Below are 125,436 nucleotides of genomic sequence, written 5' to 3' on the forward strand. Positions count from 1 at the left end.
GGAATTAGTGTACTGTTACTATTGTGCATGGTAGACTTTTACTTTGCATAAGAATGACCCTCGCTTAACAGAGTTTTACTTTGCATAAGAATGACCCTCGCTTAACAGAGTTTTACTTTGCATAAGAATGACCCTCGCTTAACAGCCACGTGTTGCAGGCCTCAGAGGAAAAGCATACGGGGTCTTTCGCGGTCACTGGCGGGAGATGCCGCATAACGCTCATCTTTTCTGCTTTGCACATTGCCTCCAGCAGGAGAGCACAGCTAAGCACTATCTGATAAGCAGTCTGTACTGTAAGGCTTACCAGGACTTTGTGCAAGAGGATGCAGCTGTCTCTCCTCGCATGCGCTATCCAGTGCAATCGCGCCGCCAATGAGAGCGTATTCCGAAATCTCGGACTAGTTCCGAGATCTCCTGAGACTTGGTTCCCTGTTTGGTCTTCTTAACTGAAAATGACTAGACTGTGTTTACTGTTGGCAAACATGTATTTGTTCAAGGAAATCACCTACTTTTTCGCATCACACAGCTTCGGCTCCTTCACGGACTGCCACGCCATCCCCCTCGCAGAGGCTGGCTCAGATTAGACGCCGAAAGAAAAAGACAAGGGACGACATGTTCCAGGAACTGATGGCCAGCTCCAGAGCGGAGGCGGCAGAGCAGAGACAGTCGAGGGAGAGCCTGTGTCAGCAGCATCGCACACACCTGGAACGGGAGGATAGGTGGCGGCAGGAAGACCAGCAGGCGACTCAAACGCTGCTTGGTCTAATGAGGAGCAAGCGGACACGCTCCGGCGCCTTGTAGATGTTCTGCAAGACCACAGGCAGGAGGAGAGAGCCCCCCTGCAGTGCATCTGCAACCGCCCTCCAACGCCAAGAAGTCCTGTCCCCCCCTCACCCAAAGTGACAAGAAGGAGGGGCGGTAGGGGCCGTGAGAACTGTCACTGCACCGCAGCAGAGCGCTAATGTACAAGACACCTCTCGTGCTGTAAATTTGTAGAAGTTCTTCCCTTACAGGATCACCCAGTCCCAAATCCAAGTTTCAACCCCACTGTGTATAACATTATTAAAAGCGGTTTGCTGTTACTCTCTGTTTCCGTCACGTTTCTCGTGTCAGAAGACTTTGTGGGGATTTTTAATTACAGTGCATAGCCCACATTACCAGGGTACAGACTTGGGGCAGGGTCAACTGCAGGGCACACACAGACTGCAGTCACTAGGCACCAGGGACAGTCTGTGTGGTGTATGCTGCCCGGGTCTTTCCTTGATGTGTAGGGTCCTGGTGCCTGACATCCCCGAATGTAAAGGCAGGCTTCCCTTCACATGCATTTGGACCGTAGTCACGATCCTCCCCGGTGCCCCGAGCCCCAAAAAGAGACCTCATCCAGGGGCAGATACTCACCCTTCCCCCACACCCCGCACCCCGTCCAACGCCCAAACCCACAGCCGTCAAGGTAACCCCGATCCAAGGACGGCACCCCTCGCCTTCCTGCAAACCCACCCATCAGTGCACACCTTAACCAGCACAGAATGCTTCCATGTTTCAACGAAGAAACAGAAATGCAAAGTCAACGAAAGATTTATTATTAATTACTAAAACATGTCCTTAGTTTTAAAACGTCCTTGGGAAGTGGGGAAAACTTGGTTTATGATCAGGCTCTCTTAAAATCAAGTGGACAGTCACAGGTTACCCTGCTCTGCGAGGAAACTCGCTTTCAAAGCCTCCCTGATGCATATCGCTTCCCGCTGGGATATTCTCTCAGCACGGGTGTCTGGCTGATCATAAACAGCAGCCAGGCGATTTGCCTCAACCTCCCAAGCGGCCAAAAAGGTCTCGCCCTTGCTCTCACAGAGATTGTGGAGCACACAGCAAGCAGCAATAACTACGGGGATATTCTTTCGCTGATGTCCGGCGAGTCAGTAAGGTCCGCCATCTCCTTGAGACGTCCGAAAGCACACTCCACCACCATTCTTCACTTTCTCAGCCGGTAGTTGAAGAGTTCCTTTTCAGTGTCCAAGGCGCCTGTATAGGGATTCATGAGCCAGGGCATTAGCGGGTAGGCCGGGTCCACGAGGATCACTGTAGGCATCTGCACATCCCCAACCGTTATTTTGTGGTCCGGGAAGAAAGTGCCTGCCTGGGCGTCTAAACAGACCAGAGTTCCTGAACACACGCGCGTCATGAACCTTGCCCGCCCACCCGACGTTGATGTTGGTAAACGTCCCCTATGGTCCACCACAGCTTGCAGCACCATTGAAAAGTAGCCCTTTCGGTTAATGTACTCGCTGGCCTGGTGGGCTGGTGCCAGGATAGGGATGTGAGTCCCATCTATAGCCCCACCGCAGTTTGGGAATCCCATCGCGGCGAAGCCATCTATGATGACCTGGACATTTCCGACAGTCACTACCTTTGAGAGCAGTTGCTCAACGATTGCGTGGGCTACTTGAATGACAGCAATCCCCACGGTAGATTTGCCCACGCCAAAGTGGTTCGCTACTGACCGGTAGCTGTCTGGCGTGGCAAGTTTCCAGAGGGCTATGGCCACTCGCTTCTGCACAGTCAGGGCTGCTCGCATCCTTGTGTCCTGGCGCTTCAGGGCAGGGGACAGCAAGTCACACAGTTCAAGGAAAGTGTCCTTACGCATCCTGAAGTTTCGCAGCCACTCTGTGTCATCCCAGACCTGCAGCACTATGCGGTCCCACCAGTCTGTGCTTGTTTCCGGGCCCAGAATCGCGTTCCACACCATGAACTTGACCCATTGCCACCATGATCTCCACTGCCCGGCGTACCCTGCTTTCTGAGAGGTCTGCGCCACTCTCCTCACCGTGCTGCGGAGCCTCCTCGCCCGGTTTCTCAGCATCTGACTGTGGAAGAGGTGGACGATAACGTGCGAGGAGTTGACAACGGCCATAAGTGCAGCGATGATCGCAGCGGGCTCCATGCTCACAGTGCTGTGGCGTCCGCGCTGTAACCGACCAGAGAAGGGCGCGAACAGATTTCCCGCCGGCGCTTTCAAGGAAGAGAGGGAGGGCGGGATTGACGGTTCAATGACGACACATTTTTTCCCCCAGCATGCATTGGGGGGAAATCCCACAATTCCAATGGGCAGCGGGGAGTGCGGGAACTGTGGGATAGCTTCCCACAGTGCACCGCTTCCAAAGTCGAAGCTGGCCCCGTGAATGTGGACTCAGAAGTTCGAATTTGTGTATTTAGTATGGATACACAAATTCGACTTATTAAGGTCGAATCCACAAATTCGACTTAAGTAGATTCGAAATAGTCCTGTAGTGTAGACAAGCCCTTAGTAGATGCCCAAAAAAGTGAAGGCAGCTATAAATACAACATGCACGTTTAAAAAGAGCTGGCGGAGGCATTTGCTGGACCATTCATGTTGATTCCAGAAGACTGTAATGAAGCTATTGTTGTGTCAATTTTTAAAAAAAGGGTAAATTTGGAATAACGTGGTTAATTATAGGCCTGTCAGCCTGACTTCGATCCAGAGCAAGATAATGGAGCAGGTGATAAAGGACTCGATTAATAAAGAATTAAAGGACAGTAATGTAATGAATGCAAATCAACATAATTTATGGAAAATAGATCCTGTCAAACTAACTTGATTTATTTGGTAATATTACAAGTTTGATTGATAAGGTAATGGTGCTGATGTAGTAAACTTAGACTTCTGTAAAGCATTTGATTTGGTACCTCACAACATTTTGATTAAAAAAAACTAGAACAACATAAAATTAACATGACACATGTTAAATGGATTAACAACTGGCTAACTGCTAGGTCTCAAAATGTAATTGTAAGCAGGGAATCGTCATCAAGCAGGTGTGTTTCCAGTGGGATCCCACAGGGATCGATTCTCGGCCCTACACTAGTTAATATTTGTATCAATGATCAGGAAGAAAACATAAAATCATCACTGATAAAGTTTGCAGATGACACAAAAATTGGGGGAGTGGTAAATGATGAAGAGGACAGGTCACTGATTCAGAGCGATCTGGACCATTCGGTAAACTGGGAACATGCAAACAATATGGCTAAATGTAAACATATGCACCTAAGAACAAAGAATGTAGGATCCTATTCTGGGAAGCAGTAAGATTTGGAGGTCATGGTGGGTAATCAGCCGAACAGGAGCTCCCAATGTGATCTTGTGGCCAAAAGAGCTAAGGTGCTGTTGGGATGTGTCGACAGGGGAATCTCAAGTAGGAATAGAGAGGTTATTTTACCTCTGTATTTGGCACTGGTGGTGCGACTGCTGCTGGAAGACTCTGTCTTATTCTGGTGCTGACAATTCAAGGAGATATTGATAAACTCAAGAGGGTTCAGAAAAGCCCTGAGAATGATGAAAAGATTAGAAAACCTGCCTTATAGTGAAAGACTCAAAGAGCTCAATCTATTTAGCTTACCAAAGAGAAGGTTAAGAGGCGACTTGATTAGTCTGAAAGTATCTACATGGGGAACGAATATTTAACAATGGGCTCTTCAATCTAGCACAGAAAAGTGCAACATGATCCAATGGCTGGAAATTGAAGCTAGACAAATTCAGAGTGGAAATAAGACACATTTTTAACAGTGAGGGTAATTAACCACTGGAACAATTTACCAAGGATCGTGGTAGATTTTCCATCACTGACCATTTTTAATCAAGATGGGATGTTTTTCAAAAGAGCTGCTCTAGGAATTATTTTGGGGAAGTTCTATGGGCTGTTATGCAGGAGGTGGGACTAGATGATCACAATGGTCCCTTCTGGTCTTCGAATCCGTGAATGCTCACATTAAGTGATCAAGAGCGTAAGTGTTCGCAGGATCTGTTGTTTAGATGGTAAGCTATAGTAAACAGAGACTGTTCTCTTGCTATGTGTGCATGCAGTGCTTAGCACAACAGGGCCCTGATCTTGGCGGGAGCTCCTAGGTGCTATTGTAATCCAAATCATTAATAACAATAAAATAGAAATCCAAAGAGAGATTTGCAAACGTACTTTCAAGTCCGCTGTTGAGCACATTGTACCCTTTTCTTTTCAAAACATACACCCACGACTGCGAGCTGAAGTGATGTGTGAAGTGCAGTGATTTATCTGTGAAACACCTACAGGGGGAGGGAAGCCAAGCAATGGGCTTACGGTTGCTGCAGCAAGGTAAATAGTGAGTCATAATGCACTGGAATAATAATACAAATCACAAGAAACAGAGAGACAAGAGCCAGGAAGGATGGTCTGTTGGTTAAGGTGCTAGCTAGAGATCTGGGTTCACTTCCCTCCTCTGACATTGATTCCTGCATGACCTTGGGCATGTCACTCAGTCTTTCTGGGCAACAGTTAATAATAGCACTACCCTGCCTCACAGAGGTGTTGTGAGGATAAATAGAGATAGTGGACATGCTCAGATACTATAGCTAGGTGGATATATGGTGGGAGGCGACCAGAAAGTCATTGACTCAAGGAGGATAAAGATCAATGATCTTTTTTAAATCAGAAGAATTGGATTTTTTAATGTAAAACAGATTTTTTTATTTAAATCGGATTTTTTTGATAAAATGTTTTTTGAGGAAAAAATCTATCTAAAGATAGTTTTAATTAAGATACATTATAGCTCAAAGATCTCTCATCATGAAATAGGGATTATAAATTCTATTTCTATAGTATGAGACAATATATTCATGTAGTGTTTAAGAAAAGTTTTGTAAGTGGGTTCCAATAGTTCATGGATTAGGGACCCAATTTTATGGGGTTCCACAGGCTTCTGTATCTACCCCATGGGACTCAGTGCTCAGTCTAGAAGATACCATCAGAGATGCTTAGTTTTGCAGTTCTCAAACTGTGGATTTGTGTCTCCAGAGATAACATGTGTGTTAACAGCAAAAATGTTTTAAAATAAATAAATAATATACAGAGGTGAGAAATAACAGACCTCAACCCTACTGTCCCTCTGCAAATTTGTGTACACAGAGTCAATCCCCCTTACCTCTCTCTAAAAGTGCAAAATTTCAAAAAGTGCAATGAATAGAAGATCGTTGGGGCAGAACAGATCTGGACAAGGAGAAGTCTGGAGATAAATGTGAGAAGCGAGGGACATATGCTTGTTTTTTTTAAATATTAAAGACGGTTACTCACCGTTGTAACTGTTGTTCTTCGAGATGTGTTGCTCATATCCATTCCATGTAGGTGTGTGCGCGCCACGTGCACATTCGTCGGAGACTTTTACCCTAGCAACTCAGTGGGTCGGCTGGGCGCCCCCTGGAGTGGCGCCACCATGGCCGCGGATATATACCCCAGCCGACCCACCCACTCCTCAGTTCCTTCTTGCCGGCTACTCCGACAGTGGGGAAGGAGGGTGGGTGTGGAATGGATATGAGCAACACATCTCGAAGAACAACAGTTACAACGGTGAGTAACCGTCTTTTCTTCTTCGAGTGCTTGCTCATATCCATTCCATGTAGGTGATTCCCAAGCCTTACCTAGGCGGTGGGGTCGGAGTGAGACGTGGCTGAGTGCAAAACTGCCGAACCGAAGGTGGCATCGTCTCTAGACTGCTGCACCAAAGCATAGTGCGAGGTAAACGTGTGCACCGAGGACCAGGTTGCTGCTCTGCAGATCTCCTGGATCGGTACATGCACCAGGAAGGCGGCCGAGGAAGCCTGAGCTCTCGCGGAATGGGCAGTGAGGTGGCCCGCCGGAACATGGGCCAAGTCATAGCACGTGCGGATACAGGTTGTGAGCCACGAAGAAATCCTCTGAGTGGAGATAGGGAGGCCTTTCATACGATCCGCTACTGCCACAAAGAGCTGAGGGGACTTACGAAAGGGCCTGGTGCGATCGATGTAGACGGCAAGTGCCCTGCGGACATCTAAGGAATGTAAGCGCTGCTCTCGTGGAGATGCGTGAGGCTTTGGGCAGAAGACCGGGAGGAAGATGTCCTGATTAGTATGAAAGGCCGAAACCACTTTAGGCAGAAAAGTGGGATGCGGCCTTAGCTGCACTTTGTCTTTATGAAAGACCGTGTAAGGAGGGTCTACAGTCAGGGCCCGTAGCTCGGAGACCCTGCAGGCCGAAGTAATGGCAACCAGAAAAACCGTCTTCCACGAAAGGTAGAGAAGAGAACAGGTTGCCAGCGGCTCAAAGGGTGGCCCCATGAGCCTGGTCAGTACCAGATTGAGGTCCCAGGTAGGGGCGGGGCGACGGACCAGAGGGTAGAGGCGTTCCAGCCCCCTGTGGAATCTAATGACCACCGGGTGAGAGAACACTGAGTGTCCACGTTCGCCAGGGTGGAAGGCGGATATGGCCGCTAAGTGCACTTTCAGGGAAGAAATAGCAAGGCCTTGTTGCTTAAGGAACCACAGGTAGTCCAAAATGGCCGGAACGGGAACCTCCATGGGTACCAAAGAACGTGACTCACACCATAACGAGAAGCGCTTCCACTTGGCCAAGTACGTGGACCGAGTGGAAGGTTTCCTGCTGCTGAGCCAGACGTGCTGCACAGGGGCGGAGCAGCGTAGCTCAGAGGCGTCTAGCCACGCAGGAGCCACGCCATGAGGTGGAGAGCGGGAAGGTCCGGGTGGCGAAGAGTCCCATGCTCCTGTGTTATGAGGTCTGGGCAGAGGGGGAGGGTGATCGGTGGGGATACCGAAAGGCTGAGCAACGTGGAGTACCATGGTTGCCTGGGCCATGCTGGGGCGATCAGGATCAGGTGGGCCCCGTCTTGCCGGAGCTTCAACAAAACTTTGTGGACTAGAGGGAAGGGGGGGAACGCGTAAAGCAGTTGGTGCGTCCACTGGATGAGGAACACGTCTGAGATCGACCCTGGAGAGTGCCCCCAGAATGAGCAGAACGCTTGGCACTTCCTGTTCGCGCGTGTCGCGAAGAGGTCCACCTGGGGAAAGCCCCACTTGCGGAAGATCGCGTGGATAATGTCCGGTCTCATGGACCACTCGTGGCACAGGAAGGATCTGCTCAATCGATCCGCGAGAGTGTTCCGAACTCCCGGGAGAAAGGAGGCCACCAGGTCGATCGCATGAGCCAGGCAAAATTCCCACAAGTGGATGGCCTCTGCACAAAGCGGGGAGGAACGAGTCCCGCCCTGTTTGTTTATGTAGTACATGGTTGTTGTGTTGTCCGTAAGGACGGAGACACAACGGCCGGACAGAGGCCTGCGGAATGCCTGGCAGGCTAGGCGAACTGCTCTGAGCTCCCTCACGTTTATGTGGAGGGAGAGCTCCTCTGGTGACCATAGGCCCTGGGTGCGCAGATGACCTAGGTGGGCTCCCCAGCTGAGAGAAGACGCGTCCGTCGTCAAGGACAGCGTTGGTTGGGGCAGGTGAAAGGGCAGCCCCGCACAGACTGTGGAGGGGTTCAGCCACCAGTCGAGGGACCGAAGTGCACTCAATGGAACGGTGACCAGGGTGTCCAACGAGTCTCTGGCCGGGCGGTACACCGAATGTAACCATGTTTGAAACGGGCGGAGTCGAAGCCTGGCGTATTTGGTGACGAACATACACGCCGCCATGTGTCCTATCAGAGTGAGGCAGGTGAGGAACAAGGTCGTAGGGAAAGCCTGAAGGCTGCGGACAATGGACGTCAACGCCAGGAACCTTGGCTGAGGGAGACAGGCTTTGGCCCGAGTGGAGTCCAAGGTCGCTCCTATGAAGTCCAGCCGCTGTGTAGAAACCAGGGTGGATTTGTCCGTATTGAGCAACAGGCCGAGATTCGTGAACAGGGCCAGTGCCACTTGCACATGTTCTGCGGTCTGTTCTCGAGAGGCCCCCTTGAGGAGCCAATCGTCCAGGTAGGGGAACACGTGGAGCCCTTGGCGACGGAGGTGGGCGGCCACCACCGCCATGCACTTCGTGAAGACTCGAGGTGCTGTGGAGAGGCCAAAGGGTAGGACTGCAAACTGGAAATGGCGATGGCCCGCTACGAAGCGGAGGTATCGTCTGTGTGGAGGAAAGATGGCTATGTGAAAGTAAGTGTCTTTCATGTCGAGGGCAGCATACCAGTCCCCAGGGTCCAAGGAAGGGATAATGGTCCCTAGGGAGACCATGCGGAACTTTAACTTTACTAGAAATTTGTTGAGGCCTCTTAGGTCGAGAATCGGCCTGAGACCCCCTTTTGACTTTGGAATCAGAAAGTAGCGGGAGTAAAAGCCTTTGCCCCAGTCGTTCCGTGGAACCTCCTCTATATTGAGGAGCATTCAGACCTCCTGTAAAAGGATGTGCTCGTGAGAGGGGTCCCTGAAGAGGGACTGGGAGGGAGGGCGGAAGGGGGGGGTGAAGCAAACTGGAGGTGGTATCCGTGCTTCACAGTGCGCAGAACCCAGACATCTGAGGTCAAGAGGGACCACGCCAGGAAAAAATAAGAGAGGCGGTTGGAAAAAGTGGGGGAAGGATCCGAGACAGGAAAAGGTATGCTGCCCCTGGGCGTGCCTTCAAAAGGACGACTTTGGGTCCGACTGCGACTTAGAGGAGCCACGATTCTGGACGGACTGAGGGCCCGAATATCGTCTACGGGCTCCTCGCCCTCGGCGTCTATTGAAATCCTGACCCCGTCGGGGTACAAAGTACGGACGGAAATGCTGAGGGCGGTAGGTGCGTCGCTGGGTTACGGGAGTGTGCATACCCAGGTTGCGCATCGTGACTCTGCCATCTTTTAAGTTCTGGAGTCTAGAATCGGTTTTGTCCAAGAACAAGGCACTGCCCTCGAAGGGCAAGTCCTGCAAGGTGTACTGAAGCTCGGGCGGAAGAGTGGAGGCCTGGAGCCAGGCGATGCGCCGCATGGTGATTCCGGTCGCTATAGACCTGGCCACGGAATCCGCCGCATCAAAGGAAGCCTGCAAGGAGGTCCTTGCCACCTTTTTCCCTTCAGCTAGGAAGGCTTTATACTCCTGGTGGGAATCCGAGGGAAGCAATTCCTGAAACTTGTCCATTTCAGTCCAGGTGTTGAAGTCGTAACGACTCAGCAGGGCATGCTGATTGGCTATGCGCAGCTGGAGGGCGCCCGCCGAGTATACCTTACGGCCCAGAAGGTCCATACGCCTGGCCTCTTTCGATTTTGGTGCAGGGGCCGGCTGGCCATGACGATCCCTGTCATTAACTGACTGAACGACCAGAGAAGAAGGAGGCGGATGCATATAAAGGTATTCATACCCTTGGGATGGCACCATGTATTTCCGCTCAACTCCTTTTGCTGTCGGCGGAATAGAAGCTGGCGTTTGCCACAACTTATCCTTTTTTGCCTGGATGGTCTTGATAAAGGGTAGAGCCACCCTGGTAGGCGCGTCTGACGACAAAATGCTGCAGACCAGGTCGTCGACCTCTGCGACCTCCTCCATCTCGATGTTAATGTTGAGTGCCACTCATCTGAGGAGGTCTTGATGTGCAGCAAGGTCCAGTGGGGGCGGGCTCGTGGATGATGCGCCCGCCACCGCCTCGTCCGGTGAGGAAGAAGAGGAACCACCGGGGCGGAGGACCTCCTGGATGAGCTCCTCCTGTTGGGGCTCCTGCTCCAGGTGTTCAGGTGAGGTGGTGGTAGGAGGTGGCTGAACATCCGTACCAGCTGGCGGAGGGCGACTCACTGTTGCCTCTGTGGCCCGACGTTTGGCAGGGACCGTCCGAGATGGAACTATGGGAGCCCCTTGGGCCTGGTGGTAAGCCCAAGGTGTCCAAAAAGGCCACTGCTGAACTGCTTGCGATTCAGAGTGGGAGTCCTGGAATAAAGCCTCCGGCACATCTGCTTCCCGATCTTGGGAGTAGAAGCTACCTGCCCGGGACGAAGCCGAGGGGTGTCGAGAAGGCCACGGTGGAGCAGATAGGCCTTGGGCAGATGTTCCCACCGATCTGGTGCTTTTGCGCGCCGGGGAATGGTGCCGTGAGGTACTCCGGTGCCGCGATCTGGTCCGGGACCTGCGACCTGGACGGTGCCGGGAGGTCGACCGTGACCGAGAGCTTCGGCGTCGAGAGCGGCTCCGAGTGGAGCGGTGCCGGTAACGGTGCCGAGACCTGGAACGGTGCCGAGACCTGGAATGGTGCCGAGAGTAATACGAAGGCGAACGGGAACGGGAACGGTGCCGCGAGTCTGACCGGCGTCGTGTCAAGGAGCGGTGCCGGGACTGCGAGCGGCGGGACGACCGCGAACGGTGCCGAGATCTTGAACAGCGACGGGACCATGATCGGGAGTGGTGCCGGTCCGGGGCACCGACTGAAGGTGGACGGATCAGGGCCGGCTTTCCAAGCTATCGGACTACCCGCTCCGGCGGTGCCGGGGGTGGCGGCGGTGCCGCATCCGAGATCGCGATCAAGTCCCTCGCCACTTCACAGACTTCCGGCGTGGATGGGACAATCAACTCAACCGCGGCGGGTGCCGGGGAGATAGGTGCCAGACTCGACGGCAACGGCTCAGCAGACGCTACCATGGCTGCAGGCACCGGCCGGTGCGTTGGAGCCGTGCCCTCTTGCCGCACCACGGGCGGTGCCGGGTCGGCAGGGGTCTTAGGCTTTCTCACTTGCGGCGAGAGCGAGCGGCTGTGGCCTGACTTGGAAGCAGGCGTCCAGTGCCGAGGAGTAGACGATGCACCGGTTCGGCCCGGTGCCGAAGAGCCGCTTTTCGGTTCCGAAGCGGGAGCGCTCGGTGCCGAGGACGGAGGGGTTAGAGCTGCCTCCATGAGGAGTTGTTTAAGTCTAATGTCCCTCTCTTTCTTTGTACGAGGCTTGAACGACTTACAAATCGGGCACTTAGCTGTTAAGTGCGACTCCTCCAGGCACTTCAAGCAGGAGGAATGTGGATCCCCCGTCGGCATCGGGCGATGGCAAGCCGAGCACGGCTTGAATCCCGGGGAGCCGGGCATGAGCTCCGGCCCCGGGGCGGGAAGGGCCTAAGCCCAGAACCCGACTAACTAACTAAACTCTAACTAATCAACTAGAACTAACTACACTATCTAAATTAACAACTTAGAGAACTATATACACAAATAGAATAGAAAATTGAGAGAATGCTAGGGAGGTGGAGGTCAGCTACGCTGCACTCCACAGTTCCAATGACCGACACGGGTGGTAAGAAGGAACTGAGGAGTGGGTGGGTCGGCTGGGGTATATATCCGCGGCCATGGTGGCGCCACTCCAGGGGGCGCCCAGCCGACCCACTGAGTTGCTAGGGTAAAAGTCTCCGACGAATGTGCACGCGGCGTGCACACACCTACATGGAATGGATATGAGCAAACACTCGAAGAAGAATGTTTGCTTTTGAAGAAAACAATCAGGGCCGGCTCCAGGCACCAGCTCAGCAAGCAGGTGCTTGGGGCGGCCAAGGGGAAGGGGCAGCACATCCGGCTCTTCGGTGGCAATTTGGCGGCGGGTCCCTTGGTCCCTCTCGGAGGGAAGGACCTGCCACTGAATTGCCGCCGAAGAATGAAGCAGCGCGGTGGAACTGCCGCCGATCGCAGCTTTTTTTTTTTTTTTTTTGCTGCTTGGGGCGGCAAAAACCCTGGAGCCGGCCCTGAAAACAATCCAGAATACTTAACATTGTTGTTTTAGTCAAATAAAACAATTTAAATATTTGTCTGGTGATGTTCTCCTCCTAATACAACATGGCAAGAAAATCCTCCAAATATTAATGATTAACCTGTCGAACTGGAGATAGTTCACCTCCCAATGACTTCATAAATATCTGCTTCAATTACCTTTGGTAAATGAAATAACCAAACAATCGTTCATTTTCTGATATAGCTGTAAAACTAACCTGAACAGTTTTCAAAATAAATCACTGTTTAAAAATGTATAGCATGTACCTTCTAAAAATGAAACCTACATCTATCTCTGAGTTGTGAAGAATATGCATTAAGGTTATAACAACCAACAAGAATGCACTTTTATGTAGAAAACCATGATTAAATCAAGTCTTCCTGACTAGTGATTAAAATCAAATCCACCCTGCATTGACTATTTAAAGGATGGAAGCAGCTAGTTTAGAACCCATCATTTTGTATGTTCAGTTGGAATTATGTTTTCCAGTGTACACTACTTTGCTCTTATCAAAATTATATTTAATCTGTTTTGTCACTCTTTTGTGAGATCCCTTTAGAAGTCTTGAATTATTTTGTATCCTCTGCAAACTTTGCCACCTTATTGTTTTCCCCCTGGGTCCTGGGTAGATCCTTGGGGGACCCTGCTATTTACCTCTCTCCATTGTGAAAACTGACCATTTATTCCTATTGTTTCCTATTTTTAACCAGTTACTTACCTATAAGAGGAGCTTTCCTCTTATCCCATGACTGCTTAGTTAGCTTAAGTGCTATTGGTGTGGAATCTTGTTAAAGACTTTCTGAAAGTTCAAGTACACTATCAACTGGGTCACACTTATCCACATGCTGCTTGACACTCTCAGAGAATGGTAATAGATTGGTGAGGCATGATTTCCCTTTACAAAAGCCATGTTGACTCTTCCCCAACATATTGTGTTCATCTATGTCTGATAATTCTGTTCTGGACTATAGTTTGAACCAATTTGCCTAGTAATGAAGTTAGATTTTCCAGCCTGTAACTTCCAAGATTGACTCTGGAGCCTCTTTTAAAAATTGGCATTACATTGGCTGTTCTCCGGTATGAATTTATTATTTTGCATGGAGCAGTCTTCAGATCAACAGGATCGTCTCCATAATTAGTTCTTGCTTTACAAGGAAGCAGGAGGATTTGGTATATACATTTTGGACTACTCGTCTCTTACGGTTTGCAACTCAATTTTTTGGCTGGGGCATGAAATCTCAAGAGTGAAACCGACTAGAAAAAAGTGAAACTGATCAGCCTACTTTTCACTGTCCAACCTGAGTGAAAACACAACCCAAACCATCACCAATAACAAACTATACCCCCTATCTTGCAATGACCTCTGTACAGGCAAAGCTCCCCTGCACTAATGTCATGGCAGGCTCGGGGCCCCAGATGCTTAATTTCTTCCCATTTTACTACTCCAGGCTCCAGTCCTGATATCTAATCCACATGGGTGAACCCCTGGGCAGGGGCCGGCTACCATGATTCATAATGGAATATTTACTAACCCAGGGAAAATTAGGTAGAAATGGCTTTTTAATGTTTTTCAGTAAACTGACAGGGTGCATCCATTTTTCTCCTGCTTTCACTGAGTTTGTAAAGATAGGAGGCCTGGCAAGAGATGGCAGGGAAGAAATGAGCAGTGTAGCGTGTGTCCCCCGTTAAAGATTAAGAAAGCTTTCTGCAACACCCAGCCCTACCGTAAACCCCACAACCCTCTCCCAGCACTGATCTCCCCACCGGTTTCCTGCTCAGAAGCACACATGGATCTATTAAAGGGGTGGGGTTGGGGGGGGGGCTCTAGGAGAAGGGAGATCTGCCTTTTGCCTCTCCCCCTTAAAAAAGCAAAGCCGAGAACCAGCAGCAGCGGGGCTGGAACTGTGTCTTGTGAAGCCACCTTAAGAGACTTCCTCCTCCTCTCTGGGATGGGGTGAGGCTGGCTGGGCTAGGCAGCAGCGTTGCCATGACAAGCATTTTCTTAAGCGAGCGCTGCTCGTGCAGGACTCGCTCAGTTTGCAAAGGGCTGGCTCTGAAAACGGGGAGAAGAGAGGGCGAGGGAGAAGAGAAAAAACAAATCCAAGCCTCCCCCCCATCTGCTGATTAGCTTCGGTGCAGAGAGCGCTGTGGGCTTGCTGCTTTTTTTTGTTGTTGTTTTCTTCTTAAAGACCTTCAGCGTTAAAGGACATTGGTCTCTTTCCAGCTTCCTGCTTCCCTCCAAACTTTGGGAAGAGCACAATCAAGCGCAGAGGGGGAGTGGAAAAGGAAGGGCAGGGGGTGGAAAAGCAAATCCAGGAGTTTGGGGATTTTTTTAACCCCTTCCCGTCCATGGCAATCCAGGGGGGTTTCCCCGCCCGTGGAAGGCTGGATTACTGGAGGCGGAGGGAAAGCAGCGAGAGCAGCCGCAGCCTATGAATTGATTCAGTCGTGCAAAGCCATTGCATGGCCGCTGCCCCCGCCCGCAGCCTGCTCTTCGCCAGACAGAAGCGCCCCAACTTGAAGCAGCGGGGCGGGCGGTAATCCTCGGGCTGGAGGAACCTCGCCTCCCAGGAGCACGGTAAGTGGTTTTTCCTGTTGTGCTGACAGCCTTTAGCCTCTGCCAGTCCCCTGCCACCATGCACAGAGCTGCTGTTCCACGCAGGGGCAGGGGATGGGATTTCTCTCTTTGGGGGTAGGGGGAAGGTGGCTGCCTGGCTTCCTCTCTGGCTGAGGAACAGGCACAGAATGGAAAACTGTTGCAAACATATTTTCCGTGTCTGTTTCTGTCTGCTCTGGTGCTAGTTGTCCATAGAGCGAAAGGAGGCAGAAGAGAGACTGTCACCCGGGGAGGCTGGAAAGCAGAGTTGTGTGTCTGTCTCAGCTCTCTCAAAGCGCTGGTTGCAGCAGCACGAACAGCTTTTTTTGGGGAGGAGGAGGAATTCCTTTCTCCACGGAAATCCAAGCCGGTGACTCGCCCTGCCATGCTTGCAAAAACAGCCCCTGGGAGCCCTTCGGAGTTTGCAAGTTATAATTAACTGTGGAAAATTCAGGGAGTTCCCTTAAGTGGAGCTGGCTCTAAAACCGAGAGAAAAGCACTGTTGTCTGGGGGGGAGGGGGAGGGCTTCTAGGAGAAGATATCCGGGGAGCGAGGAAGGAATATTTGTAAGAATGGAAAGTGTTGTGCTGGTATGTGTTTAATCAGGCTTAGGAGGGTGACAGGGCTGGTTACTGGCTGGGTTGGTTGACGTCTTTATCAGACGCGGGGGACTGGGACAATTTTCATAGAGGGGGGCCTGAGAGCCATTGAACCCAACTGTAAACCCTGGATATAATAGAAACCGCAAACCGCTTCAAGTCAGGGTGTGTGGGAGCACCCCTAGCACCTAGGATCAGGGGAACTTTCAGTTTTATGGAGGGGGGCTGGGGCCCATAAGGCAGAAGCCTCTGGTCCTGATGACTTTGGTTTTTCGCAGGTTGGGGGGAACTTTCCCCCGGCTCCCTGGACTCAGATCTGATCAGGTGATGCAGCAGTATTTTCTCGTGCATTTTTCATCCTCACATTTTTTCTACCTTCCTTCCTTCTACCCGCCAATGTGTCTTGCACTAAGAGCCTCTCACTGAAGAGGGCAGGGAGGTGGTAGTGGAGCTGAATCCAGGCCGGCGTGGAAGATTTCTCAAAGGAGAACTGGGCGGTGGAAGAGTGTTGGGAGCTAGCGAGCCTGCCCCTGTGACATAACCGATAGCTTAGACAGTAAAACAGGCAGTGTGGAATTCTGCGTACCTGCATGCGGGTGCCTGCCTGGCTGGAGCAGACTGCAAGTTCCCTGGGACAGGGGCTGTATCTGGCTGTGTGCACTGGAAGCCTGAGCCTCGCTGGGGCCTCTGGGCACTATGGCATATAAATAAGGGGTGGGGGGGGGGGGGTCCGTCCGTCCGTCCGTCATCCTCGGCGCTAGCACAGTGACATGCTGCTTTATTGGTTGGGAGCACAATGCCGGGTCTGTCACCCCTACCATTGAGCCTGGCTTCATCTGAAAGGGGGGAGCTCATTGCCCTGCCTCTCCTAACCCCCACCCACTGGGAGGGCTGCCAGGCAGATGGGGAAAGTGCCAGCTAATTTGGTGGGGTGTGGGGGGGATGGGGTCAGAGAAACATTTTGCACCCCCTAAGGGACCCACCAGTTTCTAGTCTATAGGGGGATTTGCAAGGGGAGCAACAGGACACTGGTCTGGCTGGGATGCTGTGCTGGGAACATGTGCTCCCAGGGCTCTCCTGCTGCTAGGGAGGGTGTCAGCTGGTTCCACCACTGCAGAGTTCATTCATCAGGGAGATGGCTGGAGGCACTATGTGTGTGCGTGGGGGAGGGGGTGCCCTCCCTGCTCGCACATGATCCTGCTGTGTCACAGCCTGGCATGCTGTGGCGCAGCAGGTGGGATGGGGGATGCTTTTAAGGAACAAACAGGTCATGGGAGGGGGGCTCAGCCAGGAGCCAGCAGGTTGCCCCACATCTTTGCAAGAGACATTGGGGGGAGGGGGCGGCTCCTGGGGGTGCAATGAATGACAGGCATGAGGACAGGATGGAATGGGTGGAGGGAGAGGCTGCTGCCTCCATCCCTCCAAAGCCAAGGAGGAATTGCACACTGTGGGGTACAGAGATGAGGGGCAGAACAGGCCAGCTCAGGCCACCGAACTGGCTCAGCCTGATTTCCAACAGGTGCCAAGATCTGGCTTAGCTCTCCTTTCAGAAGGGTGGGCTGCCTCTTCCTTGCTCCCCTCAGATCTCCAATAGGGGGCCATGGGCAGGGTTCCATCCCAGGGGGACACCAGCAATGACTACAGGGAGAGAGTATGGGGCCTATGCTGGCAGCAGAGCTAAACTATTCCCGGTGGGGTGTGGGACATGGACAGAGCTTCAGGGGGCACACCTCTCCTTTATGCCACTCGATGAGAGGATCCCACCCCTGCAGCAGGGTGCTCCAGGGCCCCCTGGGCTGGCTGGGTTCAAGCCCTGCAGTCTGACCCCACTGATCCATTGTGCTGGAGTGGGTGGGCAAGGAATTGAAGGTGCCTCTCTCCTGGCCTGCAGCATCCAGGCAATCCTGGTTGACTCTCCGCCAGCCTCGTGGCAGGTGGGAAGGAAGAAAACTCCAGCCGGGGAGACTCCCATCTGTTACTACACTTCTCCTTGGGAGAGCTGCAGTCATATACCTCTCTCCGGCTCCTGCTGCTTGGTGTCTGGGTGGGTCTCCCTGACCTTGTTAGGCTGCCCTTGGGGTCATAGGGAGCATCACCATCTGGATTCCCCCATGTCCCTCTGTTGCTCAGGAGGGATCACCCATATGTCTTGTCTGGTGGTCTGGGGTGGCTGGCTGCATGCAGCTGCAGGATAGATAGATTCATTAGACTGGCATGAGATGGGCAGTGTGCATCTTTCCCCTCTGGAGTGCTGATCCTGAGCAGTCTGGCTTCAGGCACCGGTGAGAAGAGGTTCTCGCGATCTCTCGGCTGGGTGATGCTGAGCCATGTGGCACTGTTGCTGGTCACTGTTGGGGAAGGGCTGAAATAGCTGTGGGGCCGGGGCTGCAGGTTGGGGTTGAGGCGCACTGTTTGGCAGGGCTGTGTGGGAGTCCAGGACTGAAATAGTGGGGGAAGGGAAGAGCATCAGGTGTGCTGCGAGGCAGCAAGCTTTGAGGTGCCCTGGTAGGGCTGTGTGAGCGCTCAGCTCTGGAACAGGCAGGGATGTCACAAGTGTATTGGGAGAACCCAGCTGGAGCAGCACAGGGCAGAAATGCAGGTGGGTGGGTGGACGAGCCGGTCCTGGACTAGCAGGATGTGTTTCAGGGTGGGATTGTGGTGCATTGGCAGCGCTAAATGGGCGCAGTTTGCTCCACGCTGTGCCTGGCTCTATTGCTCCCTCCCTCCTGTCTCTTCCCATCCGTCAGATCAAATTAAAATAAAAAAATAAGCAAATAAAGCAGCAGGAAAAGCTGGATTGCAGCCCACATGGCCGGCAGACAAATGACTGAGAATAAGTACTCTTCCGGCTCTTATCTCTCCCCTCTCTGCCCCCAGCACCCTTTTTGCTTCTTGGTCCTGTGCTCTGTAGGTTTGGAGCATTCTTCTGTCACACTGAGCATCTGGTTTGAATCTGCATGCTTTGTGGAGTGGTTCTTCTTGTTACACAGCTGGGAGGAATGTGCAGCAGGAGCAAGGCCCCTTGTGCTCAGTTCACAGGCTCACTAACCTGCCCCAACCCTTGATTTTCACTTGAGGGTGATGCTGAGGGTCTCCCTGCAGCTCAAAGAATTAGAGGGAGCTTCTGTGGGGGAGGTTGAAATCTGGGTGGTCCCTCCCTGCTTGGCAGAGGCAAATTCAGACCAGAACTGAAAGTAAAGGGGAAGGGCGTGGGAGCTGGTACAATGGGTTATTGTCCTTGTATCTCTGGGGCCCTGGGCTTGAATGGGGCTTAGATCATAAACAACATTAGTTTGGTAAAGTCGATGGGATTTTTGTCTGCAGTGCAACACACCGCATTAGCGTACACCATGATTGTCAAGAGTCAGTGACGGAGAGGAATTGCAGTGGGTGAGTGGGGCTACAGGCTGGGATTGAGGTAGATCACCAGAGCTTGAGACTGGAATAGCAGGGAGGGTTGCAAGTCAGGCTTGAGGGGCGTGGGGAGCCTGGGGTTGGAACAGCAGTGTGGGAGAACTGGGTCAGGCTCAAGATGCGTCGGCCAAGTATTGTGGGGAGCCCAGGGCTGGAATATGAATGGGGTGGAGGGTCAGGATGGCAGCCCCTCAGCACAGCCAGGCAGGAGGACTGGAAGAGCAGGGCAGGAATTGGGTGTGGTGGCAGTATTTTGCAGTCTGCCTCTGCTCTGCCTGGATCCAATCAGTGCCCTCAATCCTTCACTTCTCTGAGCACTGAAATGCACCTAAATATTGAATGAGAGACGCCGACAACCTTGCTGCCCTCACATCCCAGTCAGAAGCAGTGGCATGAAACTCCCTTCCAGTGCCAGCGACCAATGAGATGCTGCTGTGACCTCTGACCTGGCTGCTGGTGACTCCCCACCAGGGAATTGCAAGATAAGATGCAGGAAAGGGATGATTTGGGTTTGGGGTCGGGGTGGGGGCAGGACTGCACCATCTCTGGGTCTTGGCTTGGGGGGTGATTGTGGGTTTCTTTCTTGGTCTGCTGCTGGCTTCTTGGAGGCTGTGTGTAGGGACTCCTCTCTGCTCCTGTAGAGTGTCCGACAACCTCAGAGCCTTTCTTGAAACCGGTTGTGATGCCCCTTGACCCTTGCTGAGTTCTCCATAGGGCACCTGTCACCATGGTTTCTAGGTATTGGTTTTTGGCAGGTAGAGGAACCCTCTTCTTGGATTCCCAGCAAGTGAACAGCTCAGCTGTGCCAGGGTTGGCATGAAAGGTGCCCAATCTGTGTCTGGTGGGGAAGGGGACTTTTGCTGTCTGTGCAGGGCATGCTCCTGGCATGACTGCCCAGAACTGAGCAGGGAAATGCCCTGCCAGGCTGCTGCACTCTGGGTGGAGTGGTGAGAGGCAGCAGACTGACCACTTTGGAGATCAGTCCTCTGCATCCGTGGAGCAGTGGCAGGGTGAGCATCCCCTGGGCTCTGAGCTGGAGGCCCTGCCTCTCTCCCTGGGGCAGATGGGAGTTCCATGTCCAATCTGTTCAGCCAGTGATGACCCTGCTGATGCTGCAGTGTTGTGACATGGGCACCAGTCTGGCTAGATCTGCACTAATACCCCTGCTGGGAGCATTGCTGGGGAAAGGAGTGGGGGTGGGAGGAGATTAGAGGAGGGCCTTTGATGGCAGCAGGAAGGGGCGAGGGTTACTTGGTGATACTGAGAGCCAGACATATCTCCCCTTCCCACTCCAGACTAAGCATGCGTCCTTTCAAGTGGGAATTCCCTGCCCTCTTAGTCTGTAAATCCAGGTGTCTGGCTGCAGATCTGCCTGTTGTCAGCATGCCCAGGGACTTGTCTGTCCCAGGCAACCCAAAGGTCCCACCAGGGCTATTCTTGTGGCAGTATTGGGAGTCCTAGTGCAGACAGGCCGCTGGCGCCCAGCAGCACATTAATCACTGGGTCCTCGAGACTGGCATCAAGCAGGTGGCTGAAGCTCCAGTGCCTGTTCTACACTAGCTCTCCCACTGGCAAAGGCAGAGGGAGATTTGAGTGGAGAAAGGACTCCTGTAGCTGCAGCAGAGGAGAGCGAAGCCAGCATGCAGGAGAAGGCAGGGAGGGACTGCGCTATTGTCCTCTAGTTAGGAAGAAGCTGGGTGGAGCAGCTGCTGTGAATGGAGCTCGCTCCTACTCTTCCTCCCCAGGAGTGCAGTTCCCAGAGGCCCTAGGCTGCAGGGCTGCCTGCACTAGATGAGCCTTCTCCACGTTTTCTGTTGGCCTAGCCCCATGCACAGGAGCAGCTGCAGGCATCCTAATGGCTCTGTTCTAGAGTAACCAGGTAGCAAACGTGAAAAATCAGGAGGGGGTGGGGGATAATAGGCAGGACTGTCCCTACAAAATCAGGACATCTGGTCACCCCATTCTGTGCCTACCTTGTCCTCCCACCCACCCCTGCCTGTTTTGGATAGCTTGACTCAGGGGGGCAGGGTCTATTGTCTGTCCCTTGTCTACAAAGCACCTAGCCCCTTAGGGGCCTGATTCCAAAAGTGGTACTCGTGTAGTGTAACTTGTAGTAACTCTGCCGTCCAACCCACATGGAGCAGGTGGCCAGTGCACCAGCAGCTGCTAGCATACTGTATACTGGCATGTCCCCCAGTGCTGCAGTCACAGGTGGGGCTGACGTGGTGGTGACAGTAGTGGGGAAATATAGCCGGGGCTAGGCCTGTTTGGTTTCTCCAGTGTCTGCCTTTTCCTCCTCCCACTGCTCACCTTGCATCTGAATGAGCGGTGGGAAGGGGGTGCTGTACATCTCTCTGGGGACCTGGAATGGGGACACGTTTAGAGGAGACGTATGGACTGGCTGCATCTAATCCTGCTGTCTCCTAGGTAGGGCCTTTCTGCACGAGCAATATCCTCAACTCAGCCATCAGTGTAGCAGGGGGCCCAAAGTGCTGATGAGGATGTGCCAGGGTTTGCACTGAGTGGACTAGTCAGAAATTGTTACTCATAAAGCCCCCCTGAATGCCTTAATCTGCGCTAAGGGTCAGTACTGTTGCATAGACACCAGTTGCTGGCTCAGGGTTATCCCTGAGCATAGATAAGACCTGTGTCTGCTTTAGTAGGAGGCAGGTTTGGGGGAGCAAAGCTTCTTTGACCCCATTTTCCTTTTGCTCCCCTGAGCTCCACAAGGCTGTTTCTCTTTAGGCCGGTCAACTGCAAAATAAGATGTCTGGGAGGCCCCAGTACAACATGAGTTCTCTGGTTAACGTTGCATAAGTGGGCCTAACAGTGTTTCTCATCCATGCTCCAGCCCCAGGCTCTCCATAGCTGGAATGCTATTAGGGGAGATGATTACATCCCATTTACTGAGCTGGTCTTGGCAGCATTGGGGAGCTTCTGTTTTGTAACGACATCCCCCAGCAGGCTTGCCCAGCGATGCCAGTGATGTTCTTCCACTCCCTGTTGCTCCATTTTGTGTGATTTCCTCTGCACCCATCTGTCCTTCCTCCACGTTCTCTCTTCCTTCTACTCTCATGTCTCCTGTCTCTTGTACACAGCCCTGGGAAGGGCCAGCCAGGACTGCAGCATGTCTGGACAGATGCTGCTCCTCCCAGCCGGGGAAGGCTTCCCTCCGCTCTTCTGTGTACCTACCTAGCCCTAGGACTGTTAGCTGCAGGGGGCAGGTTCAGATAAAGGAAACTGGGGCTAAATCTCCTCGCAGGTTGCAGAGGAGGAGAACTAACACAGTGGCCCAGCTTTGCTGATTCTCTGCCCTGGGCGGATCTAGCCGCTCTGACCGAACTTGTTACCTGCTGCATCAACAAAGCCCTCAAGGTTGTTTTTATATTTAGGCACGAGAAGCCACGTGGGAGGGAGCAGAGTGGCAAGGGATTGGTACCTGCTTGGTGAGTTTCCCCTGCTGGGGATTCAAAGGTAACTCCAAGTAATAGAACAGAGATCCCAGGACCAATGACAGGAAATTGCCATTTAAATACAATGAATGCACTCTCCTCTGGCTTTGGGAATTCCTGGACTGGGGGAAGGATTTCCTTCCCCATAGACCACGCCCCAGCCTGATATTTCTAATACAGGAGTACCTTGAGGCTTCAAGGGAGATTGCACAGCACCCAGTGCACTGGGCCCCAAACACATAAGCAAGAGACACTTCTGGCCCAATGAAGATCTGGCAGCCCAGGCTTCAATATGGGCTAGCTGGCTGAGTAATTGGCTTGTCCAGAATCCCAGACTGGCTTGTGAGCCTACTGTGCTGCGGCTTTACTGCTGTTGTGCTACTAGATCAAAGCTACATGGGTAGGTCTACGCCTGCTGCCATCCCACTTACAAATGCAATGTAGACGTGCCCCAAGTGACTAGCTCAGGGAATCTGTGCCAGAGCTGGGAACTAAACCCAGTTCACTTCAATCCCAGTCCAGTGCCGTGGGCATAAACCAACCTTCCTCGCCTCTGGTTTTCTCTCTCTTCTTGCCATTCACCCTCCTATACTTCCTAGCAGGGTTTGCCACTGATGTTGTTGGTACCAGTACCTGAAGTGCTGAGATGCTCCTTCACAGAAGATGCCCTTAATAGACCTAGTGGATGGTCTGTCTCCTTGGAGGTGGTGGTGGGGATGTCTGATAATTACACAGCATGTCATTCCAAAGGTCCTGAATAGAGCTGGTCCAAAAACCAGAAAAAATCCTGAAATTTCAAAATTGGTTCAACTTGCAGGGCTCAAAAGGGAACCATTCCCATGCCCAGATTTTCTTTAAATGTCTGTTTTTTAATCCAGTTTAGTTTTGATGTTTTCTAGCTCAGCGCTTGTATTGCAGATTGTGCATGGGAGGAGCTGGGGATGGCATGAGAGAGGCTGTTGACTGCACATGGTGGGGACCTGCAGGGAAGAGTGGGTGCCCTGTTGGGAGCTGGGGGGAATAGGAGGTTCAAAGTGCACATGCTAGGGACCTGTGGGATGGGAGAAAGGGGGTTCAGATGGCAGCTGGGGAGGGCAGGAATGTAGGGGATGGAGAAAAGGGGCATTTACCCCAAGGATGGGGAGAAAACTGAGTGGGTAACACTGTCTCCCAGAAGGAGCGGGGCTGTACTGTTGTGCTGGAGGTAGGGGGGGAGGGGAGGTCAATCGGAACATCTGAAGATGGTGGTGCCAGGGCTCTGCTAGCCTGCCCAAAGTCTGTAGTTTGCATGCATCTGAAGAAGGGAGGTTTTTTACCCACGAAAGCTTATGCCCAAATAAATCTTAGTCTTTAAGGTGCCACCGGGCTCCTTGTTGTTTTTGTAGTTCACCAAACACGCTTGGCCAGTCCCAGGCTATCTGCAGCAGCCTCTGATGTTTACCCAGGTGGGGTGCTTGGATCAGGGTGCAGTGTCGCAGTTGCAGGTCCTGTCTCAGTGTTTTCCCTCCGTTCCAACTGGCTGCAGCAGCTGCATTCCCTGGCATCCCCTGCAAGGGCTTTCTGAGGCTGAACTCATAAAACATCTGACTTTGATGCTGTTTTAATTAGTTGCTTTTGGCGTTAATGTGCAGGGATAACAGAGTTTCCATAGACTTATAAACCTGCCCCTCTCTTTGTTTTTTCTTTAATCAAGGCTTTTTTTTGCAGTGGGCAAAGGCTTGAGATGCACAAAACACCACAGCCATTTGCTCTGTGTGGTACAACAGTCACCCCTGGACAACAGCAGATTAGATATTGATGGTGATAATACTTTGCCTTCTGCAGCAGCCTGTGTCTGAGGATTGCATAGCTCTTGGTAGACAAGAATGAGTTAAGCCTCCCATCACCCTTGTGTGTAGGGAGTCAGAGTTCTGTTTTACAAATGGGGAAACTGAGGCACAGAGAGGGGACGTGACTTGCCCAAAGTCTCGCAGCAGATCAGTGGCAGAGCAGGGAAGAGAACCCAGGTCTCAGTAGATCCCAACATCATCCTCCCAGCCAATTTTTCAGGCTCTTCAATCCTGCAATAGAGAGTGAATGGAAAGGAGGTGTAGTTGGTGTCTTGGATGCAACTTTTCACCCCTCCATGCCTCAGTTTCCCCACCTCTAAGATGAGGATGCTGCTGCTTTACCTCCCACAGAGGTGGGATTGGATTGCAGGGGTGGGTTGGTTAGTATTTGTAAAGAGCTTTGTAGATGGAAACCCTTAAGGAGGGTTTATTCCACACACTAATCAATGTCAAAACTAATCATCTACCCGTGATCCCTGGAATCAACTCCTGACCCACCCCTAATGCGAGTGACCTGTGCATGGATGTGACACAAGGCTGGGGCCATGATGATAGGGCTGCAGATGTCCAATCAGGGCTTGCAGGCAGTTCTATTAGCTGTCCAGGGTGATGGCAGCTGCTCTGGGGGGCCTTCACAGGGCGGAGTGGGGACTCCATGTGGGCCCTTGCCGTCAGAGTCCTTTGCTGATAGCAGCAGGTTATGGGGAGTGGGCAGGCCACGTGGGCCAGTGTGGAGAGCACAGCACAGATTCTGGACACCTGACTTTTCTGCTGACTTTAGGAGAGTTGCTTCCTCCCTCTGCCTCATTTTCCCTCACACCTTTGCCCATCTGGTCTGTTTAGACTGTAAGCTATTTGGGGCAGGGATTGTCTCCCGCTATGTATACGCACAGTGCCGAGCACGGTGAGGCCCTGTTCTCTGCATAGGTGCTATTGTAAATGAAATAAGGTGCTTGTTTATTTCCAGAATGAAGGCAAGTCCAGTTACTCCAAGAACAAATCCCAGCTGGCCTCAGGAGGGTGGATGGTTTAGCACCTTCCTGTAATCCAATTACCTTTTACCATGTGGAAGATCCACTTAGAGAAGTTGAACCCCACCCCTGGATCGGCCTTTCTGTACCAAATGGTCCAGGCTTGAAGGCGACCTTGCGGGCATCCTGTCAACATCCCCTTCCTACCCCTGAAACTCACAGCAGTGATGGGCGCAAGTGGCTATAAGTTTTGTCCTCCCCACTCCCTCCCTCCTCATGTCAGTGCCGCTTGTTGGTGGGAGCAGCGCATCAGCTGGGAGCCTGAGCAGGAACAGCTGTCAGAAATGGTAAGGAGCTTTCTGAATTCTTAATTCAGGCGATGATTTCATGTTTCTCTGCATCTCGCTTGGAGCACATGCTCAGAAGCGTGGAGTGTGGGTTGGTTTTTTTAGAGAGATTGAGCTACACGTTCCAAGGAGCTATGCTGATTTACACCAGCTGAAATCAAGCTGAGGATTTGGTCCGCTGACTGCATGCTATGCTGATGGGGCAGGGGGAACTGCGTGTTGAATGTGTATGGCAGAGAGATGAGTCGGTTTGTTCTGAGCAATCAGGGACTCTTTGGGCATGTCTACACAGCCGACAGTGCTTTAATGTGGCTGGGTAGTTGTAGCTCCCAGCACTGTAGCTTCACCCCTGTGAGGAAAGAAAGTTTCAGCACTGTATGTGACAGTGTAGGCAAGGCCTTTAGAAATGCAGGGCTGGAAGGGACCTCAAGAGGTCCTCTAGTCCAGCACCCTGCGCTGAGACAGGACCAAGCAAACCTGGACTGTCCCTCACAGGTTTGTCCAACCTGTTACTAAAAACCTCAAATCGGGGGGATTCTACAATCTCCCTTGGAAGCCTATTCCACAGCTTAACTATCTCTATAGTGAGAATTTTTCATATCTAACCTAAATCTCTCTTGCTGCAAATTAAACTCCATTCGTACTTGTCCTACCTTCAGCAGACATGGAGAACAATTGATCCCTGGGCTTTTTATTACAGCCCTTGAGACTAACTATGCCCAGTTTTCTAAACCTTTCCTCACATAAAACCTGACCTAAACCCTTTATCTTTCCTAAAGTGTGGCACCCAGAACTGGACCCAGTACTTCAGCTGGCAAATAACACCCACGTGCATCTATAGCCAGTGTGGGACAGTGCTTCTCCAACTCCTCTTTGCAGCTCCGCTCAGGCCTGTTCTGCCAGGGCTGTTCCAGGCTTTTGGAATTGACTACAGCAGCTCCACTAGGCTGAGCACTGTACAGGAACACAGAAGAATATCTGCCTGAAAAAGCTTACGATCAGAACAGAAAAGACAGACAAGGTGGGAGAAAGGAAGGGTTTTTACAGATAAGACAGATTTAAGTGAGTTTCCTGAGGTCATCCAGGAAGATTATGGCAATGCTAGGTATCAAAGCCAGATCTTTAGAGTCCCAGGCCAGTGCCTTAAACGTGAGACCAGCCTGCACCCCTCTCTCTGCTTGCTCTGGGGAGTGGTGCCTTTAGTCCCCAGGGCTGCCAATACTATGTGTAGTGGAGGAATCAGAGTGGGGCTAGGACGCTGCTCCATACAGATTGGTTCCTTGGCCCACTCTCTGCCCTCAAGTTGGGGGAAGTGGTAATAGGAAGCAGCATTTCTGAAACCTCCTTCCTTGCCAACGGTCAGAATGGAGAGATCCGCTCACTGGCTCCTTGATTCCCAAGTCTAAAAATAAGCCTGCTGGCCCTTGGAATAATGAGACTTCGTATCTGTTATGAGCGCCCCAGCCCTGGAGCTGCATGGGGGGCTGGTAGAGAATCTGAAAAGCCAGGGAGGGGCTGGAGGAAGTGGGAACCCCCGTGTGTTGGCAAGGGACCCTGGATTTCCTTCCCATCTCCTGGGTGTTTGGGTCTGAACTAAAGCGCACGTCCTCACAGCTTTCTTAAAGGCCCAGCAGTGACTCCTGAGTGACCTTTGCTCTTTCTTTGAGCACAGCTTGGATCTAGCGATCAGATTTTCAGGTCTGTCTCAGATTTTGGACAAGGTGCCTGACTTTGCAGAACAAGATTTCCCAGGAGACGTGTTAAAGACCCCACCGTAACTGCTGAAGCTTTCTGTCCCCATGTCCCATGGATATAAAAGACAGGCCCCTTTCCTCTGCTTCTTCCCAATCACCCCCATGCTTCTCTGCACTGACTGCCATCTGTCCCATTAACCCCAGTTGTATCCATGTCCCCCACTCACTGGTCTCTCATTGTTTGCCAATGCAGCTTGCTGACATCAAATGCCAGAGCTCAAAACAGATTTCTGCAAACTTTTCACCCTGCCCCACAACCCCTGTTTCCTCTTCTACCATCTCATCACTGCAAGAGACTTAAAATTGTTTAGTGTTTAACTATCATGCCCCTTGTGTGTACAGGGCACCTCAGCCTGTGCTCGTCTCTCATCTCTTCCCCTGGCACTAACTACTGAAAGCAATCCCTGGATTGTTCTAACACTTAGCTGTTGTGGGCAAATCCGGGGCCTGCCGAGAAGAAGCCATTAAAGTTTCCTGACCCACCTCCTGATTCTCCTCTCGTGTAAATCGGCAGTAATTCCACTGTAGCCAATAGAACAAAAGGGAGAGAGTTGGCCCTGCTGTGTGCTTTCTTGCTGTGCATTGCATTTTGCTTCCTATAGAGAAGAACCAGAATCCCAGGCCTGAGGTTTCCAATCTCAACTGTCTGACCACTTATGCTGGACTCCACCTCCATCTTAGACTCATTCCATTTTAACCACATAGCCAGAAAAGAATTCCCTAGCCACTGGGGTAACTAGTCAGAGTTCCAAATTGTAATTAACACTTCTCTTGTGGCCAGTAAGATCTCCAGGGCAGGGACTCTTGTTTTTCACACTGGAAAGGACGATGGGTGTTCATGGGCTCTGTATAACTTGGGTTGTAAGCTCCTCAGGGCAGGCTCTTGTACATCTGTAACGCTCCTTGTAAACCACTGGCACTAGATAGAGCAGATCCTACATTAAACTGCTGTTAAAATGTCACTGCACTAGTCTATTGCTCTCCATGATGCCAAATGCAGTTTGCTCTGCTCATAAGTTAAAAAGAGACTTGTTTGTCTTTTTTCCTAATTGCCAGCCCTGCAAACTCACCCTGGGATCTGAGCATCAAGCTGGGTTTTGTGCCTCATGTGCTCATACCCATTAATAAGCATTTTGCAAGTGGAACTTAGTTAATAATTCTCAGACTCCGTGATGATTAATCTTTGAACTCCCTAGCCTAGACAGATAGATGTGTGACACAGATTAAACATGAGCTTGCACTCCCATAGCTCTTTTACCCTAGCACCTAGGAACCTCAGGCATGGACCAGACCCCCATTGTGTTAGGTACTACAAACATGCAACAAGAAGACAGTTCCTACCCCAAAGAGCTTACAACTGAAGTGTAAGACATGACTAATAGATATGGACAGATGGGGGCATATTAGCCAGCCTGGTCTCAGTGCACTACTGTTCTAACTGTTCTCAAGTTGTTTGTGGGCATGTTGGCAAAGTGGAGTTTTAAGGAGGCATTTGAAGGAGAACAGTGAAGTGGTTTTGTGGATATTCAGAGCTCCTCTCAAGTGTGAGGGGCAGCATGAGAGAGAGCATGAAAGCTTGTTGGCAAACGTAAGTGGCGATGGCAGCTGGCGTCATGGGCCGGTGGGAGTGGATATTTTGATAGTGAATGGGAGATGATGGGTAGGGTGGGGATGATCCACAAAGGGCCTTGAAAGAGAAGACTAGTCACTTCTGTGGGATGAGCTAGAGAAGGGTAGCCAGTTGGCTCTGCAGTGCTAACGGGAGTTGCATGAATATTCTTATTCTTTTCACTACAGTCTCTTATAAGGCACTGAACTGGGATTTGGGAAATCTTGGGTCAATTCCTGCCTCTGCCACAGATTCCCTGTATGGCCTCGGGCAAATCACTTCCTCTGTGTCTTGTCTGTAAAATAGTGCTAATAATACTCCTTACCTCACAGGGTTGCTGTTCAGATAACTTGATATTTGTTCAAAGGTCTCTTATATGGCCCTGTACAGTATGAAGTGCTGAGCAAGCAAAGACCTGTACAGTAAGAAAATACCTTTTTGACATTCTTTCCATGATCACACATTCATGTGACAGCCAAATGCTACAGACACTTTCCAAGAACTTCGTAAAAATGCAGTTTATAAAAATGGAGTCTCCTTTTAAACGAGCGAGCAAGGGCCAGCTTTCCATTGACATGCATTTTGACACACCTGCTGCTTTTATTGCCTGTGTGCTTCTGAAATTTTGGACCTACAAATATAACTTGGCCAAATTTCCCTTCATAAAGGGGCTTTAGCCAAAGCGGTGACATTGGCAGAAGTGATGAGGTGAAACAGAGCTCTCTTAGGTTAGCACCACAATTAGCCTGTAAAGAGGAGCATAGCTCTGTGCCCACTCTCTTCTGAGAGAGGAGTTGCTGGAATAACCATATCTGAAAAGCTGGTAGGATGGCTTCTGTAATCAGAGGTCATGTTTTGGGTCATGCCTTGGAAAATGTATGCTTTGGAAGAGACCACTGATTTTTAGGTGCCCAGCTAGAGTCTCCTTGAGAGGTTTTTATTTTCAGAGGGTGAAGGGGTTAGTGCTTTCAGAAAAATCAAATCCCCTTTAAAATGTCTCCACTTGGGTATCCAAAAATGGAGGCACCCAAAATGGAGAATTCAGGCTGTACAAATCAATACATAACCCTTAGAGTGTGTCTCCATATACATCTGCATGCTCATGTGTCTTTTGTTGGGTATGTCACGGAGTCCCAGGCGATGATTTGGAACTGCTCCCCACAAAGTCAGTCAGGACTTCAGGGAGCCTCCTCTCCCTTGGAGCAGACTGTCTTCAGGGCAAGAAGCTCACACGGCTTCACCTTCCTGGGTCTGACCTTGGAGCATTCAGCATCCTTTGCCCCTCCGTGCGCTTCCCACAGAGAGTCCACCCAGGCGGGGTCCTGGGGAAGCCAGAGGGTCCTGCACGCACCCCCACTTTGCAGTCAGACGTGACTCTTAGCCAGCCAGTAAAACAGAGGTTTATTAGATGATAGGAACACGGTCTAAAACACAGCTTGTAGGTACAGAGAACGGGACCCCTCAGCCGGGTCCATTTTGGGGCCCAGCGAGCCAGACAACCCCGTCTACCCTCACATCCCATCCCCAGCCAGCTCCAAACTGAAACCCCCTCCAGCCCCTCCTTCTCTGTTGAGTTCCTGTCCTGGGCCAGGAGGTCACCTGACCTCTTTGTTCTCCCACACCTTTAGCATCCCCTTGCGGGGGGGAGGGGCCCAGGCCATTAGTTGCCAGGAGACAGAGTGTCAGCCAGAAACTGAAGCACCCACACAGTATTCAGAGGAAACATTAAGAAATGTCCCACTTCGTCACAGGATACAACATGTCCTGGTGAAGGGGAAATGGCAAAATTTAAAGGAGGCATGTCAGTGTTCCTTAGAAAACAGTGAGATCTGTTGGGAGTGAAGAAGTTAGCTGAAAACGTACTTGGAGGAGGTTCTGGACAAGGAGGGGCTGTGGTAGAAATCTGTTATAGTTCCCCCCCAGGATGAAGGCGAATGAGGACCAAAAAAATCATATTGAGGAGCTGAAAGTCACAGGCTTCTATATTCATGGACATCTGCTGGGTGACAAATGCAGTTAAACATGGCTCATGGGGTGGGGACTCTTACATGCCTGCCTCGCCCAGCCACCAACCCAATTAACGGCATTGTTCAAGGGCAGAGGATGGAATGAGCCTTGGTGACTGGACTTTCTCCTTGCCCTTAGGATAGGTCCCTTCAGGTCAGAGCTGAGTCATGCTGGCCGGGTGGAGGGGAAATTAGCCCTGTCACTGCTCATGGTGGATCTGCTCTGTGGGGAACCAAAGGCCTTCAGTCCCCAAGGGTCTCAGTACAGCACCTTCCATCAGTCCCCAAAGCTGCTTAAAAACCTCCTTGAAAGGGAGTTGAATCTTTGTGGAAAGTGCTCTGGAGGATGCTACCTTGGGGAGATGTGGGCTTGCCTGCATTCCTTGAAACCAGTAGGATCTGGGGGTAAGTCAGCCTCTGGAAGAGCTTTCCCCTGGAAGAGCATGACTAATATTTAGTCCTGCTGTGAGTGCAGGGGACTGGACTAGATGACCTCTCAAGGTCCCTTCCAGTCCTACAATTCTATGGTGGTGGTGTCCCACCGGGCAGTGTTATGGGGGCTCAGTGCCCACAACTGGTGCCAGATTTTCCTAAGAGCATGGTGTCCAACATGCTGAGCTCTCCTGACGATCTCCCCCTGCCTCTGGCTTGCCTGAGGAGTCTGTGGCAGAGCCAGGAATTGAGCCATCGCTGCCCTGTGCCTTCACAACAAGACCCCACCCTTCCTCCTAGTTTCGATGCCAGCAGCTGCATCCTCCTGCTAGCACCCCTCCCCCAGCCCCACCAAGCCCTGTTGCTTTATGTGCTGGAGGGTGAATTCCTGCAGCGACTCACCGGACCGCTTTAATTTTTCTAAAGCTGTGCTATCGGCACTGTCTCACAAACACTCTCACCAGCCACCTGATGAATCTCATTTCATTCCCTTCTTTCCCTCTTCTCGCCTTTACTTATCCTTGCCTCTTCTCTTCTTCCTGCTCTCCATCTGAGCCAGCCATCTGCAGTCAGTTGCACTCTGCCTTCTCCAGGCACGGGATGCATCTCCAAGTGCCAGCTCCCCTGAGCACCGGATCCTGTTGCTTGTTTATCTGGCCTTACATGGCACAGTGTAAGGTTCATATTTAGCAACGGTCAGTGGTTCCAGAAAAGAGACTGGGTGGAGGCAGGGGGGAATCTCTCCATCTCATTTCCTTCTGCTGCCCTTTCTCTGCTGTACCTGCCTGTCTCTCTGCAGGGCAGCTGGTGGGGAAATCCTGCCGTCACTGCCTCGTCCTGCAGTCAAACGTGTAATGCATTAAGTCCCTGCAAGATGCTGCAGATTATGCTGACTTTCTGCAGCACAGGGCGGTTCGTTCTGCAGTGCTCTACAGCAATCGGGACTGCCAATGCATGGGCTCTCCGCGGTGCTATGTGTCACCTCTGGGCAGATTGTGCAGTTGTCTCAGAGGTCTGGGCTGGAGGAAAGCTGGGGTATTGTCCTGCCTGTAGCACTCAAATGTATTGCCATTTCCTTTTATCTTTGGAAGGGACCGGTCAGATTTCCCCTCTCTCCAAACACCCTTTCCTGCTTTCTCTCCCAGACAGACGAAGAGGACAGAACAGCTGTTTGCACAAGATCGTGGGGAGTCTGCTTTTATGGGCTACAGGGATAGTTAGGCATCCTTGGTGACTGCTTCTAGCTAACCCCCTATTATTCCATCTGCTGAGGTGGGAACTCCAGCACAGTTCCTTCAGTGTGTGTTTTAAACCCTGCTGCAGATCCATCCCTGGTGTGAGGCCTAGTGATCTGGGAATGATTAACTCACCTGGGCTTTTCAGCTAGATCATGGCTTATATTTGTTTTCCCCGGAAAACAGGGTTGGGGGAGGAGAATTCACCCAATCATCATGTCAGAAATTCCTCCTATGTTGCATTCAGATCGTCAGCCTTATGCAAGGCTCAAGAGGTTCCTCCCAATGGCCTTTAAACTGGAGAGCTGGCTTCTTTCTGGCATTATTAATGTGCGTTTCTTAAAGTGCATGAGATATAGGACCTATGTAACTATGCCCCTGGCTGACTTAATCTCTGGATCTAAAAGCATCAGCCTTTGCTGCTAGAGGTAAAGGACCTGGTCCCTTAGGCTGGCCCACGGTAATTAGACCTGTTTCCATGTTGGAGATGCGCATGAGGACCTTTTACCCCTGCACTTGCAGCCTGGCTGTGTCCAGAGTGTGAAACATTCATGTGCATGTGGGCTTCTAACTATGTTATGGGAACCTTACTATAGCCCTGGTCTTCTCAGGATTGTGGCTCAGATCCCTTAACGTCCATGACAACGTGGTTCGTTCTGGTCTGCCCATGCAAAACCCAATCACATTGCTGACCCTCCATCACACAAGCAGTGCTCCACTGATTTCTTTGGGACCATGTGTAGAACCAGGCTCCATCTGGGCCCCATTGTAACAGGCTTGGAGCACCCCTGGACTGGAAGTCAATGGCCTAACATGACTGCAATTGCAGACTGCACCTGATTTGCAGAAGTAACTGAGGCTGAGACATGGTCACTGTGAGGAAGGTTTGAGTTCCCTGCTTAGAAGACAAGAGAGGAGGGCTTCCAGGCCTCTGCTGGAGTCACCCAGTGAGTGACTCAGCAAGCAACGATTTTCCATTAATGCGAAGAATGGAAGTCAATGGGCAAGACTGTTGCTGGTCACATGGGTGTAAGCTATTCTTCCAAACATTCGCTGCAGTATTTGAGCATTTTCTGCCCTGTCTCCTCGGTCCCGCTCGCTTCACTCTGCTGAACCTCCCTGCAGTTTGAAAACTGCTCTGGGGTCCTGCTTCTGCAGAGTGTTTGATCTTCAAATTCTCCCCCGGATGGGAGTCTAAGGGTTGTGTAAAGCAGTGACACAGAAGGGATTTGTGAAGGAGCATGCCACAGCTGTTTGTTCCAGTTCAGTGTGGGATGACACTGAAAAACCAAGGAAATAGAGGAGGAGCTGTAGCATCAAAGGTATGGGTGCCAGGTTACTGTCACTGTCTCTGTTTTGCAGGGTTGGAAGCAGTGGCAATACTGCCAGGAGGGGGTGCAAGCTCCCATTAGCTCCAGGAATCCTGCCCAAGCAGAACTCAATTAGCAATTAAATGGGTTTGTGCTAATGAGGAAGACATCTCTCCCTACTCCTCCACCCCCTCATAGTTTGATAAGTGGAGAAAAGTGGTCAGGTTTCAGAGCCGGGTGTGCGCAGGAATGTAGGCTGGGCCCTCGCCGTTAAGCCAGTCACCCTGGCCACTTAGCATATTCAGTAAAGATCTTTCCTACAACTGCCTGCCTGCCATGTGGCTTATTGCTAATGATGCCTTCTGACACTCAGATTGCTGCGGTAATCGCCTGCCCTATCCCTTCTAAAGCTGTCACTATCCACAGATTAGCATTAGGGATTAGATACTTTATAAAGCCTTGCAAAAGGCAGAAACCATTGCAAAGCTTCCCTTAAATGGTTAAAATGCCAAGGGGTCCAACCTGTGCAAAGTTGTTAAAATGTCCAGCAGTCGTCCTGCATAACACCCGTGCTGTGCAGAGCTCACAGAGCATGTTCGCAGGGGCACTGTAGCTGTCTCTTCTCTTCCCCTGTGCGCGGGTTTTTGTTTTTCCTCCCCCTCACCTCCCCACACACATCCAGGGATTCCAAGCAGAGGCACTTCATTTTTTTGTATTGTGTTAGCACCTAGGAGCCACAGGTGTGAACCAAGACCCTGCTGCGCAGGTACTATACAAACACCAAACAAACAGTCCCTGCTCCAAAGAGATTACAATTGAAACGTAAGACAAGAGACAGCAGGTTGGGGAGTACAAGGAAACCATGACAGTGTTGCTCCGCATGACAGGCCATGCTCTCAGTATACCAGCATCCTAATTGTCAAGTGTTGTGGGGGTTTTTTTTTGTTTTTTTTTTGTAGGCCTCACTGTTCTGCTGTATGGATTTTGGGCTGATAGCCAACCGATTGGGACTGGTAGATGGGTTACTTTAGAATGTTAGGTCAGCTGGCTGTACTATCTCCCCGAGAAGAGAACAGCTCAGGTGGCTCATTGCTTTTGGTTCAAGGGCACCAGGTTGGGGAGGTCTAGCTCGCATCTGCCCTGAACTGTGACAGGGCCCCAAACCCTGCTAACGACAGGAGGCTCGCATCTGCCCTGCTGTGACTGCCCTCTTGACTGACTCTAGGATCTGCCCCTGTGTCTGCAGCTTTTCCATCTTAAATTGAATGACCAAGCCCCTAGATGTGTAACCCAACTCAGTCCAGCCTGCCCCTAAACGGCTGCTGAACAAAATCCCTTCCTGACAGTGGGACTGTGGAAAATTCATCTTGTTATTTACATTCCCTCTGCCTACACTACCAAGCTCCTTGGGGTGGGGCAGACATACAGGGACTCTAGTTGCCACTGTCCTATCAGTGATGTGATAGTCAGTGCTGAGCTGCTAGAGGGAGATTTGGTGGTGGGGGAATTCAGAGGCCCTTCATTAGAAAGGGAAGCTGGAGATGGAAGAGGTGGAGTCACTGCACCAGGGCAGTCAACCCATCTGCTAAATGGAAGGGCATGAGATGGGTGATCATGCTCATGACTTCAGGTTGGTGGTTTGGAAAGGGGTGTTGGTTTTTTTTTTTTTTTTTACTTCTATTTTGTATTCATGCAGCCAGGAACCTGTGAGGCGTTTCCCAAGACAGGAGCAAGAAACCGCATGGTGGGGTTTGGGATGCTGCTGCAGTAAGTGGGAAGAGAATTATAGGTCAGAACCAAGCCCGCTGTAGGCACAAAAATGTGTGTGAGTTCAGAGGCATGTTGAAGGTATAATTGGGTGCGGGGGGAGGGGGGAAAGGAAGTACAAGTAGGCATTTAAATGTCAGTCTGTTCTCTGCTACCCTGCTTTAGTGGGAGTGGTTCTGGATTTATTCTGGGGTAACTAAATCCAGCCCAGGGTATAGAAAGGGAACAGGAAAAATGCAAACGCCTGGATGCACTGAAAAGAGACCAAGGCTTCCTTAGCTTAGGCTTCCAAAATCCTCAAGGTGGCAGTTCCATCCCAAGCACACGGTAAACCGGAGACCAGCACAGGGGTGGAAATCTAAAAATGCAGGGAGCCTCCTTGAAGCCAAGGTGAGCTGCAGCAGCACCAGTGGCTCTACAGGTGTAAGTAGTGTCTACGTGCAGGCCTTGTCTTGGGTCAGGGAAGAGAGGGCTCTTAAATGTGCTAGCACTTAAAGCATGCTAGTGTTTAAAAATGCATATGCACCGTGGGTAGGCAGGTCCTAATCTCTTCAGCAATGTGAGAGCTGGTTGCAGGATTACGCTAGGAGGCTTGTGGTTGACATGGGGAATGAGCATTAATGGTCAACTGGCAGCATGTCTTGCATCAATCCCCATTTCAGCTGCCTGCCCCTGCTCTTCACAGGCTGTCACACTAGTTGCTCCAGCAGTGGTTGGTATTTATTCACTTATAAACCAGTGCACATGCCGTTGTGGACGCTAGTTGAAACCTGGCTCACGTGGGCTCAGCTGTGCTGGGAAACTTGCAGGCACAAGCTGAACTGCTATAAATAGTTTGTCACCGAGCAGGGCTTCTCCCCAGCTCCAAACTACACACTGTCATGCCCAGTCTTTCCAGAGTTTATTTGTTTTTCTGTTTGTTTCCTTCTATTAAGCAATCTTCTTTTAGCTCTCCTCACTTCCAGGCTTCAGCCCCACCTCTCTGACCAGCTCTGCCCCCTCTCTGGGACAGTAGTCTCAGGGCTGTCTCCCTGGGCACCTAACCCAGGAGTTAGTGCTACTGTCTCCACTATGGCTTTCCCTCCCCAGGCACAGGCTGTCCCAAGCCATCCCCTTCACCCCCTTCCACCTCCCATTTGCTGCCCTCCGGCAGCCCTTTGTAGGCCTAGGGGTGGCCCAGCCTCCTTGAATGGGCTGGATTGGACACAGATGTTCTGAACCTGGGGGGCTGGGCCTAGTCCACCCTGTCTCAAGTGCGGCCACCAGGGGGTTTCCCAGCAGCCACCGCAGCTTCCTGGGTGGTGAGGTGGGGTGGGGGCAAAGTGTTGCTCATGGATGTGCTACTCTGCACGTCTCTGGAGACAGGTGGAACACAACGCTGAAGGACCAAGGTGAGCTCTCTAACTGTGAGGGGGAGACGGGCCTAGTGGGGCTCGGATTTCAGCCCTGGGTGGTTGTGCAGCGGGAACTTAGGCAGCCTGGCTGCAGAGTAAGGCTCCAGCCATGGGGCTTCAGACTCCAACCCCTGGCCACACAGGGGCAGGCTCCGATCTCTGGCCATGTGGTGCCCGACTGCCATTTCCACCGGCAGCCGCTGGCCAGGGATCAGAGCCCATCGCCACGTGGCCTGGGGTTGGAGTGCGCTCCGACCCCCAGCCCTAGTCACTGTCCCCATGTGCTGGCCCCAGGCGCTGACCTTGAGCTCCAGCAGCTGCCAGCCCTGGGTGCAGATCCCCGGCACTGGCCTTGGGCTCTGGTAGATGTTGGCTCTGGATGCTGACCTCTAGCTGTGGCCATGTAACAGCAGGCGCAGCCCCCAAGCGCCAGCCCCAAACCCTGGCAGCAGCCAATCCCCAGCGACACACTCCGATCCCCAGCCCTGGCCGTTGACCTTGGGCACTGCTCCTGGGTGTTGACCCTGGGTTCCAGCAGGTGTTGGCCATGGGCACCAATCCCTAGCCATGGGTGCAGATACCCAGCAGTGGGCACCAGCTCCAGCAGGTGCTGGTCCTGGACCCTGACTCCCAGTCATGCAGCAGCTGGCTTTGGCAGGTGCTGGCCCAGGATACTGACTCCTAGCCCCAGGGGTGGATCTCAAGTGCTGACTCTGGGTGCTGACCCCCAGTCACACAGCAGCAGGTGCCCCCGGGCACATAACTGCAGGCACCAACCCAGGGCTGGCCCAGGGCACCAATCCCCGAGCCACAGGTGCCAACCCACACCTCCGACCACACAGTGGTAGGGCTCCCCATCCATCACCCTGGCCTCTGCTGTCTCACCCCCCACCCCTCCATCCAGGTCTTAACTTGCCAGGACTTGCTGGGAAAATTTATATTAACAAATGTGCAAATACCACTTTTTCACAGCAGAGTATTTATTGTCCCTGCAAAACGCCCCACATAAATTACAATGATCTGGATGTGTATACATGCATCTTTATATAAGCAAGAGTTGGTGGCTGCACTCTGAGGCCACCAAACATTTGTAGAGAACCCCTCACCTAGTCTATGCACAGTGACCAGCTATGCTGTGACACAGTTGTAAACTGATATAAGAGCATCCACACAGAGGTTTGCATTGGTTATAAAACTGGTTTCAGTTAAACCAATGCAACTTGGTAGGGGAGGGGGGGAGAGGCCTGTGAATCACATGTGACAGATGTTTGTCACATGGTTTAGCACACAGCTCTGGTCACTAGAGTACCTGAAGAAGGACTTGCATAGAACCTGACAGATGGTTCCCTGGTGCTGCGACACCAGTGGCTGAAATCCTAGTTTAGAAATAACAGTGCAAGAGTGGGGTGAATGGTCCCCTGCTGTGTTGCACTAGCTTGAGCAACTGGCTCCAATCGGCCCTGTTCCCTTATTTATTGGTGCCCCGATCAACTGTTTGCAAAGCCGCCACTGTGCTGGGTCTGATCTCCTGATGTCACAGGCATTGCTCTGCAAGGGTTGAGTGTGGTGCCTTGGATGCAGGCTTTCTTCCTTCTTACAAATATTGCCTTTTGGTCTTTTCTGCGTCTCTCTCCCCCTCCCTTTAATTGGACTTCTTCCTGCATGGAACAGTTTGCAGTTATATATGGAAAACAGCCTACACTTTCCCAGGAGCGAGGCATGCCGGGAAGGGAAGCTGGGATAGCAGCAAGCTTGCTCTCCCTGGGAGAGTGTGTGGTTTTCTTTCCCCTAGTACAGCTACACTCTGCGGTCTTGTATTTAACCATTTAGGGGGGGGTTCGGAGGAAGAGAAAGTGGGTGGGGATTGCCACCTCTTTCCTTTCCTGAACTATTTTGGCAGAGATGCCCAAAGTTCTAGTTTGAGTCCCATTTAAGGGGAAGTTCCTACCCCAAGTTGATCACTGCTAAAGATAGGCTTGGCGCCACAAAAACTTGAACTGGATTTTGATTGCCTCTGTTTTGGGGGGTGTCTGCATCTGAAGCTCTGGAGAGCATGGTGAGATTTGGCTTTCAGGAACCCCCGAGTCGGGGAACTTCTGACCTATTTGTGCCCATTTCAACTAAGAGCTGGCACAGGGAGCTGTCCCTATTCCTACATGGATGGCCCCATTCCTAGTTTGCCCACAATGGGGGATATCTCTGGGCTGCACCCTAAGTCTCTCCCTGTCAGGACTACAGCCATGTCTCCTGGCTCCCTTTCCCTAAGAGTTCCTGTTGACTTGCCAAGGCAAGGCTGCTGGTAAGGAGATTCTATGCTGCGTTTGCTACCCAAGCTAATCCCTTCTTCTGCATGGGACCCTGACAGTCCAGGGAGGGGAGAGTCCGACCGGCCAAGCAGTGCCGCAGCCAGGAGAGGGACATGTTCTTAATCCAACAGGAAGCAATGGTTTCAGCAGAGGGCTGGGGAGTCTGGACTCCTGAGTTCAAATCCCAGTGGTAGGAGGGAGTGGATTCTAGTGGTGGGTGGATGGGGAACAGAGTTAAGACTCCAGGCTTCTTGTTTGTGCCACTGATTTACCATGTGACCTTGGACAAGCCACTCCCCCCCCGTGCCTCAGTTTCCCCTTCTGAAGAGGGGATGATAACACTGAACAGTACAGGCAGTCTGTCAGTAAAGCATGTCACAGCTGTGGAAGGGAGCAGTATTACTGCAGTAACTAGCTTGCCCCAGTGAGATGCTTTCCAATGTCAGTCATGAGCCCCTCTTTGGAGGTGCAGCCAGGTAGAGGACATGGTGGGGGAGAGGGGGCACAACAGGAGACTGAAAAGCTATGGGGGGGGCATAACAGGAGAGTTTAAAGCTATGTGGGGGGGACCCTGCCCCCTCTTCTCCCCTCTTCTGGTGGCCGTATTAGTAGCCAAATAGCCAGTTTAGACATGAGCTGATGTGTGCCATTGTGCAGATGGGGCCTCTGGGAAGAGCTCCATTGGTCTGTGTTGTCATCCAGCAGTGCCCAAGAGACACTACCATGCACGTGCTGCCCATGGCACGTCTTTGAGGCCCATAGCATGCAGCAGCAACCCTGCCGGCTCCCAGAGCCTGACCTGCTGGCCCCCTCCTGATCCCAGCCCTGGAAGCTGCTTGCAGCTATGCTAGGAGGAAGTGACAGGGCCTATTTTAAGCTCCCTGGGGACCTTCAGGATAGGAATCCCCTGGGCCAGTGTAACTCATGCTGCCAAAAATAACCTAGCTGTGGCCATGTGTGCTGGCCGGTAACAGACCCATCTGTCTCACCCAGTGTCATATCTCTAGCTTTCTGTTCGCTCTCTTGCTCTCCTTCGTGATCTCTGTGTCTGTCTCCTCTCCACTGGTCAGATTCTTGAGCTTGGGTGCAGTGCTCTTTGAAGAGCAAAGCTCCTTCACAAGCACCCTCTGGTTCCCTGCCAGGGCGTGGCACGTGGAGGGGGAGGGAATGCTTCAAGGCCTTGCTTGTGTGTGCTGCCTTTTCCCTTCTCTCCCCCCCCCCCACCCAAAAAAAAAAAAAAAGTGTGCAACTGCCTTCTGAAGCTGCTGCATCTGCAGGCTGGGCTCCAGTAGAGACCTTGTCCAGACGGCCGGGGTTGGGGAGTGGCTGAGAAGGCAAACATGGCCAAAGAATTGTGCCCGGCAGCAAGGAGCTATTGTGATGGTGGTGGGGGCAGGAAGGAAGTGCAAAATTTGGGGCTGCTGTGGCTCTGTGGACGGAGATTTGAAGGAGGGGGGTGAGATTTGGGGGTTTCATGAGCCTGGATTCTAGCAGGACTGCATGGGGAAGCTCTTGTATAACAGCCTGATGCATGGAAGGGGCTGGGTTGCACGCAGAGGGAGGGCAGAGGCACAGTTGAATTCATGTCTCCTGCAGCTCTGGGGAAGTTCCAGGAATTGCTTTGTCTGTTTGTCCAAAGAAGCAGGGCTGAGCTTGTACACACCTCCCCGTGTGGTGCTGGTGCACGCCAGGCAGACCTGCTCAGCAGAGGTACAGAGCCATGCTGGGGGGATTGAGGCAGACTGGATGCGTAGCTCCTGAGACTGGAACAGTGTTTGGGGAGAGGCTGTGGGTCAGGACTGAGGTGCATCAGCAGACCTGGGAAGGAGGGGAGTTCCAGGACTGGAATAGCAAGGTGCCGTGGGTCAGGATTGAGATGCATGGGTAGAGCTGTGCCTACAGAGCTGCCGGTTTGGCAGGCTACATTTCTGACAGCTAACTTCATATCAGTGTGTCCCTTGTGACCTTTAGCTGCCTGAAGAAGAGCTAGCCTGGCCCAGCCAAACTTGCTGCAGGGAAGGGGGGTTCTTAACTCCAAGCTGAGGAGACAGGAGTCGTGTCCCCTGCCTGTCACTTCTCGCATGTATTTTTAATGCTGTCCTCACTCGCGTCCTCTCCAAGTTGCTGCCGTTGCTGGCTGGCTTCACATAGCAGAGAACACTGTACAACAAGCTTCAAAGGGGGCAGGGGCTTCCTCTGGCAAACTCCCAGCCTCTGCATCAGCCTGCCCCTGCCACTGCTGTGCTGTGCAAGCCAGGCAGAAACTCTGCTGGGAACAGCCCATCTGCCTGGCTGGGGGAACTCCCAGAGCCTCCTGCAGTCTGCTGTGAGGGGAATCCTGCTGGGAGGAGGTGAGGAGCAGGAGCCTTTGTGTTTTGACAGGATTCTGTCTTCCCCCTCACTGTAAGATGAGAAGTGCCCTGGGGACCTCGCTCTGCATGGCCCAAGCCCAGGGCTGAGAGCCAGGAACTTTAATAGTACTTTGCTCTTTTTCTAACACCTTCCATCTAAGGATCTCCAAGCCCAGTGAATTAAGTCTCCCTGGAAGGTAGGTTATGAACTGCACTATGCAGATGGGGAAACTGAGGCACAGACAGGTCCAACTTGGGACACCTTAAGTCTGGGACTGTTTCCCTTCCCCCACTCCCCTTTTCCCCCAGAAGAGCCAAGCAACTGTCATTCTATCTGAAGCCAATGCAAGCTGTACCTCTGAACAGCAGAGCCCATGTATTTCCTAAAAACCAGAGGTCTCCCCAATCAGAGGCTATGCTTGAGAATTTGTTCCTTTGTGACTTGCCTCAGATCAGCGGCAGAGCTGGGGATAGAACCCATGTGCCTTAACCGCGAGACCAGATAGACTCATAGACTTTAAGGTCAGAAGGGACCATTATGATCATCTAGTCTGATCTTCTGCACAATGCAGGCCTCAGAATCTCACCCACCCACCCCTGTAACAAACCCCTAACCTATGTCTGAGTTATTGAAGTCCTCAAATTGTGGTTTGAAGACCTCAAGCTTCAGAGAATCCTCCAGCAAGTGATTCGTGCCCCATGCTGCAGAGGAAGGCGAAAAACCCGGACTGAGCTCAGGGCCCCTCATTGTGCCAGGCATTGCAGAGATGCCCATCACCAACGAGTGCTCCTTGTGCCAGGTACTTACTGAGATTGATGCCCTCACTGTGCCCGACGCTGCACAGACCCCAAACAAAAGCAGAGCCTGATCATGCCTGTCACTGTACATATGCACACTAAGAGACAGTCCCAAACCTGACCACCTAAATAGTCAAAGGCTATTTCAAGCCATTGGACAGGTGGGGAAACTGAGGCACCCTCTTGCATTGTAATTTCAGCTCTGCTGCTCAGTCTGAGGCCTTGTCCTAGTCATTTGAACGGATAACAAATAATGTCGTTTATCTAACGCTGATCCCATAGATGTGACAAACAATGCCTTATTAGCAAACTTTAGAAAGCTAACCCACCTGGCACGAACGCCTGGTCTACACCGAAACCTCAGCCAGCTGTGTCACGTCGGGGATATAGTTAAGCTGAAGTAAGCTCTGGTGTAGACACCACTGGGTCAATGGAAGAATTCTTCTGTTGACCCAGCTACTGCCTCTCAAGGGGGTGGATTTACTACAGCAATGGGAAAAACGTCCGTCGCTGTACCTGCAGTGTTGTAACTGTGCTGCTGCAGTACTTGTAGTATAGAAATACCTGTAGGAACTTGGACACTGGCTAAGCTGCTCATTCAGGTTGTGCATTTCTCTCCTCTTGGACAATGGGAGCCTGCTTCTGTCTTTGGCTCTCATGCACTAGCAGTGTCTGTGATGTTTGGGTGGTGGATGCTACAGTTCACAATGGGTTTGTTTTTTTTCAAAGGCTGCCAGGACGAGGCATTCTACTTTGGTGATGAGTCTTCTTGCCTGGCTGGGCAGCGCCTCATGATACAGGGCTTCTCCCAGCTGGTTTGTGTGTGGTGGGGAATGAGGAGAAAACCTCACTGCTTGGGTTTCGTTGGCTCTGTATCTGGTCAGTGGAAATCAAGCTCACCTGAGCCCTCCCACGACCAGCTTTCAGCCTTCTGGGTTCCTTCTCCCTTACCCATCCCTTCATCCCCTGCTTCCACATTTGCTGCGTTGAGTCCCCTTGGATCATGACCCTGTGCCCATGTGTTAGGGGGTGGATTTAATATCCCAGGGCATCAGTGGGGTTTGAACCTGGGTCCTTCAGTGTTGGCACCATTCTGTTTCACTGTAGTTTTCGTAATGGGCTCCAACTCTTCTGTGAACTCGGCATGTATCACACTCCTGCCGCTTCTCCACTCACCTTTGACACAGCCCCCTCCTCGGCCTGCCCCAGACACGTCCCCATGCCCAAGGCTGCAGCATAGGGCCTGTTAAGGGGCAGGCCCAGGAGGGATCGTGCCAGTGAAGGGTGAGCCTCACCGAGATCTGAATACCCTGCAACTTGGTGGGGGTAGTGGAATCTGAACATGGCCCCTTGGCTCATTTCCAGTGTTGATATTGGTGGTTGCTCCCTGACACTGGCCATGGATGTAACAGCTCCCAGCCCAGAGGAGTTGACAGTCACCAACACCCCATGAAATGCTGAGAGTAGATTGCTTTCTGGAGTAGGTGGTGGTGATGGTGGGGGGTTATATGGACTGTCGGCCTGCTTGGCTTTTGACTACAGGTTGCACCTGAGCAAATGTCATGGTGTCTCTCTGAGCTGTTTATCTTTTCCCTTCACAGCACAGAACTGAGACATTACATGATGGTGCTCGGGAGCAGAGGGAACGAACATGTATCGATCAGATGTGCTGTGTTAGGGACAAAGTCCATCCCCTTTGTGCTAGTCTCTTGGGTTTTCTTCACTACCTCATTCAGGAGGCTAATGTCACTATTTGTCACTAGTTGTATGATGGTGGCACGTTGGGGCCCTGAGCAAGACAGGCTCCTCACCAGTCAGCTTTGTGCAAACACTGAGAGTCCTTGCCCTGAAGAGCTTGCCATGCAAATAGATGTGGGTGTGAGGGGAGACTGAGGCACAGGAGGGGGAAGCGAGTTGCACAGCAAACCAGTGGTAATAGAATCCTGGTTTTCTGAGTCCAGTCAGTTGGTTACCCACTAGCCAAGTGTTGCCCAACCTTTTTTGATACTAGGGGCCAGCTTTCTGATTTCCTAAACTGTGTCAGAGAGATCTCGGGGACTGGCAATGGTCCACAGGCCGGTCATTGAGAAACCCTGCACTAGGCCACACGGCCTCCCAAAAGTGGCAGACCTGAACCAAACCTATCAAACTCTTCGGGGGAGTTGGGGTAAAACGGAGCCTGGATCCAGACAGTCCCTGATGTTGGTTTTGCAAAGTCAACCCTGCACTCAGCCGCCTCCTGCACGTTTCTAGGGCTCTCCCGTAACCCACTTTCCAGCTCCGGCGCTAACATGTAAAGCACAAAAGAGTTGTAAGGGGAACTTGGGTGATTTACTGCAGGCGCCAGGGGAGAAATACCAAGGCCTTAGATGGAAACGTTTCCCCTGACAGCTCGTCTAGAGATTTCCCCTCCTCAGATTTTTCTGCCTCCTGTATGGTGCGGCCTCCAAGAGGAAAGCCCCTGAGGCTGGGGGTACTGGCAGTCGGACTGCTTCCCGCATTCCTGACTCATGAGTGAGGCTTCTTCCAAGTGGTTCCGCTTCTCGGCTGCCCTGTGGCTTTTGCCCATGTATGAGTCTCACCAGGGCTCAGGCGGCAGGGTTAGTCAGAGGATCAAGTAGCTTAGATGAACAACCGGTTTAGCCCTGCATTTGGGAAACCGGTTTTGGCAGATAGCTGTTGCTGACAAGGTTGTTTGAACCAGTGAGGGCGGCGGGGGGGGGGGTGTGTGGGGGGGGGATTGAGAGACACTTCCCACCAATCCTAGACATTCAATGTCTTTCCTTAGCATTATGGCTCCCACCCGGTTGCCAAAGTCCAAAACCTTGTCACTCCTAAAAGGGGAGAGGGTGCTTGCTTGCTTTATTGGCTAACCTGTGGTCAGAGCCTAGTGAGGTCAAGGCAGCTGTAGATGTCACAGGTGTGAGCAGGTCAAGGTAAATGTTACAGGGAAGCCTGGTGTTCACCTCAAACTGCACAGCTGCCTTGTTTTGGCTAGGGTTTCACATCATGTTACTCACGTTCGCTAACACAACTAAGAGATCACCTTTTTTCCCTAGTGCGGACACTCCCAAAGCCTGACCCTTGTGGCTCTCCCTATCTGTGAGTCAACGATGCTGTAAATACCGTTAATGGCTGAAAAATCTGTTCCAAAGCTCTTGTTCAATGTATCATGCAGGTTTTTAAGCCTGACTGGCAGTTCCTGGAACGTGCTCCTAAATCTTCTGCTGCAGGAAATAGGAACGCCCAGGCTGGTGGCATTTCCTGTATTGCTGGAGGGTGCCTCCAGGCAGCAGTTTCCCACACCTTCACTGCCTGGCAAGACTGGGTTTCAAGGGGTCCCTGTAAGGGGGGTGCTGTTTCACCTTCCCAATGTCGTGACCTCTGCTCCTGAGTTCAAGAGCCTCCGTAATGGCCCTGAATTTGAGCCTTCAGCACCTCTGACCTCCTGAGCACGCTTGGTATGTCTGGGCAGGCTTGTTTGGCTGCTGATCGTCGTGCTGCTTTGTTCCAATGTCCTCTGCCCAGGGCCAGGTTCCTAGTCCATCTGTGGCTTAGTTCTCAGAAGGGGTTTTTACTTCTGCAGGAAGTCAATGTTGGGCAGCTAGAGGAGGGAGGGGAGCTCATCACAGCCTCCTGTGCTTGGCCCAGGGGAGGACTGAGGTGCATTTGCTGTGCTGAGAGTGCCGGGGATGGTACAACACCTGTCTCTAGCCTAGGCTCTGCTGCTGCCTAACTGCAGTGCGGGGATGGAGTAACAGGGTCAGGGCAGAGGAGGTACAGCGAGTTTTCATGCAGCTCTCACAATGAGTCTTCCCAACCCCTAATGGCCCTGTTGTTCTGGGGTCCTTACTCAGCTCTGCCATTACCCCCTTGTCCAGATCCGCAGAAGTCCCTGCTATTCCAGTCTTGAGCCCCTTACCTCTCCCCTGAGGCGTGCAGTTCTGCCAGTGCACTTCAGTCCTCACTTGCAGCACTCCATGTTAATCCAGACAAGCTGTTCCCCATAGTCCCCGTGCTCTCCCACATGCCTCCCCCACACAGCTGAGCCCAATGCTCCTCCATCCTGCCCTGCAGCCCCTCCTTCTCTTGCTCTGAGCCCTGGCTTCCTCTGGCAGAGTGCCAGTTGTGTCAAACTGTACAATGGCTTTCCTCTAGGGCAAGTTTTTTTTTTTTCCTCAGTGGGGATTAGGCAGAGACCACCAAAGTTGTCCAGTGCCCTCTCTAGGGCTCAAGTGACGGCAGGCGTCGAACGCCGCACAGTTTCAGATGTGGGACTGGAGGGCCGTTTTGCAAATCTGGACGGTCCAAAGGTAGCCTGAGATAAGTGGCCTCTAGCAAATCTGAGACTCGCAAACCCCGCTCCCTGAAATGAACCTGGGAGCAGCTTGGAAACTGCCCTCAAAGAAGAGCCACGCTAGCAGCTGTGGCTGGAGAGACATGGAGGACCAGTGGCTTGGTGATGAACCAGGACAGGTACTGGAGTTGTGGGAGGAGGTGGTTGGTTTATCTGTGGCTTAGTCCCTGCCCAGACTAGGGAGACCAGCTTTGAGGAGGGAAGCCAGGAAATAGGTGCTGCTCGTTCTGCAGCGGGTCAGACTCTCGCTGACACCTGGCTGAACAGGTACATGATGCTGACAAACCAGTGCCTGTGCAGCTGACCCCCTGACTAGCACACAGACAGGCATGGCCACGTGCACCAACACACAGATGCAACTGACACACACACGTGTTCAGCAGATGCAGCACTGCAACCCCCATGTGTGCATATGTATGTGCCCGCAGTGTGGATGCGTGACCGACGCACATGGATGTTGAATCCCTCAGCGTTGAGCACCCAGCACCCCCACACTCAACCAGCCGGTACTTATGGACACAATCCACAATGGATGTGTAGATGCTGATGTTCACAAGCACCACTCCTCCCTGCCCTGGAGACCTATGCACTAGCACATACATGTGGGAGCAGTAACTCGGGCACTGACACACGATTCTCACTCCCACCTCCAAGGGGCAGGAGAGCCGTGAATGCGGGGAGAGGGACAGCTGGCTGGCGGTGGCGGATAGAGCTTGGGCGGAGCAGGGTGTGGCTTATTCCAGTTTTGCACCATCTGGAAGGTAGAGAGCAAGCGCACTCTCTGCACTGCTCCCAATAGCTGTGTTCTCTTCCCTGCTTGCTCTGGAGTCCCAGCTCATCAGAGTGGGTGCTGGCTGGCAGGGAGGAGTGTAGGCGTCAGCGCCATGTGGGAGCTGGGGAATGGTAATGCAATCCGTTTTCTAGTTGCTTTTGTTCCGACTTCCCAGGGCTCCGCTGCTGGTGGTGGGTGAGGATGCAATGCTGTGTGTGAAGGGGACAGAGAGCATATGCTCCGTTTCCATTCAGGAAAAGTCAGAAGCATGGAGGCCTGCACAAACACACCAGCCCAGCTAACAGTGCCCTTTGCAGCGAACGCTGCTGAAAAGTTAGCCAAAGGAAGGCACTTGGGAGGACTCTAGGGTCTAGTGGTTAGAGCCAGGGCCTGGAGATTGTGTTCCTGCCTTGAGCACTGGAGCAAGTTGCTGTGCCTCAGTTTCCCTTTCTATAAAATAGGGCTGATGCTGACCTGTCTTTGAAGCCTTTGGCGATCCCTGTTGCTATGTAAATGGTGTTAGATGAATTGGCAGGGGGTGCACGGGAGCTAGTTTTACCCCAGTTGCAGTCTAAATGGCCAGGTGGCTTTAGGATAGCAGACGGGCTCGCCACTCCAGAAGGATAGGAGCTGGGATGCTGGTCCCATAATGATCAATGCAGATAGGAACCAGATGGGGGAGACTGTCACCCAGCCATGGCTTGAGGGGGACTGTTTAGGAACTCAGCAGGGAAAGGAGGTGCTGTTCTCTCCTGGCTCCCCCTTATTTAACCCTCACATTTCCTATGCTCCTGGGATAGGAGCCCATTCCCCTGAGAATCAGTGGCATGCATAGCTGCTGCCCTCCGCCACAGCGGACACAGAGCTGAGAGGGTGCTTTCCCGGGCAAGCCAGCCAAGCCTGTGCTCATTGGTGGGTGGGGGAGGTCCTCGGGGTTCCCCACTGACACACAGCTGTGTTGCAGTGGGGTGGATTTGCTTCCCTGGCAGCAGCATTGGTGGAGGCACCTGCAACAGGGGGCTGCCAAGTTCCTCCACATCTCCCCAGTGTCTGAGATGCTGCCACAAACAGGCTGCTCTGAAGCAGTGTTGCTGGGAGGAAACAGATTCCAAGGGATGTCTGGCAGAGGGAGATCCCAGCTCTGCAGATGAGGAGTTGGTGGGCTATTGGGGGCTAAGCTGACATATTCTTGGGGTGGGGTGCGTGAGGGAGTGTCTTCCCCCTCCTGTCTCTCCCTCAATTTCCTGCTTCTTCCTATTCTCCGACACCTCTCTCTCTCCATCCCCTCTCAGTTTGGGGTTGCTGGGCTCCACCCCTGGTGCCAGGATTACCAATCTCTCTGCTGCCTGTGCCCTTAAGTGGTGGCGGCGGCAGCAGCAAGTGCTGGCAATGGGTGACTTTTGCTGCGTTCTCCATGGGCTGCATTAAATGGCTGTCTTGGTTCCAAGCCAAGTGTCCCTTTCTTGGTTGGTTGTGAGCAAGGGTGAAGGACAGATCCTGCTCCCAGCATTTGTAGACTGCTCCCTTCCCCATATCCCCATCTCCACCATATACCCGAGCCAATCCACCCCGCTTCTTAGCAACCCCAGTGCCCTGGGAGCCAGGCTCCAGATAACCCCTCCCTCCTTCCGCTAAATCTGTGGTTTGTAGCCATGAGTCACCTTCTCTGCTCCTCTCATTAGTGACTCTGGATGGGTTATAAATAACGGGCTGAGCCTCCTCGGCCAGGGCCCTGAAAGCCATTGGCATTGCTGGCCCACCCCGGAAAAGTTAACCTCACCCCTTCTCCCCCCCCCAACACACACACATGCATGCCGGACCCATGTGGGACTGCAGCCAGTCGGCGTGTCACAGTTGCCAGGGGTGTTGCTGGGAGTTTGCGGTGTGTGCCACCATCCGGGCACTCAGATGTGTGGGGGAAGGAAGGGTGGACGTGTTGGTGTGTGTTCAGCTCCTCCCACACCCTCAAAACAAGCCTTTAAGGCCCAGATGAACTAGGGACGCCGATGCGAAACAGGGATGGATCTGGCGTGGTAGACTCCCTTGCCACCTCCTTCCCCAAGTCTCGGCTGAGTTTTTGTGCTCTTCATCTGCTCCTCTAATACCCTGCTCAGTCTGGGGGACTAGGCCTGGTGTGTGGCAGCTGAGGGGCAATGGGGTCAGCTCTCTCGCCTGTATCAGCTTCAGCATATCTATGCTCTCTGGTGTCAAATTGCTCAATGTCTGCCGGACCAGATAGGCTGGGGACTGTCAGGAGAGGAAGGCTGGTTTGGGGCTTAAGACACTGGCGTGCATTCAGTTCCCAGCTCTGCCCAGACTCCCTGGGTGACCTTGGGCAAGTTGCTCTGTGCCTCAGTTTCCCCATGAGTACAATGGGGAGAACAGCCCTGCCCTGCCTCATGGGTGGAAGGAGAATATGTTCATTAGCATGTGAGAAGCACCTGGGTATTTAAGTGATGGGGGACTAAACTGGAATTTCCCTGTCCCCACTCCATTGGTTAGAAGCAGGTCTCATTCTCCTCTCCTGCAATAGCCCATCATTCCCCTGCCTTCTTCCCTGAAGGAGATGAACGGGGCTTCTCCATCGCAGCCTGGGGTGGGGGGAAGGCAGCTTGGCCAGTTTGAGTGGCTTATCCCACTTGGCCAGCTTTTTTTTTTTTTTTTAAAAAACAAACCTCCATTATCCTGCCAAGATAAATTTCTTTCCAAAACTCTAATCTGCACTATGCTGCTTTATAAACTAATTTCATCTGTCAGCACTCTGCTTGCCTCTTAACTGTCTGGGGAGTGGTCTGTGTGTGTGTATGTGAACAGATGGTTGCCACAGCATGGTGGGGGGGGTGAAGAATTGTGGGGGGGCAGCCCCATTTATTGTGACTCACTGTAAATGCAGGAGCAGCCGGCAGGGTTGCCTATCGTTATAGGGAAGAGCGCACCCTGAGAATGGAGGGAATGCATTTTTGTCTCGCTGCTAGCAGTGGTTCCCAGAGGCAGCTGGACTGCATTGGAGCACAAATTTATGCAGGAAAATCTCAGCAGTGTATAGGCCTGATTCCCTGCTATGCCTGGGCTCCTTTATGCCATCCTGGCAGCGTAAAGGGGCCTTAAAGTGGGTGGAAATGCCCCCCTTGTGCAGACAGCCTCCCTGGCTGTTGAGAGCTTGTGCTGGCTCTGCTCCAAGCCATGCTGCTGGATGTAGGAGGTGTATTGGGGTATGACCAGAGTGCTCTGCTTCCCCAGGCCCATAGGGGTCCGTGAGAAACTGTACAAGTTAGAGCAGCCCTGATGCTGCTCTGATTTAGCACAGGGCCCCAAAATACAGGAAGCCCCACTTCAGCCCTGCCTGAAGTGCAATAACAGAGGAGCTGAGAATCCAGCCCAGTGCTCTGACATCTACGCCCATCTGAACATGGAGTCAGAGCTGCTGCACCCACGTGGCATGTTCTGATCTACAAATAACTCCCCAGAGGTAGCACTTAACACATCTGTTTTCCCTCTGTGGCATCACAGAGTCACTTTTGCTTTTTTGGGGCTTTTTTTTTTTTTTGTATTTATTCCTCTCCCCTTCCTGAATCGCTTCTGCGGAGGTGAGTCAGCCCTGCAGCCCTGCGCTCAGAGCCAGCCCGGTGGTGAGTGTTAATTAAAGGAGGTGTGAGTAGAGCTCACGCTGCATGAAGTGGCCCTGATTCCCATGCCCCCAACTGGGTTCATTTACCCAGGGTGCTTTTGGGCACCAGGTTCGGTTTGTTCTCTCAATGGGCCTTTTTTTTTTTCTTGTGCCCCTCTGTGAGCATCTTTCCCTGCTTTGGATCTCTTTCTCCTTCCTCCTCCTTCGTTCTTGGCTGAGCTCCGCTCTCCCCGGCTGTGGTCCTGTAGCGATGTTAAGAGCTGGGCTTTTAAAGATTTTTTTTTTTTTTTTTTAATCTTAAACCCCAAACTGGGACACTTTTTTTCCATTTGGTGGCATAAATAGCATCCTGTGACAAAGCTTTACATTGAGTTTGCCATAGCAACCTACAGCAAAGCCAGTGTTTATAACACCCTGTCACCATGGCTGGAGAAAACAAGCAGCTGCTGCCAGAGCAGGCTGGGGTGACTCTCTCCAGTAAAAGGGGGCGGGGGCGTCCACCACGAGGAGCTTCCGGTGCTGGAGCTGAGTTCCTCTACAGCGCCCTGACATCAGGGCTATTGTGGGCTCATGCAGTAATCCAGCTGTGGGCACATCGAAACGTGCCAGGCAGCTGCCTCGCTGAGTGGAAGGGACGGGGGTCCCAGTGCCGCATGGACCTGGTCTTTCTCACTGACTTTGTTCCTTTAACTTCCTTGTAGGAGTAAGAGGAGCAAATGGTTTCATAGAAGGACTTGGAAGCCAACCTGTTACTCCCAGGAGAAACTTGGGGAAGGTTGAAATTGGGCTCTGAAGGCAGCAGCCTGGTTCATTTTAAGTGGGGCACGATCCTTCCTTGCTTCACCAGCCCTTCTGTCCTCGAAGCAGTGAGCTCGATCCTGATCTCCCAGCAGCACAACATGGGAGAAAGGCCATTTGACACCAGGATCAGGCCCATTCTTCCTCCCTTGGATCCCGAATCACAGCTTTGATATCTGTCCGCAGACAGGTGGGGAAATACCCAGAGGGACTCAGAATCTGAGCTGATGAGATGCTATTTAATCTTGGAACTCAGAGTGCGGGAGGTCAGGGACGGGAGGGGGGTGGAAATTCGAATTCCTATCCTCTTCCCCATTGAGGAGTGAACCATGGAGATGGCTGGGCAGTGAGCCTGTATACCGCCCGCTACACACTCCTGTCCGACGCTGAAGTGAATAATCAACAGTGCTTGATCTCTAGACCCACGATCTCTGCCTGGCTGGGTCTGCTTTAATCGCCTTGGTCTCTGGGAAAGATCATCCCTATCTATGTAATCTGGCTAGAAGCTTACGCTGCACTCAAGGCTGTAGCATCGGAACACCTGCTAGTTGCTGGGAATGGGCCTGTGCCAAGACAGGGCGCCTTCCCAGCATGGAGAGCCAGGATTGGCAAGGCAAGGCCACCTGGGGGGAGAAGGAAATAAAGCAAAACCAAGGTAATTGGGACCCTCTCTCAGATGTGCAGCTTCCACTGCCTGTGGGTGTGTCCACGCTGAGCCCTGCACGCTGAGCCCAGCATTTCTCCAGGCCTTGGTGTCTCCACCCTGACAAATAAGTTGTGTGCATCTTTCTCCTTAGTCGTGAAAGGGCAGTAGGTAGGGTGGTCAGAGCTCAACAGCTTGTTCCTGACTTCCTCCCTTGCTACCTTGAGAGCAAAGAGAAACTGCCAGCTCCAGGAGATGGCCTAGTAATTCCCTCAGCCAGGGCCAGAATCCATTTTGGGACTTACAAGTACCTGTGAGCATCCCAGGCAAGCCATGTTGGCTGAAGTATTGGCTGTGAGCAAGGGAGCCCTCTCCCCGAGTGACACTCTGGGGGAGATACAAGGAAATGCTGGCCTGGACCATTGTCTCGGAAGACAGTGCTGTGTACAACCCTTTCCAAAGACCCCGGGAGAGGACAGAGTTGGGCTGGGATCTGCAGACCTGGAGCCCAGGACAGGGAGCTAACAACTTTTTTTGGTTTTAGACCATCTTTATCAAAAGGAGTCAGTGGCTTTTGGATGCCTCCATCTTTTTAGGTGCCCAGCTTTGGACCCCTCCAGCCTGAGCAGCCGCTGCTTCAGTCCAGCCCCAGGCCAATCATCCAGCCCATGCTGGCCACTGATCTCCGCCGTCCCAGATCTGGGAGCTAGGCCCTTCTCCCCGCCACAGGGGACATAGGTCTGCATGAGGAGTGAAGCCTCTAGTAGGAGCATGGGGAGCTACACCAAAGTCTCTGAGCTGTGGAGAGAGGCAAATAAAACAGTGTCCTGTGATTGCAGGCCACAGAGAGCCCTGTCTAGAGGGGAGGGGGGAAATGCCCCCCCCCCCTTGACAGGTACTTACTGGATGTTAAGGCTGGGCCTGACTGTTTTAGAGAGGAGAACTTCTCTGGCTGCCCACACCAGCCTCATACCCTCACCTGCTCCTGCCCAGGTGTCGCTTCCCTTTCTCTCACATGGGAATGCCCTGCATTCCTAGGAAGAGGTCTGGGCCCCAGATCCCACTGGCCATTCTGGGATGGTCCCTCCAGTGGAGAGATGGTGCTTAGATGCCATCAGCTGCGCCTCTGCCCGCTTGCCTCTTGCTTTTCCGCCCCTGGGAGGGACGCCCTGTCTCCCTGATGCCAGTAAGCGTCTTCTCCCTCTGCCAGGCTGGAGGTGTAATGCAGCCGTTTATTATTCCGGGCAGGTTTGTCTGCAGCACTGCATCAGCTCCATCATTCCTCATCAGCCGCTCCCTCCTCCTCCTGCTCCTGCCAGCTTCTCTCTCTCTGTTCCACACCCCCACACTCCCTCCCTCCATACACACTTCCCTGCCTCCCTCCCTCTCTCCTTTCTCACTTGGCTACACACCGACTGTGACTGTGCTGGGGAGGGCGATGGGATGGGAATGATTGTGGTGCGGCTGGGGGCAGGAGTCTGCTGAGAAGGGGGTTTAGTGGGGATGGAGAGGGGGCTGTGTATGTATATTTGGGGGGGTACACGACAATGATTTTTAGGGGGACCCAATCTTACCCTCCCCTGGATCCTGTTCCCCTCAACCCAGGTGTAGAAAGGAAGGAGCCTGCTGCTGTGCTGGCCTCTCCTGTCAGCAGACCCCATGCTCCTCTCTCTCCCCGCACCCACTTTATTCCCCCTCCCCCCTTTGAAAGGATCCGTTTGGCTTTAAATCTCCATCTCCCATTTTTGATGCCTCTGCAGCGGGCCGCATAAACCCCAGCCTTGCCAGTGGGGCTGTGGCACAGCTGCCAGCCCTACGTTACATCCACTGGGTGTCTGCCCAGCCAGCACCCACCCTTCCTCAGCTTACCTGACCTTTAAATGTTTCCACGCTTCTGCCCTATCCCTGCCCCTGCGCTTGCAGATGTGGCTGGGCTGGGGCGTGATCAGGTGCAGAGATGGGTTCAAAGGCCGTGACCCTGCTCCACCAGAGGGTATCAAGGCCAGTTTAATGCAGAGGCGTTTTAGCGTAGGCCTCCTGGGGCCTATTCCCTAGTCTCCTCTTGACATCCAGAAAACCTTCACTTGCCATACCCCTCTGCTAAACAGATGCCCTTCTGGAGGACACCTCCTCCAGCTCCCTCTTCTCTCCTAGCCCCAGCCCAGGGCACGTAGCCCTGGAGAGCTGGATTTAAAGCTTGCTTATGATGGTGAATTCAAGGGAGTTGTTTACATTCACTTGCCAGGATGACAGTTGCTCTGTGGCTTATCACAAGGCAGCACCGTTGGCTGTTTCTGCTCAGCAGGACTGGACTAGCAGGGAACTGGGGCCAAGAGGCACTGGCATGGCTGGACAGGGTGGTGCAGGGGGAGACACAAGAAGGCAATAGCAGAGGGGAGCAGCAGGTCGGGAGTGAGGCGTGTTGGCAGAACTGTATAGAGGAAGCGTAGGGCAGGAAGGAGGGGATTGCTGGTCATGGGAGGCATGCTGGTGGTGCTGATGCAGAGGGTGGGAGATGGATCCTTTTCCCCTAGGGCTCGCCACATGTGGCTATTGCAAAATGATGACAGTGGATTCATCAGAATCCAGACTCTGGGTCTCACCCAACCCCCAGAGCTCTGGGACAGTTGAATCCCAGGTCTTGGGCCTGTCCAGCTCAGACACCCACTGGTTGAACAACCATCTCTTGATGGACCCACCCCTAATCCTACCTGAATCGGGGGACAGATGTGCTAGGAGCCCTCTGATACCAATGAAGACTCACCTGTTGGGGACTTTCCTCACTTCCTTTGGGCTATTGAGGGGTCAGTTGGGGAACAGAATCCCTGCCCCTCTTGTCCACCCCATGCTTCACATGACCCGTACTAGGTGGAAGGATGCAGCCTTGTGCAGTGGCGTCTCTGCACTCGGCTGCCAGCAGCTGAGCGTTCGGGCTGTTTGCAGCCTTCTTCTGGTCTTCCCCAGTGCCTTTCCCTCCCACTGTCACTCTCCACCTTGCTCTCCCTTCCGAGGGAGGGACCCTGGGAAAGTCCAGCTTCCCTCTTTGGTGCCTAGAGGCTCTGGAAACTAATTAGGAGAGTTAGGGACAGTCGGCTGAATAATGCCAGAGTCATTAGATGCTTGTTAGAGCGCTGCTCTTGGAGCTTTCCTCGGGCTTTCCTCCTTCGTTCCTTGGCCACGGTGGGGCTGGAAGGAGATTCAGGAGGGTCACCCCGCCCCATGGGGTTCTTTCTGGCCCTGGCAGGGGCTCTGGGGCCATTTGTCTGGCTCCACAGAGCACCCTAAGCAGGTACATTTAGTAGTTCCCAGCGTTAATATTTAACGCCCGAGAGGGGACTGGCTGGATTGGGCCTTTGACATGTAAATTGCCTGGAATGACATGGCTAGGTGGGTGTTACCTTAGTGTCCTCTGATCTGCTGTCTGCATGGTTGGGGCAAACCTTCTGTGGTGGTCTTTCCACTCCCCCTATTAGGGTGAACCTGGCATACGTAAGAGTGTCACCGGGGCAGGGTGAAGCTGTAGTCCTCATGGGTCAAAGTGTGCCCAGGCTGAGCTTGCACCTGGACTCCCAAATGAGGGGGTGGCAGTCCTTAAAGGAGACTGAAAACTGCTTTTGATCCATCCCGGCTACACCTGGATGCATAGTGGGAGCATATTTCCTGGGCATGCCTCGGGTCTGTCCTTCCCAGCTAAGAGTCCCGGCTGAGCTCAGGGCCCCAGTGTTGCAGGCATGGTACATGCACCTCGTCCCTGCCCTGGAGAGCTTGCAGTCAAAGTAGAGCTGACAAAAAAGATTTGGGGGGGGGGAACAGGACTTGCCTAAGGTCACCCAGCAGGTCTGTGGCGGAGCCAGGTCTCCTGACTCCCACTTCGGTGCCCTACCCTCTAGGACCACGGTTCCACTCCACTGGGCAGCAGTGCAGAGTAGAGCCGTCTGAGTGTACGCAGACTCTTTCCTCCCCCGGGAATCTGGTTTGGTTTTTTTTCTTTTCTCTTCTCTTCTCTTTTTTCTCTCTCCTCCGCCCCGCACCCCCCCCCCCAAAAAAAAAACCTCCCAAGAGGAATCCCTGGTGCTCCAGTTCAGAGGAGGAAGGGAATCTGGGGAGATAATGATAGGTGCCCTGCAGGCTCCTCCGGGGTAATTATGGATTCTGCAATTCCAGGATTAATTAGCTGCCTTTCTCTTAACCTCTTAGCTCTTTTCAGAAGATGTTATTTGCTATGAAAGGGAAAAAAATAGGAAAAATAATCCCCCCTACCCCAACACGCTATTAATCAGCAGGGGTCTGTTTAATTGGATCTGCCATCGCGTACCTCCTCCCGCAGGGAGCTTTAACGCCCTTAAATGATAGATGAGTAACGGCTCCACTAGAGAGGCTCCTGCATGCCTGCGTGGGGTGGGGGTTGGCAAAGCTACTAGATGGATGGACAGATGCGCTTTCTTCTATAGCACCAAGCCATGACCTAGAGTTGCTCCCTCGTCCCATACTAATGACCTACTGCAGGGCTTCCTTAAGGGGTCTTTTGTTTTAAGGCTGGGAGGAGGCAGACTCTACATCCCTGAGGTTGGCCTACTTTTTTAAGGGGGACCCTGCAAAGTAATAACGGCCTATTGGAGTTCCTTCCTCTAAACAAGCAATTTGTTGGTCATCCATGTGTGTCCAGGGCCCAGCACAGTGGGGCTGTGGTCCCTGATTCATGGTAGCACCTAGAGTCCCCGGTCAGGGATCAGAGCCCTGTTCTGGGAACTGTTCAGGCAGGGATCACAAAGACCATCCCTGCCTCAAAGAATCTACAGTGAAAAGTCTAGATTCCGCATGCTGTTCTGCTTGGCTGGACCCCATGGGTGCTGAGATCCACCTGTATGGGACAGTGTGTGGGATTGGGACCTTGGCTTATTAAAAAGATTCAAAAGGAGGATGAACAAACAAGAGGAGGTGTGGTAGCAGTGAAAGGAGCAGGAGTTTCCTGGAAAACAGTAGCTACAGCTCCCCACTTCCCCATGTGCTGCTTGGGTCTGCTCTGGGTGTCTTGCTCAGCCTGGGTGGTTGTGACACTAACTTGGTTGGCTGGCTTCCCTTTTAGTCTCTGTCCCTGGTTCTCCTGCACTAACATGATGCTGCCTGTGTTTCTGGGAATGCCCCAGGGTGACCTTGTTCTCACAAAGGCATCTCTTGAAGACACTTCTGCCCTGTCACACCTGACATCTGTAGCAACTCTTAAAATTCCCTTCAGAGGCTAAATTTGCGGGCACACAGACAGCATCTGTCAGGTTCTCTGCCCCAAGTGAGGAGAGCATTTCTCTCCATATCTGTCTCTCTCCTGCCTTATTGCATGCTGATTCCATATCTTTAGCCACCAGCCCAGAGTCTTCTCTTATCCTGTTTCCTTATCTCTAATCTCCACAGCCCAGTCTGTCCCTGTTTTCCCTGAAAGTAGCTGAATTATGCAGGGGGATGGGTGGAGTCATGACAACACCCCACTCTCTGGCCTAGCGGGATGTTTTTTCTGAGACTGCAGCTTGGATCATGTGAGTCTTTGCCTCCGGGGTTTGGTTCCGTGGGATCTCTGCCGTCCTATTGCTTATGGAGGGAGTTGGCGCATCAGAGGGACTGAGACTTTCCATGTTGCATTCAGAGAGAAGGGAAGAGGATGGGGTGAACAATTCCAACAGTGGACAGTTCCTAGCAGCATACCCTGCCCTAGTCCCTCCTTCCCAATTTGCCCGTCTACATCCTTGTGCTTCTAGTGACCCCCCGCCCCTCCCCCCCCTTAGGTAGAGTGTTTATCTAATTGTGTTGCATTCATACCCAAAGGCTCCATAGGAAGAGTCTCTGACCCTGCCCCTCAGAGCTTACGGTTTAAGAAACAGGGTGCGTCAAAGGACTGTGGTAGGTAGGCTGCTGTGAGCTTCCTGGTCTCCCCAGTCCAGCTTCAGGACAGATGCAACCCTGAAGAAATCCCAAATGGCGGTTGAGATAAGCCCGTGCTGTGCATGCATCTTCAGGGTCAGTGAAATTGAGTAGACTGCAGTCCTGAGTCCAAGCACTAAAGAAGGCACAGGTTCTCTTGGGCTGTGGGTAGAGAAAGCCCCCTCTAGCAATCTGGGGAGGGGGACACCCTCAAGTGTTCAATTCCCCAACCTCTTCCTTGCCAGCTGCTTCCGCTCTTGGAGATGGCAGGGAAAGCATGGGGGCCCCAAATGTTTGGAATCCAATTGGTGTATGATGTTCCATCCCAGCATTTCCCTAGAATGGTTGCAGGTGAGTGGTGTTTAGCTGACCAACACTAGAGCCAAGGGGAAGGAGGATTTCCTCCTCCTGACTGAGGAGGAGAAGAAACTGAAGTGGATTTCTCTGCCCATCTGGAATGGGCTCTTGAATCCTCCCCAGTTTTAATATTTCAGGCTCCCTCTCCCTTCCTGCTTCAGGGAACCCACTGAGACTTGCTCTGGAATTCTCCCTTCCATGAAGGATACAGCTGGTGCTGACTCTAACTCAGCTGTCATCTGCACGTGGGGCTTCATTGCTGAATAAGTCATAGTATTTCTCTCCTTCTCGTTACCCCATTCTAGGTAATGGTAATAGAGCTAGTAATCCTTGTACAGATGGGGAAACTCAGGCAAAGAAGCCAAATGGATGTAGTCTAAAAATCTGTCTGTATTTAAATGTTTGGGGGTTTTTTTACCCATGTTAACTGACAATCCACTCAATAACTTAAAAACAAGGCCTTTTAAGCTCCAATTTATTTGTCCACATTTATGTTTGTTTACCTCTTTAGCTTTGTCTCCCTTCCAGACAGAGGAGAGATCAGTGGAGTCATTTTCACATTTTATGTATAGTCAGTTTCACAGCCAGATTCTCAGGGCGTCCCTGGCATTGCAGAGGGGTGTGTAAGAGACAGCTGTTTTCCACTGGAAGTCTCTGTTTTTAAAACAAATGAATGGAAATATTTCTCTTCCTCTCTGCTTTGGGCCAGACAGCTGTGGATGGAGCAGAGCGTCACCTGGGTCCTCTTCCTGCCCCTGACTCAACTGGCAAGTCACGTGTTCTGGGGGCCCTCAATCTTCCCTGCTGGGTAGTTAGGCCAGTGATGCTGATGCACTTTGAAACGCTTTGAGATCGAGAGATGAAGGGCCAGATCTTCAGCTAGCATTTAGCAGCATAGTTTTGTTGAGGTCAGTGGAGCTTAGATTTTAAGCTCCTGGGGGTGAAGAGACTCTCTTGTTCTGTATTTGTACAGCACCTAGCGCCATGGGGTTGTGGGTCATGACAGGCTCCTATGCTCCCCAGTATACAAATAATAGACCCATTTCTGCTAGCTAACAGTCCAGCTTGAAAAGGACTGTACTAGTGCTAAAGTGGGCATGTCCCTTTAAGATCCTGCCCTAAAACAGAGTAGAGGTGGGATTAGAACCTGGGGGTTCCTGGCTCCAGTGCTCATTCCTAGACCTTGCTGCCTCCCAGTATTTCTTGCATAGGTGCATCCTTAGCACCACGGCTCTCGGTCCCCCATTCCATGGCACATGCGTCTCGGCCCTCTTGCTAATGACAGTATTTTTGTTTTAAATCTGTCTTGCAGCTCCCGTTGCCGCTGGTATCCAGGGAACCCTCCTCCTTCTCCAAGAGATACACACTGGTTGTTGCTAAGGTTGCTTCCACGGTAACATGCACATCCTGTTTACACCTTTATCTGGAGAAGTTGGGCTCAGCTAGTCACGCCAGCTTCACCTGGGAAGCTGTAGAAGGAAGCACCCACTTCCCCTTCCCTACTTCTGGCACCTCCACTAGGATTCTCCTCTCTCTGTCGAGGCCCCGCCATCCAGTCCTCTCCGGGGCTGTGGAGCTAAGGCAGCTGCTAGGAGCTGCCAAGGACCGTCTGTGTCCCTGTTGGGACTTCCAGGGGAGGGAGGTGAACAAATAGGAGCCAGCGTTTTTCCGCACACGTCTGTTGTGACTCACGCTATTTTGGCAACATGACGAACAACGCTGCTGACCACCATCCTGGGAATTCGGTTGTCGAGGGCAGCCATGAAGGGGATTTCGGCTGCTCCCTGGTCGACCTGCGGACCCTCATGGAGCTTCGGAGTGGCGAGGCTGTCGCAAGGATAAATGACACGTACGGGGGTGTGCAGAACATCTGCAAGAGGCTGAAGACGTCGCCGGTAGAAGGTAAGGGGCTGGGCTGGCCCAGGCAGGTTAGCAGAGAGGGACTGAAACGGGAGCTGGTTCTCCCAAGCTCCCGTGTGCTCTGGAGGATCAGAGGGGAACTGTTCCTGATCGTGCCTGTCATTGGTCAGTGATGGGTTAGAATTTGCAGTCTTGTTAGGCCTAAGCCTGTAAATTGGAGGCCACAGGCCTATACTCCCCATGTAGTTGTGTGTCTCGGTAGTTGTGAGCATCCATCAGATTACGGTAAGTACCTAAGTGGCCCAATCCGAGATCAGGGCCCCATTGTGTTGAGTGCTGGCCATACGCTAAGTGAGAGACAGTCTCTGCCCCAAAGAGTTTACAGTCTAATTAGACGCTACAGCCCAAAGAAGTAGTAGTATCCCCATTTTGCAGCTGGAGGGAGCTGAGGCACAATGATCAAATGACTGACTTGGGAGTAGAGCCCAGATTTCACGAGGCCCAGCCTTAACCACAAGACTATCCATTCACATTCTCCCTACAGCCTCCGGCTCCCTTGTCTTTGCCGGGTCCCCAAAGTGGGGCGCAGACTCCAAACCTGAGGGAATGGGCGAAGGGTTGAGTACTTCAGGAAGTGTTAAAAGCTGTGGGATTCCTTTCCGCAGCTGGCCTGGTGCCCGTGAGCTTGGCTCCAGCGTTTCTGCCGTTCAATAATTGATGGCGCTAACAGCGGGATAACACTGGGGCAGTATGGGATGGCGGTGAAGGAGAGTTTAAAGGTAGGTTAGGAACTCAGCAGCCAAGTCCAGCTACCAGCCAGACAGCTGTGACTCTAGCTGGGCTTGTCACATGTCCTTGCAAAGCTTGCACACTAGTGTCCTGAACAACTGTGTATGTAACCAACTGTTCCCCAGAGGCAGATGCTTACAGGGGATGCTTCTAATTTGGACACACCCACTCACCAATTCTCCAGGCTCCTAAAAGGCCTCATAAGATCTACATGTAAAACCAAGTAACCCCTGGGTGGGGATGCTCCCCCCAACAGCCATGCTGACCAAGTTGCTGCCTGAGCCCCCCCAGAACGCTTCCCAACAGAAATGTGGTCCTTGCAGTGTTAGAAAGTCAGGCCGGGGGGGGGCTGATGATGATTCTAGTCGGCCTCACAGGCCAGGTTTATGTTTACTGGAGTGTGGCACTCCATAATTTATTTTTTATTTCCCTAGCCCCAAACTCTTTTTTGCAATCTAGGCTTGGAGGAGGCAGGATAGCTTCAATGCATGCTGGGAAGCTGGTGGCCCTAACAGAGAAAAGGGAGGAAAAGACAAGGAAAGTGCCTTTTTAACACCAATGAAGTGTGTTGGGCAAGGATTCCTAGAAGGGGAGCTAATGCTAAAGCGGTAGGGACTGGGCTGGCTGAGTAGGCTTGGCCATTGCCTACGGTAGGCAGAGGGGATCGGCGCGATGGCAGCTGCATTAGCAAGGGCAAGACTCTGAAATCAGGCGTTTTTTCTTCGCTTTGAGAACTTGTTATTCTTAGCTCCTTCATGTTGTGGTGTAAGTGCTGGATTAGCATATTTCACAGCTGTGCCTGGGAACGGGAAGGTGTGGTGGGGAGAAGGGAAGACAACACAAGATGTAATGGGGCGGGGGGAGAGGGGGAAGGAGACGTCCTGTTTGGAAATGCCAAATTTAGATCCCAAAGGAATGTGTTTCCCACGCCCAGCAGGGAACGCACATGCATGGTGGGGTGGGGAGTTACACCCCAGGTGCTGCGCCGTGCTCTTATTTCTGTTTGCAGAGAAGAGAGCTGAAAGGCAGCTGTCCTAATTCCCCCAGTCTCTTTGCCTGTTGACTCTCCCTTGTTTCCAGACCTGCATGTCCCTCCATCCCACGCAGCCCCAGTGTTGCTCTCACTTGGGTTTATTTCCATCCGTCGCTCCCATCGCCCGGCGCTGAGGTTACAGCGAACGCTGAAGGCTGGAGTGCTGCATCCCGCCGTCTTTCCGAGTTGCCTGCTATTTCCTGGGATCCTCCCATGTGGCCCCTTTTTCTGTTGTCTCATTTTTGGATCTTGACAGGTTGAGAAATTTTTTTCATCATTGTTGCCCGTGAGACAAGATTTTGAGGTGATCGATGGCCCTGATGCAAGAGGCATGTCCTCGGGGCTAGGGAAGACAGCATAGCCAGCAGCATGGAAATGATGTCATTTCCCTCTGCATCCCAGTAAAGCTCATGCGTGCATTCCATGAGAGAGCCTGTGCACAGCTTGATTCATCCAGATAATGTCACCACGGGGACTGGCTAGGGAAACAACCAGCAGGTCAGAGAGCCTGCAGGCCCAGGGTAAATAGCCCAGCGTGATATATTTAGTAGATGGCAATGCTCTCTGCACAGAGAAGTACAGCCCTGGGGGAAGGGAATGGACTCCCCTCACTGGCAGCTTAGTGAAGCCAGCATTTTCAACAGTTGCCGCTGATTTGGGGGAACCTCAGTACTTGAGAGCCCAGCCTGAGATGCCGATTCAGGAGGTGCTGAGCACCCATGGTGCCAGTTGAAGTTGATGGGAGCTGCAGGTGCTCGCACCTGTGAAAATCCAGCCCGAGGTGTGTCATGTTGGCTCCTGATTGTAGGTTGAGATGGATTCCTGATGGGTCCTCCAGCATGGCTGGGGATCAGTCTATTAAAGTGTAAGTCCCTGCCCCAAAGAGCTCTCTCTTGTACAGCACCTAGCACCATGGGGTCTGGTTCGTGACTAGGGTCTTAGGCACTACTGTACTATAAACCATTAATAATGGGGGAGCACAGAGTGTTTTGGTTTTGTTTTTTTTTAAAACTCCGCCTATGGAGTGTCTTTTTTACACACACACACACACACACACACACACACACACACACACACACACACACACACACACACACACACACGTTACTGGGGCTACTGCCTAGATCTAGCAGTTCCTCATCCCTTTTTAAGTAGATACAGGCTAACCAGTGTTCAGGACCCACCTCCATTAGCCAATCCCTTTTATTAAGTGGTCCATAAAGCAACCCCATGGTTCGCCTGCTGGGTGCAAAGAGGTGGTGGTGGTTAATGTGGTGTTTATATGGCAGTGACGCCCAGAGGCCCCAGTCAGCCATGGGCACCATCACAAAGTGAGGGGAAGTCGTGATTGGTCTGTGACTCATTTGTCCTGGCCATTGGTGGTTGTGTCAGATGGGTTCCTCTGACCGTCCACGTTCAGCCCAGCTCTGTGGAGTCCTGTGCCCCATGCCCGTGCAAGCCCCAGGGTAGAGCTTGGAGGGAAGCTCGAACTTGCTTCCCAGGAGCCAAGACCCTTTGCGTGTTGGTCAAGTTCAGTTCCATGCTCTGCAGGTGGCCCCTGTTTTTGTCCTGGGCTGAGCCAACACTTTGGTTCCGAACCGCCCACCCTTGAACCTTCTCTCCCCCACAGCTTGGGGCCCATCTCTCATATCAGCAGGATGCAGGGATGAGGCCGGGTTCGACCGTGGTTAGACCTGCCGGCCACTTTTGGACCAAATCTTCTCTGAATCTTTATTCCGCCCATCGTTTTTCATCTCTTGTGGCAGCCCCTGTGTGTCTGACTTTTGCTGGGATCAGAAGAGCGTAATGACTGAGAGGCTGTTCTTGGATCCGCCCAGTCCAGAGGGACTCTGGCCTGGAATAGCAGGGGGAGCAGCGGATCAGGACAAAGCTGCAGCAGCAAGAGTGGGGTGGGGGTCTCAGGACCGGGTAGCCCAGATTGCCGCAGGTCAGGATGGAGGTGCAGTGACAGAGTTGTATGGAAGCCCTAGGATTAACACGGAAACATCCTCTTAAGTTCAGAGGAAGCTACAGAATCTATTTTGCCGATATAATTTGTCCCCTGGGACCTTCTGCCTTGACGTATTAAAATATAGGAGCCCTCTGCGGGCAACTTCTAGTATTGCTGAATTCCGGCTTGGCTGCCCGGGAATGTACACGTCCAGGGTGTCTCACTGCCTGCACTACATCTCCTGCTCTTCCCTGCATTGCAACAGAAGGTGCTTTTGGGCAGGGACTTCGTCCGTGTGTGCTAAATCTTGCCAACAAATTGTTAGCAGCAAAGGCCATATTCGTATCTCGAGGCATCTACAGCCAAGTCCAGTCTCCCTAAATGTTGAATCGTGGGATTCAGCAAGAGGGTATTCACCAGTGAGACTCTCCTAGGGTGTCTAGATTGCCTGAGTCAATCTAGGATGCTTTATTCGACACTAGAATCCAGCTCCTGTCCCCTCTCTATGAACTCCATCTCAGGAGGAGCATTGAGGATTCTCCACACACGGCCTAGGCTGCTCTCTGTTGGAATTGTTGCATTTTGAAGCTTGAGCTTCATGGCTCAGAATGGCCCCTTCCCAAGAGCTCGCTGCTAAGTTTGTGTATCCCAAAGCATTCCATGACTTCTTGGGTGAGGTGGATATTTAGAGAGGCCCTGATGGACTGTGTGGTTGGGAGCTAGAGAACCAGAGGGTCTGTCTACCCAGCAGCCTCCATGAAAGATCCCCTGTACAGTCATGACAGCTCTCTTCTCTGCCACAAGGGACACTGGCAGGGGAATCGTCCTGTGCTTTGGAGTGTAGTTTGGCTGAGTCTGTGCCATGTGGGGCCCCACTCCATCCAGGCTTGTGACCCCTGCCTCCTGCTAAGTCATCTCTGCAAACTGGCCCCTCTGTGTTTAAGTCAAGGAGGGCTCTGGCCAGCTCTTGCTCGTGGTGGGACCTGAGTCAACCACCCGGTGACTGTCAGGGGATGTGGAGGATATGGCGCATTGGTGCCAGGAGGGGATGGTAAGGAGGTCCCTGCTGCCAGGCGATGAAGAATGTCCCCTGTGGCAATAAGTGGATTGCTCCTGAGCTCCTAGCTGCTAAAGTCCTCTGCCCCTTTGGGTGTTATCGCATAGGCATGTAGACTACTGTTCCTCTGTTCCTCAGCTGGCCAACTGCTGTGGCATTAACCCTCTGCTCTGTGAGTCTGGAGCGAGGCTGGTTTGTGGTGGCGAGGGAGGTGGGGTGGGAAAGGGAGCTGTACGCGGCAGTTGTTGCCCTAAGCAAAGGCTTGTTCTCTGAGTCAGTTTGACGGGAGTTTCTCTCACTTTCCTGTCTCCCCTGGGGGATGAGAGTGTCAGCAAATCCAGCCTTGGCTCACTCGTTGGCAATAACCGCACCAGAGTCCCCTTTTCCTCCCCTGGCTCACTCTCTCCCTCCTCCGGCCTGCAGAGCTAGCACGCAGAGTCCAGCGCATAATCAGGGATCTCTGGGCCCAAGGCTGGCTTAGCCAGCCAGTCACCTCGCCCCAGCGTCCATAGAAGAGGCAAATCTTCTCGCTGACAATACAAAATAAAAGAACCCAGTGGGGCATGGGGAACAGCAGAGGCAAGCCATGAGAGAGACCTTTCCAGTGCCCAAGGACTGCAGCAGCAAGAGCACAGGGAGGGGTAAAGAGCCAGGGCCGGGCACCTGACCGGTTTTCTGTGTATGTGAACGAACCTGGAGAAGGAGAGCCACATCCAGTCAGGAGAAGAGTGGAAACGGGATGCTGCATCCTGGGGGGAGAGACTGCCGTTTGGGTCCCCCTCTGCGATAGTCTCAGTGCCCTTTTACTCCTGCCAGAGGCCATGTCTACACTAGAGCCCTGTACTGGTATAGCTACACTGGTATGCTATACCGGCAAAGCACTCCTAGCATGCATGCAGCAATCCCAGCATAGCTGTGCCTTGTTTCGGTGTAGCAACCACCTCGTGAACAAAACAAGATACCTCAGTGAAAGAGCAGCTTTGCCAATATAGCTGCACCTACGCTAAGGGCTTCTGCCAGCACAGCTTTGCCAGTTGGGGGTCTCACATCTTTACACTGCTGGCCGGCAGATCTATGGTGGCTAGAGTCCACTGGCTCCTCAGGCCTCTAACCCATTCCCCTGTCCACCCAAACCTATCCATGATTGACTGCCGCTAGTCCTTGCCTTCCTCCTTGACCATGAGACAATGGCCACAGTTGACTTGATGCACAAAGTGGCAGGTGGGTTATTTTCAAACCTCTTTTCCAGTCTGTAACTCTTCTCACACACCCCACCCTCCATTAACCCTTTCTTTCCTTTACTTCCTACTTTAACCAGCAAACGTCCTGGGGATTGCAATGGCCTATAAGAGTCTATCACTTTTTTAAATCTATAATTGTTCTTGTGTCTAGAGGTCCCTGCTGAGATCAGGGCCTCATTGTGCTCAGTGCTGTACGTACAGGGTAAGATTGAAAATCAACGGCAGTTGAATGCCTAACCCTTTCAGGGGCTTTTGAAAAATCGAACCCTAACAGACGTTCTTGAGGTCGCATGTGGCATCTGCAATAGAGCAGGGAGTTGAGCTCTGATCTTCTAAACCCCTGGCCAGTGCCTTAATCCGAAGACTAGTCTTCCTCCTCCACAGCCCAGAGTCTTGCACAATTCCAGCAATGGCACCATAATAAACTTGGGAGCTTGCAGAGTGCTGCAGCCCTGGAATGTCAGAGGGGGCTGTGGAGATCTCGGATGGTTTGGCTAATTTCAAGACAGCAGGTGACCCTGTCACCGGCTCATCATGGCACGGATGCTCCCACTTTCCTGTGGGCCCCCAACTCCAGGCACTCTGAGGCTCTACTTTTCCCCAGGACTGTGGTGAATTGGTCCCCTTTGGAAGGGGAAAGGGTGTGACAGTGCCTGCTGGCAGGAGAAGGACTAGTGGAATGAGATTAGAGGGTGACTGTGAAGAAAAAAATATTGAAAGTGGGGGAGAAGGAACAGGGCAGAGCAAGAGGGTGGGGATGGTTTGTGAGGAGACGGGCGGCTGGTGTGTATGTGTGAGCAGCAAGTTCCCTGCCAGGGCAGGGGCTAAGCAGTTAAAGTGAATGTGGGGGAGTCTGCACTGATTGGATTCTGGGCTGGCACAGCCTGTGGCGATCACCTGCTGTGGCCCAAAGGGGGTCTGCTTGAGGGTAGAGGGAGAGCAGATCTGCTGGCATGGCCATAACTGGGGAGACAAACCTGACCCACGGTCCATGTTTGTGCTAGCAGTTGAGGGGAACAGTTAGGGGAACTTGTGGAGTGGGGACATGGGGGCTCTCTGCCCCTGGCATGCAGCTGGGTCTGGGGAGGGGGCAGCAGACCTGGGCTGTGAGGTGCTCTCTCTCTCTCCCTGTGGCAGAAAGTCTGTGTGTTTGAGGGGTGGGGGTGGCAGGCGGCAGATCCAGGTGGGGAAGGTGCAGGGCCGAGTTGTGGGGTGGCAGAGCACAATCTAGGGTGTGGGGGCCCAGCCTGTGAGGCTCTGGGGGGAGAGCTTCAGGGCTGAGTTGTGGGGTGCATTCTGTCACTCTGGTACAGAGCCAGTGTACAAGTGGGGCTGTGGGGCTCACCCCCCTGCCTATGGCACAGAGCTGGGTGTGCCAGTGGGGCTGCAGCTGTCCTTGTTCTCTGACTCCATGTGCCTGGCATTCCTCCCTTCCCCCACGTGCTGGGAAGCGTGCGCTCACCCTCCCCTCCCAGTCCCTGGGCCATGACACCGCATGAGTCAAACCACCCCATTATTTTCCGTCTGGTCCAGAGACTTTGGGTGGGGCTCGTTCCCAGGCAGGCTTGTAGGGACACCCGGGCTGACTTCACTGACCGGCTTTCCTCTCCCTGGATCCTGCCGCCATGCACCTCCGTCTCCCTTCAGACTGCGTGGTGCCAGCCAGCCTGTGATGGGAGGGGGGCCTTGTCTACCCTCTGCTCTCCACGCCTCCAGCCCCCTGCCTCTGCCAGGGCTGCTCCCTCCCTGGCCCCGCTCCCCCCGATCTCCTGCGGGTGGCTGCAGCTGGGTAGAAGGGGAGGATTTTGTTCTCCTCCTCTCCCCAGTGGAAGCACCCGGGGCTCAGCCGGCTCAAGGAGGGGGAAACCCCCTCAAGTGACAGGGAAGTCAGTCTCCAGCTAGAGGGTCTGGCAGGGTTTCCAGGCTGCCCCAGCCCTGGCCCACATGTGGAGGGGAGAGACAGTCCAAGTGGCTACAGTTCAGAGCACAGCTCGGAGTCTGACCTCCCCTGCCTGGTGCATCTCGGGAGTTGGCAGGAACCTAGCTGGGGCACCCTTAAGGTGGAAAATGCAGGGCTCTGAGCTTTTTAAGGTGGAGCTGGTGAGGAGGCAGGGGGTTATTGGCTGATTTCATTTAAGTCCACCCCAACGTAATGCTAGTTAAAGGGGCTGGGTTGACAGCCCCCAGGAGACAATTCTTGTGTGTCGCAACAGGGTGGAGATGGCTTTGTGGTGAAGGCACCGGATTGGGGCTTGAGGACTGGGCTCAACTCCTAGTTATGCCCCAGACTTTTCTGTGCAACCTTGGGCAAGTCACATCCCCTCTCTGGGCCTCAGTTCCACATCTGTAAAAGGGCGGGGGGAGGGGTAACGCCCCCTTTCCCAGATATGGACCTGGGGCCCAGCGCGGGATGTGACTTGCCTCACAGCCCAGCTGAGGGCACACCCATTAATGGCTGGAGCGGAGGGGACCATGTGCTGCAATGACAGGGGCCACGTGAGCACCTTGATTTATAAGCAGTGGCGCGTGGCCAGCAGGGCCTTGACCATGGGGGTTGGGGGCAGCCCCAGGCATCTGACTGTCTCTTGTTAACCCTTCTTCCCCACCCCCCTTACTGCCAAAAAATCCGCATGGCAAAGGGGGCGAGAGGGAGAGGTTTCGTTGTGATGGACTTGCACCAGTGTTAGACTCGTGGAAGCAGCAGCTGGGCTCTTGGAGGTCTCTCCCCAAGCCCATGTTTTCCCTACAGCATCAGCCCAGCAACATCCCCCTGCCAATGGGGCTGAATCCACAGATCCAGCCCTGGCATGAAGAAGCACCCATTACTCTCCCTGTCTGTGTGGCTTTCTGCGCTAACTCTCCTCCCCTTGATTTCCCTCCTATGTCACAGCCCTTTTTTGGAGTCCTGGAGCGGGGGACTGCAGGTGGAAGGGATGGGGAGGGTCTCCTACTTGATCTGGCCCACAAACCCTAATCTGCCTCTGCCAGCTTGGAAAGATCTTAGAGCTGGAAAAGCCCTAGGACATCCTGGAAGAACTGGGTGTAGTTGATTGTGCGAGGCTGGGGAAATCAGGAATGATGCCTTGGATTCTCTGCCACCTTGCCTGGGAGCTGGATGCAGCACAGATCTGGTTGTCTGAGACTTTGTGGGTGGTACCTGCTGCCCACATGCTAGGCAGAAGACTGATTCCTCCTGAAGGCCTGGGGCTGCAGAGAGCTCTGGCAGCCGCTGCCTCTCCTGTGAGCTGGAGAGAGATACTGAAGCAGGCAGCTCTGATTCCACACCTGTTATAAATGCCAGATTCACAGCTAATTTGATGCAAGGTGTAAACAAGCCAGTGAGCACCAGCTGGCATTCATTGGCACGTGAGGGGTTTGCTAGGTGGAGGCTGTGTCAGAAAGGTGGTGAGAATCGCTACCTTTGGTTTGTTGATCAGAGTTAGTGTGTCCCTTGTTCCCTCTGGCTCTCACCCCTCTTTGTATGATACCTGGGCCCAGCTGAATGTCTCTGAGGGTACGTCTACACTTGAAAGACCCACCTGTGCTACTGAGTCTGAGCCCAGGTCTGGTGATAGCCATGTAGACATTGGGGCTCAGGCTGGAGCCTGGGCTCTGAAACTCTCCCCCTCGCTGGGTTACAGAGCCCGGGCTCCAGCCTGATCCTGAACGTCTACACTGACGTCTTTAGCCCTGCAGCCCAGTCCCCGCGACCCTGTCAACTGCCCCAAGCTCTGACACTCAGCACTGCGGGTGTTTCTCCACAGTGTAGATGTACTTGTAGGGACACCCCAGCTCACGTGGTGTCACACCTGCGACTCGCCCAGTTTGCCTCATTCTCTCCTGTCCCTTTGCTGACCAGTCACACACTTGCCCTAGCAGGCTGATCTGGGTTGGTGGGGGAACCCCAGCTGGGAACCAGAGTAAAGCCACCCACTGGTCTAATAACCCACTCCATCCACTGGTCTAATAACCCACTCCACCCACTGATGGGCCCCTGGCCCAGTGTCGGGGGTAATTGAGAGCATAGCAGGGGCTCCCAGGTTTCCGTCTTGCTGCATCATTCAAGGGAAATCAACCACCTGGCCCCAGCTGGGCTCACTTTTCTCCGAGGGCAGCTCTGGCCCTTGTAACCTCAATGCAAATCAGTGCCGGAAGCTTGCCAGCTTCTGCGCTGGAGCCTGATCTCGCCAGGGCCTGAGCGCCCTCTGCTGTAGAGGCCCAGCCAGAAAAGCACATGCATGGGAGTAAACGAGAATAAGAAGCAGTACGGTCTAGTGGATGGGATATTAGAAGACCTGAGTGACTTTGGGCAAGACACTTCCCTGCTCAGTGCCTCAGTTTCCCTTCCCACCATCTGTCTGTTTTATCTGTGTAGGTTGTGAGCTCTCTGGGACAGGGTCTGTCTGTACAGCGCCTGACACAATGGGACATCTTGGCTCTGCTGTGATCTAAATAAAAGCAGCAAAGAATCCTGTGGCACCTTATAGACTAACAGACGTTTTGGAGCATGAGCTTTCGTGGGTGAATCCGACGAAGTGGGTATTCACCCACGAAAGCTCATGCTCCAAAACGACTGTTAGTCTATAAGGTGCCACAGGATTCTTTGCTGCTTTTACAGATCCAGACTAACACGGCTACCCCTCTGATACCTGTGATCTAAATAACACTGAAGGGAGTGCTGGAGAACAAATGTATCCAGGGATATCTGAGGATGATGTGTCAACTGCAGGGATGGGGATGGCAGGGTGACTTTCCTCTCCTCACCTCTCCTTCTTGCCTTCCTCTCCAGGCTTATCTGGGAACCCAGCAGATCTGGAGAAGCGGAGGCAGGTCTTTGGCCAGAACTTCATCCCGCCCAAAAAGGCCAAGACCTTCCTGCAGTTAGTCTGGGAGGCGCTTCAGGACGTCACGCTGATCATCTTGGAAATCGCAGCCATAATCTCCCTGGGCCTGTCATTCTATCACCCCCCGGGCGGTGACAGCGAATGTGAGTGCCCCACGGCCTTGGAGGGTGGGAGGGTAGGGGCAGTGTCTCCTGGAACGTTTGCTCAGAACTGGCATGGAAGGGGTTGGTCATGCCAGGAGCAGCACCATCATATCCCCCGGGTTGTATCATGTGTGTTCTGGAAAAGGCTCTCTGGTCGCTGCTTTAGGCTTCCTCTTTAGGATCAATCCTCAGCTGGTGTGACCCTGGAGTTCCACCAGCTTCATGGCACTATCTGGATTTGCACCGGCTGGGGATTTCGCCCAATGCCTTCAATGGAACTCTTTGGCTTTGCACCAGTTGGGGATCTGGGGCCTCATTTTCCCCCTTCCCCCCCACTCCTGCCCCGGCCCACACGTTACCTGATTGACTAGTAAGCAGATTTTCCCTAGCCGAGTTCCCTAACATACAGCTGACATCACTGTGTTTTCCTGCCCGTTTCCTCGCCAGCACACCTCTCCCACGGTACAGCTAGATGCTACGGTGCTGGTTGTAGGGTGACCAGATGTCCCGATTTTATAGGGACAGTCCCGATATTTGGGGCTTTTTCTTATATAGGCTCCTATTACCCCCCAATGGGTAAGAGTCCCATTAACCTTGAATGGGCTTTGAGTCAGGCCCATAGACAAAAAGGGCTAGTTCCTATGTCCAGACCACATTCCAGCTCTGTTAATTCTCTGCCCCTTGCAGTTTCAGGGAGATACAGGATTCACTTACTGCAACACCGCTTAGAACGGGGCCCTGTTAAACACCTTCGAGGCTCCACCTCAGAAACAGCTGCATCTGAGGGATGGGGGAGTCAGGATTCCTGTTAATAGTGTACTGGAGAGTGCTTTGGGATTGTTCGGGCTTAAAAGGCACTATACAGAAAGATACAAGAGCCATCTTCCAAGTGCCCATTGTCCCTGCAAGGAGAAGTCAGTGGCATGATCCTGGCGCTAAGGGATGCTGTGGGTTGGACGTGCGACCCTAGGCTGTGGTGTGGGGGGGGTTGGAAGCCAGTACTTTTCCTGCAAGCTAGAAAATGGAGCTGAGTTTTCATCCTATGGAACCCTTCAGTAGAGGAGGGGAAGCTGCAGCATGTCTCGTACCCTGTGCGTCTCGGCATCAGTTTATGGATTGAAATGAATCAGAACTCTAAACACAAGGAAGCCAGGTGGGCTTGACAGGATGGGCTGAGAAAGGCGGGTGCGGGGAAGGGGGGAGAAATTCTGCTCTTGGCCAGAGATCGCAAAATAATCCCAATTAGAGACCCCAAGAGAAAAACAGCTCCCTGACCAGGGGCGACAGGCTGAAGAGCAGAGGGGCGGTTTGAGTGACATGCTGATCAGGGCTTGGTCTGCACCCCTGGTGTGTGGGTAGCTAGATAAATGGAGGCAGGCCTTCACTGGTGTGACGGCAGCATGCAGGGTCCAGCTGGTCAAAATCCTGCCTTTTCTATGGCCCCATCTGACACCCATCCAGCTCAGTGGGAGTCATTCCATTGCCTCTGATAGGAGTTGGAGCAGGCTCCTTGCAGCCAATACGTGATGCTTCAGAGGAAAGTGAGTCCCCAACCTGTGATCCTGGCTGTGCAGCGCTGTATGCCTAGAACAAGGGAGGAAGGTTCTCAGGACCTGTCATGTATCCATACTGGTGTGCTTATAGATGTGTGTGTGAAAGCTCTGTCTGCCACCAAGATACCAAGCACCCACCTATGTGTTTATTAGTAGGCTTAGAAATACTTGAGTGATGGTCTGTAAATCCTGACCATACCAGATCCCTGTGTACATGCATAAACCATAGCTAAGATAAAAGCACCCCCATCCCCTGAACCTCCTGATCCTAGTGCATGATCATTTATATTTTGTGTTCGCATTGGTGGTCATCCTGCTGTGTGCTCAGCCTCTGGGATACCTACCATGAATCAGGCTATACGGGGTCGATCGTAGCTGTCATGAGAGAGAGACACGTTTCCCACAGGCTGATCTCATGCCAGAGTGTATAATCTAGCACCTGTGATCCAGGAATCTGAGTCCTTTGCCAGAGGCATAATCAAGACTTCGCAGTGTCCCTGTCAGGTGGGCTGAGAGGTGTGGTCTGGCCATGTGACTCAATTCCAGCTCTGATGCGGTGCTCCTTTGTGGTTTTGGAGGTGGATGGGCAAGGCACTTCATCTCTCTGAGCCTCTGTAAATTGGGGCCTTAATCTGTGAGGATTAATTGGTTACGGGTTGCAAAGTTCTCTGCAAGGGCCCAGTGATGGGGCTTGCTTAGTTTTTATTGGCTGCTGTTTTGTTTCTTAGATGGTGGCTGTTTGAAGTATTAAATTGGGATAACAATTGAGGAAAGCGAGACACAGAAATGACTCATTCCCAAAGTCACACCTAGAGAGGGCATGTGAGAACCGTGAAAAGAACCCTGGTGTCCTGATTCCCAGGCTCCTGCTCTGTTAGCCCAGCCTCTGCCAAAATATGCAGAAATGGCTGGATGGGCAGTGTGCCCATGGGGGAAGAGGGAGACCAGAGGGAGTGACTTGTGGGAGAAAGGGACAGGGGGCATCTGTGCGTATGTGGGCCTTTCAGGCCTTTTGCTGTGCAACACGCTGACAGATACACCAAGATCTCTTTTATGTGACTGAATTTTCCTCTTCTCTGTGCTTCCTGCTGCCCGGCAGTGTGTGGCCAAGCAGCGGCGGGCGCGGAGGACGAGGGGGAGGCGCAGGCTGGCTGGATCGAGGGGGCAGCCATTCTCTTCTCGGTGATCATCGTGGTGCTGGTGACGGCCTTCAATGACTGGAGCAAGGAGAAGCAGTTCCGGGGCCTCCAGAGCCGGATCGAGCAGGAGCAGAAGTTCACGGTCATCCGCAAGGGGCAGGTGATCCAGATCCCTGTGGCCGAGATTGTGGTGGGGGACATTGCGCAGATCAAATACGGTGAGTGGTGGGAGGGGAGCCAGCCCACAGAGAGTTGACCGGGTCAGTTCAGGCACTCCTACCCCCTTCTGTGCCTGTCTCACACCTTGCCCCATCCTTCCTTGAGTTGGCTCAGTCATGGAGCTGCCCGCAGTAGAAACTCAGCCGCCGGCTGCCTTCTTTGCTGAACGTCGGCCTGTTCCCCACTTTCTCCCAGCATGCCTCAGGCCTGACCTTATAGGGGCTGGTGTCCGTGGAGGATAATGTCGCTAGCTCCACTCTCCCTGCCAGCTTTCACCCTGGGCTCCTCATGCGCAGAGGCAGCGGTTGGTGCTAAGTTGAGCTCTGTGAAGTGCCTCATGCTTTAGCCACTTCCCCAGCAGGGACTCTCACCGAATTGCTTTTGCTCAGGGTCATGCTTTCATTGCACTGAAGAAAAATGTTTCTCCTGTCAGCCATCTTCTCCCCCCGCATCCCTTTGCTGTCCATCACCCACCACTGAGAGTTCGTCTCCACAGATACGCTGCAAGGAGTGATTTGGACAGGCAGCATGGTGCTTTCTTGTGTGGTTTTGGTTTGTTTGTTTTCCCCCTCATCGTTCTGCCACAGCTTAGCCATGCCTTGGGATTCTGGGTAATCTCCCTGGCATCAGGAATTCTTCAGGCCTTGCCTCCCCAGCCGCAGACTGAGAAAAGGGCAGGACGAGCTTTGTGTCGGGCACAGACGGGCCTGTAACGTGTTCCCTCCTCTCTCAGGTGATCTGCTGCCCTCGGATGGGATCCTGATCCAAGGCAATGATCTGAAGATCGATGAGAGCTCTCTGACTGGGGAATCGGATCACGTCAAGAAATCAGTGGATAAAGACCCCATGATGCTTTCCGGTGAGGCCACCAGACGTGACCTGTGACCCAAGTCCTCCGCGCTAGGGCTGGACACCCCAGCCAGCTGCCCAGCCTCTGGCAGCTTTGGGGTTCGGCAGGATTCATGTTGAGACGACCCAGTGCTGGTACCCTCCCAATACCAGCACATGTTAGACCAGGTTCTGCGTGCCCATCCCTGGAGCATGGGCAGCAGGAGATGGCTAGATCTCTTCTGCCCGTTTGTGGTCCTAGCACAGCATAGAGTGGCCCCTCAGCTACTGAACAGACCAAGAATGGTCTTTGTGGATGACCAGTCTTGGAGGGCGAATCCCCTTCCAGAGCAGGGGCAGCACGGGCATGGGCAGCAGCAGAGCAAGCTTCCATTGCCCATTGCTCCCTGCCAGCCTGCTTCAGCCCTGTCCTGGAGGGGTTTCTGTAGTGTGGAGGCATGCAGCTACTATGTGGGTTGGGGCCAGTATAAGAATCTAGCTAGACTGACCGTTGTGATGGCAATGCCTGTCCCATGGGAACCTGGAATGAGATCCACTTAACTTAAAACGAGGCTCTGAGCAGCTGTCATTCCAGCAATAACTTTGGGTCTCGGTTGACCTGGGCCAGATTTGAATTGGTGACCCAGAAGCAACGGGCTCTGTACCCCATCCCCCCGAGTCAGACAGTTTCTCGTGTTAAAATAGTCAGGAAGTTGACTGTTAACGTCTCCTCTCCCTGGCTCATGTTTTCCCTTCCCCTCGGTGCTTCATTCCCCTGGCCAGGTACCCATGTGATGGAGGGCTCCGGACGGATGTTAGTCACAGCTGTGGGCATCAACTCGCAAACTGGAATCATCTTCACTCTGCTGGGCGCGGGAGAAGGGGAGGAGGAGAAGAAGGTGAAGAAAGGTAAGGAGATCTCTGGGAGCTCTTTCCTTCTGGGATGCAGTGAGCTGTGCCCATGGCTGGCAGCTGAGGGGGGACACGCAGGCCCGTTTAGCGTGAGTAACTGAGCTGGGCCTGTCAAGCCTTAGGAGATGAAACTGGGGGAATCCCACTGCTTCCACCATCAGGTCATGATGCAGCGAATGCAGGGAGCATGCAGCATGAGAAGGTCCCTTCCATGCTTGGGCACCTCGGGGCACTGCCTGGGCTCCCCTTCCAGTGCCTCCTTTATGACGCACCGTCCACTCCTCTGTCTCCATCCAGCCGCAGCTCGGGAGCTTGTGGGAGCAGGGCTTCAAAGGCAGAAAGGGCGTGGCTCTGGAGTTGGTATCAGAGCTGGCTTTGGCAAGAAGGCTGTTGATGGGGTTACTATTGCTCCAACCCCATTGCGGGAGGTGACTGATAGCTGAAATGATCCATGTCCTTCAGACAGTCCAGCACCCAAGGGCTTCACCAGCAGCAGCTTTCTTTCTCTCTCCATTTGTTTTCTCTCTCTTTTTCATCCAAAGACATACTCCCCAGCCCCAAGGGTTGACCTGGCAGTGTGGGGGTGGGGAAGGACGGCTAGGAGGACTTGCTTTGCTCTGCTGTCTGAGATCCTCGGATGGTAGGAGTTTGTGCAGGGAAAGGGTCACTCCTGGCTCCCTGACTTCAGTGGGTGGGGAAGTGCTCCTTTGGACCGCCCCAACATCGCATCAGGCTATTGTGAACCTCGAACCCATTCCCATCCTGGCCACCCATTTTCCCCAGGAAAGAGCTGTGGGGCCTTGCGGTTAGAGGGTTCAGCCCTTTGCTCTGTCCACTCACTGGCTCCAGGTCGCTCATAAGCCCCTTGCAGTGGTGTGATCTACAGTGCTAGGCTGATCCCAGTGCTGCTGTCTGAACCCCTGGTGTTCTGAAGGCCAACTGCACTCTGGGGGGGAGCCCCACTGTATGTGTGTGGGGGGGGGGATGCGGCGTGTGCCCACAGGGTGCAGGGGGGGCACATCTTGTCAGGCTGCGTCGCTCACCTACACAGAACCGACTGTGCCCGAATCCAAACGCTGCCCTGCCACCACTCCGATGTCTTGCTGCTTATTCCACCCACTCCGCCCCGATCCATACCGATCACAGATGGCTCAGAACCGTGCCGCCTCCTTTCTGGAGCTCTGAGATGATCCAGCCACTCCCCACTCACTTTGGGGTTTACAGGATGCTCGAAAGAGCCCGGAGCTCGTTTGGGGGGGGCTTGCGATGCAGCGTCGTGGCATGATGGCCTGCGCGGCAGCATGTCTCCATGCAGGCAATTCAGCAGCCCTGCCAGCTGGTTGGGCCAAGACTTGGCTTTGGGCACATAGGCAAAGCATCACTGTGCTTTGGGGGAGCCCCATCTTAGGAGCTGGGGTCTATGGGGAGAGTGGCAGGGCTCCCACATAGACAGTCTAAAACTCCTCCCACTCCCCGCCTTCTGATCATTTATTCCGTATTGTTTGTCCTGCCTCAGGACAAGTGACTCTGCTGGCCAATGGCTAGAAGAGGCTGGGCACAAAATGGGGCTGGAGGGTTGAGCTGGAAGAGAAGCCTGTGGGTGCATCGTGCCCTTGTACTTTCATTGCCTAGCAGATTGCAATGTCGCTCGAGCCCCTGGGCTTTGCCACCAAACAGAAACCAGACAGGGAGTCAGATCCTCAGCTGGTGTAAATCAGTTTAGGTCTATGGGAGTCCATGGATCAACACCAATGTACACTAGCTAAGGATTCCAGCTTCTGAAAGTGTGTCTGGTGTTCCCGTGCTCCCTGGTAGAGGCCCGGGTGCAAATGGCAGAAGGTACGTGGCTTATCAAAGCAGCCCAATGCTCCCTCTCTCGCGGTCTGCAGAACAGGCGTTTGTGCCCTCGATCCGCTTTGGCAAACCATCTAGGGATTAGTAAAAGGGACCGGATGATGGGCTTTCCGCCATCTCCCCTACAGAAGGGCTGTTAATGGACAGTGCTTGTCAGAAGGATTAAAGAGGACAAGACAGAGTGAGTGGAGAGGCAGCCGTTCATCTCCCCTCCCGCTAGCCAGACAATTCTGTATCTCCCATCTCCAGAGAATCGCTCCTCTTGCTCAGGGAGTAGTCTTCTGTCTTGCTTTTGAAGCTGTTCTCTCTGTCTCAGGAAGTGGCGCCCAACTTCTTATTTATTCTGCTTCCTGAAAGTTGCTTGGCATTTCCCCTGTCCCCGGGCTGTAGCGTTTGCTGACCGTGCTTGACATCCGGTGCTGTCCCCAGATGTTGAAAGCAGGGGATGGGTGGGCTGAGCGTGTTGTCTCTTGGGGCCCGTTTCTCTCCACATCACTGGGCGGGTGGTTGTCTAGATAAATAGTCCAACTTTAGACCCACCAGGCAAAGCCCCTCCGTCCTGCAATGCGGATTCGTTCCCAACAGCTCTTGGCTTCTTGTTACTGTTTGTATCGCAGTAGCACCCAGGGACCGTAGTCCTAGTCAGGGCCCCATTGTGCTTGGAGTTGTGCATTCACAAAACAAAGACAGTTCCTGCCACAACGAGCTTCCAAACTAAGTCTAAGACTGTTTCATTGTTACTTGTATTGTGGCAATCCGGATGGGTCTTCTGAGCTGGAGCAGTGTTTAGACGAACGGGAATTACGGGCTTGATGCAGAAATCAGCATGTGGATCTCTGGCCTGTGTTCTGCAGGTCTGATGATCACAATGGTCCCTTTTGGGCTGGTGTTAAGTTCTGTCTAGCAACACCTGCAGGCCCCAGCTGAGATCAGGTTCCGTTTGTACTAGGTGCTGTACAAACACAGAGACAGCCCCACTCATGACAAGCCCATACACTAAAGAGATGAGACCACAGGTGGAAGCAATGAAGTAGTATTTTCTCCATTTCAGACTGGAAATTGAGGCACAGGGAGATGGAAGTGACTTGCCCAAGGTCACACAGAGTCTGTGGCAGAGCAGGGAGCTGAGCCCAGAGCTCCTGAGTCCTACCCTAGTGCCTTACCCATGAGACCAGCCTTCCTCTGGCAGAGACTTCCCCTGCGCTATGGCTAAATGCTCCTTCCAGCATCAGGGAGAGGAGGGCTGAGACCTGGCAGGAGAATCCCCATTGGCTTTTATGGGTGGGGCGGCACCTTTGATCTCCTGAGTCATGGCCAGTTATGTGGAGCTCAGCAGCTGTGTGGGATTCCCGCTGTGTGAGTGCCAGTGTAGAGAGCACCCAGGGTGTGTCCTGCCGTCAGGGACGTTGATGTCAAGAACCGTGTGCTCAGCACTCCACCCTTTTTCTCTTTGTCTGAACAGGTAAAAAAGCAGGAGCCCCTGAAAATCGCAACAAAGGTAACCAGCCTCTCCATCCTTTGAACCAGCACCACACTAACTACCAAGCATTCCTCCTTCCTTCTTCCCATGAGTCTGTGCTCTTCGCCGCTGCAGCGGGAATCTCGCCTTGTTGTCCCAGAAGAGGGTGTAACAGTCCCCACAGTGCTAACCTCCACGCTTCCTTTATCCTGACCCCCAAGCATCCCGTCTAACTAGAGGCCAGCCTCAAACCCCAGGTCTGTGCTGCTGGAGTTGCAGCGCCCTCTGCTGTCAGCCTAGGGTTCTGATGGAAGGGGTTTGGGTTTTTTTCCCCACCATTGGTCCTGTGATGGGGGGATGATGGTTCTTTCTGCGCCCCATGTGGCGGCCTGGCCTCTTCTGGGAGGAAGACAAACAGCAGCACATTGAAATCTGTGGGAGAGTGGAAGGGGGAAGCCCTATTATTCAGGGAGGCTTAACATCAGCCTAGACATAGACCGTTTGGGACCAAATCTGCCCTGGATGGTTCTGCCCTGTCTCTGATCTGGGATGTCAGTTTCCACTGCCACCTTGTACCAGCAGGAAATTGACCGCGTGGGATTGTTCCACAGCACAGCAGCTAGTGTTTCCTCCCTCCATTGTTCCGGGATGAATGGGGACGTGGAATCTAGTGAGGAGAGTGCTCCGTGGCAAATAGGTGGTGGGGATGGGGTTTTAGTCTATGAGCATGAAGTGCTGCTCCCCTCCCCCAAGTTTGGACCTGGATCAGTGGTGGGTTTGGCCTGTGAAACTGTTACACCCTGTTCTTCTCATGGCCTTTTTGAATCAAAGTGAGCGTCTACTTCTCCAGTATGTTTCTCACAGTGTTCTTTCCAGGCTGTGTAGAGGAAGCCCATTTCTGCACCTGTCTGTTTCTCCACCTCTCTCTCTCTCTCTCTCTCTCTCTCAGCAGTTTACGTTTCCTTCCTTCCAATCTGACATGTCGGGTTGTTTTGGGTTTGTGGGTGTTCTGGTTTTTTGTTTCTGTTGTTCTCTCCTCCCCGCATTTCTGTTCTGTCTGAAAGTCCTAACCATGGAGGTCACAATTTTGGAGCAACCGTGAGTTCTTCTGAATCCATAACACTTTGGTGGTGGAGGCTAGAAAGGGGAATCTGCTCCGAAACAGCCAGAGTTGGATCCGTATGTGAACCACATACGGCTTGTCTGAGTTGTTGTTTGGCTTTTTTTAAACCCAAGAACAAGAACTGAGATGAAGCAAATAACTTCCATTATTTTTGTGGGGTTTTCTACTCGTCTTCATCCTCCCTCCCCCGTCCACACACAACTTCCTGTTTCGTTGGTGCTCTTTGGGTTCAAAAACTGAACAAGTGTAGGCTAGCAGAGCTCTATAGACCCAGGGGGGAGCTATATCCGGCTGCACCATCTGAGGATTTGGCCTTTTTATGTCTTAAGGATCCTAAAGAAATTTTTGGGCTGTATCACAGAGAGCTGAGGGTAAAGGAGCCGGTTCACTCCTCTGCATTAATGCGTCAGTCTCCACCCCCAATCCTCAAACTTCCCTCCCCTCCATTCCACCCCCTCAAATGCTGTCTGCGTAAAGTGACTCCCGCTGAGCTTCCATGAAGGCATTAAAGAGATCGTCCTTGGCATGTGTATAGAACAGGGGAGCTGAGGAAGGGAAATAGCTTGTGGAACTCATTGCCACAATCTCCTGGAGGTGAAGTGTTTAGCAGGATTGCAGAAAGTACAGAACATGCATATGGATGTTAATTATCTGGAGTTATAAAATTTAGGATTAAAGATGACCAAGTGTTTTGGAAGGGATCTAAACTGTCATGCTTCAGGGCATCAAGCAGCCTCCACTGGGGGGTTAGGAGGAAACTTTAATGTATTCCATAATGCCCTACTGTAGGGGTTCCTGCACCTTCCTCCGAAGTAGTTTGTGCTGCTGGCCACTGTGGGCGAGCGGATCCTGGATTATCCTGTAATCCGATCCAGCCTGGCCATTCTGATGCTCCTGTATTCAAAGAGCTTTACAAACACTTAGCGAATTAAGTCTCCTAACGCAACCCTGTAAGGTAAGTATTGTCAGCTGTATTTCACAGATGGGTAAACTGAGTCACGAGGCAGTGAAGGGACTCTTGCCCAAGCCCACCCAATCAAGGTCACTGGCAGAGCTGGGAATAGAACCCAGGAGTCTCATACCCTACTAAGGCTGTTCCTCCTCCCCCGGTGTAGTCAAGTAGAGACGTTATTTCCTTACCTGGGAAGTGGGGTTGGAAGGGCAAGTGAGCAGATCCCATGAGCTGTTCCAGGCACCTGCCCTACGGGGCGGTGGGGCAGGCTCCCTGAGACTGTGTAGGCTTTAACCTTAGTGTTTGCCTGTGGGGGCCAGGGGAGTCTTTTTTGCTCTAGGTTTCTTTCTCTCTCTCTCTTTCCCTCCTCCATCTCTGTCAATGGCGTCAAAAGCTTTCCCCCGCTGCCCCTCCCACTCACCCACTGTGTCTCTTTTGCCCCCGGGGTGTAGCTAAAACTCAGGATGGCGTGGCCCTGGAGATCCAGCCCCTGAAGAGCCAGGAAGGGGTGGAGAATGAGGATAAGGAGAAGAAGAAGGTGAAGGTCCCGAAGAAGGAGAAATCGGTGCTTCAAGGGAAGCTCACCCGTCTGGCGGTGCAGATTGGGAAGGCAGGTGAGCATGGATGAGGTGGATCTCGGGTCTCAGACAGCTCCACACTGGGCTTCTCCCCAGTGATGTAGCAGTGGCAGGATGTTCCACTAGATGAATTGGCTGTGACCGGGAGGGACAGACAGCGCTGGCTAGAGACTGGCACGGTGTGAGATGGTCCCTCAGCTGGCTGTGCTGCTGCCCCTCAATCCTAACCTGCAGCACGTCCTGCCATTCCAGCTCTGGATCCCCACACTCGGCTTTGCTGACGCCCCTTCATCCCGACAGTACCCCCTGCTATTGCTGGCTTGGGGACTCCCCAGGCCTATCTCTGCTCATGCCCCTCAGTCCTGAACTCCAGCTCTTCCCTGCCATAGTCTAGTCCGAGGTCTCCACGTAGCTCTGCTAATGCACCTCCGTTTTCACCTGCAGCCCCTTGGCTAGTCCAGCCCTGGGAGTCCATGAGATCAGAGACCCTCCTGTGAACACACTGAAATGCCGGGGCAGGTTTAGGTGTGGATAGACACACAGGCAAAGAGCCCCCGGGGCTCGTTCTGCACAGGTCGCTTCAGCAGGGTTCAAGGCCCCGGGAAGCAGAGCTCCAAGAAACTCCTGTCAGAGCGGCTTTCCCATCTCGATCCCCAGCCTAGGAGTGTGTGTGCGGGTGCCTATTGCGGGGGGCGGGGGCATCGCTACAGGTCCCGCTGGCCTCTCACCTGTCTCCTCCCCTAGGACTGATCATGTCGGCCATCACGGTCATCATCCTGGTGCTGTATTTTGTGATCGACACCTTCGCGGTGCAGCGCAGGCCCTGGCTGGCAGAGTGCACCCCCATCTACATCCAGTACTTCGTCAAGTTCTTCATCATTGGCGTCACTGTGCTGGTGGTGGCCGTGCCTGAGGGCCTGCCCCTGGCTGTTACCATCTCCCTGGCCTACTCGGTCAAGGTGAGGCCCCAGCCTGGGCAGGGAATGGTCGGGTGACTCTGTTCACCACGAGGACATGGGTTGTTCCTCTCTCCAGAGGGCTGGGGCGGGGGGAGTGTTGTGCGGAGGACAGAAGTGGGTGCCCATCTTCACCAAGGCATACAGAGGGAGCGCTACGGTCACTATGGCTAGAAGGGCTTGCTGGGGTGGAGTGCAGCTGGGGGTGGCTCTCCTCCCCATAGGAAGGCCGGGAGCGGAGGAAGCAGAGGCCTGTTTTTTCCCATCTGTTGTGCAGTGGGGCCAGCGCTGAGCCGTGTTAGGTGCCGGGTGGGGAAAGGGACTCTCAATCACTCCGCTGCTATTCCCCTGCCCAGTGTCCTATTCTCCCAAACAAACCCTCTCTTCCCCTCGTTCTAAGTAAGCCAGGAGCCTGGCCCGGCACTGCTGGAGGTGCACGTGGCAATAGTGCTTCCTGCCAAGCCAGTGGAGAGCCCCAGAGTGGAGCTGGGAGGGCGCAGGGGTGTTGTGCCGGCCCTACAGAGATGGCATCCCTCGCTGAGGTAATGCTGAATGCAGAGGCCCACGGCCCCCCAGTTCCTCTGTGTTCCCAGTGCCCTTGGCGCCAGGATCTGCCTGTTTGTGGGGTGCGAAGCATGGCTGTGCGCCCTGTGAAGACACAGGTGGGGAGAAGCCTACCTGCCTCTTAACACTTTCACTGCCTGTCTTGTGCCCCGCTGCAGAAAATGATGAAGGACAATAACCTGGTGAGGCACCTGGACGCCTGCGAGACCATGGGCAACGCTACGGCCATCTGCTCGGACAAGACAGGCACGCTCACCATGAACCGCATGACCGTGGTGCAGGCCTACGTGGGCGACACCCATTATCGGCAGATCCCCGACCCCGAAGCCATCCTGCCCAAGGTCTTAGACCTCATCGTCAATAGCGTCGCCATCAACTCAGCCTACACGTCCAAGATCCTGGTGAGTTGTCCTTCCTCTGCTACTCCAACAGCACTGCTTCTAGCCCCTCCCAGAGCTTAGTTGGCTGGCGACCATCCAAAGGAACAGCACAGGGAAAAACACGGAGCTGTGCTAGGATATGGGGGATGGGATATAAGATCTACTCCCTGGTGAACAAGGGTTTAAGACCAGCTTAGCACCCTTTGTGTCCTCTACACAGCTGGTCAGAGGCTCTAGTTCAAATAGGAATGAATGGCCCCTGTTATGCAGGAGGTCGGACTAGATCGAGGTAGGCAACCTATGGCACGCATGCCAAAGGCGGCACGCAAGCCGATTTTTCAGTGGCACTCACATTGCCTGGGTCCTGGCCACCGGTTCGAGGGGCTCTGCATTTTAATTTTAAATAAAACTTCTTAAGCATTTTAATAACCTTATTTACTTTACATACAACAATAGTTTAGTTATATATTATAAACTTATAGAAAGAGACCTTCTAAAAACATTAAAACGTATTACTGGCATGCAACACCTTAAATTAGAATGAATAAATGAAGACTCGGCACAGCACTTCTGAAAGGTTGCCAACCGCTGGACTAGATGATCAATGGTCCATTTTTTCCTTAGAATCTGTGACTTTCTGTCACCTTGCACGGTCCCTTACACTGGTGTGGTGATATGTGATGGTGCATGCAGAGAGTCTGAAACAATGGGCCAGGTCCACAGCTGGGGTTTACACCTCTTAGAGCTCCGGAGCTGGGGTTGACCACAGTGTAGCTATCCTGATTTGCACTAGCCGAGGATCTGGCTCCGGGGCTCTAAGAAGTGGAATCTACTCCCGTTCATCTTGGTGTGTTAACTCTGGGCCCTGCTGATCACAATCTAAAAAATTCAACATCCATTCTATCCCTGCAGATCAGACTTCCAACTCCTCCCCCTTCCCCTACCTCAGTGGGCCTGGCCGGGAAGATTTTATTGACTTTTATTCCCCTCTTTTCTGCCCACTTTGGGAACTTCTTAGCCACCGGAAAAGGAAGGGGGCCTCCCACGGCAAGTGGGAAACAAGACGGAGTGCTCCCTGCTGGGCTTCGTCCTGGATTTGAAGCAAGACTACCAGGCGGTTCGGAACGAGGTGCCAGAGGAGAAGCTTTACAAGGTCTACACCTTCAACTCGGTGCGCAAATCCATGAGCACGGTCTTGAAAAACTCGGACGGCAGCTTCCGCATGTACAGCAAAGGGGCCTCTGAGATCATCCTACGCAAGTAACTACCCTCCCCTCCTACGTTGCTGAGTAAGCCATTCCCCTGTTGGAGCCAGTAGTGGTGCTTCTGAATGCAAGTTCTCCAGCTGTGCTCCACAGGCCACTGATGGTCTGGGGTGCCCTTCCCAGAATGAACCCAGCATTGTGGGGGGATTGCAGTGGGGAGGGGAGGGGACATTGGTGAGAGATCTCTCTTGTGGACGTATCTTTAGAACAGAGAATAATAATCCCTAGTTCTTCTATAGCACTTTTTTTTTTCGTCTGTAGCTCTCATAGCATTTTACGAAGGAGATCAGTATCATTATCCTAATTTTACAGATTGGGGAAGCTGAGGCCCAGAGAGATGTGACTGGATTGGTCACCAAGCAGACTGGGAATAGAACCCTAATCTCCCAAGTCCTGGTCCAGTGCACTCTTCACTAGGACACACTGCCTCTGGGAAAGCTTTGGGTAGCACCTAGTGAGGTGAAAGGTTCTCTGAGCATTATAAGAGCATTGCCCCCTGCAGGACAGCCCCGTGGCTTCATCCTCAGTTGCCTGGTATAAGATACAATATGTTAATCAGGGCTCAAGCGGAACCTGTTGGGAGGGAGCTGGACATATTTGCTGCGTAAGTATTTTGTCACTTCTACTGCTGCCTTTGCGCTCCTGGAAGCCAAAATGCCATGCAAGAAGCTGCGGTGGTGTCTGCAGCCAGGTAGTGTCATACGTCGGGTAGGGAGTGTGTTCCAGAGAGATTCCCAGCCCAGCTTTGCAGCCCAGAGAATCTAGGCTGGTTCAGGGAAGGAAGCATCCACCTCTTTCTTTCTGTGGACTCACCTGAAAACTCTTGGGGTTCATGCCTAACTGACAGATGAGAGGGGCTTGCTAAATCTCTGTGGCACAGTTTCTTCTGCTGTGTGGTTGGTGCTGGGAGGCTTGCCTCTCTAGTTAGTCTGCAGATGCCGAGCCGTCTCTCCGTTAACTTCTGAAACCTCTGCCGTGTGCAGGTGCACAAAGATCCTGGACAAGAATGGGGACCTGCGGGTGTTCAAGGTGAAGGACCGGGATGAGATGGTGAAGAAGGTGATTGAGCCGATGGCGTGCCAGGGGCTGCGCACCATCTGCCTGGCCTTCCGCGACTTTCCTGCTGACGCCGAGCCTAACTGGGAAAGCGAGAACGAGATCGTGTCTGACCTGGCTTGTATCACCGTGGTTGGCATAGAGGACCCTGTCCGGCCAGAGGTACCACAACGCCCTTTTATCACCTTGACACAGGCCGTTCGGCTGCTTTGCTAGCTGTGTGTCCCTTCCCCCACCCTGCTGTGGGCATGAGCCCTGTTCCCCTTGTTATGCCGCTGCTGTGGGGTGATTGCCCTTTCAGAGAAGTGGATGGGGCATCAGCACCCCAGAGAGATGTTCTGTGGTCCCTGTGCCATGTGTGAGTGCCAACTCCTGAGGTGCCCTCACTCTATGCCACTATTTGGAGCACTCCATGTGCCTGGGGTGTGCACTTCCCTCCCTTGCCTGTATACCAGACGCCGGTGGCAGGCCTATCCCCGCAAAGTGTCTGGGCGCGAGCGCTTCTCCAGTGCCAATGTCCAGGGGAAGGGCCAAAATGCCATGCAAGAAGCTGCGGTGGTGTCTGCCACAGGTGAAAGGTTACCGGGAGGGGGAACTGATTTGCTGCCCCATAGGGTGAGAGAGTACCTTTTACAGGAACCTGTTTTCCCTAGTGACACCCACCCGCTCCTTCCCCCCTGTTCTTTCTCACGGCTCGCCCGGGGGTGACAGACAGACCGCTGGGCTAACGCAATAAGCAGTCCCATGCCTGCCTCTTGATTACATTTTGGAGCCTGCCTTGCTCTCGTCTTTCCCTAATTAGACGTTGAAGTATCTGGGCTCGGGAATTGCATTACAGATGCCCAGTCTGCACCAGCTCTGGAGGCCATGATTCAATTTGCTGATTTCGCAGTAATGTACACACACACACACACACACACACACACACACACACACACACACACACACACACACACACACACACACACACACACACACACACACACACACACACACACACACACACACTGATGTTCAGTGCAGCCGGAGAGGCCAGGCCAGGAGAGGCCCGGGCTGCTGTCAACATGCCATCCTGCTCAGCAGGAGAAATGAAACGTCCCACGTCTTGATTGGATTGCTCATCCGTACCTCAGCACCAGAGGTTCCTGAGCACTGTGGAGGAGGCAATGAGGTTACATCTCCCTGGGGGCAGTAGAAGAACAGCACCATGGCCAATTCCAGGAATGGCTCTGAACAGACCTCCTTGAGCCGTGGAGAGTACCAGCTCCTTGGTTCAGAACCGCTCAGCCAGTGCCTCCTACACCGAGCTTAGAAGTGAGCCGGCTCCTGCCAAACTCTCAGTAACTTGAGGCCCCTGTGTGCAGCCTGGTACGATGGGGCTCCAGTGCTTCTCTGTTCTTCTAAAGTGCCCTTCGCCACAGCATCTAGGCTCCATAGACCCAAGTCACCATGCCCCACCTCCCTGCTCCTGTAGAGCAAGATGGAGACTCTCCGCCCTGCTCTCGAGTTAGCCGCTGCCTGGTTCTTGACTCCAGGGGGCCAGTGCTGAATCAGCCTTGGGCTTGGAGGACAAGCTGTAGAAGCAGGACTCTGGTTCTTTCTGCTTTTTGGTTCTTGGGGATTCCACCATCTGGGGCCTTCCTCTCAGGCTGCCCTGAGCCTTCCACCCTACGCAGCATCCCTCTGCGTAATCCTGCTGTCAGTGGCCAGCCCAGCCCAGCAGTGTATTGGGACCAAGGGAGGCCTGAATTCATCAAAACTTGAACGAACCTCCTGCTCCAACGCCCTCAAAACATCTCTCAGGCCCACCCTGGGCTCCTTGATCTTCATCCCCTGGACCTTCTCCCTGGATGGGCTCTTCCCACCCCCAGCTCCCTCGTGCACCCAACTTTCCCAGACACTGCTCTTCAATTTGCCCTGGCTCACTGCTGGCCAGGATTCCAGCAATCCTGCCTTAATCTGCCACTGCCACTCATTCCCAAGGAGGCCTCCTGCTGCATCACAGCTGCTAGCGTGTCCCTCCATTCATGCTGCCCAGGTGGGACTCCTTGAGTCTGTCTGACCCTATGGGTTTGTTTTTCCCCAGCTCCTCTTTTTCCGGTCTGTGTCTCTTCCCCCGTCTGTCTCTTTCCCACAGTGTCTCTCTCTGACCTTGCCCTTAGGTGCCAGAGGCCATCCTGAAGTGTCAGCGTGCTGGCATCACCGTCCGCATGGTGACAGGTGACAACATCAACACCGCCCGCGCCATCGCTACTAAATGCAGCATCCTGCTGCCCGGGGAGGACTTCCTGTGCCTGGAGGGCAAGGAGTTCAACCGGCTCATCCGGAACGAGAAGGGAGAGGTAGGAATACAGATAAGGGACCCTGCCTCTGTACGAGTCCCTCCGGGCCCTGGACAGTAGACTCCGGGGGCATCTTCAGAAGCATAGCCTGCTGACAAAGCCTGCTGCCGAACCACAGACCTGGAAGTGCAGCATATGGAGGTAGCCTCTTGCTCCTGCCTAATACGTGGCCTCTTGGACCAAAACTGAGCTGGACCTAGCTGGGTTTTTAATGCTTCGAGTGCCTGTCATAGAGAGCTGTCCGCTCAGCTAGCATCAGCTGGGGCTCCTAGCCAGCTTGGCCAGGGACCAGTGACCCCGGAGGACGCCTGGGCTCTAGACATGCCGTGGGAGAAACAGTTGAGTTGAGGTGAAGGGAACATCCAGTCCTCACTCCCCATCCTTCCCTACCGAATGATCCTTTGCTCTCAATAGAGCTGGACAAAATTCTTCAGTAACTAGTTTATTCACTGAAAAATGCCGTTTCGGGTTGACCGAAACTGTTCAAGTGTTTGGGTCGAATTCTGCCTATCGTTTCAGGTAGGGGGGAAAAGGAGGGAAACTTTTTGGAAAAAGTCGAACTATTTTAGTTGAATATTTTTGCTAAATGAACCGTTTTGACTTGTTTTGAAATCGAGGTGGGGGAAAAAAACTCCACACCTGAAAACTAAACTAAACCTTTTGGACCCACACTGAATAGTTTGTTTTTCACTTTTTCTTTTCGGCCAGCAAATCGAGTAATCAATGATTCACTTGGCTCTAGTTTTCAAACGCCTGCCTGGCCAGGTGACCGACTCAACGTCTCTCTCTTGGTTGGTCCTGCAGGTGGAGCAAGAGCAGCTGGATAAAGTCTGGCCCAAGCTGCGAGTCCTGGCCCGTTCCTCCCCCACGGATAAGCATACGCTTGTGAAAGGTAAGGGCAGCCGGAGAGTCAGCACACATGCTCCTGCACAAATGCCCACAGGGTATGGAACATCGAGCCAGGACGCCTGTGTTCTTTTCCCAGCTCTGCCATTGACTCACTGTGACCTAGAGCAAGATGCTTTCCCCCCCCATCGTCCCTTGTGCCTCACATTTTTTTCCCCATCTGTATAACAAGGCTAATTGGTGCTGATCATCTTCCTAGCGGGGGGCAGTAACGCTTAAGAACTGAGATCCTTGCAGGGAAGGTGATCTGGAAGGTGAAGTATCAGCAGTATCCTGCCATAGGTGCTGAAACTGGAGGTGCTGGGGGTGCAGCTGCACCCCCTGGCTTGAAGTGGTTTCCTTCATATACAGGGTTGACAGTTTGGTTCAATGCCTGTCAGCACCTCCTCTCCCCCCATATAAATAGTTCCAGCACCCCTGCCAGAAGAGATGCTGGATGAATCTTAAAACAGTGCCTGTCCCCAAGGAGAGAGGCAGCCCTGCAATATTCAGTGGCTGACAGGTGTCCGCATTAAGAGAAGACGTGCCACTGTTGTATCGTTGCCACTTTGTGCAGATCTAATGATTCCCAGGCCAACTGCTACCCAGTGCAGCTCCATCTGTGCGAGGAGCCCATGCTGGGGCCTGTTTCCTTTGAACCCTGTCTCTGTGTTTCAGGAATTATTGACAGCACTGTCGGAGAGCGGCGGCAGGTGGTGGCCGTGACTGGGGACGGGACCAATGATGGCCCAGCCTTGAAGAAAGCTGATGTCGGATTTGCTATGGTATGGAAGAACATGGGTTTTTCTCTGTGTGCTGCGTTGTTAGGAAACATTCTATGGATTTGAAGAGGAATTAAAACCTTTATGTGGTATAGGAATCACTCAAAGGCATACAGGATGTAATAGAAGAGATCATTTTAATCATCCTATAGACTTTTATCCCTGCTATAAAAATCTCTATTAAATTCCATAAGATAGTTCAAAAATTTTGCAAGGAGGTGATAATTTTGTATTAAGTGCTATAGGATTTTTGCCACAAAGGCCCAGGAAAATATCCGGTACCGAGAAACAATCTTCTTATCCTGGCTTAAAGACAGACCCTCCCTCCTTTTACGTTCTTAAAGGGATATTGTTAGGTTAAAAATCATGGCCTTAACTTTCAAATGTGGCTATTGAAAGCTAATGTCCTAAACCCATACGTAGGCACCTAAATAAACATAGCCTGGTTTTCATAGACGTGCGGGACAATGGTAGGACAATGTTCAGCACCTCTGCAAATCAGCCACATGTATTTAGGAGCCTGGCTTAAAGGACCCAGGCCTGGAGTTACTGACCTAGACTTAAAATAAACAACCTGAGATCTTACTTATCTTTCTGATTAATGCATTAGCTTATTTACCCAGAAAGAATTTGAAAATCTAGTTCTCTTTGCTGTTAACACTGTTTGCCTACTCTTTTTGCATTTCTTTCAAATGGAACCATGAAAATAGACTGGTCGTTTCCCCTTGTTTGTAGTCTGTTTTATGTTCAGGTTGTGGTACACTAGCATAAGGTTGCAATGTTTGGGTTGCAGCCACTACAGAGGAATGTATGTATGTTTAAACAAACAAATTCCTTTTTGAAATTTTTTTTTTTTATACAAAGATATGTTGGAAGCCATTTTGCAGGTCTTGGATTTTAAATGGTTTGCCGTCCTACTGAATCCTCTAGAGCCCCTGCAACATCAACATTTTCTGTCTTTCTCTCACTCATTGATTTAGTCCAAGCAATGGACTTGATCGCTGGCTAAAACTAAGGTCTTGAATCTGCATGCTGGACATGGGAGTTCCACAACTGGAGAGGAGACTGGATCGGGTGCTGAAATCTGGTGACCAGTCCTTTTGGGGCTGAATGTTGTGCTGAGAAATTGAAAAGAACGGCTGCCCTGCTGCAGTCTGGGGATAGACTTTTCTACAGGAACAGGAAACTAAGGGCCCCTTACTGCATCTCTCTGACTATGGACTCCGGAGACTGGGAAACAAACAACATAGTCAAAATTCAGTTTCACGTTTGCTCTCCTACCAAAACCAGGGAATTCACAGCTAGGGACAGAATCTCCCAATACCCAGGCTCAACAGGACCCAGCAGGAGAACATTAGGGAAAATGGTTAAGCGGCTCCCACTTAACACCGCTCCTGGCAATGGCAGCATCTGTGCAAACTGAGCGCCGTCTAGTGCCCACTACTGATTACTGCAGCCTAATCACTTTTAAATGCCCGTTGTGTAGTGCCTTAGATGTGGGTGGCGCTTTGCAAAGCAAACAGAGGGAGTCTGTGCCCCAGAGAGATTGCAGTGGGCACAGGGGTCCACTGCTGAATTACAGTCTAAATGAAGACCAGAGGAGCAGGGGGAGGTGACAAACACAAGGGAGAGTAATCCTCAGAGACCTTTACCAGCAAATTAACTATACTGGGTGCAATTGGGGGGGGAGCCCATCTGTTCCTCTGGAGCTCCCTACCAGAGAGAAAGAGAGAGCACTTCTGAATCCCAATGGTCTCTGTTTGTATGAATGTTTAGCAAAAAGGATGGAGGGGAAGCAGCTACTTTTAAGCCACTTTGTGTGGCTGTTAGCCATAGCATTAACCTCTGAAGGCTCATAAACCTCCTGCTAGGGCAGCAGCATGCCAAGGGCTCAAGGAGGGAGTCACAAGATGGTTCAATATTCTATGCACCCACCACTGTAAAGCCCCAGTTTGGAGACAAATCAACCCTAAACCAAATGCTTCTGTTCCTTTACTGAGGTGTAACAGCAGGCAGCATGGCCCAGTGTTGAGGACACAGTACCGGGATGAGAGAGCCCAGCGTTCTATTCCAGCTCTGCCACTGACCTGCGTGGCCTCCAGCGAGTTACGTCCCCTCCCGTGTACCTCATTTTGTTCCTCTGTAAGATGGGGGCAATGCCACTGAGCTGCCTTTGTCTAATGCTTTGCGATCTACAGATGGAAAGTGTTTGTGTGCTCAGCAGTATTATTACTACTATTGCAGTCTGCTCCATTTCAGCACTCAGTGTAGAAAGAGATGCTGGCAGGGGATCCACCACCAGAACTGACAGCCTGCTGTCCCCACATGGGAAGGAAGGCGCTTGGTGCATGGGACGTAGGAAGCTGTTCCAAGCATAGAGTGTCCTGTAAAGATAGAGGCGGGCCTAGTCTGATCTGGATCCAAACTTCCACGGCTTGTCGGCATTGTGGAACAGGCCTGTCTCCGGAAAGAAGCCGAGCACTGGTGTGGGGAGATGGACAGTTTTCCCAGTGACCCCCAACTATACATATAAAATGATGGGTCTAAATTAGCTGTTACCACTCAAGAAAAAGATCTTGGAGTCATTGTGAATAGTTCTTTGAAAACATCCACTCGGTGTGCAACGGCATTCAAAAAAGCAAACAATGTTGGGAATCGTTAAGAAAGGGATAGATGATAAAACAGAAAATACCATATTGCCTCTATATAAATCCAAGGTACACCTGCATCTTGAATACTGCATGCAGATGTAGTCGCCCCATTTCAAAATAGCTATATTGGAATTGGAAAAGGTTCAGAAAAGGCAACAAAAATGATTAGGGGTGTGGAACAGCTGCCATCTGAGGCAAGAATAATAAGACTGGGACTTTTCAGCTTGGAAAAGAGATGGCTAAGGGGGGATATGATAGAGAGCTATAAAATCATGACTGATGTGGAGAAAGTAAATAAGGAAGTGTTGTTAACTCCTTCTCATAACACACGAACTAGGGGCCGCCAAATGAAATTAGTAGGCAGCAGGTTTAAAACAAACAAAAGGAAGTATTTTTTCACACAATGCACAGCCAACCTGTGGAGCTCCTTGCCAGAGGATGTTGTGAAGGCCAAGACTATAACAGGGTTCCAAAAAGAACTAGATAAGTTAATGGAGGACAGATCCATCAATGGCTATTAGCCAGGACGGGCAGGGATGGTGTCCCTTGACTCTGTTTGCCAGAAGCTGGGAATGGGCGACAGGATGGATCAGTTGATTCCCTGTTCTGCTCATTCCCTCGGAGGCACCTTGCACTTGCCACTGTCAGAAGACAGGATGTTGGGCTAGATGGGTCTTTGGTCTGACCCAGTATGGCTGATCTTATGTTCTTATGACTCATCACCACCCTCTTCTCCACTCTGTTTCCCCTCAAGGGCATCGCAGGCACTGACGTGGCCAAAGAGGCTTCAGACATCATCCTGACGGACGACAACTTCACCAGCATCGTCAAGGCAGTGATGTGGGGCCGCAACGTATATGACAGCATCTCCAAGTTCCTGCAGTTCCAGCTGACCGTCAACGTGGTGGCGGTCATTGTCGCTTTCACGGGGGCCTGCATCACACAGGTAAGGAGGCTTGGGGAACAACCTAGTGGTTAGAGCTGGATGGGACTTGAATCTAGGAGTCCTTGGTTTGGCTGCTGACTCACCATGAGACCTTGGGCAAGTCATTTAATCTCTGTCAAATGGGAGGATAATGGTAATTTGTGATGGGAAGGTTGTGGTTAAAATAATCATGGCAAAGCGTCCGGTGAGGAGCCGCAGAGCGGCAAAGGCGGCGGTGGTGGTTTTATGTATTGAGCGAAGAGACCACGTTCTCCATGGGGGATTCTTCTCCCTCTGCAGGACTCTCCACTGAAGGCCGTCCAGATGCTGTGGGTGAACTTGATCATGGACACCTTTGCGTCCTTAGCCCTTGCCACAGAGCCCCCCTCGGAGTCCCTGCTGCTGCGCCGGCCATACGGCCGCAACAAGCCCCTGATCTCCCGCACCATGATGAAGAACATCCTGGGGCACGCGGTGTACCAGCTCACCATCATCTTCACGCTGCTCTTTGCAGGTGAGTCTGTGGGGGCATCGGGGAGGGGGAACCTCCACACCAGCCACCCCCTCTGCCTCTAAACCAGAGAGGTGTAAATCCATGCGGGCTGCTATCTAATCAAGCTGGGCAGGTGCCCACCTACAGTGACCCCAGTTCAGGGAATCGCATTGTCTGCACCAGAATCTACTGGGTGCAGAGCACACGCTGTATCCAAGGAAGTGGCTCCTTCTTTCAGCTCTCTACTAAGTAAAGGGTTAATGAAATGAACACTTTTTTTTGTGGCTAGAGATGGATTGGCTCCCGGGATTCGTAATGGCCCATAGGACCTTAAAAGCCTAGGTCAGTAGTTCAGTTCTGGCCCTGCTCTGCAGCGACTACAAGTGGCTGCTGGGTGGGACTCGGTCTAATTCCAAGCGAGTCAGCATCCACAACACAAACCACAGCTACTGCCTGCTCTAAATGGCCTCCCTCCTTGGCCGCCTCAGCACGTAGGCCGAGAACCCAATGGGCGCTCAGCTCCCCAAGGTGGCAGCTTCATGTCGGGGACGGCAGAGGGCAGCGTGAGGGGGGGAAGGAGGCTGCTGATGATGATCCTCTTGGGATGAAGGGAGGACATGGCTATCTCTGGCTGCCTGTCCGGCATTAAATTCCCATCTGTTTAAAGACCTCCAGTAGGGCCCAACACAGGGACATATCCTCCCAGGTGTCTGAATGGGCTCTGCCTGGCTTATTCATGATGCACTGCATTTTGCTGGTGCCCTCGGTCATGCTAACTGAGACAGGCATCTGTTTCTCCACGTTCCCTTAGTCCATCCCCCTGTGTTTCCATAATCAAGCTCCTCCTGCAATTAGAAAGCCAAAGTGAGGGAAGGTCCTGTCTTTTATTGGACCTGCTTCTGTTGGGGAGAGACATGCTTTCAAGCTACACAGAGCCCTTCTTCAGGGCTGGGAAACTGACTCGGGCTATGTCTACACTATATAACTTACAGCGCACTTCTGGTGAAGACTCTAAGCCAACGGGGGAGAGCTCTCCAGTCAGCTTAATGACTCCTGCCTCCACAAGAGGCGGTAGCTATGGGAGAAGTTCTCCTGCCGACAGCGCTGTCTGCACTGGTGCACATCACTCAGAGGTGTGTATTATTCACACCCCGAGCGACATAAATTATACCCAAGTAATCTGTAGTGTACACATAGCCTCAGCATCCCTGCTAAATTTGAGGTGGAACAGATTGTTTAGCATAAGTAGTTACCACATTTCAAGGGACAGTTCAAGGTGAAGTGGCCTGTTTATGACTGGAGGGATATAGAGTGGAGAAGGAGGGGGTAGGGGGAAGTAGCTGGGCAGAGGGGGGGGTGTCAGTGGGTTACAGATTGTTGTAATATGCCGTAAATTCAGTATTTCTATTCTGTCCGTGGTTTTTAGTGTCTAGCAGAGTAGTGAACTTAAACGCCCAGGCTCTTCTTTTCAAGGTGTGGTGCAGGTTTCCTCTGAGGATGAGGACTGATACAGAGTGATCGCTTTGTGAAAAGTGGTCACCCACAGGTGATGGAGTGTTTTTGTCTTATCGTTTTCCTCTGTGAGTTCATTTGAGAGCGTACTGATGGTCTGGAGCTGCTATTGGAGCATTTAGTGCGCTGGGTGAGGTGTTAGGCATGTGTAGGAACCATGGGCCGATAAAAGGTATTGCCTCCCTTTGCTTTGTCTGCCTCCAATCATGGGACCAACACGGCTGCAACAACCCTGCTCGTCCTGCAGCGTCAGTTCAAATTCCAGGTTACGCGGGAAAAGACGCACAAACTTTCTCTTTCACCTCCTGTCTGGTAGGCGAGAAGTTCTTTGATATTGACAGTGGCCGGAACACGCCGCTGCACTCGCCGCCCTCTGAACACTACACCATTGTCTTCAACACCTTCGTCATGATGCAGCTGTTCAACGAGATCAACGCTCGCAAGATTCATGGCGAGAGGAACGTCTTTGATGCCATCTTCCGGAATCCCATCTTCTGCACGGTGGTGCTGGGAACCTTTGCTGCCCAGGTAACAGCAATGGGCCCTGAGCAGCGTGGGTGCGTGTGGACTAGAGATAGGTAGTGCGTACTGAAGAGAGGAAGGATGGGGAAGTGGTTAGGGCACTAGCCTGGATCTCAGGAGAGTGGGGTTTGAGTGTCTGCTTTGCCACAGACACCCTTTGGGACCTTGGGCAAGTGTCTTAGCCTCTGTGTGCCTCAGTTCCCCACCTGTAAATGGAGATAATAGTCCTTCCTTACGTTGCAAGGATAATTGCATTAATGCTTATGAGCTGCTCAGATACTATGGTGATGGGTCTATAAACCCCTAGATAGAGCTAGAAATGACCTTGAAAACTGGGTTTTGCAGGACCAAGGAGTAGTTTAGCTTTAGGGTCCATTTTATCCAGAGCCCTGCAGTCGAGTTGGGTCTAGATAAGAGGTTCTGGTTCTGGCCCGACTCCCATCCAGATGCTGACATGGATGAGCACAGAGAGTTTCCATTCTGTTGCTCTGGGGCTTAGCGTTTTACAGCTCTGAATTGTACATCCTGTACAAGCTGCTGCCTGGGATGTTCATTTGGTCCTTTTTTCAGTAAAAACGCTTGGCGTGTGCCTAGTTGTTAAGCCTGCCACTCCCTTTTGAGATGGGGAAAATTTGAGTGGCTGGGTGTGTGGCGCAGAAGCCTCATCTTGCAGCATCTGGGGAGCTCTGCTGCAAAGAGCATTTATTGTAGAGAGGGTTTCCAGAGCTGTCCAGACAATGCCCTTTGCTCGGTGTCACGACAATGGGATATGAAAGAGGATAAAGCACAAGGAGAGGGAAGTCGTTGTGGTTTCTTTGACCCTTTTTGGGTCTGGATGAGATACATGCTCCAATATACTGGCCCGACCCGGGTGCAAACTGGAACGGGATTGGGAGAACTAGTCAAAATCTTCTTACAGTGGAAAAAAATTTTCCGGTGAGAAACAGCCTTTTATGTAAATGTCAATTTTTGTTTTGAAATTTTCCAGTTTTTTCAATGAAAACCAGTTGCTGAAAACTTTTTTTTTTTTTAAATGGGAGTGACGTGGTGTAGAAAAACTGAACGTTTTCAAGGGGCAAATACTTAATTTCCCTTCAGATGCCTTTGGTGGGAAATTCTTAGCATTTTCCAACCCCCAAGTTGTAGCTTTGCAGTCCTGCACCCAGTGACACTGAAAGCATCCTGAACTGGTTGCTTGAGGAGGAAGAGACTCCCAAATGCCATGCGACCTCTCTGACTGCATGTCCCCTCTAACAGCCCCGCGGCGTGTGCTCTTCTCTCCTGCACTGCAGATCCTCATCGTGGAGTTTGGTGGGAAGCCGTTCAGCAGCTCCGGGCTCACTTTGAGCCATTGGCTCTGGTGCATCTTTATCGGTGTCGGAGAGCTGCTTTGGGGCCAGGTGAGGGCTGGGCTAATGACCCCACCCCCGCTATATATTTCCAAACCCATTGTCCCCTATGGAAACATCTTATCACTCTGCATGTACACCTGTATAATACTTAACCCAGCCATGAGTGCCGGGCACTGGACTAGATGACCTCTTGCGGTTCCTTCCAGTTCTATGATTCAAAATCCCCCCGCCACGTACCGCCCCCAAGCACTGCTTGCTTCCTTCTGCTAAAAACAGAGGTAGAGCTCTCCGTCCTCTGGCTGGTGCTGTGAGACGAACATCCATCCTCCCCCCAATATACCCTGGGGGGGTTGCCATAAGGAGTTGGAGGGAGTGCTGCTCTAGGCTGGCAGATGAGGGCTCTCCCTCTTTTTAACTACTGCCTTGTGAGCAGCTCAGGGCCGCAGGTGAGCCAGCCTGAGCAATACTGATGGGGAGCAAAGATGTCATATCCCCAGGATGAGGAAGCAGCTCCATTGGTACAAATGATGGCAAGGGATTAACCCATGGGTCCCCATGTCTCTGTAGCTGATCTGCAGTGTTCCGACCAGCCACCTGAAGTTCTTGAAGGAAGCCGGACATGGTACCACCAAGGAGGATATTCCAGAGGAGGACCTGCCGGAGGACATGGATGAGATTGACCATGCTGAAATGGAGATGCGGCGAGGACAGATTCTGTGGTTCAGGGGCCTCAACAGGATACAGACTCAGGTACCGTGTTGGGCACTGAGGTGCCGCTTCCTGTTTTCCCAGGGGCCCTGGCCGAAGCAATCTAGGGCCCTCCTGTTACCTGTGCAGCTCCTCGTGGCCACGGTGACACTTCAGCCCCTCCAGGGTCTAGAAATCCCACTGCCAGTGCCTTTCTGGGTTAGCGCTGATCAGCAAGCCAGGCCTGTGGGCATGCACTGCTGCTTAGCCGCCCGCTTCCCAGTGGGGCCGGGGCCACAATGAGAGTGGGGGCTATAGCTACTGTCGGGAGGGATCTCAGTGCCTTCCGCAGCTGTGGGGGGAGGATCTCAGAGCTGCATGGCCCTCGGTGTTAATGGTACTTGGGCAGGTGACCGTGTAACCATGGATGGTGGCTATTGGGCCTTTTTCTAAGCATCGTCTGCAGGACTGTTGCTCCCCTAGTGGGAAGTAAATGCTGGGCAGCCTTAGCCAAGCCCTGACGAAAGATCCTGCTCTTGGAAGGCCCATCTACCTGCATCCGGGATGGAGTTGAATACGCTGCGGGAGATGGGGCATTTAGCACCCTGGTTCTCTCCTTGTTTCTACGTTGCAGGTGTGTGAGCCCCGTTCGATAGGGATCAAAGCTCCACCCCTTTCCCTTCCCCACCTGTCCTCTTCCCACTGACTTCAGTGGCCTTCAGCTGGAGCCGTTTCAAACCCCAGGCTCAAGATGAGGACAGCAGCCCCAGCTCAGCAGAAAGCCAGGCTGGCTTAGTTTGGTGGAGTAGTAGAGCTGCTTGTCAGGACTTGCCACTCTTGAGTGCCCATCTCTGTTACCAGCAGGGAAGTTGGGGCTCTTCTTTGCCAGCTGGATGCCCGCTGGCCTCGGTCAGCTGTTTGCACAAGAATTATTGGCTGAGCCGTGTTGGCTTTCGCCTCTCTGGAGCCAACATGGTCTCTTGCAAAGGCAGCCAGAGCAGCGTGGTGGTGGCCCGTACCACGGTGACTTTTTTTTTCACATTCCCTCCCCATTGGTTTTATTTATCTTCTTCCCTGCTGCTCCCCCAGCCTCCTGATAAGTCCCTACTCGTGGGCCCTCTCTTCTTTATCTACTGTTCCCCGTGCTGTAGCTACAAGGGGAGGAGAATTGTACGAGGAAAAGAAGCCTGGTTATGGTTTCTTTAATAGTTTTTCTATTGCAGTTTTAAAAAACTTACTGACTTTTTTTTTTAATTGTTTTTGCCGAAGAGCATATTTGTCCTTGGGACCCTCCTCTGCTTTTTCCCCCTGAAAGGAAGCGTCTCATCCTGAAGAATACACCATGCACATGAGCTGCTCACGTTTCTCTACCAGCCATTCCCTTCTCAATATTTCTCTGGTTAACAGTCCTCTCCCTGCCCCCAGGGCCTCCTCTACTCCATGCTGGTGGAGGCTTTCTCTGTCCCTCTCACCTCCTGCCCCACACTGGGAAGGTAGAAGGCTGGGGGTGAAGAGGCGGGAGGCAAAGGCCAAAGTGAGGAATGCCATGCCAATGACTTGCAAGCTCCTGAAGCATGCTCCCAGCACTGCCAGCCCCTAGCAACGGGCTCTCCTCCTTGCTTGCCTGGCTCAAATGCCATGCTAGGAAGCTCATGAATTCAGCGTGGATGTGAGGAACAAAGAATCCCCACCCTTCTGCAAGTGGCACGTTCATTCCACCTCCTCATCTCCTCTGGGTATTTCCCTTGTGTTGGCCTGTCTGTTCTTCCCCTACCCTCCGGCGTCCTGGCTGCAGATTGGGCAGTTGCCTAATAATATGAGACGTCTGGCTAGGAATAGCAGGGGCTTCTCAGCCCCTTGAGGGGGGCCCAGCATCTGTCGACCTGGAGCATCGCCATTGCCCTGGCTCCAGCTAAACAAGTCTTGAGGGGGTGGGGGGAGGAATTTGATAGCCTCAAAGCATCTTCCTCAAAGGCCTCTGGGAAACTTACGAGTCTGTCTGCTCCCTACCACTACAGCCTCATAGGCACAGCAAGGGCCAGTCCTTTGGTTTCCCTTTGCTCTTTACCCAGCTCCCAGGAACCAGAGCCCAGTGATGAGACACAAGGGGGAAGGGAGCTATTGAAGGGAGTGGGATAACGGCTGAGCTGCCTTTGGTTATTATCTCACATTTATTTTTCCTTCCCAACTCTTCTGCCTTTGTGTCCAAACCCTGCTTTACCAGAGCAGGTTCTGAGGGGCTGGGGATGCTTCCCTCTGGCCTCTGAGTCTGGTTGGGAATTTCAAAGTGAAATTCCTCCGGGGGGGGGGGTCATTTGGGTGGGAGCTCGGGGCAATATCTGCAAGGCAGAGTAAGTCCATGGGTGGCACATGGAAAATATGATAAACCTAAGACAAAATGTCTCCTGAGACCCATATCTACCAGGCTATATCCTCCTGGCTTTGTACAGTGGTTTCTTCTTCCCTACCCAAAGCAAGCAAACACCCCCACCCCATGTTCACCTTTTCTTTCCACCACAAAGGCTACTAGAATGTGAAGGTACTAATCTGACCACCTCCACTCCTCCTGCCTAGGGACCTTGCCAGAGTTACCGTTCGATTGTTAAACGTACATGGGATAAGGAAGGAGCCATGTTTGTTTTGCATGTTTCAGAATCATGCGACACACTTGGAATGAGAATTTTAGAGTGGCTGCATTTCAAAGAAACGGGGATAAGAGGGGGCTGGGGGCACTTCATGGAATGGAGGTGCCGAGATGAGGCCTCAGTATTCTTGTGCACGTTGGATTCGTGAAGCTTGGTCACTGTTTCAGTGCAGGTACCTGCTTCCATAACAGTGGCCAACCAGCAAAAGGTCCCTTGAGTCCATTGGACTGGGAGATGTGCCCACGTGGGATTCGCATACAAGTCCTACTTCACACGTGGTTCATACAGCCATAAGTGTGACATTTTTTTTGCAGCACATAGGAAATGCATGTGATCCACACTAAAGCCACATGTGTGTGGTTTTTAAAAAAAAAATATTGGCGCACGGCCCACATTGAGGTCAGTGTGAGTTGTGTGTGAAAAACACGAGCCGGGGAGTACACATGACTGAAGCCAACGTGATTTTTGTTGCCTGAGCTCCTATTCTTTTAAGCTTTGGTACTGGCTTGTATTGGCCAGGCTGGGTTATTTTTGCAGTGGGATAGGGGAAAACAGATTCCGTTGGGGTCAGATGTTGCTGGTCATTGGGACGCTGGCTGTGTTTGCTAATTTCTCAAGCTAGCCTGCAGCACGATAACGCCTTTGGGAATACCATGCCGTTACAAGAACGATCCAGACTTGCCGGAGTACGGTAGGTAGAAATTTCTGTAATGTAGTGCTGCAGAGGTGATGCAGGTTCTAGGCGCTGTCTCCAAACCAGTAAGATGAATGAGCTAGCGATACCAGTAGCCACCATGTGGTTCCCAACGAGTCCGTACTGGAGCCAGTTTACTTATGAAGCTTTGCGTTCTTGCCTCATGAAAAATGCTGCTTGCTATTGCAACACTATGCAAAGCCCTGGGTTCTTTCCAGCATCATGTCTGTCCTGCAAATCCTAGCAAACCAGCCTGGAGATCAAAACCCTGGAGTTCTAGGCTTCCAGGAGAGTGTCCTAAATACGTGTGCCTTAAAGGGAAATGGCGGGGATTCTTTCACGATTGCCCTCGCTGATCGCAGGAAAACGTTCCTGCATCACAATATGAGAATGAAACAAGGAAATGGCAAAGCTGTGCATGGAATACCCACTGGGATGGTCTGGGAAGCTGCGTGCTGTTCCTTGGGGAGGGCTTTTTAATAAGGATCATGTGACCAGGGCAGTGGCCAGAAACACAAGGAAACTGCAAGGACGCATAGCCTCCTGGTTCTACCTGTATGGACCAAGAGATAGCTAGGAGAGTCAAAATTCAGAGCTGTGTAATAAATCCCCAGATGTAACTGGCTACTGCTCTGAGCTACCTTCCTTGGAATGTGTCCGCAGACTGACACTGCGGCTGTTTCCTTATTTCATAGCTGATGGTTTTTGTTTCTTTTTGTTCTTTATATTTAGGGCATTTGCATAAATCACTGTGTGGTTCAGGGCCTGATCCTGAGAGAGGTGCTGAGCGTCTGTGAGCCCGTTTGGCTTTAGTGGGAGTTGTGGACACTCGGCGTGTTTCTGGAGTCAGCCCCTTACTCAGTCCAATGAAAGACATGACTGATTGGAAATGCTTTTCTATCCCATTGCAGTTTTCTAGAATACAGGCTGCACTTTGTGTCTCAGTTGCCAGCTCACACCTACACCCATCCCCTCCCTCTCTCTGTCTTTCTCTGTCTCTCTCTCTTTCCACACCTCCTGCAGGTTGCCTTTATGTACTAGAACCTTTCCCCTGACTGCCCCCACTCCTTTGGGCCTGTAAAGATTGCATCTGATGCAAACTGGAGAGAGAGAGAGAGAGAGAGAGGGAGGGAGGGAAAGGCTGAAAGCTAACGTCTAATCTTTGCTCCATGTCTCTGCTTTTGGATCACCTGCCAAAACTGTATTTACGGGAATGTAATCTGAAATGGGTTTTTCCTTTCTTCTCCCTGCCCACCTCCATCCTCTCTTCCTTATCGTCTGTTTGTGTCTGTCCCTGTCCGCCCAGCCTCCCCTCCTTCCCACCCCCCATTCCTCTTGGTCTCTGACTGTGGGGCAAAGCTATCTCACTCTCTGATTCTTTACAGATGGACGTAGTTTACACATTCCAGACCGGCGCCTCCTCTTTACAGGGAGCCCTCAGGAGACAGCCTTCCATCGTGAGCCAGCACCACGATGTAAAACATGTTTCTAGCCCAACCCATGTAGCTCTTTCCTCCGTCAATTCCACTCCCACCACTTCTGCTGCTGCTGCTGCTGCTGCATCTCCTACTGCGGGCAGTGAGTGATAGTCTCTATTACAATGCATGACTTCCTAATAACCACAAGAGAGCACTTGCATCGACCTAACGAAACCTGTTCTCTCTCTTCCTCTTTAATCCTTGACTTGCCCCAATGGTTCCTTGTCTCGATGCAGGGGCAGGGTGGAGAGGCCATTTGTTTCTTTTAAAGCTGTTGCATCTTTAACCATGTTTAAAACCTTTCCGGTTCGTTTCCTTCTCTCCTCCTTGTTGCTTCTTTTATCTTTTCTCCTCCTTGCAGGATTTTGATGGATTTTTTTTTTCCCTTCCAATGGGTGCAAAATTTGAGGTTCTTTAACAGAACCGTGTGGGACGAAGGACCCCAAATAAAATGGGGGAAGCCGTTCTTTCCACAAGTCAGGATTTCTGCCATGGCTCCCCTCAGATCCTCTGATTTTACTTAAGTCTTGGTTTGTTGGAGGCCAGTGGGACCACTAAGCTTTAGCGCTAACTTGTAACTGAACAGCCTCCAGATTGGCCTTCGCAATAACTTGCACGTTGCATGAGCCACACGTCACTGGAAGTGACATTGAGCCCTGTGCAGAGGACTGCTGCTTAAGTCCCCCACAAAGCCCTGTTATGAGGTCTTAGGGCCCTAATTAGGTCAGCTCTTAAGCACATGCTTAAATCCCAGTCAGTTGGCCTTGAGGACATTTTGAGAATTAAGCACCTTTTAATGCTATGGGGCCAATCGCACGTGCCCAGAATATTGGATATTCTAGTACTTCTGGGCACAGTGTGGGCCTACCACCACCTGCATGGCACCCAACTCCCCTCCACATGACTTTGCATGCGAGGTCATGCCACACGGGAGGCTGCCATTTTGAAGAGCATGCTGCCCCGCCCCCGTCAGCGTGACCCCTGGCATGCGCTTAATTATGGCATCCCCCATCCAATACCAGACAAAACCACATCCAGTTTTGTCTCAGACAGGGGACAAACCACCTCAAAAAAGGACTGCCTGGTTTATAAGCAGACAAATGACCTCCCTATTTAATGCTGTCCTGAGTAGGAAGCACATGTGTAAGTGCTTTCCTGAATTGGGGCCTTACATGGGGTGGTGGTGGCATGTAGGCCTGTTTCTGGGCCTTTGAATTTCACCCTGTATGTAAAAATTAGGTAGATCACCTAGACAGCTGATTAAAAATCTTTTTTTTACAGAATCCCATTTTCCACTTGCATGTGGAAACACCTGGCATTGAGCACAGTTGTTAATGCCTTGCTCTTCTATGGCACTTTCCATCCGTAGACCTCCAGGCGCTTTGCAAATTTAGATGCCAAGTTTGAAAATGCCAAGATCAGTTATAAAATGCAATGGGAGAAATCCTGGCCCTGTTGAAGTCACTGGGAGTTTTGCCATTCAGTGGGGTCAGACTTTCACCCAAGGAATTTATAGGGGTTTGCCTTTTGTTTACTTCTGCCTCCATGCACCAGCATAATAGGTTTCTCAGAAGGAAGTTTTCTTAGTTTGGAGCGCCAGCAAAGGGGAAGAAACATAGTGGATGTTGGTGTGTCCCACCAAAACACCATTTATGCTCATTGATTAATGTTCTACTTGATTGCGGGAGGGAATCGATAACTTGCAAGGATAGCATGAGCCCTACCAGACGATAACTTTCCCAAAAGCTAAAACGGGTTGCTAAGGATTCCCTCCATTTTATCTAGACTTGGCTTTACTTCCTTTCTGCTGTTCTCTCTTTCTAAAAACTGTATCTCTGAATACAGATTAACTGAGCCCCTCTGACTTCCCCTTATTACTTCCTGGTGGAAAGTCCTACTGTGCCAGATCTCAGCAGTCCTGAATGCTGTGTTCCTGTTGAGTGGTGATGTAACAAAGGGGAGGCCTCACGAGTGAACCACAGCTGGTGGCTTGTAGATTTAGGCTTTGTCTCCATTGGGAATTTTTGCCCTGATTGCAGCTATCGGTGTCCCAGCTCCACCGAGCCCCTAGTCTGAATAGGGTAAAACACTGCGAGTCACACCTTTGCACTGGTGCAATTTACCTCTGTTTCAAGGAGCAGTGAGCTCGGCCAGTACAAGTGGTAGCTTGACCTAGTGGTTTGCCTGGGTTCACCTATTCCAGGGGCTGGAATTGGGGCAAACTCCGAGTGTAGATGATGCTTGAGATGCTGTGAAAAACCTGGAATCAAGAGGAAAGGCAGGTCCTTGTTCTGGGCATGGAAGATGGGAGTTCACGCTAGATTTTCAGAGAAATTGAAACATGTCATTGACATCACCCTTTGGGTGTCTGCATAGACTCTAGCCACTTCTGTGGATTGCAGACATTTCTGCATAGGAAGTTCTTAAACAGTTCAGCTCCCCAAGAAGTGGCCATAATTCACGCAGTGCTCTGAAAGCTCGCTAACAATGGACAAATTTCCTACGGCTTGGAATTGGGGAATGGGAGGGATCATTGGGATAAGTTCAGATGCTTGATCCAAAGCTGAGGCAAAGGTGGGCTGGGTAGTCGTGCACCAAAAGGCTTTCTTGCAGGGAGCATCAGAAATCCTGCTTCCAGCTGGGCTGGAGATAAGACCAACATTTCTTGCAGTTTTTTCTGAACTTGCACCTGAACCTAGAAGTGCTGAGTAGATGCTTGAAAACAAAAGAGAATGAGAAAAGGCCAGTGAAATGTTTCACCCCACAGAGATGTGGTTCCAGTTTGGAGCAAGGGTTTGGATGGACTTTTATCCAGACTGGTGAACCCATCCCTAAACTGTTCCTCCTTTGCTTGTCTTCCTACCCAGAGATCCTTTTAACAATAAGGTGGAATTTGCATTGGTTTTATGTTAGTTCTGCTGACAGCCAGAGGCGGCATCAGTGAAGCAGGCACGTGCCTGGGGCAGCAAGCTGCAGGGGGCGGCTGCCAGTCGCCGTGAGGGCAGCAGTCAGGCGGCCCTCGGCGGCATGTCTGCGGGAGGTCCGCCGGTCCCACGGCTTCGGTGGCAATTCTGAAGGTGTGGAACCGGCAGATCACCCACAGAAACGCTGCCGAAGCCTCGTGACCAGCGAACCTGCCAAAGGCCGCCTGACTGCCATGCTTGGGGCAGCAAAAAACATAGAGCCGCCCCTGCCGACAGCTTCTTACGATCAGCTGCAGAAATGGCGGGACCTGCCTGGGGGAAGGCAACAAACTATTTCCTTTATGAACTGAGTGGGGAATTAAAATGTTAGAGAAACCAAAACCATTCATGGACATCTGGACCAACCAGTTATGCTCCTGGATGGGTCACTCACTGCCTGAAGAGTCAGAGCCCAGGAACTTTGGATCTAAAAGCATGAGCCTCTCCTATCTGAGCTAAAGGAGCAGCTGTGCTCACTCAAGGGAAGAAGCGGACCAATAAACCTCTGTATGTGATCTAGCCCTGGGAGGGAGACTAAGTGGCATGCTGTTAGTGGAGTTTACCCACTTGTGTTAAAAGCTGAAAAGCAAGTGATGGCACCAGATTTATTGGTGCACATGGATTTTTCAAAGCAGTCTAGGGGGTTTAGCCACACCTGATTAATGGAATGTGTCTAAATCCCTTGGGCTGCTTTGAAAACCTCTAAGCATTCATTATTTTATGCAGATGTATCATTCTTGGTTTGTTTGCTTGCTTTTTGTTTCTTGTGCTTTGTAGCGGTGCAGTGCATATATCTTGGAAGTCTGTCGATTGCTGATCTCTGGGGTTATCCCAGTGTGCACCTAACAGGGTTGGGGTTTTGGTTGTTGGTTTCACTTTTATTTTTTTCTTTTGGCGGGGTGGGGGTGTGACTTCAGGCTTCAGAGAAGTGGGATTTTCTGGCACTAATGCCAGCACGGCTAACTCCCTCAAGGAAGAGCACCTGAAAGTTAGGAGGAGGAGTAAAGTTAAATATTCTGATGGCTTCATGCCATGGCTGATGTAGGTTAGGAGATGGACTAATAATGTCCTGGTATGCAATAAGGCCAAGAACTTTTCCAGTAGAATCCACAAATATCACCCCCTTTTTTCCCTTTTTTTGGATGTATAATGGGCCTCCATTGTCTTTTGGCCTACGTCTTTCCCAGCTCCACCTTACTCTTCCTCCGTAGCTTTGTGGTACCCTGCAGTGTGACGGGAGTTAAGAGAAGGAAATGGGAGTACCAGATTGCTCTGCTTGGAAGGAACCCCCAAAGCATCTGGGTTTCTCTAGCTACTTTGCTCAATCCATTGATCACAGACGTGCTCGAGTGAGAGAAGGCCTTGAATTCCAGCTGCCCCAATGTTGTCCACCCAGATATAACCTTCCCTTTTCACAGGTCAGGCTGTATGGCTCCCCACTGTGAAGGTGGACACTCAAGTCTTCCCCCGGATCTGTGGTTTTTGCCTGTCGTCCGGCCACTGCAAGCCAGTGTGTTGTGTGCTTATCTGTCCATGTGTGACATGAGGATGGGCTTGTTTTACTTTTATAGATTTAAATGCTTTTCGCTTTCAAAGCCCTCATCATGCTGGTGTCAATGAGGATGTTCCATCAAAGTGCTCATGGGTCATCCTGCTGCTTGCGGGCGCCATCATCTCTTCAGGGTGGGTGAAGATGCCAGCCCAAAAGCATGTCCCTGTTAAACCGTGGGACACGGGCATCCTATAGTTGACTTGTGAGGCTGTAAAGTTGGTGGGGGTCTCATCTCAAGCTTCCCTTTGTATAATGCCTTGTTTTCAATGCTTTGTGAATGCTGACATGCTGTCATTGTGCTGACACCAAAGATCTTTGGGGAGTTTTTTTATCTTGGGTATCTGGGAGGTGGTGATGGGAGTGGTTCTGGCTGGTGTCTCCAGTTGAGTCTGCTGGTGATATAGTAACCAATATTTAACCCAGTGAATCTCATGAGTGGTGGGTGGTAGTGTCCTGGTTTACCAGGATCGATAGCCTTTTCTCCAAGGTACAGTGAAGAAAGTTTGTTTGCGCACTTGCGAGTGGAGGAATTGACTTTCTCCTTCCACTCCTCCTTCCTCCTTTGCTTTCTGTCCATTTAGCTGGGACGTAGGGCGAGTATTGAGAGACACTGGAAGCTGGTGTAGCGTAGTGGTGCAGGCAGAAGCAAGGAGCTGTCATGGGCATGGGCATCTTCACAGGTGTCAGCGCTTTAATGAAGTGCTCCACACAACCCCTCCTGGGCTGGTCTAGGAACCAGAGGACTAAGAGCACTGTACTGATAACCTAACTCCACAGGCAGCATCTGAAAGCGGGTAGGTAAAACTGACTATTTAGATGGTGAGCTCAGAGCAGTGGGCGAAGGTGACTCAGGGCTGCGTGAAGGCACGGCTCTCTGCTGCTGGTGGGGGATGCTCAAAGGAGATCTAAAGCAGTGATTTCAGAGTACACTGGAGTGGTAACAATTCCCTTCACTGCAGGAATCCCTGGGTGACTTTTTCATGGAGGAATTTATGCAGGACGTGAGATTAGAGGATGGTCCTTTTTGCCCTCAAAACACAGAATCAGCTCAGTTTCCATCCAACGCAAACGGTTGATTAGAACTCCCCCTCCACTCGCTGGGGGAAGGAGCAAACCCAGTAGGTTGCAGCAGGTCACAACTGTAATGGGATGATGCTGAACATCTTTGGAATGTAACTTTCAATGAGGGCTGACGGGTTGATGTCTAAGCTAAACCAGTGGCTGCAATTCCATGACCCCTGGCACTCTCTAGAGCCCGTTAGCTGGGGAAGGTTGGGACCTGTGGACAGGAGTAATTCCTGCAATGTGAGGCATGCCACTCTGCCAGCATGGGGACTCAGGAATGTGGCCACTGGTAAATTAGAAATACTTGAGGGGTGGGGGGGGACAGGCGGATTGCATTTTATTTTGCGATTTGGATCCAGATAACACTTTTTTTTCTCTGACCTCTCAAGGTTGAGAGAGTTTAGAGTAGTGGTTCTGGTTTTGTCAGCTCCATATAGAAGCCATTTAAACGTACGAGGATGCATGAATTGAATTGACATTTAGAATGCATACACCTGAGTGTTCCTTGCGTACAAGTCACTCATGGGAATGGGTGTGATTTTCCGCACCCAATGTCTGTGCATTGGCTGCAGTGGAATGACCTACATCGCACGCTCACACATGGGTTTGGGGTGAGCGTAACCATGGAGAAGTCACCGTCAGCAAAAATGCAGTGTTACCAGGTCGCTGCCTGCTTCACCTTTGTGTGTTGAAAATGTGAATTGCACCTTAAACCTGTGACCGAATAAACTGTGACTTGACTGCAGGGTGGGGCGAGAGAGCTGTAGGCTTTCAGGCTTGAATTTTCAAAGGAGCCTGAGGAACTTGTGAATGGGATGCCTTAGGCTCCTTTATAAATCCTGCCCAACTTGAGATGCAGAAGTGCTCAGAAGTGCTGAGCCTCCATGACTGTGGTAGGAGCGAATGGGAGCTGTGGGCACCTCATGTCTCTGGAAAGCCAGGTCTGACACATGTCAAGCGGGGCACCTGAAAGCAGTGGCTGCTTTTGGAAACGCTGGCCTTAAACGTGTTGGTGCAGGCAAGGATCGAAAGCTCCTGATCAGAGTCTAGGCTACAGCGTGGAAACTCGCACAGCTTTGGTTTCCTTCTTGCATGCTCGGCTGGGTACGTTTGTTGTTAGTGCCATCTGCTTGGATCTGCTGCTCCACGCGGAGTTGATGAAGCCATGACACCTTTAAACTGATTCCTTTTTATAGGTTTACAAAAAATAAATAACTAAAAATGCATCACTTCCCATTTGCCTAGAAGCCAAATCACTGTGTGTCTAACCCACCTCTCTTTTGAGTTGTACTTCCACTTTTATTTTGTCTTTTTGTTAAATGCACAGAAGCGTGTGCGCGCACGCACCAGAACTAATGCATTTTGATTTCCATTCATTTCAAAGTGATCTGTTTGGAAATGTTTGTCTTTTCTTACAGCTTCTGAAGTCGCCCCATAGTCGGTTGCCCCATCACACACCTACTCCTGAATTTGATCCATGTGGCCATCCTAGTTTCCCATAGTTTCTCTTATTTTTATTGAGTTTTGTGTCGTACTGTTGTGGTGGTGGTGTTGTTGTTGTCTTTTTATTTTTCACCTGAAGTCCCTGAACTCTCCCTATGGCCGCCTCTCACCTCTTCTCTGTTTATCCCCCACCCCAACCTCCTGACAGATCAAAGTGGTGAATGCGTTCCGTAGCTCTTTATATGAAGGCCTCAAGAAACCCGAATCCAGAAGCTCCATTCATAACTTCTCAACTCACCCTGAGTTCATCATGGAGGAAGACGAGCCTCAAACCCCATTCCTCGACGACGCAGAAGAAGACTCCAAGACTGACGGACTCAAAAACCAAGGTGGGAGTTCCCCAGGTGAATCCTTCTCCCTCAACCAAAATAACAATGCGGTGGACAGCGATCTAGCCGAGAACACCGTCACGGAGTTTGAAAGCCCCTTAGACGGCCTGGAATCATCGGTTTGACCTTTGAACTTTGATACCCCCTTCACTTCCTTCACCCTGAGTCCCGTGTGATATCAGCACCAATAACTGATATTGCAGAGCGGTCACTTCATGTTAACTGCTCATATGTATACTATTTTGTTTTCCTTTTATGATTTAGTGGCAGGAACCAGAGTACCATGGAGTGGGGCGGGAGCAGTTTGCAGTGGGTACTTGCCTAGGTGGGAAACAGCCAAGTTGATATTTCTTCTCCTTGAGTCAGGTTCCGTGTGTCCGTAGGGGTTTTTCATTTTGAAAAATGCATGTTCAAAGAAAAGGTTCAGATTGTCTTAAGTAGTCTTACATGTGCACTCGCCATCTGAGGGTACATTTGTGGGGTGACTTGGGGGTCTTTTAGCTTGTGGGATTTGACCTCCGATAACGTCACACTTGTGGGGTGGGGGGGGGGAAGCAGCATGAAGGTACAGATTTAAAAATTGAACAGGGGGGAAAAATCTTGAATTGTGTTAGAGGAGGAAAGGGAAAAACCAAACAGGTATTCCCTGCGGGAGACTCTGATGGTTAGAGTATGTAAACCAGTCTTCCACCTTGAAAAAAATGGTACCTAACCTTTACTACTTTTCTGTCTTCGTAAGTGTGTGTCTCTCTGTTTCCAACATGCTAACTGTGATTAAAAACAAGGGAGGAGGGTGATTTAAGAGTCTTAAATATGTTGGCTAAGATATGATTTGAAAAAGACCCTGCTTTGTTACAAAGCCCCACGGGAGATGCTGCCACCATTGCTGGGAATGTTCTCCAAGAACTGCCGTGACTGGAAATAAGAAGTCTTACTTTCTGCAGATCTTTTTAAATGCATCTTTTTGCTCTTGAACTGTATGATATCGGTCGTCAGGATTTTCGATGGTCAGCAAGAGTCATGCATAATTTAATAGCAAATCATTTCTGAACCACTTTGGTGAGCAGAGGTGTTTTTGCATGTGTGGTGGTTTTTTTTTTTAATACTGTCAGATTAAATATTCCTTTGGCCCTGGAGTGAGGCTAGCCGCGGCTAAGGTTCATCCCAAAGAACATACCACATGCTGCACATCCTTTTCAAAGCAGTGGCGGGGTCTGGATGGGAATCGAGTGCCAGCTGCTCATGGAACGGATGGGGCAACTTAAGGCTACCCATCCCTGCTGCGTTTTGCAGGTCCCTTAGGAAAGAGAAGAGAGACTGTATTAGGGGAAGCCATATTGGCAGTGGCCATACCTGCACAATCCCATTCAGTGTACATACCTGCCTCATAATGGAATTGTCCTGTCTGGGTCTTTTTCTAGGGTTGGATGAAGCCGTTTGTAAATAGGGGCATCCTCCTGTAACATGGTTGTCTTATTCCTGGGAAGGGCACCTCCATCAGAACTTCAGAGGAGGCTTAATAGCTAGGCTTTGCCCCACTCTCCATTGTCACAAAGGTCCCCTCTCCACCTTAAGCCCTAATTTGCCTCCCCTCTTGCCTGGATCTTGTTGCATCTCAGTACTACAAACAGATGCAAGAAATGATGGTCTGGGAAGCTAAGGTCATAGCCAATATCACTTACTCTGGAGAAATCCATTCCAAGGTGTCCTGTGCTAATTGTTAATGCGTCTCTCCGGGTTTTTTTAGGTTTGTCCCCTCATATTTAGACTGTGGCAGGGTGGGAGGCCTGGGCTTCAGCTTTTGATCACCTGGGAAGCCACTCAATGAAATAGTTCTGAGCAAACTCACTTGTGATGCCAAGAAAGGGTCAAATCATGAGTGATGGGAGATGTCTGCAACTCCTGTTGACTTCATTGGGTACTTTTTGTGCCTCTCAGAGTTTTGGTCCTAGATTGGTGCCATTGAGAAATGGTGTAGAAGGTTACCTCTTTTACCCCCTTATCCAACACTTATTCAATTAAAAGCTGTACCTGGAAGCAGAGAGAGAACCCACTTGCAACTGGCTGTATCAAAGGGTTTGTGACAAAAAAGGGACAGGGGGCTTTGCCTGGCCTCCTTCCTAACAAGCAGAAATATCTTAATGAGCGAGTGAAGGTTTGTTGTTGTTGTTGTTTTTCTTTTTTTTAAGAACGCACAGCAAAAACTCCCGTGCCTTTTCCAAGCACTGCCCAAAGCACCGTCTGCCACTTGGGAGCCCGGTACTTTGCCAAGAAATAAGTGTTCCTTAAACAACCCAACACTGACTCATGCCCTGGCGCTGTCACACTTCATTCCACATCTGTTCAGGGTAGACCGATGAAAGGTCCTTCTCACAGGGTTTTCTGCTCCAAGGCTAGTAAAGAGGAGGGGATTCTAGGCTCCACAAACTGCCAATACCAAGAAGAAATCACCACCACTGTGCATCTTAATTGCAAATCAAAACCCACCCCTTTCATCCAGAAAAACCCACCTGCTTCCTTCATTCCTTTCATTCTTCATCTGAGCTATAATTGGGAGGGATTAAGGGGGAAATTTAGCTGTTTCTTGGTCTCTTACGTGACCTATCTGATGGGAAAGAGAAAAGGATTTTCGTTTTTCTGTTTTGAAGCTTACATTGCTTAAAAGATCATTTTTCTATTTTAAATACTTGCAAAAAAAACCAACCCCACAACAGATGAAAATACGGTGTTCTTGGGCGTTTACGTAAATATTTATTAAATACTTTTGGGGGACACTGATTTTGTTTGTTTGATATTTTTTTATTACCTCGGACCTGTTTAAAAAAACAAAAAACTTTTGGGCGGGGTGGGGGGGAACTTTGGAGGCGCTTAAAAAGTCTCTCCCAGAAGTCTCTGTAACTGGCAGGTTACCGTGAGGGTCTGGTCTACCTTTTTAGTCAATTTAATTTTTGTTCTAGTTTCAATCGTAGGAAGGGGGGGAATAATTATATATAAATATTATGCAAAAAATATAGTTTTCTTTAGATCAGAAACTGATATTTTTAAGTCAGCCATATGTATTTTGTTTAAAGGAAAAAAACAAAGCTGTAAGTCATGTGTCTGCAATGGAATGTGATCACATGACTGGCAGTTTAAAGTGACAGGTAACTTAAAGATTGGTCAGACTCCAATCAACTTCCTTTCTCTGAGCAGCCATCTTTGTACTAAAAGTTAGTTGGATTACACAGAACTGTTTTTTATATAAATTATGTTGGTATGGCTGGTTGCTTAAAGTATAAGCGTTTATTGTGCATACTTTTTTATGTAAAATATTTTTTTCTATTTAGTTTCAGTGATAAACTGGCAGCAGCTAACTATGGCTTAAGTTATTGAGGAAACTTAAACTGGGGAGAGAAAGAGATGGTGCTTTCAATTTAAAAGGCATGGTAGCCTAAATGAATTTCTTAAAACATGCCTTGAAAGATGGAGAGATGTTTTTTTTTTATTTTTTACTGCCAACAGAACAAGTGGGAGGGAAAAAATTAAATAGCTAGTGCCATGTCAGACAGGAAATGAAGTAATATCCTGTGATACGTGTTAACTTGTTTTGGAATGCTGTGTTATTAAAACACTCTAAACGATTTTGCAGCCAATTCTTAAGGGTAGGGTCTGTTTTTTGTTTTGTTAAATCAAGCGGCGGATTGGTACCAAAGACATTACATCACTTCCTGTGTGCAATGGTGAATATCCATTTGTAGGAGCTTTCATCATGTGATTAGGTTTGGAAGGGGAGTGTTTATTTGCACAGGGATCTGACTTTAATTTTCAAAGGTTTTGTGCAATAAGTTTTTAAGGAAAAAAAATTAAAACAAAACAAGAAAAATAAAATCTCCAGAAGGAAAAATACTAAACTGAATTTTAGCCATGGGTAGGCTGTAAAAATAAATGAGCTGGGGCAGAGAAACATACTTCCTTTTGATACATGTTCAGTCTGTCCCTCATCTAGAAGCTTTCTCTGTGGGGAGCGTAGACAACTTGTGGCAGGTTTAACTTTGGATCATGCCGAAGAAGAGTCAATTCAAAGCCCACTGCAGACTCCCACAGCCTTCAATGGGTTCTGGATCAGGCCCTCTGAGGAAGGGATTTTCAAGAAGATCGGTTGCTATAGTGACTTCTTCCAGTGTTCCACCAGGCAGGGACTCATTTTTTTCCCCCCCAACAGTCAAGGCCTTTGCTTTTCATGTGTCCCCAGGTTTTCTGCCTTCACATGTGTGTTAGGCAAATGGCTGTTGACAGTTGTCTCTGGGAGCTACAGCCCCAAGAGGAGGGGAAGGGTGATGGTAGGTTCTGTTTGTGCCAGGAGAAAGTCTTACATGACGTCAACTTCTGCTGTCCCCACCTCCTTGTGAATTTACCAATTCGCTGAGCTATCCATAGGGATCTCCTGAAATGTGCTCTGAAAAATCAACTCCCCCGCACATATTTCCGCAGTCAGTCTTTCCGAGAGAAGGCCAAGCTAAATATAACTTTGGCCTGATATCATAACTGACCATAACTCCTTCAGGCTTACCTAGAATTTATGGGTCAAAAACAATGCTGCTTTGTGGCTTGTGCTGTCCTATTAGTGATGGTGTCTCTTTTCCCTTTCCTTGTCAGTAATTCTGCCCATCTCTTCCTCTTGGCTGTCTGACCTCTTGTGCTTTTGCCTCTGATGTCCCTGCTGGCCCCCCCAAAAAGGGGGCTGTGGTTGGGATGTTAAGTTAATTAGCCTTTCAGCAAAGTCCATGGCTAAAATGGCCTTTAGTTTATTTCCTAACCCTAAATAAATATATATACAAAAATATACACTTTGTATATATTTATCGGACTCTCTTTTTAAAAAAAAACCAAAATAACCAAAATCTTTCTTTTGAAAAGAGCACGCAGGTTTGAACTTGAGTTTCTTTTTTTTCAGTAACTAGTATAATAAGCACTGGTATTTTTGTATTTAAAAAAAAAAGAAAAAAATGACAAAATAAAAGACTGAATATTATGTGGTATGCATGACATTAAAAACAATGGTGGTTTCAAAGCAATATGTACCCTGGTGTGTTTGCCATATCCTAGAGTCCAGCTTAAAGTGCACCTGATCTGTATTTGCATTTTGATATTATTTAATCTCTATGTACAATGTTTTGCATGTAATTTATATGGTTCTTGGGGAGGAAAAAATACTTTTTTGAATGAATTGTCAACTAGCTGCTTCTGGGAAAATTTGGAACTCAAAGCATAGATAACGCTGTGATTGGAAATGGAAGGGGCAGGGGGAAACTACACAACGGAAGATAGAGGGGGAAACAAAGGGGTAACGTTTTGAATCAATAAAGCTTTTGCTGTTGAGCAGAAACAATGTGCGAGTGCATTGAGAGAATAAAATGTGCCCACACGTAATTGTGCTGTCCTTAGTGTATGTCTACCAGCTTGTGAAGTCACTGATCATCTACTGACGCTGAGACGAAGGGTTGCACTTAAAGGCTCACCTCCGAGCAAAGCTGTAGTGTGGAAACTGGTGGTGTTCTGTTTGTTTCAATCTCACACCATGAAAACAATTTTATTTAAAAGGTTTTCCAACCTCCCTCTTCAGATGTGGGTGACTGTACTGAGTTCTGTTTGTTTCAGTCGTTCTGACTTCTACCATCTTTGAGCAAGGTCCAGAAGCAGCTGTCAAATACTAGCCAAAGCTAATGCCTTCTCACCGATATGGCCATGTTCCTATTCCTCTGACGGTGTCCCTCCAAAAGCTGTCTCCATCTGCAGCACATGGCAATGGAATTGAACTGCATCTTTCTAATTTTGACCTCAATTCAGTAATGCCCTTTAAATATCCAAGTCCATCCCTCTTTAGTCACATGTTTAAGTGTTTTGTTGAGCTGGAGTCTCAAACAGCAGTTAGCACTCAAAATTGATCGAAAGATGTAGCTGAAACAAGCCCTGATCCTTTGGCATTTATGCTCAGGAATGGCTTTACTAATCTGAGTAGTCTATGGGACTGTTCCCACAAGTGAAATTATTCAGGGGTTGCACCATTTTTAGGAGCTGGGTCTAATTTTGAAGACGTCACAGAGATTTTGACCAAGTGGTTTGATATCCGCCCCCGTGTCATTACAGCATAGTCAGCTCAGGAGAGGAGCTTAGGCTGATGGCGGAGCTGGGGCTAGAAGTGGAGACTTGTGGGAATGAGGGCAGAGCTGGGGCGGGAGCTGGTCTGGGGGCAGGGCTGGGTGGCACTCCCTCATGCCTCCTGTTGGGACTGATCTGGGCGCCCTTGCGCACCCCTCCACATTTTCAGTGGTATGCCCCACAGTTTAGGGACCGCTGTCTTAGAGACCAGCAAATCAACTGATGTGAATTAAGCTTAGATCTGAGCTGAGGTGAATGGGAGAAGAGGTTACAGGAGTTGTAATGCAAGTTCCTGGCAGGGTCACCATTGTTCCCAGTGGCGTTCTGTCAAATATTTAACCTCTTTTGGGGATCACACACTAGCTAACCCTTAAGGCCTGTCTTTTTGGGTTTAAAACATACAGTCAGAAATGTTGTTTATTATTAAAAGTAAAAGCTGGTTCTGATTGGATGCTATTCAGCACAAATGCTCCCAATGGTTTATGGACCTAGTCCAGTTTTTTCTGAACAGCAGCTGCGATGCTAATTTACATAGTTGTGTGGTGTTGGTTTTTTTTCCTCATACCCAATTATTCCAACAATCGTGGCTCACACTGTCAGTCTCTCATTTTTGTGCATAATGTATGTTCCTTGTTACTGTGTTGGCCTGTAGCTCCTTTTGTGCAATAATTTGGTTGGGCATTGGCAGATATGAGCAAGATCATTATTCCCACTGAGCTTGCATCTCCTATTTCCATCCTGCCACTTTGATGGGAACTCAACTGCAATTAATTCTACCAAGATACGTTATTATGGAGGCCAGGTTACCAGCTGCAGAGGCACTGGCATGGGGTCACTGGTGAACCACTTTGCGGTCCTACAGTAGCCAAACTTGTGTGTGATGGGGAAAGGGTAAGAGATTGGACTCTATGCGTCTCAATCAAAGTTGGGCCCAAACTGAGTGGAGAAGAGAGATCAGGATACAAACTCAGCAGATTGGGCCCAGATCCTCAAAGGTATTTAGGCACCTAATTACTTACATCTTTTGACAACCTGGCCCTTCCTCCCTTTAGGCTCTGGGGTGGATAAATAGGGCAAAAGTTCTGTTGTTTAACATAAATGGCTTTGCCCAGAGCTGTAGCATTACCTGCATTTGGTGTGAAACAAGTAACTTCATGTTGCTGAAATTGCTAGGTCAGGGGTGTCCAGGGAGCCCTTCATTACTCCATCACTTAAGTTCCTTTCACTGGCTTAGCCTGCACAGTTTTTGTACAAATACATTTTTTTTAATTGGGAGGGGTGATTTCCTACCACTGTAATTATACCAGTAACAAGCCCTAGTCTAGATGTAGTTATACTAGCATAGCTTATTCTGCCTTCACTTAGTGGAATAAACTGTCCTGGTATAAGCACCTTTGTATTGGTATAACTGCATCTGTGTAGTTAGTGGTACAATTTTTTTATGTTGACAAGCCCGTGGTGGTGATCGCTTTAATGGGTGGGCATAGCCAATCTTAGCATTGAATTTCAGGTGAGATTCCTTAGGTTTAGTCTACATGAGGAAATTTACCAGCATAATTATACCTCTCCAGTTACACTGACAAATGTCTCCATATGAACACTTACTCCAGATTAAAAGTGCCTTTTTTCTGATTTAATTTAAACCCTTCAAAAGTACTACAGGCAAAATCAGAAAAAAGGCATAATTATTCCAACATAAGAGTGTCTAGGTGGGGAAATTTTCCAGCATAACTAGCAGTATAATTATGCCAGTCAGTTTTCCCATGTAGACAAATCCTTAAACCCATGGGCCAGATCCTCAGCTGCTATAAACCCACTGGCTTCAATGAAGCTAGGTTGAGCTCTGTTGACTGGCACCAGCAGGCATCTGTAATATTCAGAAGAATATCACTGTTGCAGAAAAGCTCTGCTTTTCAGAAGTGTGAAGCACCTGTGATTCCATTTACAGTTAAAGTCAATGGGTGCTGGAAGGGGCCCAGCACCTCTGAAAAGTTAAGCCAGAATTAAAACTGACTTTTTCAAAAAAGAAAACAACTGATTTAAAAAGGATCCCAGCTGCATACACGTGTTTACTTCCCACTGCATGTTATAGTGTGGGCTAAGTATTTCCTGGGCTTTTACCTCCTCATGAGCCAGACTTTTGCTACCTTGGCTAGTTTGCTAACTGCTTTTGGGCCTTGACTCAACTCCATTTCACAAGAGCCTCCTACCTCGGTCTTCATTAACTGAATGGGGTGGTTGACAGAGAACTCCTGCAGCCTGCCTGGGGTCGTGATTTAATGTAAGTGATGAACTTTTGCTGCTTTAAACAGCCAAACAAACAAAAAATTGACCCAGCGACTCACTGCCTTAGTCTGTGGTTTAAAAAACTAAAAATAAAAGCAAAGCCTCATTAGATATCAGTGCTAAGTATTTACTGCTTCTGTCCTCTGTGTCTGTCGGCGTCTATGGTCCTCCACAGTGTGTCTCCGACAAAGCCAGACTGAATATGGGAGGCCATCTGTCATTCATGGGCAAGCATTTTTTAATCCTGTTGTAAATAAAAAGATACAAAAATGTCATCCATTTATTTCCTTCCTGGTGTGTTTGGGCTTCATCAGTGTCAAGCCAAAAATAATAAAAGGTGGGGGGGGGGGGAGAAGAGGGTGGCTGTCTGTGTGTGGCTGGTATTTGCTCTCATTTCATAGTCCTGTAGGCATGGAGAGATGTGGACGTATGCCAAGGCAGGTCGGACCTAAGATGCACAGGACCAGCTGTGTTTGACTACTCCCCCAGCAGCCCTTTTATTAACACCATGCTCAGTTTCTCTCTAACTTGACCCCGTTGGGTTATTTCTTGGAATGAGTTGGCTCCATGTGAAGCACTGCATTTGAAATCGCTAGCTCCGCTGGGCTACAGCCAGGACAATGGGACCTTGAGCGATCTCTCCGAGGGCTTGTTTCTACGCAGCTACTCCAAATCAGCCGTTGGCTGTCATCGATGGCTCTAGTTGTGCTCCATGTAAAGGCCTGTTGATGCTCGGAAAGCACATTGTGTTAAACATGTCACTCGCCATAGTGTAAAATACAGCTGAGCATTCACAGGGTCCCTAGGGTTAACCACAACCGCCAGCTGAAACAGTGCTAACCCGCTCGTTCTTTTCTAGGCTGAGTTTCACATCATATGAGCTAACATGTCAATTCCGTGTGTAGACCTGGGCTAGTTGGAGTTTGCATCAGTTGAGCCTAGTGCGGTTTAGCCTTGTCTAGTCTGAGGGATCAGCGCTGGTGAGTTAGGCAGTAGCGGCCAGCAATCAGGCTTGGCCTGAGTGTGCACAAAATCCAGGAAGCTTTTTCTCCCCTGTGATCATTTGTCTTTTCCTGTCTCTTATCTCTGTCACCGCTTCCTGGTTACCTTTTAATTCCCCTCTTTTCGGCTGCGAACACCTAAATTTGGTCTCTCTTCGTTTCTTTATCTTTCAATTAATCACACACCTTTCCCTGCTGCTGACCTCGGGGCCTAACCGCTGGTGCTTTGTGTTGCTGGGCGGAGGCCCAACATTGGTTTTTCTGATGCAGCTGCTTGATGCCTCAGCTGGTAGCTCTAGCGTGGCTACCCTTGGGTTTGAAGGAAGAAGAATCTTAGATAGCTCATTAAAGAGTAAGGCTGATGAGCGTAGGGAAGGGAAACCTATCCAGTCTGGCTCATCTATTTACACTTACACAGGGTTTCATCAGTGGATGTCAAAATGGAGGAGCCCCTCCAATATATCAGCTGTAGAGAATAAAACCTCATCCTTCCCCTCGGTTCCAGTGCTTCCTGTCGTATCCCAGAAAACAAGCGCTTGTTAGGACCAGAGCGTTCTCCTCTAGTGCAAGGCAGCCAGTTTACATTCAATGCTATTTTTGTCATGCCCTGGGTGTGCATAAGATAAGATGGGATGGGTCCCAGAACCCAGGTAGTCTTGCAATCCAAGTTAGACTTCATGCAGACGTACAGGCACGTTTGGCATGCAGAAGGCTTATGGCATCACCCTAGCTAAGCTGATCTTTTTTTTCACATCATGAAAATGGGTTGTGGGGCAGGAGAAAAGAAGCACAATGGGTGGAGGGAATGACCCATTATGTAGGGCAGTGCTTCTCAGTCGGGAAAGCCCCCTGGCAGGCTGGGCCGGTTTGTTTACCTGCCACGCCTGCAGGTTCGGCTGATCGCGGCTCCCACTAGCCGTGGTTCGCCGCTCCAGGCCAATGGGGGCTGCGGGAAGTGGAGCAGGCTGAAGGATGTGCTGGCCGCCCTTCCTGCAGCCCCCATTGGCCTGGAGCGGTGAACCGCAGCCAGTGGGAGCCGCGATCAGCCAAACCTGCGGACGCAGCAAGTAAAGAAACTGGCCCGGCCTGCCAGGGGGCTTTCCCTGAACAAGCGGTGGCCCGACTTTGAGAAGCACTGATGTAGGGTATAGCTGATAGCTGTTCAACAGCAGATGGGATGCTACACCCACCTGTGCTGCTTGAAAGGCAGGCTCCCTGCTCTGCCACTCTCCCTGGTCTGTCAGAGGAGATAGGAAACTAACGTGCTGGGTTTTAAGGTTAGAAGGGGTCATTCTGATCATCCGCTTTGAGCTTGTGCATAGCCTCATTGTAAGGCAGGGCGGAAAAAGACTTTAAGAGACCATCTAGTCCAGCCCTGAGGTATAGTACAGACCTCCACCAGTCCCGTTCTGATGCACCAGGTGGGCTGCCCGGGGTGAATGACATATCCCACAGCCCTCCAAGAAAAAGAGGAGGTAACCCTCAGCGTGTGGCTCAGGTTTCTGCACACCGAGCAGGTTCCAATTAGGTGCTGTATGTGCCTACACCACCACCGTGCTACTGTAATATCCTGTGTTACTGTGAGCTCCTTGAATTGATGCCCTAAGATTCATGTAGGTAGATTGCAGATCGCCAACCCCAGAGGCGAGCAGCTTTCAAGACACTGAAAGGACAAAAATCAAAATAACTATTAAGGAAACTGACAACGGTGTCAAGCCACCAATACTCCAACACTGATGCATCATTAATGCAAGCGTCCCAGATAACGGCCATAATATCCAGTCCCTATTTCCTGCCCATCTAGTCCCGAATTGCTCATGAAAAGTTTCCCGCACCTTTGCAGTGTGTAGGTGCCCAAGAAGCTGTGAAAGGCTCTGACAGGCAAGGGGTAAATGTACAGGGAGATTGTGGAATCTCCATCATTGAAGATTTTTAAGAGTCCACTAGACAAACACCTGTCAGGATGGCCTAGATAATATTTAGTCCTGTCATGAGTGCAGGGGACTGGATTGGATGACCTCTCACAGTTCCCTCCAGTGCTCCGATTCCAGGTTCCAAAGTCCATCCCAGAGAAGGCCCTGCCAGCACTGTTTAAAGTGAAGGGGGGGGTGGGATCCAGCTCTGCTCACAGCCGCAGCAGTTTCACACAGAAAGGGAGGCAGGCAGGGTCATGAGCTACGGATGCATTTGTTAACCAACAGTTTTATCCAACTGCATGGAGTTCATTGAAAGCTCCTGCTCTATTCGGTTGCTTCCCTGCCTTGTGAATCTCTGTCACACATTTTAAAAGCCCCATGTCACTAATTCAATCTATGGCAGCCACAGAAATATTCCAGTACTTTGCCCTTCTATCACCACTGATGGAAAGCACCAATCAGGGTGTCAAGTCTAATGGCTCCCAAGCTAGGATCTGTTGACCGCCATTGGCTTGCAGAGCATTCACTGATGGTCCATGGAAACCTGTCTGGTCAGTAGTGCTGGTGGCTCCTCGTTTCCTGCTGCTCCGTTGCTTTAGAAGAAGCTAAAAAAAACCTGAAAGCTTTCCCAAAGATACTTTCCCACATAAGCACTTGTTCTGGTCACTGATGTTATTTGATCGTCAGTGGGATGGGAAGTGGGCTGCGTGATTGTGAATGGGAGGGAATGTGTGCACAGGACACCCACCCTCTGTTAAGATATGGTCTGTGCTATGCAAGTGTTTGAGAACTCCATGGCATAGTAGCCGACTCCAGGATTGTTCTCTGCACAATATTTTTCTAACGCTTTGTCCAGTCTAGAGTTAAATGCCCCAAGCCATCGGGCTCCTGTCCTTTGGAAGAAAGCACCTTCGCTATGAGCATCACAAAGCACTTTATCAAACAGTAATGAATTTAGCCAAGTATCATCACTCCCCATTGTACAGATGGGAAAACTGAGGGACCAAAAGAAGCGAGGTATCTAAGGACACGCCTCAAGCCTGTGAGAATAGAACCCAGGAGTCCTGAATCCAAGGGCCTGATTCTCTACTGCCTCGCACCTTGTGGGATCCTATTCACCTGCACAAAGTGAGCGTGCAATGCTGCCAGATCTGAATTGTGTTCACTCGCCTCCTACTTTGCACAGGTGTAAATGACAACACAAGGTACAGGGCAGTGGGGAGGGCGTCTAGGCCTGTGCCTTCACTATGAGACCACACTACCTGCCACAATGGGAGGCTCTGGGGAGTTGGGGATGGTGACTAACAGTGGGCAGGCAGCTGGACACCCAACAAGGTCTGTGCAAGATTGTGGGAGGGTGGGGGAGGAGTTAACGGGGGGTCAGGTAAGGTAGAGGTGGGGGCAGCACAGTCACGGATGTGAACGTGAGGGAAAGAAAGAGACAGGGAGCAAAATAAACCAACGGGTACAGGGAGAAAGTGAGAGGGGAGAGAAAAACAGAGCAGGGAAGCCAGCCAAGGAGAGGAGGGAGTTCCTGGCTATTCCCTCTGCTTGCTTGGGTTTGGAATTGCTCCCTGACAGTTTGGATTTGACTGTTAGAATAACCATATTCGCCCACATTCTCCCCCAGCTCCCCTCCACACAGAGTGAATGCTTGTCAGTTTCTTCCAGCAAGGGGGAAATGGATTGAAGGCCGGGGGATGTAGGAATACCAAGGGGGTGCACAGGCATGGACCCCACAAGGGGCGACGCTGGTTCAGCCAGGGGAGAGGGTGACTGTTTTACCCAGCACCCCTGTCTCTCCTCCCAAATCCCTTTCTCCCTTCCCTCCTTCATCCTTTGCCCCCTTTTCAGCCTCCTCCTTTGTCCTTTTCCCCTTTCGCTCTCCTTCCCATTCCCTCTTTCCTTCTTCTTTTGCAATTTGGCTAATGATAGTTGGTTTGAATTAGCAAAAATATTATTTTTCCAGCTTAAATCCTGTTCTAGTAATATCAGAGTATCCATGTCTATTTGGATGTGCCTTTGCATCAAAGCTCTGCAGGTGAAATCTGGGCCCAGTGAAGTCAATGGGACGACATGCAAGAGTACTTTTATGGTTTTATAAATCTACACCAGTAAGATGTTATAATTAAATGAGTAACTTATTGGGCAGTGCTTAGGAACCCTAGTCATGGCCCAAGACTCAATTGTGCTTAGGCATTGTACAAACACGGAACATAAAGATGATCTCTGCTCCAAAGACATGTTAGGAAATCATTCTTTCTCCACATACCATTTATACAAGGCCCAGGTTTTCAGGAATACTCCACATCCCAAACCCCATTTGCAGTCAGTAGGGGCTTTGAGCGCTCAGCATCTGTGAAAATCAGTCTTTGATGTTTTTGTTGTTTGGGGGATTTTCTGGTGGGATGCCAGGAGACACAACAAGACAATACTACTACCGCCAACCCGAAGCATCCAAAAATCATAGCTCAACCTCCACTCCAGAATCATGAGATTTTTAAAATAATTGTTGGGATCCTTGATATTTGTCTTCTATTGTCTGAGCCTTTAGGGCTCACATTTACAAGCTTTTCTCCACAAACACAAGAGCTAGAAATTTAAGATATTAAAAAATAATCACGACCCCAAGAGCTGGAGCTTTTATAACACCGGAGACTCACAAATAAAATGGTGAGATGTAGCAATGGTGCAACACTCATCGTTAATTAAGGGACACATTATTTTCAAAGTGGAGGCTTAGTGCCCATTCAAAATGCACGCCCATCTCTGGATGCTCTCCATGCAATTGCCCGGGCAGACTAGGT

The 125,436-nt window shown here is 51.3% G+C and overlaps 1 protein-coding gene across 6 annotated transcripts; it reads left to right on the plus strand.

Annotated features, from left to right (window-relative positions):
* Nucleotides 1-14,475: 14,475 nt before the first annotated feature.
* ATP2B4 (ATPase plasma membrane Ca2+ transporting 4) lies at nucleotides 14,476-119,993 on the plus strand. 6 transcript variants are annotated; one of them, XM_039538710.1, is made up of 22 exons: nucleotides 14,476-15,092; nucleotides 60,465-61,054; nucleotides 71,873-72,070; nucleotides 74,723-74,980; nucleotides 75,715-75,840; nucleotides 76,593-76,718; nucleotides 80,038-80,073; nucleotides 82,562-82,723; nucleotides 83,432-83,646; nucleotides 84,366-84,608; nucleotides 85,606-85,847; nucleotides 86,836-87,070; nucleotides 89,071-89,250; nucleotides 90,055-90,142; nucleotides 90,814-90,920; nucleotides 94,323-94,514; nucleotides 94,794-95,007; nucleotides 96,815-97,026; nucleotides 98,313-98,420; nucleotides 98,940-99,122; nucleotides 103,784-103,900; nucleotides 111,108-119,993. In XM_039538710.1, the coding sequence occupies exons 2-22, from the start codon at nucleotides 60,859-60,861 to the stop codon at nucleotides 111,411-111,413; spliced, it is 3,744 nt and encodes a 1,247-aa protein (XP_039394644.1). In that variant the 5' UTR covers nucleotides 14,476-15,092; nucleotides 60,465-60,858; the 3' UTR covers nucleotides 111,414-119,993. The 6 variants fall into 6 exon arrangements, with proteins under 6 accessions (XP_039394644.1, XP_039394643.1, XP_039394639.1 ...); XM_039538709.1 differs by having other exon boundaries at nucleotides 103,784-103,976; nucleotides 111,108-111,268; XM_039538705.1 differs by lacking the exon at nucleotides 103,784-103,900 and having other exon boundaries at nucleotides 14,480-15,092.
* The last annotated feature ends 5,443 nt before the right edge of the window (nucleotides 119,994-125,436 follow it).

Source organism: Mauremys reevesii, linkage group 4 (assembly GCF_016161935.1).
Source record: "Mauremys reevesii isolate NIE-2019 linkage group 4, ASM1616193v1, whole genome shotgun sequence".
Lineage (NCBI taxonomy): Eukaryota > Metazoa > Chordata > Testudines > Geoemydidae > Mauremys > Mauremys reevesii.

Coding starts and splice junctions, on each gene's coding strand:
- ATP2B4 (XM_039538710.1), top strand. CDS start 60,859: ATGACGAACAACGCTGCTGACCACCATCCTGGGAATTCGGTTGTCGAG. Junction 74,981..75,714: donor CATTGCGCAGATCAAATACG/GTGAGTGGTGGG, acceptor CTCCTCTCTCAG/GTGATCTGCTGCCCTCGGAT. Junction 85,848..86,835: donor TCTGAGATCATCCTACGCAA/GTAACTACCCTC, acceptor TGCCGTGTGCAG/GTGCACAAAGATCCTGGACA.